The following is a 144,179-nucleotide window of genomic DNA, read 5'->3' as shown; positions in this document are numbered from 1 at the left end:
TTTTGCTTTGAAGGAAAATTTTTGTTTTTGCCAAAAATAAAGACAAGTGGATTAATTTTAAGCACCAAAACAAAAATGTATCCCTAACTTGCAATGAAAGCAAAACTTTTGAGTTTGTTGTTCTTTTTATTTTGCAAAGAAAGGTGAGTGTTCTTTTTAAGCACCAAAAACAAGTGTTAGGTTCGTTTTATGCACTTCAAAGTAAAATGTGAGGTTTGATTTTTAATTTTGTGCAAAAAAGGAAAATGAATTCTTTTTAACCAACTTTTTAAAGAAAGCAAAAAGAAAAGATTTTATGGCGTCTACTAACTCCTCCTCCTCCTGCACACAACAAGATTAGAACCTGCACTTGGTAAATGGTCAAAACGTTAGTGTGGGCTTACACAAGCCTAAATGCTGATTTTGGGTTACAAAGCGAATTGGACAACACTCTGTCGCAATAGCGCTATTCTGCTTTTTATACAAAAGCGCTAATTTATACAAACGCGCTAATCTGCGGTATCAGAAGCGCTATTATACACAGTAGCGCTTAAAGAAGAAATAAATCCGAGAAGACAAAAGCGCTGAAGTGTGTCAATAGCGCTGAAACTGGGACAATAGCGCTGAAATGTTGTCAATAGCGCTGGAACATTTTCAATAGCGCTATTTTAAGGTCAATAGCGCTAAAAGAAATTGTTGCAAAAGCGCTAAAACGAGTTCAAAAGCGCCGAAGCGCGACCTGTGTGGCAATTTCAACAAGAAAAATGTTAATTTCAAAAAAATCAATCAGAAGGTTGCGTGTTCGATTCACGTCGGGTTCACCAAATGATGCCCTCCTAAATGGCACAATATTAGCTTAAGATCAAAGAACACAAAACACACAAGATGTTAGAGTTAATCAATCTAAAAACCAAACACAATGAAGGCATTCCAAAGGAGACACTAAAAACATGTTAATGAATCTAACTAAAGAAGTAAGACAATGAGATATCTCCAACTATCTCTTAACATGATATTAGCTCTTTCTCCCTTGTTCCTCTCCTCTCCAAGTTCCAAAATAGTGTAGCTCTCAGCAGCTTTTTACACTATGGATGCTTATGGAGGATTGAGATTGTAGAATAGCTCTAAACATGAAATGAAAAGCTATTTTAATGCTAAAATGATGTGTTTTAACCAAAAGACAATATTTAGTTATGCTATGCTAAATGCTCTCTAAAATGGCTATAGTCTAAATGCTTACAAGTTTTCCGGATCTGGATTATGAAGGAATGGGCTCTATTTATAGGAAAAATGGAGCAATGGATGGCCAGGATTGAATGGTTTAATCAAGGGTCAAGCTTGAAAGTTGGGAATCTATGTGCACAATTGGCACCAATAAAATAGTGACAAGTGTCAACACAGGATTGGGTTGAAAGAAGAGGTTGGAGGCATTAAAGGCCTGAGAAGACCTCATGGTTATCTAAAGGCTAAGGGTCAAGCCTAAATTAGGATTACCCACTGGATTAGGAGTTAATCCAAGGATAAACCTTTGTGCAAATGATTAAGAGATAATCATGGTCAAAGTATTAAATGCTTGATGAGACCTTTGTGGTTGGATAGAGGTTGAGTCAAACAAATATTTTAACCATGTGGGAGGGTTGAATTAACCATTAATGGTTATTGGAGACTTTAGGGAATTAAGTGGTTGAAAGTTGGAAGCCTTTAATGGTTTTCAAAGACTTTGGGGTCTTTGAGAAGTGACTCCATTTTGCTTAGGAATGTGACAATATTTAGGGGATGGATTAGGCTAATTAGGAAGGGGTTAGAAGAATCTAGAAGGTGATTAGATTTTGCAACTGGATTTGGTGGGTGAGGGAAAATAGGATTTTATTAAAATAAAAATTCATTTATTTCAATAAATGTGTGCAAGTTGCATTTGTAGGAAAATGCAAGTGGGGTGGGGATAATGATTTAAATAAATGTTTTATTTAATTTATTTAAAAGAGGAATAGGGGGATTTAATTAAATAAATTGATTTTATTTATTTAATTGAATGGAATTTGATTTAATGAATTAATTAAAATAAATTGAATAATTTATTTAATTAATAGAAGAATGTTTGGGGATAAATTAATTAAATATTAATTTAATTAATTGATGGCTAGCGGATTTTTAATCAAATAAATACGAAATATTCATTTAATTAAAATGGACAGATTTATGTGACTACAGAAACCAATGACTGAGATCAAAAGATGATGAGCGATCAAGATTTTCCAAGAAGAAGCACAATACAGGGGAATTGATGTGATTGGCTTCTTTTCTCAGTTTTGAAGGAAATTAAACTAAAATTAAGATTAAAAAAAAAAAAAACTGATTTATTCTCTATTTCATTCAATTTTGATATTTAATTGTTTTAATTCTTTTTCAAGATTATCTCCATTTAATTTCTTTTCTCAAATTTTAATTCTTTTTTCCCAATTAATTCCTTTTTTTGACGATTTAATGGCAAATTTATTTATTTAATTAAATATGCTAGGATATTTAATTAAACAAATAAGATAATTGTTTAAAAATGATTTACTTGGAATGATCAATTAATTAAATATTTTTATTTAATTAATTCTGAGTGATTAATTTGTCATGTGACATTGATGATTTAATAAATTAATTGTGTGCTCAAGATTAATTTTAATTGCCTTTGGTTAGGACCTTGGTGATGAAATCGAGATTAGGGGGCCTATGGTTTAGATGACCATTTTTAGGGTATTACAGAAACCATAGTAATAAATGGGTTATACTAAAAAATTAACATGAGTTTAGATGAACCACCTAAACAAGTCAAAACTTAAAATGTGTTGTTTAAGCTTACTATAACTAACATGAATAATTAACAAGATACAATCAACATAGAACATGTTGGGACCTAAAAAGTTTTGCCAAATTTTGAGGACCCAAGTTCAAAATTTTGTTAATAGATTCAAAATCACCTCGTTGAGTCAGCTCTAGTAGCTCAATTTGGGAGCCTGTATTTTTGCACATATTAAGTGTCATGAGGAATCCCTTGGGGGAGGTATTGAGTACGTATTGGAGATTCCATATGTCCATTTGCAACCTCTTTGGATCAAATTTGATGAGTTTTTGATGACCTTGTTTGGAGGTCCAGAGATAGGTTGTTGATTTGCAATATTTTGAACTTTTTGAGGAGCCCTCTTTGAGGCATTGCATCTTTGTACTAGATGAATATTAATCCTATTTGATAGTTTTCCATGATTATCTACAATTTTTTGAAGCCCCATGTCAATTGGATTAGCCTCATGAATCCATTTGATGAATTTCCCAGCTTGATTCCATTTATCAAAAGTTCAGTTTTGCAAGTTGACTATGCACAATCTGCAAAAAGTGGCTCTACGTTAGACTTTGTATTTGTTGACCCTAATGACCTACATGCAAATTAAATATTTACTGACATTCTCTATAATATTTTCCATCATTTTTCCAGTTTATAGCTTCCCATCTCATCATTTGCTATTTTTTCAAGGCCCATTCCAAACTGAATTTTCAGGGTTTGACAGGCAGTGTTTCTAGAGTTTTCAAAGGAGGCAACTTTTAGGGTTAAAATTTTGCACATGTGATTGAATCAAATCAAACCCTCTTGCACACCTATTCAAGGTATCTACATGTACCAGCTTGCCAAGTGACAACCCTTGAAATAGAGTTTTAGTATTTTTTTCAAATCAACGTTTGATTGGGTTTCAGGTTGATTTATCAGGAATAGTTTTAGACAAGCTTGAGTAGGCAACTTCACATACTAAAATCTTTTTCCTAAGGAAGAATCATGAACTAAGGTTGGGCATTTTGGATTCGTTATAAAACATACTTCAAGTGTGCCAAACCTCAGGGCTAAGTCAGGTGTTTGGATCAGTTTTTAAATCTAAACTTGGGGGCTACTCAGGTGGTTCGGATAAAAAATCATAAGTGTTAAATGATGAATTCAAATGGTCACCTGTTTAGGTTTTCAAGTAAAAAACATGTCCAACTAAGATATCAGAGCATCTTCATAGGTTAGTTGCCTGGAAATGAATTTTTTTTTTAGTCGGGCCCACTAGAGGCCTGACTAATGCTATGACCTAGTAAGACATGTTTAGGCTCACTTAAGGAATATATATTATTTAAATTTATTTGATCTAAATAATATCATATTTGTATTGGGTTTGATTAAAAGGGGGGTGAGATGATTTTATTCAAATCATTTATTTGATTTAAATATGGATTATTTGGAAATGAGAAAATCAAGTTAATTTTAAATTTGGCCACGTTGAACCCATTTAAATCATTCCAGTAATGATTTAATTTTTAAAAGCTAATGTCCCCTAAGATCAGTGGTGGGCCCACATACAAGCACATAGAGCATTTAGGGTGAAAGTTTTCACAAAATACTAAGAAAGCATGGCTAAGAAATGAATTTTAAAGACTTTATATGAAACCTGTGAAAGCCTCTTACGCCATAAGCTAAAGATGAATACATGGTGGAATGAGTGGGACGACGGGATGGTGGGAAGATTAACCCTTCTTACACCCCATAGTAGTTTCTTGAAAAGGCAGATGGAGCCGAGGGGTAGCGGGGGAGAAGGGAGCGCACATAGGTGGACTACAAGGGGTGGAAGATCAACCCTTCTTCCACCCCATAGTACTACTGGTGATGATTTACTAGTAGCGCACATAGGTGAAATGCAAGGGTAAGATGAGAAAGAATATTTTCACCCTATCATCTAGATCAATCAATCTAGGGAATAAATAAATAAGTCCCCGTAGCATGGAACTTTATCTCAATTTGATTACCAAATTCCCAAAAATAACCCCTTGAACAAATACAAGAATGTGCACTTTATAATAATGCATTTATAGTACATGAATTTTTTTCAACTAAGTTTTATGATGTTGGGAAAGGGCTAGAATGTTAAAAAGTATAATCTAAATACAAAGTAGAAACAAGAGACATAATTTTTGAAAAATCCTCCACTTCTATACAAAAATGAATAAGAAATTTATATGCAAAAGACATGAGGGTTGAAGTTCTTATTTTAACAAGTAGAGCTCTTACTAAAACTCAAATTGTAAGAACTACAAGTACCAAATTAAAAAATTGAATACACTAATACCTGGCCAACAAAAATAGTTAAGAAAAAGAAAAATGATAGAAAGGCCCTTGTATAACATAATTACACCTCTCCAAAGTTTTGGTGACAAAGAGATAAAACTCCTATGAATCTTGGTTGCTTCCAAGCAAATATGATCTCAACAGGTCCGACGAGTATTTTATCTTAATGAGCACACTCTAGATTCTATTTATTTAGGTGGTTAATTTGAAACCTTAGCAATAAATGGGTTCTACTAAAAAATTAACATGAGTTCAGATGAACCACCTAAACAAGTCAAAACTTAAAATGTGTTGTTTAAGCTTACTCTAACTAACATGAATAATTAACGAGATACAATCAACAGAGAACATGTTGGGACCTCAAAAATTTTGCCAAATTTTGAGGACCCAAGTTCAAAATTTTGTTAATACATTTAGAATCACCTTGTTGAGTTAGCTCTAGTAGCTCAATTTGGGAGCCTGTATTTTTGCACATATTAAGTGTCATGAGGAATCCCTTGGGGGAGGTATTGAGTATGTATTGGAGACACCATATGTCCATTTGCAGCTTCTTTGGATCAATTTTGATGAGTTTTTGATGACCTTGTTTGGAGGTCCAGAAATAGGTTGTTGATTTTCAACATTTTGAACTTTCTGAGGAGCCCACTTTGATGCCTTGCATCTTTGTATTAGATGAATATTAATCCTAGTTGATAGTTTCCCATGTTTCTTTGCAATTTTTGGAAGCCCCATGTCAATTGTCTTAGCCTCATGAATCCATTTGATGAATTTCCTAGCTTGATTCCATTTGTAAAAAGTTCAGTTTTGCAAGCTGACTATGCACAATTTGCAGAAAGTGGCTCTGAGTTTGAGTTTATATTTGTTGACCCTAATCACCTACATGCAAAGTGAATGTTTCTCGACATTCTTTACAATATATTCTCCATTTTGCCAGTTTATAGCTTCCCAACTCATCATTTGCTATTTTTTCAAGGCCCATTCCAAACTAAATTTTTCAGGGTTTGACAGGCAGTGTTTCCAGAGTTTTCAGAGGAGGCAACTTTTAGGGTTAAAATTTTGCACATGTGATTGAATCAAATAAAACCCTCTTGCACATCTATTCAAGGTATCTACATTTACCAGCTTGCCAAGTGGTGGTCCTTTAAACAAAGTTTTAGTATTTTTTCAAATCAATGTTTGATTGGGTTTCAGGTTTATTTAACAGGAATAGTTCCAGACAAGCTTGAGTAGGCAATTTCACAGATTAAAATCTTTTGCCTCATGAAGCGTCATGAACTAAGGTTGGGCATTTTGGATTTGTTGTAAAACATACTCCAAGTGTGCCAAACCTCAGGGCTAAGTCAGGTGTTTGGATAAGTTTTTAAATCCAAACTTGGTATCACGACTCGAATTAGACCTCAGTTAGATTTATTTATTATGTTGGATACCTTTTGATTAACTTTTAATAATGATGGATGACATTGTGTGGTTTAGTGACAATGATGATGGTTAGTTATTTTATGATGTTACTTTACTGTTATGATTACTAATACTTAATAATGATGTTTTGTTGATATGATGTCGTTATTTAATAATGATGAATAATGTTGTTATGATATTTAATGATGTTAATATTTTGCTAGATTTTTTTTTTTATGTAATGGGATTTGACAAATTTTTGTCAAGTATAAGTTGCAAGGTAACTGTCGAAGGTGGACATATGACCGAGGAGGGGTTTTTCTAGCTCGCCAGTAGCAACCTAAGTATTGAAACCCTGTGCAAAGTACTCAATTAGATAAGAAATTAGTAAATTAAATTAGAGTCTAAAATATATTGATAAAATAAAATAAAAATAATAATAAGGATAAATTATTAAATATACAAGTATTTAATATTACAATCAAGCTAGAAATAATTATAAAATAATTATTTAAAAGAGAGTAAATAAATTAATTAGTTGAGTAATTAAAAATAAAATTATTTGATAATTAAATTATAAAATATAAAAGATATTTAAGATATAATATCTTATAAATACTAAAATTAGAGGACTAATTAAAATAAATAATGAGATTAATTCAAGAAATTAATTAAAATATTAATTAATAAATTTAAATAAATGATCAAGACATGCAAAAAAAAAACAATGTTGGAGTAAATTTATGTACTAAAAATATAGACGACATGTGAGAGCCTAATAATTAATTATTTTCTAAAAAACTAAATCTTTAACAAATTGTAATTTAACAAAATCAATTAATTATTTTGTGAGTTCTAATTTTAATAATTAGTTTTATTTTAAGAATTTAATCATGCAAACAATTAAATTTTATTTTTAGAGAATTCAATGTTTATAAATATAAGAATAAACCTGTTATTTGATCATTCCAATTCTTTTTGAGCTTCTTGATTCGTGTGATTGCTGTGAAGTCGACAAGGTAGATTGAAGAGATTGTTTAAAATTTGGGAAACGCCTGCGATTCTTCTTTCTTACAGCCAGGTTCATTTATTTTACATATTTTATTGAGTCTTTATTTGATCTTTTTCTTTTAAAATTGGGTATTGTGGATTTAATGCTAGTTTGTTTGATGTGTTAGTTGTGTTGTTAACACCTTCTTCTCGATGTATCATAAAAATTAGAAACTGGGTTTCTAGGAAATTTATTGGGCTTTTGTGTTTCCAACATTTTTAGTTACTGTGAAAATTTCAAAGAAATTAGGATTTGGGTTTTTAAGAAAAGACTAAAACATTATGACTATATTCGGAAAGTCTTGATAGTGGTAAATTCTAACTTAAATAGAGATTCTTAATTTAGAATTATTGAAAATATTAAAATTTAATTTTGATTTGAGGAAATTATATTATAAAAGGAAAATTTATAAAAATTTATAAAGAAAACATATAATAATATTATTCTGACATTAATCCGTAGAGGGTTAATTATTTTTCTGTCTATGAGGGATGATTATGGAACGAGAGTGCTTGTTTATGGGCTAACCAGGGAAGGGTGATTTTCTTCACCTCCCCAATAGGGTAATGATGGCCATCATATTTATTTATTTATTTTTCTCCCTGCCATAACACATGTAGTTAGTTCAACCAGGATGGGTGTTTAGTTCTACATGATTGCACAGGATTCCTTTACTACTAGTTGGTATTGGCTTGCTAGGATACTCCGTCGTGAGGGATGGGAGCTTATCAAGAGCACCAGGAAGCTTATGCTTCATTTGGTTGGGCGGATAAAATGCCTGGTTCATATGTCCGTCATCCGGTTTGCGAGAGGAGGTTATCCAGGTCAAACAAAGGCAACACATCCGAAGACAAAGAAAGTCAGAGATTCCAGATAAAAGTTTATGTAATAATTAAAGATGTATATTTTATTTCATTGTAAAGACCAGAATGGTCGCATGTAGAGGTTATGAAAAAGGACCTATAAAGGTCACATGATGTAAAGCGACAAGAAGTCGCCATGCAATGTAACTAACAAAAAAAAGAAGAAGAAAAAGGGCTACTAACATACTAACCCACTAACATGCATGATTTACTTTCTTAGATTAGTTTTCATTTACGCAAGCATGCATGGTCATATTTAATTATCTGGTAGATTATTTAATTATGAGTTTTTGCACGTTAATTTAATTCGTAATAATTTCATGCATATGATTTACACTACTCATGCGCACATGCAACTCAACATCGTAACTGTAGACACCTAAAATTGTCCAGTCTAATTAAATAAATATTTTATTTATTTAATTATTTAAGCCTAATTCTTCTATTGATTAAATAAATCTTTATTTATTTAATTAATTCATTTATCCTCTTCTAGCCTTATTTCTCATTTAAATAAATACATTTATTTATTTAAATTATCCTTTTCCTAAATTAAATAAATATTTTATTTATTTAATTAATCCCACTTCTTCTATTAATTAAATAAATCTTTATTTATTTAATTAATTCATTAGCCTTTTTTACACATGACACATGTCATTCATCTCTTAATTCATACACTACCTACCCCTTTCATTATTTTATTATTTCTTTTACCTACCCTCTAATCATAGCCGACCTCCTTTTACACCTCTCAATCTTATCCCTCCATTTTATATTGTGTCTTCTATATAAGGAGATACTTCCTTCATTATCAAACCCTAATGAACTACTTGATCAATTGACTACACTACGATCCTACTTGCAACCACATTCTGTTCTTTGTTGAGCTCTTGTGCACATAAAATCTGAGAGCAAAATATATCAAGCAAGATCAATGGAGATAGGAAGAATGGAGATCCAAACCCTATTGGACATGTGATGGTATAATCTTTGTAATTCCGTTTGATTTGCATTGTCTTGGGTAATCTTCATATGTTATGGTGGATCTTTGTTGTTGTTAGGCTAGGGTTTTGTGGTTGAATTCAATTAGCCTTTCAATATCATTATTATTGTTGTATCCATTTTCACCATATACATTTTGGCACGCCTAGTGGGACTCTTGTTCCTTTTTGCATTTAACATCCTTGTTGCAGATTTTGTGTTTTGAAGTTGCAGATCTGATATTTTCGGTGGCATTATGATATTTTCGCGTTTGCGTACTTTCGGATCACGTTTTTGATTTTCTAGCGCGTCTATGACATCTGAAATCATGTCTGTGTTATCGATAGTATTTTATTTTGCAGGTTCCGAAAATCGCATTTGTGTTCTTAAGTCGTGTCTACGATGTTTTTAGCTGCGTCTGTGTCCAGAAGTCGCGTCTGCATTTTAGAGTCGCGTCTGTCTCACAGAACCGCGTCTGCGTCACGAAGTCGCATCTGTGTCGCACAGAACTGTGTTTGCGTCACGAAGCCGCATCTGTGTTGAGGGTAATCGCGTCTGTGTTCGTCAGTTTCAAATTTTGGGTTTATTGATTCGGTTTTAAGTTTTGCATTTAAGGTTTCAGATCTAGTTTATTTTGAGCTAACATTTTCAAATCTAGCTAACGAAATTGGTGCAGCTTGTCTTGAAAGCAAAATCGTTTGGTTGAAGGCCCCTATTTTTCACAAAGTCTTTTGGGTTTAAAATTTACCTAATTTGTGTGCTTGCAGGAAGGGGTGATTATTTGAAACAATCCAAACTACTAACAACTCTTTGTTGCAGGTCCTTGGTAAGGGTTTTTGGATTTTTATTGTGTGCCTTGTTTTCATAGACTAGCAAACACTTCAATTGGTACACTAAAATTGAATCATTGTCTTTTGTGTCTTGAGCAATAGGCTCTTTTTGTTTAATCTTTAGAGGGTCTGTCTTCCCGTGTGGTCATTAGGACTACTAGTGAGAAGAGAACAACCCAAGTGGTAGCGAGGAAAACCCACCTCTTCCGAACCACTATAAATAACTGTATTCATGGTGAAAACTATGAATAACATGTGCTGATTAGTTCATACCGACACTATGTCTCCCCATAAACCCGTTTGATCAAATTTATTTGATCAATTGTAGTGCGTAACCCCTACCGGCTGGGAGCCTTCTGTATTTACAGAGCTGAAAGTGTCGCATGTATGGCCACACGAGCGGATGCCTTTACTAGCACCTTTTTATTTTAGAAGCCCAAATCCTTCTAGTTGTTGGGGCAGGAGGTCGGACCTTTGGTAGCGGCCCACACACATACGGTTCTTAGTAGAGATACAAAGTTCGCCACGGGGAGTTTTCGTGGGGACTGAGGCTTGGCTGACCCGAGAAGTGAGTGCCGAGGGTGGAGCCAGTGAGGTCAAGCATCTAAGTATCCGCTCTAAATAGCGTAGCCTCGGGGGTAAAACCCCATGTGGGATCAACAACTATTGTCTTGGCCAGCCATAAGAATTGTGCTTGACTTATTTTAAACATTCAAACATTCAAGACCAAATAGCAAAACATTGTGTCTTTTGTGTCTTCAAGTGTATGCAAAACAATTTTACATCAAACAACACACTTTTTTTTGGAGTCATTTTGAGTCTAGACACTTACAAACATTGGGTCTTCATCAACATTGTGTCCTCTTGTCATGAAAAATAGTCAAACAGTCAGATTTGGTCACAATAAAACAACTTCACAGATTGAAAAAATTGCACAAATTTTGTAGAAACACGTCTGTGTCTGACATAATAGCGTCTGTGTTGTATAACCGCATCTGTGAAGGGCAGAAACGCGTCTGTGTTCTCAGAATCAACAGTGCATTTGTAAAATCTCATAAATGCGTCTGTGTCTGACATAATAGCGTCTGTGTTGTATAACCGCGTCTGTGAAGGTTAGAAACGCGTCTGTGTTTCCAGAATCAATAGTGCATTTTGCAAAAATCTCAGAAGCGCGTCTATGTTGAACAGAACCATGTTTGTGTCAGGAAATCGTGTCTGTGAAGTATATAGGCGCGTCTGTGATCAGAATTGAAACAACAAAAGCTGTTACAGTCCAGCAAACAAACACAGTTAGTTTCAGAATTCTTGAGCTTCCTAGGTTATTCCTCCAGGTTTCATTTAGAATTCAACCCATCTTTGGGTCTCACACAGTCCATCATTGCTTCACATCTTGCTTTACATTCACAATTGTCTAAACTTGAGTCAAAAGGTCACTTGCTTCTCCTCACTATACTTTGTCAACACACTACATACAACAACATTTTGCTAAGTGGTCCCTCATCAAGGTCTATCACCTTTGGGTCTCATTTGGTCTTACTTAGAGTCAAGGTCAACTTACCTCATCAGAGAAACTATCCTCTCTTTGGAAGTCACACCTACTCTACTACATACATGCTTGGTCTTACACTTTGGACATTGCAAGTAAACCTTAGATTCATTTACATCCCATCCAACTCTTGGTCTTCCATACTTTTTCCATTTTTCATCTAGTCTCACACATCTTGGTCAATACCTAGTTCATGGTTGAAACCCGTCTTCAAAAATCTAGGAGAGAAACTAAAGAGGCTCAAGAGTCCGCAAACATGAGTGTTTATGAGTATGACGATGATGTCTTTTTCAATACTGATCATACTACATTACCTAACATGGATGCCTATAGAAACATTCCAAATGTTGAGAACATGGACACTACAAACAACAATGATACACACAATGACAATATGGATAACTTTTCCGTACATTCAGCAGATGTGGAAGAATCCATTATGAATCCCCATTTCAATCGATTGGTTGAGGAAATAATGAGGAGGGATAGACAATACTTCTTACAAATGATGGCACAAAGTGGAGCCAAGATACCCCATGAATTTGACATGTCTCAAATAATGGAAAATCGACCTTTGCAACAACCTCACTCCAACATGGATCAAAGGAGACCTAATAGTGGAGGAAATAGAGGACCATATATGGTACCTGAATCACCATCATCTTTGCTTCAAAAACCAGAGGTCCCACATACACAGGGTCAAGCATATGATACTCACCTTTGCAGACCATTATGGAAGTCTTATGTAGAAAGATATGCTCAATCACATACCCAGGCTAAGGATCAACCACCAAAGCAATTGGATATTCAAAGGCATGCTCAAAATTTGGACACAAGGAAACCCTGTGTCAAATTTGGGGGCAACACATTAGAACATGACATGCCTGTAGAGTATGGTATACATGGACAAAATAGATATGGTGTTCCCCAACATGAATCTATACCAAGTGGTCCATATACGTAGCATCACTATAGACCTCCTCCATATGAACATGTGTATGATCAATATCATCCATATATGCAACACGCTCCTCCTCCAATTGGTGCCTCGAACATGGGGTATGGTCCAAGAAGTTGATCTCCACCTAAGAGCAATTTGGAGCAACAAATCAGGGACTTACAAAAGAAAATGGAGGACATAAATACACCAAAGCCAACATACACAATGAGAGACATATGTCCCTATCCATTTGACAAGAGCATTCCAATGCCTCCTTTTCCTACACACTTTGTGACACCTAAATTTGATAAGTATAGAGGCAAAGGGGATCCTAAGGCACACATAAGATAATTTTTCACAGCTTGCATTGAGGTAGCAGCAGAAGAGACATATTTGATGAGATTATTCCCACAAAGCTTAGGTGATCAAGCTATGGAATGGTTCTCCCAACTTCCACCTGGCATTAAGTCATGGGGTGACTTAGCAGAGGCATTTATTCAACATTTCTCCTACAACATAGAGACAGACATATCAGTCACTACTTTGTGCAACACCAAGCAAAGGGATGGAGAATCTTTTGCATCATTTTTACAAAGATGGAGAAATCTAGCCAGTAGATGCTCTTGTGAAAGTCCACAAAAACAAATGGTAGAGATGTTCACCCAAAATGTTAACAAAGACATTGGCTATGATCTAAGGAAAGCTTGTTTGTCCACCTTCAAGGACGTCATTGAAAAAGGCTTGGCAACAGAGAAGGTTCTAATTGAACAAGGAGTCATTAAGATATTCAAGGAAAACAAAGATGACTTTAAAGGAAAAGACAAGCCAAGATTTTGGAATAAAAACAAGAACACAGTCAATGATGGTGTTGTTGATGCCAACATAGTGCAACCCAAATTCATTTTTTCGGGATCAAGTCCTACAAACAATCAAGTGAATACTCAAACAACTTCTAGATCACGAAGGAAGTACACTCCATTGGGAGAACCACTTGAGTCAGTTTTCAAGAAACTAGTGGCAAACAAAGTAATCACTATTCCAGATCTTCCTCCATATGAACCAAAGGTTAAACCAAATTGGTGGAATGATGATGAGTATTGTGAATTTCATAAGAGCAAGGGCCACAAGATAGGAAATTGCCATCGACTGAAGAACATCATACAAGATCTCATTGATAGAGGTGATATTGAGATTGAGGGACACTCATCTAATCAAGAACATGAGATGTTTAAGGAACCATTCCCAAAGCATGACAAGGGAAAAGCTAAAGCCACAGAGGATCAAACCAACTATACCAGAGCATCCTACAACTATGATTCAACTATCAATCACATCTCGATGGACAATTATGTCTCTACCATTATCATCAAGGATAAAAACCTTGAGAATTCTACCCAGAGACCCAAGATTGTCCTAAAAGGTGTTGGATCTTCTTCCGAACCTACCTCTGAATGTCATGTTACAACCCGTCGAGGTAAAATCACTTTGCAAGGTGCTCCAGCCAAGAACACCGCTTCCTCATCAACCAAACCTGAGTATGACCTTGTAGAACAATTAGGGAAGACACCCGTGCTCATCTCCATCCTTGAGCTCTTATGCATATCCCCCACTCATAAAGCTATTCTTGACAAAATCTTGAGAGACACCATCGTTCCTACTGATCTGAACGTGGACCAGTTTCAAGCCATGGTGGGATACCTTTCTGTTCCACATTCCCTTACATTCACAGAAGTCGACGATGCCTCCGTGAGCCAGCCACATAATGCACCACTACACGTTGAAGCCTTCATACACAAACATCGAATAAAACGAGTCCTGATAGATGGAGGAGCTGGTCTAAACATTTGTACATTGAGCACAATTAAATAATTGAGATATTCTGATAAAGCTGTGAATTCTACAAATCAAATCACCATCAAGGCATATGATGATGAAGAACGTTCGTCCAAGGGCACAGTCACCTTGCCTCTCAGAGTTGGGCCAGTTACAAAGGATGTGGTTTGTCAAGTCCTAGATCTAGATCTCACTTATAACATATTGCTAGGACGTCCTTGGATTCATGAAATGAGGGCAATCCCATTAACATATCACCACTGCATTAAGTTTCCCCACAATGGAGTAGAGGTAACAGTTAATGGTGATCCTAGTCCATTCATATATTGCAATAACCTGAGATAAAAAACTGAGACCATCATTCCCAGTAATCGCGAAGCTGTTCCTTCTTCAGCATACATTGATCCTGAGTCATTAAAACCTTCGACATCAAAACAAGGTGAGCTTAAAGGCAAGTTTCAGGACAAGGGCATGGGGGAATACACTTTAAATCAAACCATGTACTTACGACAAGTCATGAGTTCCCCAAAAGAATATGGAAGACCACATCCTAACAAGCAAGTATCCATCATGGGACCCTACTACCTTTCAAAGATGGGGCGAACTGGAAGAGGAAGATCTATACAAAATGCTTTACAAAGACATTGAAGATGACACACAAGATCACATCAGTATACCATGTGAGAAATATGGCAAGGGCTTCAAGATTCTACAAAAATTTGGGTATGATGGAAAAAGCCCTCTTGGGTTACGAAAGGAAGGCATCATTGAACCTTTACAACCTGAATTGACACTCAAAAAGGAACGCTCAAAAGGACCTGGTTTCCTGACTTCCAAGGTCCACACTCAAAGGACAGAAGAAGCCTTACAAATCAAAGCTGCCAAAATTCAACAGGAGGATCGCTATTCCACAGACTCCAATGAATGGGAATGGGGTTCAGATAAGTCCTCCAATGACTACGAGCTCACCGAGACATTCAGAGAGCCAGATGAACCCATAGAAGAAGAGGAATTTTATAAAAAGTTCAGAGTTGGTCGAGAAACAACCCATGAGGATTCCACACAGTCCTTGTCTCAAGGTTCTAGGTTGAAATCACATAGGATGAGAACACCTGTCCTAGAATGCGCTACTAGTGATGATAATTTGGATTCGCTCATGATCGAGACTGATGAGGAGAGTGTCATCGATGACCTCGATAATTACCTTGACATACCTGAATATAACTGCATCTTCACTCTTCGCCCTGCTAACTTCGAAGACATTGAAGGCCTTCCCCTTGTTCGCCATCAACTCATTGACTGGGATCATGAAGGACCTGCACAGTTTGACACATTCCAAAATGATGAAGCTGTTATTGACTATCGTGGCATTCGAGATGATCTTCCCCCTGGGGACCATAAAGCGAGATACACTATAGAACTCAATAGCGTGGCATATTTTGGTGAGGGTGTCGGACCTTCCAGTCGCAAAAATGTGAAAATAAGAACAAACCAAGGGTCTTATGGTGAAAACCACACTGTGGTGCTGTCTGACCCCAAAAAAGTAAAAAGAAAGGACGTATCTAAGGGCGAAAACCTCTCTGAGGCACCTGAAGATGGAAGGCTCGACATTCTCCCAGCATCATATGAGGAAAAGTCATCCATGTTGGTAGAGGAGACTATCAAAACAAACATTGGTACAGAAGAGGTTCCACACAACATATTCTTGGCTCAATCATTGATGGAGTCAAAAAGGTTAAAATTTCATAAGTTTCTTCAAAGAATGACAAATCAACTTTGCATGGTCATACGCTGATATGCCTGGATTAGATCCGGATTTGGTAATGCGTCATTTGATAGTTAAATCGGGGGCAAAACCAGTGAAACAGAAATTAAGAAAGATGCATCCATAAGTGGCATTACTAGTCAAAGCAGAACTTGAGAAATTATTGGATGTCGGATTCATACACCCAATTGATTATCTTGAATGGATCTCCAACTTAGTGCTTGTCAGTAAACCAGATCGCAGCATCAGAATATGTACAGATTTCAGAGACATCAACAAAGCTTGTCCAAAGGATGACTTCCCATTACCAAATATTGACTTGATTGTTGATCTCACAGTAGGTCATGAAATTTTATCGTTAATGGATGGATTCTGAGGTTATAATCAAATAAGGATCGTGCCCAAGGATCAACACAAAACATCATTCACTTGTCCTTGGGGAACTTTCTGCTGGAATGTCATGCCCTCCGAGCTAAAAAATGCAGGTGCTACATATCAATGAGCCATGACTACTATCTTTCATGATCTCATGCATGTAACTGTGGAAGATTATGTCGATAACCTCTTGGGCAAATCAATAGACATAAATACACATTTGGACATACTTTTAGTCATCTTTGATCGGTTGGAAAAATACAAAGTAAGATTAAACCCAAAGAAATGTGTCTTTGGAGTAACCTCTGGGAAGCTCCTAGGATTCATTATATCCAAAAGAGGAATCGAAGCTAATCCAACAAAAGTCAATGCCATATTGGAGATGCAACCACCAATAAATATCAGTCAACTTCGGTCTTTACAAGGCAGATTCTAGTCCATACGAAGATTCATAGCACAACTTGCAGATAAGTGTAATCATTTTTAGCACTTGCTACATAAAAACATCAAATTCAAATGGGATGATAACTGTCAACAGGCTTTCTAGATGCTCAAAGATTATCTTCTAAATCCGCCAGTTTTGATGCCACCAATTCCAGATCAGCCCCTGTTACTATACATATCAGTTACTCCAACAGCACTGGGGGCACTCTTAGCACAACAAATTGCTGAGGGCAAGGAAAAAGCAGTATACTATATCAGTCATACATTGGTGGGATATGAGCTAAACTACACACCGATTGAGCGTGCATGGCTCGTCATGGTCTTTGCTTCACAGAAATTACAACATTACATGCTCACTCATAAGACTAAGTTGGTTGCAAGGATATATCCGTTGAAATACCTTCTCAATAAAGCAACACTTACTGGGCGACTAGCCAAATGGGTAATGATCCTGAGTGAATTCGACATCGAGTATGTGGATAGAAAAGCAATAAAAGGACAAGCCATCGCAGATCAATTAGCAGATGCTCCCATGATTGATGATGTTCCTCTAAATTTAGAATTTCCAGATGAATCCATTTTAACAATGTCACATGCAAAGCCATGGCAATTGTACTTCGACGGCTCATACACACAGCATGGGGCAGGAGCTGGCATCCTCTTTATAACTCCTCAAGGGGATTCTATACCAAAATCATACCGCTTATCATTTCCTTGCATTAACAATATAGCGGAATATGAGGCATTAACAACTGGATTACGGATCACAGTTCAGTGGAAGATCCAGGAACTTCGTGTTTTTGGGGACTCTCAACTTGTCATCCATCAAGCAACTGATGATTACCAAACAAAAGATGAAAAATTACTACCTTACAAACAAATGGTGGATGACCTAAAACACCACTTCACAAAGATAGATTTTGAGCAGATACCAAGAGAGCAGAATCGCGTCGTGGATGCCATGGCTACAATTGCTTCACCGATTGATTTACCTCCAAATGAGACCTGCTATGAGTTCTTGGTGGATAACCTTTTGGTTCCTTCATATGAGATCATTCCTACTGAGACGATATGTGTTGTCGGTCCCGAGTCCCAGTTATATGGTTCCATTTTCACATACCTTTGTGACAATACCCTACCTCCTGATCTATTAAATAACCAACGTCGCACTTTCATTCGCCAATCCTCTCGATATGTCATTTTAGCTTATATCCTATATCGGCGAGGTCTAGATGGCACTCCTCTTAGATGTTTAGAAAGCAATGAAGCTCAGATTGCGTTACGTGAAGTACATGAAGGGATATGTGGTCCACATGCTAGTGGTCCTACCTTGGCCAAGAAACTCATCAGGACTGGATATTACTGGCCCAATATGGAAAATGACTCATATCAGTTTGTCAAGAAATGTAAGCAATGTCAAATTCATGGAGACCTCATACATGCGCCAGCACAAGAACTTCAACCAATTGCATCTCCTTGGCCCTTTTGTCAGTGGGGACTCGATCTCATAGGCAAGATTCACCCTCCTTCTTCCAATGGTCATAAATTCATTATCACTACCATAGAGTATTTCACCAAATGGATTGAAGTTGTACCTCTCACACAAGTCACTGGAAAATAGATTGCTACGTTCATCCTCAACTATATCATTTGCCGATACGGTATTCCTGTTTCCATTATCACTGATAATGGGCGTCCCTTCAAAAATCAGGATGTTCGTGAACTCTATGACCACTTCCATATTTCCCATCGTTTCTCCATGCCATATTACCCCCAAGGTAATGGTCAAGCTGAGGCGTCTAATAAGACAATCCTTAAAATCCTCAAAAAGACAATTGACGACGCTGGCCGTAATTGGCATATCCAACTTAATCCTACACTTTAAGCCTATCGCACAAGTGTCCGCACACCTACATGAGCTACACCCTATTCACTTGTCTATGGCACTGAAGCCATCTTGCCTATTGAGGTCGAGCTACCCTCTTTACGGATCTCTTTGCAAAACATCATCAGTGATGAAGACTATAGGGTCTCTCACTTACAAGAGCTTGAACTACTGGATGAACGAAGACAAACTGCTTTTAATCATCTCAAGGCTTACCAACAACGAAGGAGTCGCAGCTACAATCACAAGGTCAAGCCTCGCACATTTGAGGTAGGTGACTTGGTTCTCAGAGAAAACCCCACAAATCAGCAAGACAAAGAGAAGAAGGGCAAATTCGAACCAAATTGGCTTGGTCCTTACATCATTACAACAGCATATGGATCTGGGGCATATCAGCTCTCTACTACAGAGGGTGAACCTTTGGAGGATCCTATCAACAACATGCACCTTCACAGGTTTTACACATAGCTCTTCAGAGTATCCTAATTCAAAAAATACAAAAAAATTCAAAAAATACAAAAATACAAAAAAAAAAAAAAAAGTAAAGAGAAATAATTTCGTCCAACGGTGAAAACCACTTCGGTGGTGCTCTGGGCAAGTACCATGGTGAAAATTGGGTCACCAGCGCCATGTGTAGAGACATTTCTCCTCCCTCCTTCAGGATTCACTTTCATCCTTTCACTTTGCACACACTCACAACCTATTCGTTCATAATAAACTTACAAATTCCCATCATGGCTTGTTATTGATCTACCCAAGATTGGTTAGCCATTCATAATAAACCTTCCTTTTCACCTCCCTTTCCATCCATAATAAATCAGCTCCTATTTGTGACTAAGGCAAATCCTACATCTAGTGATGGGTGTGGAACTGAGAACATCACATGTTTCGAGGAGTAAAGTTTCTTCCAACTTCCTTCAGTCTATCTGTGCACAATCCGCAATAAAGCAGCATTTACATCACATATCCGCAATAAAGTTTCATCTTCTCCGCAATAAAGTATCAATTTCATGGATTCAGTCAGTTTTAGATGAGACACAGCAGCAACAATGGGCTTCAACAAATCAAATCTTTCAACAGACTCAGCAAACATTATGGTTCAGTGCTATCTATCCTTTCTGTGAAAGTAAACATTGTGACCACAATCAAATATGACTTATATAAGTGACAAGAGACACTAAATTTGAGGACTATAGTGGATGTTGGTGTTGAGTCTTGGTTTTCTTTTGATTTTATCTTTTGGTGACATGTCTTTTAGCTTTTACAGGATGTCTTTGACTAGAGATTCTATCTCCAGGATGTCTTTGACTAGAAAGGCGAGGATGGGGTATCGTCACCTATTTGTATTTGTTGTCTGTGGATTGTCTCTTAGTAATGCTATGACTTGTCCAAGGATATGAGGACACTGTGAGTCTAGTGTGAACTGGGGCATTCCTTGTTTGCAACTGTCTTATCTCCATGCAAACAGGTACAATGACTTTCTGGGTCGAACATATGCCTCGATTGTCATAACCTACTTGCCATAATAAAGCTCAATGATGATAATGCACAAGAAGCTCTTTCACTTTCATATCTTCTATCTTTCATCCCCCTTTCTTGATTGACTTTCATCATCCTTCTCGAGTCCGCGTAGCCTGCTATCACATGACTGAGTATAATGACACACCAAAAACATTTGCATTTCATGTAGTTGCACCTACATTACCACATATAAGCATTTCATACATACATATAGATATCACAACTGCATCACATCCTGCACACAACACATGTTAGCACATTTTATATTTTCATCATGTAAATAGTTATTTGCATTATCATATTCATCTGCATTACATACATTCATATTTGCATCATGCATACACATATAAAACATAAAAGAACAAAAATATGGCATTTCATCATGTACATATTTGCATCCATATCATAAGCATCACATAGAACATCTCATCACATAGGTACACATGCATATAGCTGCCGCAAAAGATGAATCATCTCATATATATATATATATATAAAGTGTCATGATACAATGATGTCAAAATCATATGGCTACAATCACCTGAAGGTGTCTACATCATCATGCAAAAATGGTACAATACTGATACATAGGGAGCCCTCTACGGCTATGATGAACTCCCTCCCTCAGAGCCGCCTGGCCTCGACAGAATCTGAGCCCCCGAAGGACCCGCCCCAGGATCATCCCTCCTGTCCCCTCTATCTGGTGGTGGTGGAGGACCCATGACCCCACCACTAGATGTCTGTCTCCTCCGACTCCCTCCCGTAGTTGTCGCTGTCCACAATGGTCTATGGAAGCTCCTCGCCCACTGATCTGTTGGCACTGCACCATAATAAAGATCTCGCCAGTAGGCAATCTCCTCCCCTGCCCGCAGGACGTAGGCATATCCGGCCCCTGTATCCTCTGCTGCTTGTCTCCCAGCCCTCAGTGCTGTCTCAGCCTCTGTGTAGCGCTAAATGGCCTGGTCTCGCTCCCGCTCAGTATCTCTAAGCTGCCTCCTGAGCCTATCCCTCTCCCTCTCTAGGTCCTGGATCTCATCTACTTGTCCCTGACATATCTCCCTTAGCTCAGTCAGCTCATCCTCCTCTGCCTCGACCCCCTATGACTCTGCCTATGGCTCCCCCTATACGGGTGCCTGCCCCTGTGTCTGTACCTGTACTGGTGCCTATACTGGTGCCTGTCCTTGTATGTGTCCCTATACCTATCCCCATACCTGCACCTGTCTGGGACCTTGTGTTGCTGGCACCTGTAGTGGTAATCCACCACGACCCCTCACCACCCGAGCCTGCCTCTCCTCTCCACCCTCCCTCCACGGTGCAACCCTCTTCTCTCCAACTGCTCCCCTCCTCCTTCGTCGGCCTCTGCCACCATCATCTCCATCATCATCCCCATCCCCACCACCATCTCCATCTAATGGCTCTCCTAGATCCATCCGACGTGGGAATGGATGCTCGGCCCAATACGTTGTGTACTCGGCATCCATGTCGGCATCCTCAATCTCTGGCCACATGTCCTAGGGTAAGGGCATCATCTCTACAAGCTATGTAATAGCCTGATCATATGGTAGCAATGGCCCAAACTGTGTCTGATCCCTAACAGTTTGCCCAACTGCTTGCCCACCCTGTCCACTAGCTGCCTCTCTAGCACATAGGGCATCTGTCCAATCAGGTACCTGCTTCGGAAGGTGTAGGGAAGCTCTACCGCATCGTCCTCCCATTGCTCGCATCCCAGGTATGGCCTCCATATGACCACGTCAATATCATCAATCACCCGTCGCCAGTGCTCTAACTTGCCAATCCGTGGCTATGACATGATCATATCGTATAAATGTACAAAACTGCGTCTGTGACCTCTGCCCCTGAAACGTATCGATCTTGTCATTGACAGATGCTCATAGGCCCACACCTGCAACAATGTCACCCCGCAACCCAATCCCACTGACCCGTGGTACACAAACTGATGCAACTCATAGTACAGGTGTGCCAGCACACACGGTCCCCAGGCATATTTGGTGTGTTGTGTCACCAGTGTCTCCAATGCTCCTCCCTAGCCCACAACCAACCCTCGTGTCGCTCTATCAGGACATAGGAACCCACTGATCGCTCCTCCTATCACTGCTGGCAGCACCAATCCTATAGCAGTCATGGTGTCCCAAGCCACATGCCCTGCCCTCATTTCCAATCCTGGGTCCTGGAACACTCGTCTCAAGACCTCCCTGTCTCCATCTCGATCATAGGGAATCATCTCCCCATCGATTGGTATCCTCAAGATCCTGTATACATCCTCAAGGGTGACTGTCATCTCACCCATCGACAAATGAAACGTGCATGTCTTGGAGTGCCACCTCTCCGCCAGTGCAGTCAGCAGTCCCATGTTCGCCCGAAACTCAGGCACATATAGAATATGTCTCAATCCCATAGCCTCAATCGCAGCTTGGTCCTCGAAGATCAGCTCAAGTCACAATCTTTGTGTCGACGGGAATCTCTCCCATGACTCCAACATAGGCAAATACTCCTGCAGTCAAGCAAATCAATCATGTCAGTCATAGTGGCATTCACTGTTCATCACAAAATGCTACTTTTTATCTAAGTGCATATGGTACTCTATCCTAGTGACATTCACTGTTCATCACAAAGTGTTGCTATCTATCCTAGTGGTACTCCCTGTTCATCACAAAGTACTACATGTTTGGCACTCCCTGTTCATCACAAAGTGCTGCTCACATTTGCACTCACAGTTCATCACAAAGTGCTGCTTATATTTTAGTACTCCTTGTTTATCACAAAGTACTATATCTTGGTACTCACTGTTCATCACAAAGTGCCTTGATCTATCCTAGTCTTCCCTAGAGGACCTGCTTGAGTGTATCCTCTCAGCAGCTTATCCAATCGACAACGTATGTTCATCACAGAACTGTCAATTTGACCTCGAAGACACAAATTCACATTTTTTTGACACAAATGCGCTTTCCTGACATAAACGCACTTGAAGACTACACAAACGCGCCTGAAAAACACAGACGTGCCTATGCTCTGCACAGACGCGCCTGGGCGACACAGACGTGCCTTCTTGGCATAAACGCGCCTACAAATCATAGATGCGGTCGCATTCGACACAAACGCGTTTTCTAGCATAGACGCGCCTGGCACAAACACAGACGCGCCTCGCGAACATAGACGTGCTTGGCACCAATGCAGACGCCTGGACATTTTTTGACATTTTTGGACCCTAATCTAGAGCGCATTTATTACCCTATCTACCATGCATTAATGACAACAATAAATGCATCAAAGTACGAGGTGGTTTTGCGGTACTTACCGGCTCTCCTGCCTCTACTGGCCTTTGGAATCAACGAACGCGGTCGAATATGTGAACAAAGGCCATCGTTGTTGACTGTTGCTGCTCTATTCTCGCTCTGCACTCTGCTCTCGTGGAGGTGTAGATGACAATGAGGATGTATTTCCCTCGTGGTCTATCTTATAAAATGCCCTAGCCCTCGTCTCCCAAGTCAGTCTTCATTATCTCGTGACTCTGTCACTTTATCTGGTCAGTCCATTCTAGCCTTTCTTTCTTATCGAGAGATTATCTGCGATCTTTTCAGACATTTTTTCATCCAATCTCTCGAGGGGGCATATCATTCCCATCTTGGGGCAACTCTGTATCAGTTCATATTATCTTCTTTGAAACAACACGACAAGCCGCATTGTCTCAAAGAGGGGCAAAATGTAGACACCTAAAATTGTCCAGTCTAATTAAATAAATATTTTATTTATTTAATTATTTAAGCCTAATTCTTCTATTGATTAAATAAATATTTATTTATTTAATTAATTCATTTATCCTCTTCTAGCCTTATTTCTCATTTAAATAAATACATTTATTTATTTAAATTATCCTTTTCCTAAATTAAATAAATATTTTATTTATTTAACTAATCCCACTTCTTCTATTAATTAAATAAATCTTTATTTATTTAATTAATTCATTAGCCTTTTCTACACATGACACATATCATTCATCTCTTAATTCATACACTACCTACCCCTTTCATTATTTTATTATTTCTTTTACCTACCCTCTAATCATAGTCGACCTCCTTTTACACCTCTCAATCTTATCCCTTCATTTTATATTGTGTCTTCTATATAAGGAGATACTTCCTTCATTATCAAACCCTAATGAACTACTTGATCAATTGACTACACTACGATCCTACTTGCAACCACATTCTGTTCTTTGTTGAGCTCTTGTGCACATAAAATATGAGAGCAAAATATATCAAGCAAGATCAATGGAGATAGGAAGAATGGAGATCCAAACCCTATTGGACATGTGATGGTATAATCTTTGTGATTTCGTTTGATTTGCATTGTCTTAGGTAATCTTCATATGTTATGGTGGATCTTTATTATTGTTAGGCTAGGATTTTGTGGTTGAATTCAATTAGCCTTTCAATATCATTATTATTGTTGTATCCATTTTCGCCATATACAGTAACTAATTATGGTTTGCATTCTATTGGACCTCATGCATAATTTTAGATTGTTATTGTTCGCATGCACATTTAATTCCTACATGTTATTTATGAGTTGCATGGTTGTTCAGTTACTTATCTATTACTTGCATGTTAATAATTATTGCTTTTGCATGTGCAATAATGGTTAATTTAATAATTAATTAAAACAGTGAGTTTAAGTTTGGTTTAACTAGGGTTAGGACAAGCGGGTCCTTACATTTTGGTATCAGAGCTTAGGGTTTAAAAACTAGGACCTTGAGCCTTCTATGCTAAGACTTAGTTTGTTGACTTTCGAGATACCTAATAGGCCAACATGGTGCAAACAAGGAACAAAGCTAGACCTAGCAATAGTGGACCCAACAATAATGAGAGGTTGGAACAGATATTTGAACTACTCAACCATCAGGGAGCCCAAACAGATAGTATGGAATAAGATATACGAAGGGTTCTTAATGGGAATCCTAGGATTGAGTTAGATGAAATACCCAGAGTAGAGGAAGTGAAACTACCCAAGGTGGAAGTGGAACCTCCTAGAGGCAGAATATCAGAAGAACTGGGCAAAGACCTTAAGAAAGTAACCCCACCAAAGTTTGACGAGAAAACCATAGGTGACAGTGCAAAGGCATGGATCATAGAGATAGAGAAGTACTTTCTGCTTAGAGAGTTATCTGATGAGACTAAAGCTATATGGGTTGCCTACCAACTCTCAGGAGAAGTTGCTACTTGGTGGGACAATGAGAGAGCACAACATAACTTTCAACTCAGAGAACTTACTTGGAACCTTTTCCTTCAACTTTTTCGAAGCAGGTGGCTCCCACAACACTTCTTCAATAGTAAGATAAAGGAGTTTCAAAAACTAACTCAAGGAAACATGACAGTGACTCAATATTAGGAAAAGTTCTCACACTTGCTAAAGTATGTGCCACAATACCAGACAAATGAGAACTTTAGAATCTGCAAGTTCATCTTAGGATTGCGACCGCAAATAGGAGCAGAAGTGGAAATGCATAGTCCAAAGACCATGGCAACCGCATTTGAGAAGGCAACTATGCAAGAACAAAAGTTAATACAGATATATGAAGCTAGAAATAACAGAAACTCGAAGTTAAAGAAGAGAAAGTTTCAGAACAATAATCAGAAGGATAGTACACTTCGCTTATGCATTGATTATAGAATGTTGAACAAAGTCACCATCAAGAATAGGTACCCACTCCCTAGGATTGATGAGTTGTTTGATCAAATGAAAGGTGCAAAAGTTTTCTCCAAGATTGATCTCAGGTCTGGGTACCATCAACTTAGAATAAGGGATACAGATATACAAAAGACAGCTTTTAGAACTCATTATGGACATTATGAGTTCGTGGTGTTACCCTTTGGGCTGACAAATGCTCCTGCAGCCTTTATGAACCTTATGAATAGTGTTTTTAGAGATTGTCTAGATGACTTCGTCCTGATTTTTATAGATGATATCCTCATCTACTCTAGATCTATAAAGGAGCATGAGAAGCATTTGAGAATAGTCTTGCAAAGACTAAGTGAACATAAGCTCTATGGTAAATTGTCTAAATGTACCTTCTTCCAAAAGAAAATACACTACCTAGGGCACATCATTTCCAAGGATGGAGTCTCCGTCGATCCTGAGAAGATCAAGGCAATCACATAATGGCCAGCCCCTCGAAGTGTTCCTGAGGTTCGTAGTTTCATGTGGTTAGCTGGATACTATAGGAAGTTTGTAGAAGGGTTCTCTAAGATTGCAGCTCCTATTACTACACTCCAAAGGAAGGGAAGAAAATTTGATTGGACAAAAGAATGTGAGCAAGCCTTCAACTTATTAAAACAGAAGTTGACATTAGCACCTATACTTACCATACCCGACCCAAATGGACCATTCACAGTTATCACCGATGCATCAGGAGAGGGAATAGGAGGAGTATTAATGCAAAACGAATAGGTGGTAGCTTATGAGTCCAGAAAGTTGAAGATACATAAAGTCAACTATGCACCACATGATTTAGAATTGGCTGCTATTGTTCATGCCCTCCAAATGTGGAGACACTATCTTTTGGGTAAGCCCTTTGAGCTAAAGACTGATCATCATGGGTTGCGGTACATCTTTACCCAACCAAATTTGAATGCAAGGCAGAGAAGGTGGTTAGAGTCCTTAAGTGAGTACGATTTTGGGATAGATTACATCAAAGGGAAAGAAAATCAAGTGGCTGATGCTTTAAGCAAAAGAAGACACCTAGTAGTGATAGCCACCACCCGGACTACCTTGAGACAACAGGTGTTGGATAATCTTCAAGGGGATGAGCACTATGACTTAGTCAAAAATGCCTTAGAGGCTAATCCTTCTGACCACCGTTTTGATGGGTACATGTTGGAACCAGATGGACTTCTTAGATACATAAGGAGTATGTATATTCCTAATAAAGGGGGATTAAGGGATTTGATCTTAGAGGAGATGCATAACGTACCCTATGCTGGACACCCTGGTGTGAATAAGATGTTTGCAGATATGAAATCGTTATACTTTTGGCCTGGACTTAAGAAGGATGTGGTAGCCTATGTAAGGCAATGTTTTGAATGTCAACGAGTCAAGGCTGAGCATATGCATCCGACAGGGTTGTCATTTTTGCACCGTGTACCGAACTACAAGTGGAAAGTCATTAGTATGGATTTTATCCAGGGATTACCTATGTCCAGATATAAGCATGACATGATACTAGTTGTGGTAGACAAATTGACCAAAGTAACTCACCTCATACCCGAAAATCTTAAGGATGGATCAGTAACCCTAGCACAAAAGTTTGTTAAAGAGATCTTTCGGTTACATGGGGTACTTGAGACAATCATTTCAGACAGGGATATAAGAATGACTTCACGGTTTGGACCACCTTAAATGCAGCTCTGGGGACAAGGTTGAACTTTAGCATAGCCTATCATCCTCAGACAGATGGATAGACTGAGAGGGTAAATCAGGTAGTAGAAGACCTATTAAGGATGTACTGTATGGACCAACAATACAAATGGGAGGATTTTCTTGCCTTAGTGGAGTTTGCATATAATAACTCCTATCACTCCTTTATAGGCATGGCACCATTTGAGGCTCTTTATGGGCGTAAGTGTAGGACACCTATTAGCTGGGACCAGGTAGAAGATAGAGTTTTAGTTGGACCAGAATTACTCAAGGAGATGGAAGAACAAATGGTAACAATAAAAGCTAGACTTAAGGAAGCCGCTGATAGACAGAAGAGCTATGCAGATAAGAATAGGACCTTTCGACTATTTTCAGCAGGAGATAAGGTCTTTCTGAGAATGAGACCTCAAAAGAGCTCTATTTCCTTTGGGAAATCTTCCAAATTGGCACCTAGATATGTTGGACCTTTTGACATCCTGGAAGTGGTTAATCCAGTTGCCTACCGACTTGCCCTACCACCAGCTCTTGCCCGGATCCACAATGTTTTTCATGTTTCATTGCTTAAGCCCTACCATCCCAATATAAATCATATCCTTGACTGGCATTCACTACAGGTACAGGACCCAGGGGTGGTACTAGTGGAGCCTACTTGAATCATTGATAGGTGCACTATTAAGTTGCGCAAGAGAGAGATTTTGCAATATAAGGTCTAGTGGGATCAATATTCAGAGGACAATGCTACATGGGAAAACGCTGAGGATATTGAGCGTTCTTTCCCACATTTATTTTGATAGACTCAGTTATTATTTTCATGCATGTTTGTTTTGTAATAAGACATCAAGTCGATGTCTCTTCCTAGTGGGGAAGGATGTCGCGACTCGAATTAGACCTCAGTTAGATTTATTTATTATGTTGGATACCTTTTGATTAACTTTTAATAATGATGGATGACATTGTGTGGTTTAGTGACAATGATGATGGTTAGTTATTTTATGATGTTACTTTACTGTTATGATTAATAATACTTAATAATGATGTTTTGTTGATATGATGTCGTTATTTAATAATGTTGAATAATGTTGTTATGATATTTAATGATGTTAATATTTTGCTAGATTTTTTTTTATGTAATGGGATTTGACGAATTTTTGTCAAGTATAAGTTGCAGGGTAACTGTCGAAGGCAGACATATGACTGAGGAAGGGTTTTTCTAGTTCGCCAGTAGCAACCTAAGTATTGAAACCCTGTGCAAAGTACCCAATTAGATAAGAAATTAGTAAATTAAATTAGAGAGTCTAAAATATATTGATAAAATAAAATAAAAATAAAAATAAGGATAAATTATTAAATATACAAGTATTTAATATTACAATCAAGCTAGAAATAATTATAAAATAATTATTTAAAAGAGAGTAAATAAATTAATTAGTTAAGTAATTAAAAATAAAATTATTTGATAATTAAATTATAAAAGATAAAAGATATTTAAGATATAATATCTTATAAATACTAAAATTAGAGGACTAATTAAAATAAATAATGAGATTAATTCAAGAAATTAATTAAAATATTAATTAATAAATTTAAATAAATGATCAAGACATGCAAAAAAAAACAATGTTGGAGTAAACTTATGTACTAAAAATATAGACGACATGTGAGAGCCTAATAATTAATTATTTTCTTAAAAACTAAATCTTTAACAAATTGTAATTTAATAAAATTAATTAATTAATTTCTGAGTTCTAATTTTAATAATTAGTTTTATTTTAAGAATTTAATCATGCAAACAATTAAATTTTATTTTTAGAGAATTCAATGTTTATAAATATAGGAATAAACCTATTATTTGATCATTCCAATTCTTTTTGAGCTTCTTGATTCGTGTGATTGCTGTGAAGTTGACGAGGTAGATTGAAGAGATTGTTTAAAATTTGGGAAACGCTTGCGATTCTTCTTTCTTACAGCCAGGTTCATTTATTTTACATATTTTATTGAGTCTTTATTTGATCTTTTTCTTTTAAAATTGGGTATTGTGGATTTAATGCTAGTTTGTTTGATGTGTCAGTTGTGTTGTCAACACCTTCTTCTCGATGTATCATAAAAAGTAGAAACTTGGTTTTTAGGAAATTTACTGGGTTTTTGCGTTTCCAATATTTTTAGTTACTGTGAATATTTTAGAGAAATTGGGATTTGGGTTTTTAAGAAAAAACTAAAACATTATGACTATATTTGGAAAGTCTTGATAGTGGTAAATTCTAACTTAAATAGAGATTCTTAATTTCGAATTATTGAAAATATTAAAATTTAATTTTGATTTGAGGAAATTATATTATAAAGGGAAAATTTATAAAAATTTATAAAGAAAACATATAATAATATTATTCTGACATTAATCCGCAGAGGGTTAATTATTTTTCTGTCTATGAGGGATGATTATGGAACGAGAGTGCTTGTTTATGGGCTAACCAGGGAAGGGTGATTTTCTTCACCTCCCCAATAGGGTAATGATGGCCATCATATTTATTTATTTATTTTTCTCCCTGCCATAACACATGTAGTTAGTTCAACCAGGATGGGTTGTTAGTTCTACATGATTGCACAGGATTCCTTTACTACCAGTTGGTACCGACTTGCTAGGATACTCTGTCGTGAGGGATGGGAGCTTATCAAGAGCATCGGGAAGCTTATGCTTCATTTGGTTGGGCGGATAAATTGCCTGGGTCATATGTCCGTCATCCGATTTGCGAGAGGAGGTTATCCAAGTCAAACGGAGGTGACACATCTGGAGACAAAGAAAGTCAGAGATTCTAGATAAAATTTTATGTAATAATTAAAGATGTATATTTTATTTCATTGTAAAGACCAGAATGGTCGCATGTAGAGGTTATGAAAAAGGACCTATAAAGGTCACATGATGTAAAGCGACAAGAAGTCGCCATGCAATGTAACTGACAAAAAAAAGAAGAAGAAAAAGGGCTACTAACATACTAACCCACTAACATGCATGATTTACTTTCTTAGATTAGTTTTCATTTACGCATGCATGCATGGTCATATTTAATTATCTAGTAGATTATTTAATTATGAGTTTTTGCATGTTAATTTAATTCATAATAATTTCATGCATATGATTTACGCTACTCATGCACACACGTAACTCGACATCGTAACTAATTATGGTTTGCATTCTATTGGACGTCATGCATAATTTTAGATTGTTATTGTTCGCATGCACATTTAATTCCTACATGTTATTTATGAGTTGCATGGTTGTTCAGTTACTTATCTATTACTTGCATGTTAATAATTAATGCTTTTGCATGTGCAATAATTGTTAATTTAATAATTAATTAAAACAGTGAGTTTAAGTTTGGTTTAACTAGGGTTAGGACAAGCGGGTCCTTACACTTGGGGGCTACTTAGGTGGTTCAGATCAAAAATCATAAATGTTAAATGATGAATTCAAATGGTCGCCTGTTTAGGTTTTCAAGTACAGAACATGCCCAACTAAGATACCAAAGCATCTTCACAGGACAATTACCTAGAAATGATTTTTTTTTTTAGCCGGGCCCACTACGAGCCCGACTAATGTTACGACCTAATAAGACATGTTTAGGCTCACTAAGGAATATATATTATTTAAATTTGTTTGATTTAAATAATATCATATTTGTATTGGGTTTGATTAAAAGGGGGGTGAGATGATTTTATTCAAATCATTTATTTGATATAAATATGGATTATTTGGAAATGAGAAAATAGTTAATTTTAAATTTGGCCACATTAAACCCATTTAAATCATTCCAGTAATGATTTAGTTTTTAAAATCTAATGTCCCCTAAGATCAGTGGTGGGCTCGGTGGGCTCGCATGCAAGCACATAGGGCATATAGGGTGAAAGTTTTCATGAAATACTAAGAAAGCATGGCTAATAAATGAATTTTAAAGACTTTATATGAAACCTGTGAAAGCCTCTTACCCCATAAGCTAAAGATGAATACATGGTGGAATGAGTGGGACGATGAGATGGTGGGAAGATTAACCCTTCTTCCACCCCATAGTACTTTCTTGAAAAGGTGGATGACACCGAGGGGTAGCAGGGGAGAAGGGAGCTTGGTCTTCCCCATCACCTCGCGGGGTAAATTAGGACACAACAAAAATAAGGAATGACCCTCTCTTTATGCAGATGGTGGAATGGTGGTATCGGGACCATTTTTTTGTATGTTGCAGATTGCGCTAAGGATTGTGAAGATGCTAACGCATTGAGAAGAATAGCGCGTTGTCGGTCCTATGATGTCAAATTACAACTTGCACGATATAAACTTTGAGAAAGAATATTTTCACCCAAGAGGATGGATAGAGTGCAACAAAAGAGAAATTGCAAGCAAAGATTTGATAACGGCATGAGGGTTCAGCTCCATAGGGGCAAATATAAACTTCTCCTGCAGGCAGCATAACGAATCTACATGGGAACACAAAAGGAGAGGATTACATTTCGGATATGCCCTTTCTTGTTTGAATAATAACAGAAGTAAGACCTTTTGAATGCATCGATAAAGATAGGTCGCCTAGGGTAGCACCTCTATGTTCATTAATGTGTAGAGGAATTTGTCAGATTATATAGTTTCACAATGCTCATTATAGAAATGAATGTAAGATGTGGAGTCACAAAAAAAAATTGAGAATTGCCTTTGGCCATGTTGATTGCAGATTACACAAGTTGTGATTTTATTGATGAAGCTTCGAAGTCTTTTAGGAAAATGTATTTGGTAGGTGTGATGCCTAATACCATAACTCGTGCCAGTATCTATCTTGCCAGCACTGATATAGAAGCTTTGGGAAAGGGTGTGAATACCCAACAAAGCATATGACAGGGGAATTTTGGTGAGTGTTGTTGCAATGCCATTGCATGGAAGAATGTAGAGCATGGGGCCAGAGAGGGGGCAAATATAACAGTATTAAAAAAAAATGCCTCACACAAATGTATCTCTGTAAGTCATTGTTGGAAGGATGTACACAAGATATATTTGTTGAATAGGGGAATGGATGTCTAGAAATGTTATCTGGGAGGATGTGCAAATTTGAAGAATAAACCTTACCTAGGTGAAATAATTGTGCTAGGGTTGTACAAGTGAAGAAGCAGAAGCTTTTGCTGCAAAATAAATTATCAGTTGAGGACTGTGAATGGATGAAATATCCCAGGCAAATATTACTCTGAGGTAATACGAGGGGCAAATTTCCTGTTGTGAACACATGCCAAGTGAAATGTTTAAATGAGTAGGGTACGTGTGTACTAAGTTTCTATTCTCCTATGATGTGAAAATTCTACACAAAAGGGGGAAGGTATAACAATAAGGAAAAACTTTACCTGCAGATGAGAGTAACACAAGGTGCTTACAAACTGAAAGGACAAGTATCAGCTATAGACAAATAACTCAGGAACTTATCTTACAAGAGAGTGAAAATGCAATTGTGTAGGTAAGGATGTGAAAAAGTAAGACAAGGAGGATACATGACTTTTCACTTAGTGGTGAAATGTTTTCACAGGATATAATGAGCACTAAGATTTTCAAGTTTGAATCAATTAAGGATCAATTGCAGTGATATGGCACTTTCAGTAAAATTTGGAATTACTTGCACAAACGGGAAATGATGTAACACAGTTGAAAGCTCCTTTACTGTCCCTTTTGTTGACTTTTCCTTTGCTTTTGGTATAATGTTGGTCACTTCCAGCCAAGGGGGAAAATTTGGTGTTTATGTTCAGAGGCAAATTTTTTGGAAAGAAGAGTATACAGTCGTTCAAAAGGGGTAATCTTCTATTTCTGGATCTGAGCAAAAAAATGGGCTACTGGCAGAGCTAGACTAACCCAAAAGGGGAAAACTTTGGTGAAAGGGCAAAAAGATGAGTGTGACAAGTGACTGAAAAGGTATTTTCCAGATTTCTGAGATGTCACTTTCAAATTCAAGGTGCAAATTGAAGGTATTTTTGAAGGAAAAGAGCAAACTTAAAATTTGTAGAATTTCAAGGAGAAGACATGTGTCTTTTGAAGATTCCTTTAGAACAAACTTTAGAATTTGTTATAGGGTTTCTTTTTTATGTACTTAATCCCTCTTTTCTTCAGTTTTGGGGATTTTGAATGTAACTTTTTGAAAGTGCTGGAAGCAAGGCTTCCATGCACATTCTAGACTTAGAGCATATTAGAGTTAGTTTCTTTCATCTTGTAATCATTTTGATGCTTTCAAATAGTTTATAACCAATGTATTAGCAAGTTCTTATGAGTTTTTTGGAGCTATCTCTTGTATGCATGGCTATTATTCTATGAAATAAAAGATCAAGGATCCTTTATTTTGTCTCAGCAAGTTTGATGTTGTTTTATCTTCAGCTTCTCTTCAAGTAAGAGATTAAAATGCTAATGATAGAATGAGGAATGGTGTTATGTATATGCAGGGTTTTCAAGTATGGTTGCAAGGAAGCTTTGATGAAGGGTGTTAATGTCATTCATTGATGATTAGAACTAGTTGGTTATGTTTCACTCTATTTGGGTTTAAAGTTACATGTTGAAAGTTGACTCTGCTGCCCTAATAAGGCACTGGTCATGGTTCTTGTTTTTAGTTTTCAGAATCATTTATTTCTCAAAATCTCTTTTACTTTCTGCATTAGTAGGATTAGTATAGAAACCCAACCCCAATGGTTGCATAGATGTTTATAAACTAAGGTTGTAGCCAAAACCAAGAGTTTATCCATATTCCTTGGTGCATTTTAATTGGGATGATCTGATGTATTTTGTAATGTCACGAGTATTAGAAGTTGTAAGTTGTTTGGACATTGCTTAGGTTGACTCGCCTTGGTCTCGCAAAGCCAAAAGTGTAGGAGATTTCAGTCTTATGATTGAATCTCGTTCGTCGGTCAAATCCTATTGCGAGTCTGTTGATGAGTTAGTGGCTTTCCCTCTAGGACTTAGAATCTGTTGATTTGGGAACCAACAAAACAACCACCAATTATTATGACACTTGAGTGACAAGTAGTGCAACACCACCTAAACTCCACGATGTCAAAGGAAAGTCCACATGTCAGAGGAATCAAATTTCCACATGGGAAAAAGGTACAAAGGTATCACTTAAATTTCCATGGTGTCACTAGGAATTCCAAACTCTCGAGAATAGATATTAAGTACTATCGATAGAGGCAAGTACCAAGAATGTGGACCTGCAGAACTGACAACAATGAATAACTTAGACCCTACTGGCGAACACTAAATAATATCATTGTTGGGGTCCGAGCAAGCCATGAATGCAATGTTAATATCATACAAAGGTTGTTAAGATAGCCTTCTGACTACTACCAAGGTTCTTAAGATAGACTTCTGACTATTATGCTCAGGTACAAGCTATGTCAAAGTCAAGAGTGATAGAAGCTTGTACCATGTGTGAATGTTGAGGTACTTGGTCACAGATACACAAACTTTTAGAAGAAGCAATCACAAGTAGAACACAATCTGGGTGTTTTTTAACTTGAATGATCAATCTTTTCTTTAAAGATATTAGGAATGAATGAAAGAAGTAATGGTTGAAGCAATATTAAAAGTGCATGAGCAAGTGGTATATTCATTTGAATATTTGGTCTAATGTTGTTTCTAAATATGGTATGGATGAAAGAAAGAAGTTAGTGGATGAAGTAAACTTACATTTGGATGAACAAGTGTCGCCTTCACTTGAATGTTTGTTCTAATAACAGTAAAACTATTAAAAAAAAATTATTGGTGATATGTTTCACAAGGTTATGTGGGAAATTGTGTTAAGGAGGAAAGAAATATTAGCTTGATAAATTTAACTCTATTTTTAAACCATCAACAAAAGGTCTATCTAGAGGCCAATATCTCATGGAGGTCAAAGATTCTCATTATCTAATAGAGACCTAACTAGCATTTTCTTTAGTGTGAAACAAGTGGAAAAGGCCAAAAGAGGTCTAGGAAGAGAGAGTTTGTGTCTTTTACACCTCAAGGATAGTGGAAATAATTTAACACATTATTGTAGACTGCAATACATATAAGAACATTTGGGCCAAGTGTATAAGGACCTATTTTGTGTCAAACACTTAACCTTAATAATGCTTCTTCAAACATTATCAAGGTTCTTGCATGTTAGTAGCTACAAGGATTACAAGCAATAATGACAAGTGAAAGTACACCAATTTTATAATTCTTTTAAATTTTATAAAGAAAACTTCTATTTCATACGTAATAATAAGTATCAAACCATAAAATAGGATTAATGAACCTCATGCAATACCCTCATATCTACTATAGACTCCATACGATACAATTATGTCAATCGACACTCTAGAGAAAAATACTTCATTATTATTTAGTTAGATAATCAAACTCAATGTTTTGTGTTTCCATAAGCAACAACAAGTACAAAAACTTATCATGATAATAAAAAATTCTAGAAAAAGCATTTTGTGTGGTTGATTTGATACAAAATGTCCTAAGAAATGATATAGATCAAGCACCCAAATACTAGTAAAAAAGATTTTGAGTGAAACAAAAGTTAAAATTGGCTATTCTCAACACTCTAGACATAACTAATGAGGTTAAAATCACAACACCATTCCCTAAAAATTAGCTCACACCTGAATCTTAAAGCCCTAATGTTCTCAAAAACAATAATTAAAATAGACTAAAATAAACACTATAACTATAATACTATATTAGATATTGCACAAAAAAAAGTAAACATAACCAAGACTTTGTGTTTTAGAGCTAACCACTGTAATGGTGTAAAATTAGGGTTTTGCCAATTAAGATAATAAAATGATTAATCTTACTTAAGAAACAAATACATTGAAAGAGGGGTGAATCCAATAGATCTAGCCACAATCTGAATATCAGAAAGGCTGAAATTTTGATTAGATTCATTGGCTTTTAGTTTGCCCCCCTCTTTCTAGTTGAAATTTGGATGTGAATTGTGAAACTAGGGCAAAACAAGGGATAATTGAAGTAAATTGGCAATAATAGAATGTTGTGGATATCCAACAAAGTCATAGATAGGGATTTGGGCAAAAGAAGATATTTGAAACCTATTCCCAAAAGTTCGGGTTGATTTTTCAGGCCCAACTAGTAGAGATTCTCCCTGGTCCTCCGAAAAATTCTCCCTGGTCCTCCGATTTTCGCTATGTCAAAAGCTAAACCTGTTCATCATCATCAAATCTATTTAAATTTATGAGTACAACTCCTAGGTTGATTCCCCGCACACACAAAAGAGAGAGAAGAAAGGTTGTGGATAGGGGTTTGCCTTAGATCAAACCCTAGTTTAGGATTTAAACTTGAATTGAATAATGTAAATACTGAAGTAAATGTTGGGAGTTATACCTCAAATCTACAATGGTTGATAGAAAGATAGATGACACAATGCTCTTTGAATGTAATCACAAATGTTGAATGTAATGGCATGACAAACACATGAACATGAAAGACCTAATCAAACACACATGCTTGCATGAAGATTGATGCAACTTTTCTCCATAATGCTTCAAGGATAAAATGTTACCTTGAATGCTTGAGAACATAGGATTATGATTCTTGACAGATTCACAAATGACGAGGTATGTTCGTTATGCTCAAATGAATTGATACGATGTCTTTATCTAGGGTTCCCTAGGTAAATTACCAATTAGGTCAACCTCCAATGATTACATTGAGTCACGGGGACCAAAATCTATTGAGGAGGGAGAGTGCCCACCCATATTCAAATTAGGTCATGTTTAAGGGGGACTAGGGTGTTTTGGGGTGCCTTGGTCTAGGACCAAGGTGCTCCATGCCCTAGTCCTCCAAAAATAGGACCAACAAAATGGGAAATGGGAGAAGGAAACCTTAGGATGGGGCCTACTCAACAATATCAATAGGTGACATCAAGGTTGGAGTAAAGAGGACCAAAACAAACCTAGGGGGAATGAAAATGGGACATGCTAAAGTAGTTGTACAAACATGAGGTGTGAATCGTACCAATAATAATTTACAAGGCTACAACTAGAAAATAACAATTATACCAATGTCATTAAAATTAAGGTAGAAGAATATATTTTACTTTCATTCTAAATCAAATACAAGTACAATAATAAATGCAAAACAAGATGCATAAACTCTAATGCCCATACTATGTTATCATACAACATGCTACAAAATGCCCTCCTCATATGATAAATGTAAGTGAATATATTTTTATCATAACATGTGAGAGGGTGCAAGTGATGAATACAACCAATTAGAAGTGTAATTCATGACTCTCCAAAAAAATAAAGAGTAATTATTATGAAAAATATCAACAACTCAATGTCATATCTCATTCCAAGACAAACCTAAACAAACTAAACCTCGATAAAATAAATACATAACAACTTAATAATTATTTCTTAATAATATGAAATAAAACCCTACACCAATAATATTGTTTACAACTCTATGAAATCTTTTTCTTATATTTTCTTAGGAACAGTGAAAAATATATTTTCTTTTTATGCTTCATTCTATTATATCAAATATAATTTATGCCCTTCCTTTTGTCAAATTGAAAACATTTCACATTTAAATTCTATTGTTTTGTTATAACTCTCGACCCAGATGAACGAAGCAATTTGAGTGAAAAGCTTTCACAACAAACCCTAACCCTAACAATCTGTAGATCTCTTTCAGATCAGGTTGCATTGGAACCCACATAGGCTAATGTCTTTGTCCATCCGATGTTACTTGGAGCCCACTCGATGCTTAAAATAAAACCACAAAATATGAAGAAAAAGGCAAGAGAGAGAGGGGGGTCTAATATTAATAAATCCAAGGGAGTAAATGTCTCGATCCCCTCATCCATGTCGATACCTAGTGTGAAAAATGTAAGTACCATGTCATCTAAAATGCTTTTGTTTATTTCCAACTCGATTTACATCCAGTAATAAACAAGAAGTTGACTGCTTAGGATGTTGCTACCTCATTCACTCCAGTATCCAACATAAAAGAAATGAAAACCCATGAAGGTGAGGTGATTTCTTTTTCCTTACCCGATGACATAATTGATGTAATTTTTATTTCAAAGCAAAAACTATCATTCTATTTTTTCTTCAAGGCATCCCTTTTAAACAAGATTTCTTCACATGTGCACAAAATAATTAGGAACTTAAATATTGGGTAATCAAATCATTTAGGGGTCTAGGTAGAGGATGCATGGCTTGCACCATTGCTAACTCAGACCATGCCCATGTTGTTCTCCAATACGAATCTTAGATAATATGTGGAAAAACCTTATATGTGCAAGCTTGGGATCTATATTTCCATCTAGAAGAGTTACCAAGTCCAAATACCTCATGTAGCTTGACTTTCCTTTCCTCAACCTCACTTTTTGCCCTTTACTTCAAGGCATAGCCAGACAACTTGGCAAATTTATATGGTGTAAGCAACATTCTGATAAATGGGCAGCCTACGCTCTAATCCTAGGCCATGTATTGAGATGGATTCAACTTGTCCCTTGCCCAACACAATCAAGTTAATCAGACCAGACTTTGATTTTGAACAACATGTTACTTATTTAAATAAATTGCTTGTTTTTGTTGTCATAGAGAAGGGAAACTTATCCATGACTACCCCTTCTATAAAACCAAACCGTCCTAGTCATCCATATGTAACCCCAATCTTGTTGCCTTTTTTGTTGCTTAATGTCTTCAAAATGTTGTCACACCTTCCCAACCATCTCAGTTCCCCTCTTATCCAACCCATCATATTGTCCATCTAGCCACCAACTCTCCTACCTCACCTCCCTCTTCTACCTCTCCCACTCATTCACCCATTGCTTTTGAATTTTTTTCTTATAAAGACATAGAGTTGGCTTCCCAAGATAGAGCTTCAAAAAGAAAAAAAATGAGACTCTGTCTCATAGTAACAATCCTTCTTTTGATGGTAAATCTCCATCTTAGCTAAATAGTTCAATAAAAAGTCAATCACAATTTGCTAAGCATCGACCTATGGATAAAGATACCATAGTTTTTTCCACTAGGCAAGATATCATGATGGTCACTCATGATGACACCTTAGTGAATCAATTCAATGTGTTGTGGTTAGACAAGGAAACCCTCCTCAAGTCCTCCAAATTAAGTGCAAAGTCCAATCTTGGAACGTGCGAGGACTGACCCTCCCAACACATAAATATCATGTTAAGCAAACTATTTAGACAAATCAGAGTGATGTTATTATGCCTCAAGAAGTAAAAGTTGGTGCAATTTGTTTAGATGTTACCCTTACCTCTATCTAGACTAGAGCCCATTTCTTACATACCAATTATATTGATGGTAGTGGTGGTGTGGTGTTGGACCTTGCGTTGTGGCTTGCTAAACACATTATTGCTTTTAGAGCCGATCCTAGTAACCATTATGTTTGGGCTACTATTTTTATTAAGGACATTCTTTTGGGGTTTTGTTCTATGTATGCCCCTAATTCTTCCACTGATAGGATTTGTTCTTTGGGACGAATTACGATCCTCTCTTCCTAAATTTGGGTTGGTTTTGGGAGATGATTTTAACATGATGGAACAATCGGTTGATTGTAGTTGGGAGCCCCTTGCTTGGTTGTCTAATCCTAAGTTTGAAGCTTGGACCTTAACTCATAACTCCCTTGGCATACATGATTTGATCCTTGGTAAATTTAAACTCCAAATGCCTCATTGGTACACTTGAAGCAATTTTCGTGAAGGTTCCTTAAGGAAATTGAGCTGATTGGATTGATTCTTCATCTCTCCTAGTTGCCCTATCAAGTTGTCCTTCTTGTTACTTTAGACCTCTTTGTCACTCTCTCTGATCATCTACCAATCTTTGTCACAAGTTTTCTTTTTCAAATTTCACCCCCATTTCCAATGACCTCCCTTACAAATTAAATGTTGCACATCTCAATAATCAAGATTGCATCAATAGCCTCCTTGCAACATAGGACAACTAGATTAGATGGTGGGAAAGATTAAATGCTAAATGCACCTCCTTCCTCTGAGACTATGGTAGGAGAGATGTAGCAAAATGTCATTATAGACTTGAAAAAACCCTTAAAGGGTAGTTGAAACATGGATGTTCAATTTTATCTTACAACCTCCATCATATCACTTTTCAACAATATATTGTTAATGTTGAAAATATGTTGCATAAAATGATTATGTATAGTCAAAAAGGAACTCAAATTGAACCCGTCTACAATGGATTAAAGAAAAATATTGGGGTTGCAAATTTTACTTTTAGTAGCTTGAACACAAACATAAAACTGAGCACATAGTGCATATCAAGGCTATTGATGGTAATCTACTAACCAGGCAAGCTAATATTTTGAATACCTATTATGAACATTTCAAGAACTTTTTTTATAGATGACACTAAAGATGACATGATTACCCCCATTCTTGAAGAGAGTGTTGTTGGTTTCATCCATGAGAAACTGGACCCTAAATACAATATATATCTTGATCATCTTCTTTCAATAAAGGAATTTGATGAAGCCTTCCATTGTATGGCTTTGGAAAAGAGTCTAGGAATTGACGGACTTTCAATAGAATTTTATAGAGCCCTTTGGCACCACATTCATGAGGATTTTTATAATATTTATTTAGGAGTTGAAATTGGATCATTGGGAAATATTATTGTAGATGAAGAAAATCAAATATGAGGTCTTATGGCACAAGATCCAGATGATTCAACATCAAACAATGGATTTCCTGCAATAAACACACACATGCAAAACGGAATGATCTATTAAAGCACACATGCATGCAAATGTATTTTTGATTCCATTGCACTCCTATCTATCAAGGTCTTGTGTTTGAAATAGATGCTCTCAGAAGCACTACACAAGATGCTATTAAGAACGAAGATTTAGAATATTAATGCAAGAATGAACTAACTATGCTTGGAAATGAGAAAGATTGAAACATGCAAGATATGCAAAAGATTGAAAAATGCAGATGATGGATTAACTTGCTAAACTGCTAGATAGCCTCAAATGAGAGAGGGGTCCGAGTTTTTAAAGATATCTTCAAGGTGGATCCAAGTTGTAGGGCGGATGTGGGATAAAAGATAGGATTAGAGATTTTAATGTTTATCCCACATGCATAAGGTGGGTGAAATGGGTAGGAGTAGAAAATGATAAATAGGAGATGAAGTTGATATGTAGGAGATTTGAAAAATGGTTTTATTTAAAATGAATAATAATGTAATATTATGATGTAATGAAGAATAATGAGGTAATATATTGATGAATGAATATTATGATGTAATGAATAATGAATAAAAAGAATATTATATAATAAGGATCCCCCTGATAATGGGAAAAAATAAGTTTAATTATGAGGACATTTTAATGGAAATTTTTATTTGTCTACATTTTGCCCCTCTTTGAGGCAGCTTGTCGCGTTGTTTCAAAGAAAAAGATCAAATAATATATGCCCCAGAGATATCCTGGTAATGGCGATGATTGATCGGTTATGCCCCTCGAGAGATTGATCGAATAGATTGACGAAGATTGATCTCTCGATAGATTACAAGACTATGATTGGATGATTGATATTGCACAAGTGATTAAGTTGAGATGTACATTTGATGGAAATGCACAGTTGATGAGGCGTAACTGAACAATTGATGAAAATGAACAGTATAGCTAGGTTGATAAGCTGATTAAGCTGATTAAGCTGATAGGGATTGATATAGTGCAAGATAAGGTGATCCAATGATTGCTTGATTAACTCAAGGGGCATTGAGATTGAGTAAAGAAAGTTGATTGATAAAGCGATTGAAGATTAAGATACATGCATCAGTTGGATAAAGCATTTGTTTGATCTTGTTGCATTGAAAAGCATAAAGAAGATGATGAAAGAAGTGATGAAAAAGAGAGATGAAAGGGGTGATGAAAGGGGAAAACTGATGAGAAAGAAGAATGAGTGATGAGAAAGAGGATATGAAGGTGATGAGAATTCTTGTGCTTTTTAAGTGCTTATATTATCATCGAGCTTATTATGGCAAATAGAAAAAACTCATTTGGATATGGATCAAACCCAAATGAATTGACATACCAATTACGAGTAGGAAAATACATCAGATAGTTAAGGAATGCCCCAATTCATATGTAGCCCATATGTCCTCGATGATAGTAGACTATCATGTCCTAAGACGAGCCATCATATTACTAAGGAACAATCCACAAGCAGCAATGTAGTGAACATGCCCCATCCTCGCTTTTCTAGTCAAAGACATCTTGGAGATAAAATCTCTAGTCAGAGACATCCTGGAAAGGCTAAAAGACATGTCACCAAAAAGAAAATCAGAAATAATCAAAAGATAAAAGCAAACAAACAGACTGTATGTTTTATGCCATGGGGATTCTCGTTCGGTTATCATGTTGATTGGATATATCGATAGTGTGTTGTTATGTCTGCTCAATTGTAATTTCATCACGTCGTGAGTTCGTTGAAGTTCAAAACTGCATGGTCATCCAAAAATTTTGTGGCATTGCAATGTTTATTACATATTTTTGGATTTTATGATTTTTAGGGTTTTTTATAAATGTTTTAATTTTTAGGTGTTTTTTTAGGACATTTTATGATTTTAAAGATTTTTTTCAGGACTTATATGATTTTTAGAATTTTTTCAAGCCATTTTATGATAATTTTTAGGACAGTTTATGATTTTTATGATTTTTCCAAGATATTTTAGGATTTTTAGGATTTTTTTAGGACGTTTTACAATTTTTAAATATTTTTTCAGGGCATTTTATGTTTTTAAAGATTTTTTTAGGACATTTTATTATTTTTTAGGATTTTTTAATGTTTGCCCCTAGTGTCTAGCAAGACAAAAGGGATTTTGAGTGGATGAATGAATGAACAAGACATGAATGGATAAGTGAATGATGGAGAAAGCTTATGTGATTGTCAATGACTATCTCACAATAAGAGAACATGTTAATCCAAACACAAGGAATGAATATAGCAATATAAAGCAAGGGTATGGTGTAATGAATGTCATATGGTCCAAAGAAATGGCCATGTCAAGAGGTTTTTTTTTGAAAACGTGTTTTACATTTTATTCCTATTTTTTTTTATCAATATCAAGGGATACATTTGGAGAGGAGGCATATAAGATAAGCAAGATCAAAGGTGGAAATGAAGGATGGAAGCAAGAAATGGACACAATAATGGATATGAGCTCAAGGGTATGGATCAAGTGCAATATATAGGACACATAAAGCCCATAAATATCCTTAACCTTATTAAGATCAAAGGTGGAAAAGGGACATGTATGAATATAGAGTAACCGAGGGATAATGGAGGATGAAGGATGATGGAGGATGAGGGATAATAGATGGATGTGGTGGATAAGAAAGCATGGATGGAACTTGCCCCCACTAAATAGTGCAAGAAATAATGGATTATGCATGACGCTTGTTTGCTAGGTTTTCATCATGGTACTTTCCCAAGGCGGCACAAGAAGTGGTTTTCACACATGGATGAAATTATTTCTCTTTACTTTTTTTTTATTTTTCACTTTTTTCTTTTATTTTATTTTTTATTTTTGACTTCTTGGAAGATAATGTATGCATGATAGCAGATGGAAGGACTCAATCATCTCGCTTCTTTGGATGGTACCCTTGAAATATTTGTTGCAATAGACCATGACTATGAAGTTATGCTCAAAGACATTGGTAGGACAATGAAATGAAACTAGGGTAAGGATTTATGCAAAGAGTTGGATAAGAGGGATTGAAGGATGAAAAATAGGTGCTAGATAATAGATGGAATATTGGAAAAATGGTGCTTGAGTGAATGGAAATGCTAGTGGGATCAACATTGGCACACACCCTGAGAGGTGGTGGAGTGATAAAGGAAAAGAGTATTTTGGATTTTGAGGTTTTGATGGAGGAATGGCAATGGATTTTGGAACATGAGGGCCAAAAATGGATTTGAAAGGTTGCAGAGGTTTAAAGGCAGGGATAGCAATCTTGGATGTCAACTCAGATTTTTTCTTAGGACGTTGTGCTTCAAGGAGTCGGTTGGGAATCCACGTGGTTTTTTATTTTTCTTTCTTTTGTAGTTCCTTCGAACACATTTCTTTTACAAGCACCTTAGGAACCCATATGGATTTTGAGTTTTCTTTATTTTTTCATTCCTTGGAGCACGTTACTTGTATAATGGACTTAGGAACCCATATGGCTTTTGAATTTTATTTTTCAATGGACCTTTGTAGCCTTTTGGATTTTTCTTTTTCTTTTTGGATCATATTTTTCTTTGTTTTGACATGTCGATTAGATGGGACATGTTGATCCTTGAATACATGTGGATTGATTGACTTATGACTTTTATGCTTGGTATCCAAATTGATCTGAGAGGAAAAGGAATGTGTGGATGGATAGGAATGATATGGAGGTCTTTTGGATAGATGAAGGTGCTCAAGAATGCATGCCTTTGTTGATCCTGCATAAGGGATGGAGGGATATAAGGACCTGAAATGGAATGAAGGGATGAAGGGGTAGGTGTATATTTAGGCTTAGATTGAAGGATGTCGGATTTAGCAGGGATACCAACGCCTTTAAAGTCAACTTTGTTGTTGGGGCCATGACCATTAGGATTTACTTTGATATGGAGGGATTCCGACACACCTTGTTCATGGAGACATGACTGCTTGCCTTGATCAATCTTTTGAATAATGGGATGCTCATTGCTTTTAGAAGAAGACATGAGTTCATTAACAACTTTCTTAGAGATGTTGGGGTCGTGAGGGGGACTAAGAGAAATGATGGGATCTCTAGGTGGATATGGAGGCATGCTAGGATCTTTATGTGAAATAGGAGGAATGATAGGTTCATTTCGAAAAATGGCATTTTGTGGAGGACATAAAGGATTATGACAAGGAGATGGAGGGATACTTTGATTTTGACATGAAAGCAGACCATTGTATAGAGTGGAAAGGGTATTTGGCTCTTCATTTGGAATAACATCATTTGAAAAGGTGGAAGAGGCATCATGATCTTGCTTAGGAAGTGAAATAGGAATAGGATTTGGAAGGATTCTTAGCCCTTGAGATGGAAGGGGTTCATCTTGGAAGAAATGGAAATGTATAAGAGGATCATCATGGGATTCTAGGGAAATAGGATTTTGGTCAGCCATTGGATGGGATGGGGGAATTTTGGTATTTTGATCTTGATTTATGATAGGACTTGTTTCTTCATTCTTTGGATTATCCTCTTGACATGGAGCCACTTCTAAGTGAGGGATAGGATTTTTCATAGGCATAGGGGATTCTTGGAAGGTGTTCATGTTTTTACATGATGGGGAAATTTTTTGGATGAGACTCTTTGGAGTGGGTATGTTTGGAATTGGAGTGCATGATGGCATAGGATCTGAGATTTTTAAATCATTAGAGGAACTCGTATCAACATTGGGGTTAACTTGGATTTTTGTAGGAGATAGACCTTGAAGGTCAACATGAAAAGTGTCTTCATTAGGTTCGTTGTTTGAGGGAGATGGTATGGATTTTTGTAGAGAAGCGTTAGGAGATGAAGGCTTGGTGCAAGAGATGGAGGACACATGTGGAGCCATTTCTAGACACAGGTTCATGATTTTGATCATGCTTGGTAATGGCATCTAGTTTCTCCTTAGGTGAATCATTAGGATCTTCAATTTCAATAACACCATTATCAAGGAGGTCTTGAATTTTATATTTTAATTCCATGCACTTTGAAGTTTTATGTTTGTTATGTCTATGATATGCACAATAAGTACTCAAAAATTCACATCCTCTTGGGGTTGTGTTAGGCAATATGATAAGATTGTGCTCAAGAATCTCTTTCAAAGCTGCCTCAATAGATTGCCCCAAAGGTGTAAATTGTCTATCTAGGGGATACTTGGAGGAAATGTCTTTATGTCTTGGTGAAGGTGTCTTGTGATATTGTTCGAGATTTAGCTTTTGATTTTCAATCACTCATTGTTCCACCTTATATAGTTGTTTTAGCATTCCTTGAAGTTTGTCACTCTTGATATCGTGAATTTGTCTCCTAAAAGGGGTCATTGATTCATTTTGTTGGACTTGAATGCCATATATTTCTCTCTTGAGATCTTGAATTTGTCGAGCCAAGGTGGCCATGGGAATATATGATAGTTTTGATCTTTGACCTAAGGTGAGCGATATGAAAATGTATGAGACTTTAAATGAGGTATTGACGACCAATGATAAACTTGGTATGATGAATGAAAGGTTTCAAGATAATTTTAGGTCTGGAGAGGATTATGCTGCAAAATGTTACTTGTGTTATGATGGATAGGCACAAGGATTAAGGATCAAGAGAGGGTGTGTAAAGGTAGGAGATGATTAACTCCAAGCGAACTACCCAACTCAAAGATGTCAATATGTCCCTAACTCAAGGATGGTAAACCTCAAGTGATATGAGAGGGGTTGATAACCAAAAGTTTATTTTAAGACCTTGAAAGAGTGACCTGAATGCAAGGATAATATTTTATTTTTATTAATGATGGATATGCAAGAACTTAATGTATGATTGAATGAGATGATCTAAACATGCAAGGACTAAAGGTGTGACTAGGTGGAATGATGTGACTATGCAAGAACCTAAACGATCAGAACTGGAAAATGATGTCTCAAGATATTTAAAATGATTATTTTGAGAACACAAGTTCAATGTTTCAATGAAAATATTGTTTTAAATGTTTCCATTTTACAATGTGGATGGATACTTCAAAATTTAGACCAAGGTTTTTTGTAAAGTGTTTCAATTTCAAGTGTGGTGTTGATTGTGAAATTTTATCATTTGTTTGGCACACACTTAGAAAACATGGTAGACAAGATGTTTGTTTGATTTTGCAATAAAAATACATTCAAGGACAATCCTAAGGCTGTCCAGGATAATAGTTGTTGAATCTCACTTGGGGGGTTACCTCGAGCTATGCAATTCAGAGCGGATACTTAGATGCTTGACCCTGTTGGCTCCACCCTTGGCACTCACTTCTTTGGGGCAGCCAAGCACCAGTCCCCACGAAAAATCCCTGTGGCGAACTTTGTATCCCTACTAAGAACCGTAAGAATGTGAGCTGGTTCAGAGGTCCGACCTCCTACATCAACAACTAGAAGATTTTTCGCTTCTAACACAAAAGGTGTCTAGTAAGGGCATTTGTTCAAGTAGCTATACATGCGACAACATACACTCTGTTAAGGAAGGCACCCAACTTATAGAGGTTGCGCTCTATAGGGTTTATATGGAGACATGTCGTCGATATGAACTAATCAACACTCGTTGCTTGCAACTTTCATCACAAACACATTTATTTATAGTGGTTCGGAAGAGCTTGGCTTTAACCCATTACCACTTGGGTCATTCCCTCTCACTGAGCCTTAAGGGCTTCTCGGGAGGCAGGCCCTCTTTAAGGTAAGACAAAAAAAGAGCCTACCGCTCAAGACACACCAATTGAAGTGTGATCTAATCTAAAGAATTAGACAATCAATTTCAAATCACCATTTCTTCGACATGCGCCCTACATCAAATGATATTAGTAGTTTCAAGAGATTATCTTCGACACACAAGATTAGATGCCACAAGAGGGAACCTGCATGAACACACATAGCAACAAAGATTAATTCACAAGAAATCAAAACACATTGGCACAAAACTAAACATTAATCTAATTAACAAAAACCAACAATTTAATATACTTAACAAAAATTAAAATCTAATCTAACTAACAAATTAAAAATCTAAAAATAAAATCTAAATTATCAAAATTTAAAATTTAATCTAAAAAAACTAAATTTAAAAAAAAAAATCTAAAATATAATTTAAAAATCCAAAATATAATTTAAAAATCTAAAATCTAATTTCTAATTTAAAAAATTAAAATCTAATTTCTAATTTAAAAAACCAAATCTAATTTTTAATTTAAAAATCTAAAATCTAAAAAGTAAATCTAAAAAGTAAATCTAAAACATCTAAATCTAAACTCTAATTTAAAAAACTAAAATCCAATTTCTAATTTAAAAAAAAAAATTAAAAAAAAAAATCTAATTTTAAAGAAGGAAAACTAAATTAAAACTAAATTAAAAAAACTACCATAAAACTAAATTAAAAAATCTATAACTAAATTAAAAAACTATTTAAATAAAAACTAATTGAAAAACTATTTTAATAAAAAGCTAATCTAAAGCTATTTTAAAGAAGAAACTAATGTAAAAGAAACTCTATTTTCAGCTCTCACACGAGCTTGTAGCTGGAAAATTTGTTTTCTTTTAATTCAGTTCATGCACAATGAAATGAGGACATTTCTTTTAATTACGAGAACATTATAATTTAAATTTTTATGTGTTTACAATTATTAATCAAGGGTTGATTAAACTCATCCCCAAAGGTAAAGAGGATGGTTCTATTAATGGATGGAGACCCATTATACTTCTCAATAGCTCTTGCAAAAATTATTGCTAAAGCTCTAACACAAATAATTAAATATATCTAACTAGAAATTGTTCACCCTAAACAGATTGGGTTCTTAGGAGAAATATTTATCTTAGATAACCTTGTCCTTGCTTGGGAGATGGCTGGATGGGCCCAACAAATTTCTTATGATGCACTTATTAATAAGATGGACTTTGATAAAGCTTATGACCATATTCACTGGTCGTTTATCCTTAAAATGCTAGCTTGGATTAGTTTTGGCCCTAAAATTTGAGCAAATTAAAATGCTATTCATGGATGTAAATGGTAGAGTGGCTATTAATGGTTCTCTCTCCCCTCCATTTCCCTTGCAAATGTTCATTAACTGAGGTTGTCCTCTTGCCCCATTCTTGTATTTTCTTTCTACTGACACAGTTGGATATCTTTTTCAGCATGCACTCTCCAATAAATTTATTCATGGCATCACACTTCCTAGAAACGAACTTACTCTTAACTCCCATTTGTTGATGACAACATGCTTTTCATTCAAAATACAACTAAAAAAGTGGCTAATGCTCTTGATGTTTTGGACCTTTTCTACTCAGTTTTAGGTTCTGAGCTTGCCATGAATAAAACAAAATTCATCATGACAAGGCCCCATACACAACCACCTTGGATTCTGTTTGAATGGAGAGAGATAAAACATGGTGTTATCACAAAGTACCTTGGGATACCCTTTGGCATTGGAATTTCCCTCAAAGAAATGTGGAAATGGTTCTTTGATAAAATTAAAAGAAAATTTTTAGACTAGACCAATAGGTTTCTTTTAATGATTGGTAAAATTCAAATTGCCAATAAAATTTTAATTGCTAGCCATGTTTATATTTCCTCTTGTAAGTTATCATCTAAAGCTTGCTATAATTAATTGACTTCGTTAATCAAGAGCTTTCTATGGGCTAAATGGGGAAATAAGAAATGCGTACCTACTACTTCATAGATCCACTGCATTCAACCAAAAGATAAAGGAGGATTGAGAATGATTGACCCATACATCCAAGGCATTTGTAACACTACAAAATGGATAGTTAGGGCCTTAGATAGAGATGCCACATGGAAACATTTAATTCCTCATTGTATTCAAACCACTATGATTGCCCAATCATGGGATCTAGTGAATTGTAAGGATAAACTCTTACTTGCTCCATACTTTAAAATGCACGGTTCAAGCCCCCTCAATTCCATTTGGAAAACTTAGAAAGTTACTTCAAAAAAAATATCATGGTTTAAACAATCTTTGAGTCATGGCTTAAGTTTTGCTTCCTCATCCATTTGGTGGAATTGTCTAGTTCATCTCAACAAAGCCTCCGTTACTACAAACAAATTCCTTGAATGTAAAAGATTCTTTATTAAAGGCATTCAAGTTTTTTGAGACCTCTAGGACCCAATTGGCTTTAATTGGAAAACATGGTATCGTATAAAGTCACAATTTAAGTTTCCCCCCTTAGACAAACCTCCCATTCTTTAAATTAAGAGACTTGTTACTCTTGAAATATCTTGTTTACTATCCACCCCTTGCCATGACAACTTCCTGACTGACAAGAAATGGCCAAACCATCATAACTTTCATACTTTCCCTCTTAAAACTGTTTATAGACAAATCCTGCCAAGCTTTTCCCTATCTGCCCGCCTTAATTGCAAATTCAAATGCACAAAATGGAACAAGCTAAGTGCTCACATTTGGAAGAACAAAGCCAAGGCTCAAGCCCAATTGATTGACTAGAATATTTTGCATATTAAGGCCCCCATTGGAGATTGCCTATCTTTTCTCTACCTAGCTCCTCACTATCCTTTTTGTGCTAAAAGAGAGACTATTAAACATGCTTTTTGGTTTTATTCCTATGCACAATGTCTATGGAGTTACTTATCTTCCAATATTCTCACTCTCTTTCCACAAGCTTGGTCTTGAAAACCAACCCTTCTTGGTCTGTCCTCATGCCACAATATCATTTCTCAAACCTTAAGGCATATTTTTCTGAAAAACCTTTGAAAATTTCTCTATCTCGCACTTTAATAATTATGACAATAATTCACTAATCAAAACCATAATCCCCTAACTAAATAGACTTTAATAATCATGATGATAATAAAAAATTAAAAAATATATTTTAAATATTTTAAAAAAAAATTAAAAAAAATTAAATTATATTAAAAATAATAAATAATATAATAAAAAATGAAAACAAATAAAACCTTAATATATAAATTATAAAACAACCTTATTTTCTGGATAAATTCACAATTTTTTTACTTTGGCTCAAGTTAAAAAGTCACTTCTAAAAGACCTTTTTAAAACTTTTGAACATTATCACCCTTTACATTAATATGAAAAATTCAAACATACAAACACAAAATTTTGAACCTTAATAGATCTGTCAACATATTACTCTTGAGCATCACACCACATCCTTAATGCGTATCTTTTATACTTACAACCTTAAAAAAACATATACCTTAGTGCCTAAGTTGTAGATGAACATCATTAAATTTCATTTATAAATTAAAACCTTCTCCGCAAAATATTTTAAAATCGCATTCCACATAATCTAATGCTTAAATTTTAAGTTTCAACGGTACTTATCCACGTGGCATAATTTTTATGTGTTTTTCCCCCGAAAAAACACAAACAAAAAAACACAAAACCAGCAGCTCCAACTCATGCCCCTTACACTTTGAACTCAAGAAATTAAAAGAATCGGTTCTATCGACGAGGGCGTTACAGAGTTCAGAAGGAAGGCGCTGAAAATTCCCTGGGCGAGAATGAAGATTTCATAAAGTATCGAAGGCAATCGTAATTTTTTTTTAAGCTCTGCACCATTTTGAACAGGTCAGTCTAAAAATGATCTTCAATGCATAATTCTATGAATGAGATTCAAGAACATAAATTATTTTTTCATTTGATTGTGATATATTTTAGAAGTAGCTTCTAGATGTGGCATGATCTCGTCGATATGGTATTGCATTCTGCGTGTATTCGTTCCGGGTGAAAATTAATGACGGGTTGCTGAATAAAAAATCTGTGGTGTGATCCGATACCCAATTTTTTTTTTGACAATAATTGAGGTTTAATAGGTGAAATTAGATGTAAAATTTGTTGCAGATGTGTAATTCATGTTTGGGATTGGGTTTTTTAAATTAATTCGAAGAAATATATTACAGGCGATCTGACAAGCGGTGGGTAATGCTTTGGTGACTTAGTAGGTTTTCGTTTTTCTTATCAAATATGGCTTCATCATGTGCGGGAAATATAGTAGACAGCATTGGGTAAATTACACACACTAGGCCCAAAAAATGGGGCAACGTGCGGCATGGTGTACATCTACTAGTTTCAGTTCCGTAATTAGCCGGTAGGATATATTTTGTAGCAGCTTTCACCCGGAAAGTTGTCTCACGCAGGGGAAACAACTTTCAGGCAGTTGAAACATTCCTCACCTCACGCCTGAAACCAAATATTATCTCGCAACCAATATTTTAGTTAAGTTTCTTTCTTTGGTAAAGGAAGGGGCGAGCTAAGGTAAGACTAATCCCTCGCGGAGAGGATCCACAGCCCCTCTCCACAGCCCACAAGCAGTCCCCCTCTTAAATCCGGGGAGGGAGTCGAACCCGAGACCCATGGGAACGAACCCACGGCCCAAGCTAACTCACCTACCCGTGTGGGCAACCAATAATTTAGTTTTAAATGCTGCAAAATTTTTGTCAATTTAGTAGCTCTAAAACTCTGATATTTTTAGATATTATTTTCGTTTATCGTGAGCACATTGAAGTAACAGCTATAGGGAGATTGATTTTGGTTAGTTTCATTTTAATTTTTTTTGCTTTGGCAGGGTTTCGTGCAGACTCTGTCCATAATTTCTCATTGGCATCTTTGACAGCTCAGCAAAATTTGTGCAGAATCTTGAGGTAAGTTACTTGGCATGTTTCCAGTGAGTTTTTCTTTTTCTTTTTTTAAATATGTATACGTCTGGATCATTTTCTGTTGTGCTTTATTTCATTCTAAAACAATTCTATTGTTATCTGTTAAATGAAGGCATTGGTTCAATGGTTTTATCTATGGCTTTTTTCATATGTAGAGATATTTTGAGCTGTGAAATGAATTTTACATTTATTTGATGGTTTCAAATTTTTGTTTATTTTGTTTTCTTTGTTCTTGAGGTTATTTTTGTGACAATTTGCCTGACAGAATTATAAGTTAGTATTGAATGGATACTAGCTGATGCTGTGAATGCAATGGTTGCAAGAGCTATTTTTATATCGAGTAAATAGTAGAGATCGGACCATCTTCATATGTTAAACTTATCACATTTTTCTTCAAAACCAGATACATTGTACAACATATTTCTTCACACTTTTGTGTCATTATACTGGCTCTTGTACTTTAAAGACCAAATGTCACAAGGCAAGGGATTGGTGTGACGCAAAATGACAAAATTTTTAAAAGATCGTGTTGAATAAGTGACAAACAGCTTGGCTTTCTACATGGGTACATCCTCTCACATGCTTGGCTACTTGGTTAGACTTAGGACTTAGCAGTACAATTAGCTACCAATATGCTTTTGATATTATTACATTCATTTCTGAAGCCGTGTGTCTATGCTACTTCAACAAAGACGGGGTGCTACACTTGAAAGATCATCTCCCCACAGACAAATAGAGTTAGTATCTCTGCTTTTGCATCAATTTGGAATGATTCAACATCCTTTTAGATGGCTTTCTAGACATGACTGTGTCTGGCAGGTCCATCCTTAAAGTATCAGGTTTCTATAACTGCAAAGAAGAATTTTCTCTAAAAAATTGATTCAAGTCTTTTGTATGCAAAAAAATTTGCACAGTTTGGCATTTGTCTCTTCTGATCTCCAACAATCCATATTTCTTTGCCTAGTGTTGATTTCCATTGCAAGGCACGCAAAGAGTCTCCTATAATCTGCTCTTTATCCACCTCTAAAAGGTTTTAGCTGCTTTTCACTGCAGAAATGTGCACAACATCGTTTCTTCTTGATGTCATTTAACACAGGTAATGTCTGTGAGCCTTTGCTTCTTTAGTCTTATCTTGACTGATGAGCTTTAATGGAGAAGTAATCAACTCGGCACTTTCTTATATAAAGCATTTTTACTTTCTGGTCTTCTATACTTTGCCACCTTTGCAACCATTAATTATCAGGTCTTGGGACCCAGCTCATTAGTCAGTTGATAGAAAATATGAAACTTGTGTCCATACTTAAGAAAATTAGTTGCATTAAAGAAAAAAATTTCTTATTAGTCCACATTTAGTCTCTTCTAATGGGCTCCGAAAACTCTATTTGGCAATTTGCATTTTAGAAAAACAATTTGGACGAGTAACCCTGCAAGCACGAGGTAAATTATTTTTTCTCAGCAACTTGGAAAGGAACCATACTTTTAACAAGTGCTTCAATTCTAGTTTGGTGTTCTTGCCTAGTTGCCCTCCAGGTGTAGAGATTTGCCAAGTCAAATGAGAACCATTAAATCATTTCACTTGGAGAACTCGTGAAGGCAATTAAATACCTTGAGCAAAAGTTTTTGTTCAATGGCTGCTAAATATCATTGTTAACTATCATTGATTGCAAACCATAGGGGCTTAGTGGTGGGCTAGAGGTTGTTCTATTGGCCAACCTTTGGTAGCCATCACAGAGTGTAAGCTAGAGGGCATTATTTGAGAGATGGCTCCTAGGTTTACATTTTAAAAATTATGATAAACCACAATACAATGATCAAGTAGATATTGTTCTTACAATACAGTGAGTCTACCAATTTTGCTTGTATATATAATAGAATCCTAGAACCCTCTAGTCCAAACTATGCTAAACATTATAGCTCTACTATAGCTTGTCTCTCTCTTAAAAAATCTCAGATTACTTTGCATAGCCCATGGTCATAATGCAAGGCTCAAAACCTACTGTGATTACTCTTTACAAAACCCTTTTTTTGATCTTACTTTATTCTAGAGGATACATGATTTAAAATTAAGATTATATGAAAAAACTCTCAAAGCACCTGGGCTTGCACTCCAACATTGCCACGATAATGTTGAATATTGAAAATATTTTTTTCTTTTTTAAAGTTGTGCTGGGGTTTACAAACTACCTGTAAATGATGCAAAGATTTGAATTCAGCACAGTGCTTTCCTAGTCACAAAACCAGATCTATGCTTTATATGACAAACTGCCCACTTAATACAAGTGGAAAATAATGTCATGTCCCCTCCTTGATCGTTATATCCTAAATGAAACAATTATTATTATTAATTAATATATTAACTACCAACGATTAATTATTTGAAATTTATTTATTTATTAAATATTATTATTTAATACAGTAATACAGTAATATACATCAGCAATGTGGCTGACTAGAAGTGGCAGCAGATCCTTCATACTATGGAAAGACTCGATACCTCATACATCATGATTTGCCGTACGATCTTTGCATCATAATCCTTGCATAATGATGCTCGAAAGTATTTACATCACCAAGTGTCACACTCAACAGATCGTATTTATACACCTATGGATGGATACTGTGGCAGACCGTTTTTCAAAGACATTACAATTGGTTTGACGCTTGCATTAAGAATTATGGATGTATGATAGATGAACAATTTATTTGTTAATAGTTAATTGATTGAGTAGTGGAATATCACTGTTTGGATTCACGTTAAGGTGGAAATGTCACCTAATATATTTAGCTTGAGTCATAAGTATATTGAAATATATTAATTATGGTTAAAACATGTCTAAACCTTGTAATGTCCCCTACTAGGTTTAGACATGTTTTAATGATAATTAATACACAATGCAAAAAGCTCCCACTATAGCCAAAAAAATTTCAATAAGTTATTGAAAGGTGCCCCTCTTTATGCAAAACTGATAGCTTTAATACCAAATGTTGAGAAACAAGCTGAAACTACTGCAATAAAATCTCTTTTAAGTATATGCAATCTGAATTATTATTGTTTATCCAAGGATTACCCTATGATGATCATGTGAGCATAAAATTAGCAAACTATATGGACACAAGATTTATGTGGAGAAACTCTTTTGGGAAAAACTCTACATGAGAAAGAGGATAGGTATATAAAAATTTTCAACAAAGAGATACATCCAACACATTAACACTCTTCACTTTGGCAGCATTTCAACAACACCCATGTACTTGTAAAATAAACTTATGAAACTACTATCTCATGCCTCAATCTTATAGAGAAATGGGAGAGGAATACTACAAATGGTTTTTCAAAACAATGTACTATCAAATCATGGTAAAATGCAAAATTTCAATGTCCAAAATGAAGAGGGTCTTTTGAGAATAGTAAATGTAACTCCCAATGAGCCATGAATAGAAAAAGTAAATTCCATACCAAAAAGTAGACAACATCTTTCAGTTGTAACTTCTCGATATTGGCTGATATGCAAAGGTAGTTGTCCAAAATTAGTACTGAACCCACCAACAACATGCAAGATGCTCCACTACTTAATTCAGGCCCAAATGGAGAAGTAACTGCCACTGCCATTTCCACCTCCTTCATGAATGCGTATAAGATCTAATGTGAAGATTCTTGTGCAATATTAATTATAAATTATTTTTCAAGTACTCTTTGGTATTCAAAGACACTTTCCAATATAGTTAGAGATACATAAAATATGCGTAGAATTGAAAGGTAAATGTCATGTTAATCTTAACATTATAGTATCATAAGGTTGCTCAAGGTTGTGATAGCCTATCAAGAATCAAGTAATAGGCTATAGGGCATTGTGATAGATGCCCTTCTAGGTGCAAGGAAGCTATGAAACACCAAATTTAATCAAACATTCTTTGTTGAATCCAAGGTCTTGTATTTATTTAAAATACCATATTGGTGTTGGATGCCATGATTTTAAAGTGTCAGGCTTTATATATTAAAAGATATAGTCACTCTATCACTTGGTAGCTTATTATAAAGAAAGAATGGGTGGATTTATTAGAAAAAATTGGTAAGTGGCAAGGGTTCTGTTGACGATTTTTCTTTCTATCCTCAGTCCTAAGAGAAATTATAAAACCTTAGAGCGTGTGATCAAATATCTAGGTCATACATTTATCCCTATCGACAGATTGAGGACAAGAAAACACAACATAACAAGGCTAAAACAAGCCTTATTCATTTCTAGTTCCACCGGACTCAGGAGGGTATTCCTAACCTTGGATCTATATTTTTGATTTCTTATAAATAACATGTGAAATACAAAATCACAATAGGTGTAATTTTCTCAGATTACCTAAGGATTCTTTTAAATAATGTCCCATTAAACTTTAACCCTGCTCACTGTGACTTATATTGAGAATTGTAATCTATGCACCTTTAGAAAGCTACAAGAATATGTGAAATGCACATTTTCACATCTGCCTTGTACAACATGTAACAATCACAGGTACACTACATTTGGATATAACTTAAGACAAGGAAAAAATCAGGAAAATGGAAAAGAGGTTAATCAGTTTTATGCGTTTCTGAAACGAGTGCCTAACAACTTTAGCGGACTGGTGCATATCTTGGGTGCAGAGTCAAATGTCAAATAAAAAATGTAAACCCAGACTGTGAAACAACTCAAATTAGTGGATCTTTTGAATGTTAATGCCTGACATTAATATAGTCCCTCTTATTGTTTGCATGAACTATTCTTATTAATCCAATGCGTATTCCCAAAATTCATTGCAGTATGTAAACAAAATTTAATTCGTTCCTTGAAGGGCACCCATATACAAAATTACACATTGACAAAACATTGCCAAGACAAAACAGAACGTCCTTGATATTATGATTCATACGAATTTTTCGAATACAGATGGAGACAATTCCTTCAAACATATTGCACTATTTTCAGGGAAGGATTTTAACATTTCTTCATTATGAGACTACCCAACATAGATAACTCTGCTTCTAACTAAAAAATTCAGAATCGATGTTCACTGTCTTGGGGTTCCTTTTATAGCAATTAAGGAATGCAACAAGCTATCGGCCGTTTGCATGTGCTCAGTTTTTTACTCCCATCAGCCCTTTTACAAAAGAATAATATCCTAGTAGAACTGGTTGTCTCTATTTTGTCTTGAAGTGAAACTACCCGACCAATAATGCATGAAAGCTTTGGTGCCAAGGTCAGAGTGCTTCCACGAAAACCAGCCTCCTTGTGAGCGAAACTACTATTGACCATGGGTGGTTATTGATGTAGAGAAGACCAGGATGAGAAATTCTCGTTGCTCATCCTAGTAGGGGAGAACTTTGAGAGTTTCTAACAAGCAGGATTGTATGGCTCCAAATCCGCATCTTAAGCGTTCCCACCTTTCGTTGTCTCCACGGTTCACTTATTTGAAGGGGAAAATATGGCTGCTAGGGAGACCGGAATAATTTGCAAACCATAGGGAAAGCCTATGGTTGCACTCAGGATTTTTAACATTTCCCTGACAACCGCAAGTGTTTTCAATACCCCTTTGGCTACAAGGTAAATTTCTACATGCTTCTCTTCAAGACACCTACATATCTTCTGTAACACAGCCCATTCTAAACATTTTCTCTTCAGCCAGGATGCAGCTGCAACATCTACATACTTCATTTCGCAATCTTCGTTCATAATTTGATAACCATAAGTCTATCTCTTATAGCTCCGTATATGTAACATTATCACGTTGCTTTGATTGTCCACACCTTTTTTGAAACACACAGCGGCGACAGCCAATTGTTAGGCTCACACATTTGATCTAATCCACACACTACATTGATCTGTACAAATTAGTCTTTTCGGCTGTTTCTACATTAGGAAATTTGTGTGAGAGGCTCATAATGACCTTGATTTTCTGACATCTGTACATGACTCAACAACTACAATATCCCTCGCACTGACATTTTTGGACTTTCATAAATTTACTAGGACATTTTTGCAATTTTGATGGCATGACTAATGATTTGGGCTTTCATCAATTGTCGGGATCTTGCATAGAATGATAATTCCGCATTTAATTCTGGCTATATTGTCCTACTTACCCTTTGTCAAATTAATGCTACTGTAGGTTCCAAGTAGTTATGTTACTTCCTATTCATCACATATTCTCATCTATTGTTTACTTGGGCACTTGACCAAGGAAAGGAAACCCTTTCAATGAGCTCTGAGTTACTTGACACATCCTCATCTAACCATAACCTTTTGGGCGTTTCCCCAAGACATAGCAAAACTCGGGACCTCGGTAAGGTGCCCAAGAACCCCTCACCGAGCCCAGAGTCGCCATAATGGCCACCATGTATGTGTCACATTGGTAACAACTTGGACTCACTCAGATACAAAGTTGACTTCATCGAGCTCCGAGTGCGACTTACCTCATCCCTTGGCCAAACCCTCAAAACACCTCACTGAGCATCCGGACGAACATTTACTCGGGGCTCGGCAAAAGACCTTTTTTCATTTTACCAAGTCTTGAGTTGCTTTATATACAACATTCATACTGCCACATCAAATAAAACTAGGAATCTCGATAGGATGCTCAAATCATTTCAACGTGTGTCGAGTATCCTTTGAATACGTGGCCCACGTAAATTCATGTCTTTCTAGCGCCAAAAAAAGGGGTAAGACCTAGTGCTTAGGGCAAATTAAATCTTGAAGTTACCGGCTAAGAAGATGTACTAGAACTCTGGGGCCGGTTTTAGACGATAAGAAACCCATGAGAGAATAACTCAAGACATGGGTAACCGGGATAGGATGTAACTGATGAAATAGAACATGCCCGCCAAAGGGACATTTAAATTCTTGCTAGGACATGATTCTGATCTTCACAATAGTCATCAAAATTTCAGAATTCTTTTGAGGGTACTAACAGGTTCAAGGGAAGGCAAAACCCATAGTAAAATTGTAACCATAGAGATGCAGCATATTGTACTAAAGATGGGTTGAGGTTAAAGGTGGAAACAAATTTCCCCTTCATTACTAGAATGTCCTCGATTTAATCAAAAGAGGTCATAAATATGTTTATTTTCGAAAAACTCAAAATCAAAGGAAAAACCCACATGAGATAACATTGTTTCAATGAATGAGCATTTTCTATCCCACATTAAATTGTTATTTCCCAATATTTCCAATCCCATGTGCTAATATTTCCTGAATTAAGAATATGTAGTAATAATTCTCAATTTCATCATATATGCACCTATTCCCACAATAGAACCTAATTCTAACTTGAACCTCCGCATATAGGATTTAATATACAATTTCTAAAGGCAGTTAATTTTGTCTTTAATTGTTAAGACCTTATTTAATTTATAAAGGTTCCTCAAAATTAAACAAATTTTTCCAATTTACAAGGTATATGAAATTAGAGGTAGTACAAAGTTTGTATGTGCAAGATGGTAATATTAGCTAACAATAAGACAAGAAGTTACCCTTCAAAATCCAATGTGGGAAAAAACCTGGGAATAGTAAGGTTGTTTGCTTTCTCTTTTCACTATATCCTTGCTATCTTTCAAGCTCACTGCCTTCACAAGGCCTTAAAGAACATTTGCCATCCTTGCTATATTCTACACTTGCACTCACTCTACAATTTGCTGCAAATGCACACTCTTGACTGCACACAACTCTCTAGTGCACTCTCAATAAGAAAATTCTTTATCCTCTTCATTAAAGAATGAATATAGAAAGAAAAACATGAAAGGAATTGTTCAAGAATGTTATACACTTAAAACAATTTTGGATGTGAAGTGGCTTGAAGAATAAACCCAAAAGATTCACAAGAGGGAAAGACTCCATTTCCAACCATTTCCTCTCTTTTGTGGCTGGCTTGAGAAAAACTGCCACATGTATAATATAGAACCACTTGGACACTTCTCAAACTATCTTGATACAAGTGAAACTGCTACCTTGTTTTTAGTAGTTTGGCTGCTAACAAAAGTATTCCCTCTTTTTCCTCTGTTTAATAGAAACCTGCTTCAATTGTCATTGACTCCAAGGTGTCTGGATCATCTCAAAACAATTTGCAACATCTATAGGTATAAACCCTTGTGTAAACTTGCATATTTTTGTCATTCTAAGAATCAACAAATTGGAAGTGTTTATGAATGGTTTGAGGTAGATATTTCTTTTGACTAGAGATTGGGAATAGTGGTTTGGCAAGTTGAAATTACTATCTTTCCATTATCAAATTTGGATCACACCTCTCCATTTAAGAGGCTTTTTATGACTAGAGATCAGTTAATATTATCTTTCCAGTATCCAATTTGAATCAGACCTCTCCATTGAAGAGGCTTTTGGTCCCCAAAAGCTTCGAGATGTGATAGAGGAGGAAGAAGTTCACCCACCTTCTCGATTGAATGCTACCTGGCTTTGCTTTACAATTGTGCTTTCAAGCCTACCAGCCAACTCTTTTGCTCTTTCCTCTTTGGTGTCCTTATGTTCTGCAAAACATCTTTGTCCAACTCTTTCTAAGAAGTTGGTGCCAGGTCTTCAATGGAAGGCAAGAAAAGTCACTCTTTTTGTCATCTAACAGATAAAACTCAAAGAAATGTAAGTTCCCAACATTGACAACCTAACATAACTTCATTTTTGAGGGCACGTCTAGTCTAAATACATTAGACCGTACTTGTTGAAGAATCTCAAATGGACTATACTTGAGTAGTTCCAAATTCTTGGCTTTACCTTGGTGTCTTTCCTTGCTATCTTGCTCATGTACAGCTATACTTTGTCCCCAACTTAGAACTTATGCTCAATTCTACACTTCTCTTGTTCTTTGAGGTGTATTTGCGTTATCTTCCCAATAAAGACAATAGCTTTGTGGATCCCCCATTCAACTCTTTCTTGCTCTCCATCATTATTTAAAAAATTCTAGGGGGAAAGTTACTAAAATAATTAAATAAGTTTCAAAGATAGATCTGTTTGTAGAAGAATAAATCATTTTAGTATAAGAATACTAAATATATGATGCCAAATTATCACCGAGCATTAGATTGCTCTCTATTACAGCTCCCAAGAGCTGCATCAATATTCTATTTACTTTAAGATGTGCATGAATTTTTTTACTACAAGGAGGTGATGAGAAATCAAGGATTCCACAACTTGAGGTCTAAGATCATGAATAAGGAAAGATCAATCATCATCATCACATTGAGCGAACTGAATAATGCTGAGTATTAAGAGATATTGTTCAAACACTTTGTGTTGATCTATCAAGTCTACAAGTGCAAACTGAAGTGGCATCCTAGTCACCACTCAACCAATCAAGACATTCCACGTCAACATGTCTAGATGCAATGCACCCGAGTCATCTTATGGAAACACAAACTTTGAGCTACTTACCCTCATTTTCTGTTGGTTCAGATTCAATATTGAACCTAAGTGTAATTTTCTCATTGGTTAGAGGGAGTTGTTTTAACAAACCCTAATTAGGATTTCCATCTTGTAATCTTGGCCATTGAATTGTATTGAGAGCACTATAAAAGGCTCAAATCTCTCATTTGTAAAGGGTTAATAATAACAAGAATAGAAGAAGAGTAGAGTAATAGATAATAGTTCATAGATAGCAATTAGAGTAGAGTTTAGATTAGGAGAAGGCAAAGATTGTTGCTAAGACTTTGTTGTAAAGAGCATATGATTTCATTGAAGCTATGGTGAATTTGATGTGTTATTTCAACAAGTTGCATGGTCTCTACTTCTCAATTCATTTCCATGTTGTTTAGATGAATGAAAGAACTTTGTGCATGATCAATGGTGAAAATCATATATCCATACCACTAGCAATTTGCTGATTGTAAGTTTGCCTTGTTTGGTCAACTGGAATCTTTAAATGAGCTTGACTTCAATTGCTATTCACACTTTGATATGCATTGCCTTGATGGTATATTTGTTGTTGATAGTGATTAGAATATCACGTGCTAACCTTAGGAGATCACACTAAGCTTTGTGGAGTTCTTGCTTTGCATGCCAAAGCAAGTCTTAGTCGAGTTTCACCAAAGATTTTCCATCGTTCCTACATTCTTAGGATTAGTATAGACCCCTCAAACCCTATGTCTTTTGCCATTTTATTTTTCAAGCAAGTAGTTAGAATCAAATGTTCAAACATTCAAGTATTCAATGTATGGCCCCTTGGGTTACCAGCAATCACATCAACCAATTGAGCTATCCACATGTCATGACCTGACTATAGAAACCTTGGAGTCGTCTTGGTTGATGATATCATTTAGCATCCAAGAAGATTTTGATCAAGAGAGGATAGTATACTTTGGGTATTTTAAATTTTGTTTGATTGTGCTAAAAAACACATCAAAATGAGGGTATTAAAATAATATTGTAATATTGATATAATGGTCATGTTTCTCATTTAGTTAGTATTTAGAAACTTCCTTTCATGTCTTTCGTTTTTAGTTAGTTTTAGGAAGTTTCCTTCTGTCTTACGTGTTTCTTTTTTTGATCGTTTCCATTATGGAAAGATCCTCTTGTAATCTCTATTTAAGGATTTTTCCTTTGTTTTTGTACTTGAATAATCAATTATCGTTTCAAATACTTACATCTCAGCCAGACTCTAACTTGGTTTTGTTTGTTGAACAGTGCTTTTTATATTTTTCTTCATAACTGTGTGTGGTGTCATTGATTTTAACCTTCAATAACAAGTCACATTGGAAAAGGATCCTTCTGTAAAGATTGTGTTGAAGTAAAAACCAGAGTTGGTGTTAGCTTGAAAGTTGTGATTGTGAAGTATTTCAGATTTTTTTTAGCTTTAGCTACAAAATTGGAAATGTAGACATGTTTATTTTCAGTATCAATTTATGAAAGATATTAATACTTCCATTTTATACTTTTTTCATATAGGATTCTTAAAGGTGCCAAATATATAATTGGATGTTTTCATATGAAGTTTTATTCCAGCTTTCTTTAGTGCTGAAGAGATGTTTGTGAACAAGATAATCCCAGTCATATAACTGCACTTTGTTTGCTGGGCAGATTGGTATAAATTCAAATCGGCATCATGCTTTCCTTCGAGATGAATGACCGCAAAAGTAAGGTTACTGGTTTCTATCCACTGACGTGCACACACAGACAAAACACATATTCATACTGTCCATCATCATTTTGTTGTTACAATTTAATTGTTTATAATAGGTGACAAAATGCTTCATGTAGATTATAATTTCAATGCAATAGTTGACTTTTTCTTTGTGGGAATTGATAAAGCTAATCTATGAGTTTGGAAAATTAATGTATATGATTGCTAGCCACAATTTGACTATTAGGTTGTATTTTTGCTTTTATGATTGCTAGCCACAATTTGACTACTAGGTTGTACTTTTGCTTTGTAACTGTGCTGGAAACTCATCTTAAATTTGTTTCTTAATCAGAGTTTATTTCAAGTTAATGGAACATCGTCAGATATTTTTATATTACCCAGGGCAATAGGATTAATTTTTTGTTGATTTTATCTTTAGCCTGGTTTAATTTCTCTCATATTTTCTTTATTTTTCGAATATATTTTGTGTTTTAGATACATTTGTCGACCTATATATGAAGATTACACAAGTTCCTTGGATCAGGGTGTGGGGAAATGGTTTTGGGAATTGCCGAAGATGCCAATTATTAGGGGGTGGTGTGGAATGAGCTCGATACATCTTATGGGACTATTCACAGGAAAAGGGGAAAGGATACGAGAGATCATAATTTAATAAACATGCATATAAAGGACAAAGATAGAATTTGTTGAGTTCAGTTTCATTGTTAAGAGATGATGTTGTAGTGTATTTTAGAAATTTAGACAATTAGAAAGTAAGAACAAACAAACTATGTTTGATGGAGTTTTGGAATAGGCAGGGTTGAGGATGCACCAATGGGTTTTGGCTGGGGGACTATGGACAGAAAATTGGGAATGGTGGTGGATGACACAAATATATTTTACACACATGTATATAAAATAATATTATATATATTTATTAATTTAAACTAATGTATAATAAATATGTTATCTTCCTCACAATTCCTATGTTTTCTTTGACACCAAATCCTTATTATTTTTTATAATAAATTCAAAGAACTAAAATTGAAGCCGGGGTGAATGCAAACTGATAAAAGGGGTGAGCTGTGAATCTAAACAGGGGACTGTAGATTACCTGTTTTGCAAAGTCGTTCAAAAGGAAGGTTGACCTAGGAGACCTGCCTTTTCACCTGCTAAGCTTGAAATTACATTCTTATGTGTTTTCAAGTGAATTTAGCATATTTTAGTTTTATTATACTTTTGAGTTGGAATGATCAGTTTCTTACAAGAACTGGGTGAGTTAGTGAATCTCCTTAGTGAACATTTGCTTGTGTAAGCAATTGTGAATGATTTGATATATGTTATTAGTTTATGATGTCTGCTCTTATAATTGGTTGAATTGAAATATTGTAATCGTGCATATGTGTTTCCCTTAATTAGTTGTTTGTATCTTATTTACTTTAGCCTTGCTTTTGGGCATTTGGTGATAGGTGGCAAGTACACTATCATCAATATAGGGTCATATTCTATCTCCCTATTGTTCTTTGTGATGATGTCATCTCATGATGGTTTTGAACTCTTCTATTTCTGCATTTATGCATTGATGTCTTGTGTATCATGACATCCTTGATGCATGATCATGCATTTGACATGTTTGTGTTGGGGAACCTAAATGGTCCAAACGATGAAGATTGTACAGTTGAAGACAGGAATATCATCATTATTTAATTGTTCTATTTATTTTCTTCTGTGTTTTTAGAAACTCCTAACAGCAGTCAGCAGAAACTCAAACATTTATGAAAACTCTATAATATTCATCACCACACCACCCTCACCATTTTCTTCACAATACTTAGCCTGAGATGTTTATGACATATGAGTTAGAAATATTTGATCTTCAACTTCCTGAAGTTAAAATAAGAGAGTGTGCATGCAAGTTAAAAACCAAAGACGTGTTTTAAATTTTAATAGTCTATTTTGCCTCCAATTCCATGTCAATGTTTCTTCTTTCTTCCAAGTTCAACCATTTGTGCATGCCATCGTGTTTGTTTGTTGAAAGATTTGACACAAATTAAAATTGTTATCATGATATAGAGAAACTTTGTTCACTGTGGAGATTGCCTAGCATCCTTGGGATGGTTGATGGATAACTAGGCATTTATTGTCCATCTTGGGGATGCTATTAGCCTACCCAAATGCCCCTTGTATAGGGGGACATACTTGAGATGTTCCCACCTAAAAGCGGTGGTAAGGGTGCAGTTTATCTTTGTCCCTAAATCTATGGCAGGAAAATCTTTTGGGGGAAATCAGCAAACCAAAAGATTTTAAGTTTTTTCAAAATATGGGAATTTTTTTTGGATTTTTAAAAAATGTAGAAAAATACAAAAAAGAAGAGAAAAACCTGATTTTTAAAATTTTTTAAGCTACTTTAGTAGCACATAAATATAGAGAGCAAATAGAAATGAGAGTTTAGCTTGTGAATTGTGGAATATGGATTTTCTCATTTTATGTGTATATTGTTGATTACATTGCTTTGCACAATGCACATTGTATAAATGACAACTAGATGCTAATTTTTTTCAAATTTTCAATGGCAATCTACTTTTTTCTTTGATTGGTAAGGGCTGCCATAGGGGCAGATCCCATCTATTAAATGGAAAAAGAAATTACAATAGCTGAGGCATAATGTACATTATGCCATCAAGAAATTCATAGATCCTCTCTATTTGTGAAGGAAAAAGAGATCTCCGTATTGACTTATATAACTACCAAAGGTGCCTAGAAACTTCCGCTCTAAACCTTCTTTGTAAAGAAGTAGCGCTTGTTCTGCTATCTGCTTTTGTTTGACCGCATGAGCATCAAAGATCGCCACTATCAAGCCAAATCTTGGGTTCTTGTTGATGGAGGGGATAACCATTTTCACAGCCTCCTCGTTGGTGTTCACGACCATATTGTGTGCAAAACTGGTACCCCACATCTGTGCATCCATGATCTGTACCACGTTTGTGAAGAGGGTTCATATACACAGCCATTGTTAATATGTCCACTCATCCATTTGGCTGCACCAACCATTTTGACAATCGCCTCCCTCGTTGCAATGTCCTTGACTTTGAATAGCTTGCATATTTGTTCTTCCTTGGTATCCTTAGCACATTCACAATGAATGCTGAAAATGTAGGGTGACACCATTTTGCAATGAGGGAATACAAATCCCACATGTATATATTTCCCTGACCGTAGAGTAAGACCACAAGAGAACAAGAGGATCTCGAGGAGGATCACATAGAAGAACTCATCCCTTGAAGTGTTGGCAAGGTACCGCAATTAGACTGTAGGGGCAGCAACAAATTACTTGTGAGGTAAGGGTCCATAGGTTCACACAATAGGATAGACAGCAAGAGAGAGATGTGCGATCCTAAGAACCAGAGACAGCAAAACTCTAGTCTAATCTTCTTTGCAATATTCCTCGTTGGAAAATTGTAGGCCATTGAAGAGCTAATCAAGTCCCTGATCCACTTGCACAATCTGACAAAGACCATCCAAGCAGAAATGATAGACAATGTGACATTCATTCCTATTACTCCTCTTCTATCTAGGAGATCAGAAACTTGGTTAGACTTCTTGTAAACATGATTGAGTGTGAAATCTTTCAGTTTCTCCAATTTTGACCAAACTTCATTCACCCCCTTAGATACCAGCTTGGATCTCTTTTTGTTTGATTATTGATGCAAATGAGAGTCACCCTCAATATCTATTGATTTTATTCCTTTCTTTATGCATAGGTCAAGGGTGGTTGCAATTTAGCCAGTTCGGCTTCATTATTTGTACCATTGATCACTTTCTTTGACAGTTCCCAGACAACATTTCTGTTGTGATTTCTAATGATACATCAAACTTCGGACGGTCCAGGGTTTCCCTTGGATCCACCATTGAAATTCAGGTTCAACCTTCCATTGGGTGGGTGGGACCATTTAGCTTGTTTTCTCTTGTACTTCGAGATGACAGAGCATGTGAGCCAAGATTTCATGATTTCATTGCCCTAGTTTGTGAGAGGATGGCTCCCATATGACATGGCTCTCGTATTTAGTTACTTAATGATGCCAATTTCCATAGAGTTGCAAACCTGTTTGAAGCTTTTTTCCTGTTTGCAAAAAGTTCTTCAGTTTTTTTCTTTCCATATTTGCCAGATTAAGGGATAAGGGCACGAGTTTTAAATGTCTCCCAAAAGGCTTTTTGTTGTTGTTTGGGCCAACAATGGCAATCTACTTTACCATGCCTTCCACTGACCTCATGTATTTCTTGATTTAGTTTCTCCATGGGTTATGCGAAACAAACCTTAATTTGCTTAGGTTTGTTGTAGAGCAAATTTGATCGAATCTAGGTCCATTTTGTAGGACTATGGCAAGTTCCACAAGGGATTCAAACTAGGAGCTAGATTGAGTACAGTTTGAATCTAGATTTAGGGGCCTTTCATAGTGAATTTGGTAATATGTTTTATCCATTGTTAGAAAGAAATTACATTAAAGCTCATAGCCAACAAAGTATGTCGGGGGAACTCAAAAGTGCATTAAGGTCTAATAGTAAGCTACTAAGTAGTGTTTAGCACTCAAATAGTTGAAATATTTAACTTACATTAAAATTGTAAGAAGTGGGGGTGAACCCAAAATGAGTAAAACCTTGATAGGTTACACTATTTAATGTAAGTATATAAAAGAGTGCTCAATAAGTTCTACACTTAGTTATCACGAAAGGGCCAACATAGAATTTAATAAAGGTCATGTGCCAATGACTTGGAATAAGAGGGCCCATCTTGACAATTCTAGGAGGGAGCAAGGTACTCCCACAAAACCTCTTCTAACACCCAAGGTAAAGAGTTACATCCTAGATCATTGAGCATCTCCGTCAAGGGGTACTTGTCTTTTCTTCCAACTATGATGATGTTTATAGGCATAGTTGGAAGACTTGCATAAACTCGACATGACTTACAAGTCCAAAATGAAACTGCAGTGATCCTCCAAGACTCGTGCATTGAGACTGTTTTGTATACTTGATGGGAATTGCCGAAGTTTCATAAAAAATCTGCAATTTTTGCCATTGGATGTGCACATTTCATAGCTTGTAAATTGTGAAGGTTTTTTTGTAGTTCACGAGTACTCACGAGGGTTTTTAAATTTGTGTTAGGTTTCTTAATGTCCCTCCACAGCTACAGATGGAGCTTTTTACTATGGGCAAGTGAAGGAATGGAATTGAAAGTTTTTTACAATTGCTGGTAGAAGGGCATCATTTCTCAATCATCGGTAAAAGGGAATCTAGCAGATAGAGTACGAAGTGGAACCAAAATTAATTCAAATTTACACAACTATATGTCAGCAGAAACAAACCCTAAATACATTAAAGTATTCTGATCATTAATTTACATTGCAAATAAAACAAACCTAGACTTTTATTTTTTTCTTTTTCTGTGTAATTATGTTTTCTTTTAGTCTAGTCTTGATTTTGAGTCAAAAATTTGGGCTTCCAAGCCCATACCAAGGTTAAGTTTTCCTACTATGTTTATAGGAATAGAACATCCAAATAAAATTTAGCTGAGACTAATATTAAAGAAAACAGAGAATGAGGTGTCTTTAGTAAAAGTTTGATTTCATATTTATAAATAATCAACTGCTAGGTGTATAATCACAAGACATTATTAGCATTCATTATTGAATTACTTAACCCTAATGACATCTTTAATTTATTAGTGAATTTTTATACGCTAGCTATTGTGATCTTTCATAATGTCCATTGAGATGATCAGACAAAAGGAATTGAATTGGAGACAAATGAAAACAAAATTTTCAGACCTCAGCAATATGTTCAAAACATTCGTATTTCTGTCCCTCCAAATATTTCAATGTGCATAATGTTTATTTAACATCAAAAGATATCCAACTGCATGATCAGATTACTACCGTTTTTATAGCAGTGAAATGCCTCATCTTTTGGAATGACTAATTCATTTGGGCAACCAAACCTTTTTCACATACCTCACTGAAGATGCAGTCATTGTCTTGACAAATTACATTTAAAAAACTCATCATTTTTAATACTGTTCCCTAAAGAAATTAAAAACACTTCACCAGAAATCTTTCTCAAGTGATCAATTAGTCTTCACCTAAAGTATCTCCATAAAAAAGAATAAAATTTTATACCAAGAGAAATCTAAATATTTATAACTTGGGGAATGAAGTGGGCTTCGCATGGAGGGCTAGGAAGATTGATTTTCACCAAAAAATGCTGCCTTAAATTAGAAATCCAAATAGCCTTATTGAAGCCCTTAGCATAAATTCACCATCTCTCACATTCAAGTATGGACTCCCAAGCACATCAAGTGAAATCACATATGCCTCTATTTCATCAATACATCAAGTGAAATCACATCTGCCTCTATTTCATCAAAATATTGAGCATATATAGTGAATTGAAATATGCACCTCTTTACTTGAATCTCAGCACATATCTTGATCCAACTCAAGTAATAGGGTTGAGGATTATTGTAAGTCTTCAAACCAAGCTTTCTAACCATCTCAACTAAAATTAAATTGTCTTGGGATTCGGGATCTACAAGTGCTAGATGCCAATTAAATTGATGTTATCCTAGGTGGTGATTTTTGTTTATTCTAATTATGTTTTAGAACCTCTAGATCATTCAAAACATAGATAGGGATGACTATTAGCTAGACTAATAAATCAATATAGAGAAAAATATTACGACATGAAAACATCAATGACACAAATGTCTGAAATCATCTACAAAGGGAAATCCGCTTAAAAGCTTGAAAGATAAATGTGGGGGAGACAGCTCAATCCTTTTAAGTCACCATATAAGATTGATAATGAGCTCTACCCACATACGCAAAAAAAGTATAGGCATAAACATAATAGGCCATAGAAAGATTTAATAGTTCAAACATAATGTGGCTTACAGGAGGAGTTGGTCTATTAGCAAAATGATTTACTATATATGGAGGAGATTAAAGGACCAAAACGTATACTGAAATTTTTTGGGTGTCTGATAACTCTTATGCATGTCCTTTTAACTGTAATAAGACAAGTGTATATAGCCCTGTTGAGACTCGAATAGAATTCCATATGAAAGAAATTCGTCAAAATCTAATATTTTACAATCTTGTACTTAAAATAATGGAAATTGAGTACACCTTTGCATTGGGTACTAGACCGTGCAGAGATGAAAGGGACATATATAGGGGTGGAGGTCCAAGTTTTGTTTAAGACCAAAGGGCTGGTCAATACCATCTCCATTGTCTTTTTTATGGTTTAAGGGTGAATTTTTCTGTTACAGTGAGAAGGGATGTTGGTGTACAAGGAGCTTATAAGTGATTAAGTGGAACCAGGGAAACTATAATGGATTAAATATTTTGTGTTCCATAATTGGTGAATCTTCAAACTTTGGAAAAGGAGCTATGCACTGCATACACAAATATTATTTGGAAGCTACAGTTAATATATGTCTGTATTATGTAGAAATCTGAGAATTTCTTTTAAATGATTTTTAATTTGGCAAATCTAATGTTTCAGAGAAATAGTTAAAAAGGTTATTTGATGGTGGTAGCCTATAATCTTTTCTCTATATGTCATTTGCATTTTTCCATCCACGTGTTTTCTTAAGAAACTTATAAAGGTTCTATTAACAAGGCCGTTTCCCAACTAAGAAAAACAATACAAAGCCATACTAGCGCATAAATGACCTAGAAACAAACATAGTATGCATACAAGAAAGGATATTAGTCTTTTTGGCCACTGTATCTTAGAGCCATATGCCCCGATTGAACTAATTTGGAATATTGCTTTCTTTTATTTAACTTATGTTCAGCCTTTGGCTTCCTCTTCCAAATCACAGTCAAAAGATGAAGGCAAGGAGGAATTCAACTGAATAATTGCATCTAAAATGGATTAAGGAAAAAAGCTCCAATACTCTTCTTCTGCCTGAGATAAATTATCGGACAACGCTAAATTCTGACTTCTATGGATAGGAAGCTTACTGTGCAATCTCTCTTTCCAAGGTTTTATTTCCTCTCAAGTTTGAAACCAACAGACAAAACGTTTTATCCTTTTAGTTTCCACTATGCTTGAGACTGGAGAAGCAATTATCTTTAACATCTTGAAACATATTACCCAGTATAAGGGGAGTGTGTACCACATCAGAGTAATGAGGAGGCATGTCTTTCCTAGCCACTGGTTGTTCTTTCTGCTTAGGCGAAACATTATCTTCCAGACACAAAGGGTAGGCTGTGCCCTCTTCTGAACCAGCCAATAAGGGGGAGACAACTTTTGTAGCAGTGAGATGAAAGTAGCTAGCACCTTTCACGATTTCCAACATGTGGTCAGTTTGGATGTATGAGTCTTCCCTGCTTACACACTGAGGCTAGATGACCTATTTGAAACCATTTCATTCATCAAAATGGGATGTTCATGTTCCAGCACTCGTTTCCAAATTCTGTCTTCCACTTTCAGCCAAATTTCACCTGGAAGACTTCGGCTAAATATAGCTCAGCCTATATCCTAGCCAAGGTAGAATGAGCAAGGGCATCTATTTCCAGGCCTAATCCCAAAAATTCTCCTAGGGTATCATCTAGACCTTGAAAACATAATCTACCCAATAGTGCAACTCTTCAGCTGCACCCATATAGACAATATAGAGAAGGCTTCAGTCATTGGATTGAACTCTGGATTCCAATGTTTCACCAGTATCACATGCTTATCTCAACTCCAAGGAGCTTTCTCTAATATAATTTACCTATCTGCAGAGGATTCATTGAGAAACACATAAAAGCCTTTGTATTGTATTTTTGAGATTCACACTACAGGAGCTAGAGATCTAGGCATATGGATTGGCCAAACTTGGCTAAAAGGCACTTAAATTATAAATTAGTGCTTGCTTAGAGAATTTATCTTCTTCATACTACGCTTCTTTCCCCAACTTGAGCATTGGAGGCACCTCGACCAACCTGATAGGCTGCTGCTGCCACATAAAGCATTTGTTCCTTTCTGCATCCTTGACACCTTCCTCTGCATCCAAAGGCAGTGATATCATTAATTTCTGTTCAACCCCTTCATCTGATGTAATGTCCCCTTTTATTAAATGCCCTAGTTTTTGCCCTAAATCATAATTCCAAGTAAAACAACAGATGGAATAGGGTTAGTGATATCATTTACCTTTTTGAGATCCTACAAACATTTTAGGATATCTTTGAAATATAATCCGTAAAATAGACCTTCCCTATTTGAAACATTAATTTAAAATTTAAATTAAAAGCATAGATCTTTCCTACTAGGGTTAGGCACATTAACTTAATCATAAGATATGTCTAATTTATTGATAGAATTCAACCATAGGGGAGTTAGGATAAGGAGGCATGCTAGGGTGCCTGAATCATCCTCTACCCTAGGCCCAAGAGCGGATATACCATCCCTCTTGGCCTCATGTGGTCCTTTGCCATCCATATGAGGGGGTGTACGTAGTGAGGAATCCTATAGCTGTTCCCCTCTTCTTGCCACCTTTACTCTCCTCCCTATGATCGGGGTTCCTTAATCCAATGGTCAACCATGATAGAGGTTTGAGGTGAAACTACAATAGGGCATCCGGAACATCCTTCCCTTCTAAGCCCAAGTGTGGGGCACTCCTTGCGTTCCCTTGGCCTCATGGGACTGTAAGTCACCACCTTGAGGTGGTGTGCTTAGAAGAGGACCTCAAAATTGTTTCCCCAACTTGTATTCCCTTATTATCTCTATCATGGTTGATTGCAATATTTAAACAAATGTATAAATATTTACACATTATTGCCTATATTCTATATATAAGAGATCATATAATAATATCATATTCCTAGATTGCATACACATTGTTCATAAGTGAATGATTATAAATAAGATTCCTTATGCTGTCTACCAGAAGAATTATTACTTCATACCAAATTACAGTTATAATATTAAACCTCTGTATGCCTGAATCTGGCTATCTATATCAGATCTGATCCTCTGCAATTGATATTTGGATGATTGATTGATTTATTCAATGAATTCCTTTGATTTGATGATTTGAAGTATTGGTGAGTGATAACTAAGCGATTGTTGGTTAGATGATTGATGATTGATGATGTAATGGATACTGGTTTGATATATGATTGAATGAATGCTGATTTTGATAGAATGATTTGCCTGATGATTGCTTTTGTTGATTCATGAGTGATGATTGATGATTGATTGAGTGATCCTTAAATGCTTGGAATGAATTCTCCTTTATACATTAATGGTGAAAGGGTCACCACCTTTCATAATAATTGAGTCATCACTTTTCATTGTTGCCTTTCGGAATAATAAATTATTCTCCAAGTTGATCTACCTTCCATCCTGTTGACGTGTATTTTGTACACAATCATACACAGAATAAAATACCTAAAGGCATCTTATCCTCTCTTGAGAAAATAGTCTCTAACTGCTGAAGATTCGCGTAAAGGATCAGTTAGGTAGACTCCAAGGTTCTTTTAGTGGGGTCTCCACGTGTGGACAAGCTCCAGTGGTATGATGTGATTTGCTGGAATCACAAGGGGACTTACATTGAACTTCCGATCTGCTTTGCTGGACACAGGCTCTTACTAACTTAGATTTGAAAAAAATGGAAAAAGGATAAGGGCGAAGAGAGGATCTAATCCTAATACTAAGAATGTAGGAGCAATGATTGATTTTTGATGAAACTCTAACTAGATCTTGTTTTGACATCAATGGAACATCTACACAAGACTAGTGCGATCTTCTAAGGGAGCTTTATGATGTTCAAATCATCACCGCAGGCATGGATACCATCCAAGTTGATGCATATCAATGAAGAGGCGACAAATTGAAATTGAGCTTAGGCTGAATGATTCCAGTTGACTACGCAAGGCAAGTCTGCAATCAACAAACTGCTAGTAGTATGGATGTACGAATTCCACCATCAATCAATCACACTTCCTCCATTCATCTAATTATCTACCATCTAAGATTGAAGACTTCAACAAGAAACCATGCAAATTGCAAGAAAACGACATATTTCACCATTACTTCAATGAAAATGGAGTTTGTTTACAATCAATGGCAACAATTTCTTGCCTTGTCCTCCTATTCTACTCTAATTGCTATTCTATCAACTATATTCTAACTCTTCCAACTATTTACAACTCTCTCTAATCATCTAAAAATTCCTTTTTTACAAAATGAAATGCCTGGGCTTATATAGTGCCCACAATACAATTTGATGGCTTAGATCAATTCAAGATCAATGGCCAAGATTTTACAATGAAAACCCTAATTAGGGTTTGTTACAACCATTACATAACATTTAATGCTTGACCAATGATAAAATTGTATTGCTTGGACACATGTCCCTTCTAGAAAAATCGACCAATGGATAGCCGGGGTAGGTACATCGAAGTTTGTGCCACCTTCCATGAGTTAAGTACATTGAATTTGGACATGCTGAGGTGGACTTCACTGACTGGAGGAGTGATGACTGGGATGCCACCTCATCTGACACTTGAAGCTTGCTAGATATTCAATTTGATGTCGTTGAGAGGCTATCTTTAATTAACTCTTGTTCTAACTCCTTTTGTCCTTGATGTGCAGGATGATGTACCTCGCCTTGGAACGCTGGATTGCCCTTGATGATGTTAGTCCAAAGAAGGTCGTCCTTGCCAATGCTAGACTAGATGAGGTCGCCCCTGTCCTTGCCTGATCGTCCTGGCGAAGACCGTCCTTGATCCGGCTTGATTTTTCTTGAAGAGATCTTCATTCGATGCCTACACAACATTTCAAAATTAGTAACATGATTTTGCAATACATAACATAAATTAGAGAGCAAATTTTAGGAAACTTAATGATAAGTCCTTTATTAATCATTTCCTAAAAAAGACTGAGCTAAGGCAAAACAAAATTTCAAAAATTCGAAATTAAGGCAATGACGATCAAAATTCGAAATTAAAACAAGAGATCTTGCCATACCTTACTTGAGAGCTTAACTCTAAAATGCAAAATGAATAAAATTGCCTAGGCAAAATTGACGTAAGATGGTCATCAACGTGATTCTTCTTCAAAATGACAACTTCGCCACCTTTGATATGTCCTTGGCAAGTTCGCTGAAGTGAGATTAAGTTCGCACCACCTTTGGATAGATGTTTCGCCTTGGATAAAACTAGTGCCTTCTTTTGTTTTGAAATGAAATTCGCTCCTTCAAACACACTCGCACTCCCTTGATGATGTTTGCGCCTTCCTTGACAAGACCCGCACCTTGAAGATAATTTCGCACTTCCTTTGTATGAAATTCGCTCCTCTTTTGCCTTCTCCAAGTTGCATATGAGAGATGATAAATGATGATGTGAAAATGAAATAAACACCTTCCTTTATAGGCGCTCACCTCACAATTACCACCTTAGGCCGACTTGATAATTAATAAGGCAAATTTAAAATAAACTTAAAAGGCCGACCTTCAAAAACAAATAAATACCAAGCGCTCCTTTTGATTTTTAATGATTAATTAATAATTAATTAATTAAATGCCTTTGTCATTTAAATTAACAAATTCGATTTTTAACAAGGCAAAATAATTTAATTAATATCAAGCGTAATATTTAAATGCCATTTAATTGAATTTTCAAAACTTATCGAATTTTAGCATTTAAATAAATTCAAAAATGTTTGTTTAGCGCCCAAAAATGAAAAAGTGGGAAGATACGTACCTCATCGCCCTGGTCCCTGACTGAGGGACAGGAGCGATCCATCAATTTGGTCATGATTCTTGCAATTTTTACGTCCAAGGTCCTTATTTCCACGTTGGAATTGCCATTTTCGCTAGGTCCTTTGAGCTTAATTGACTCGTTCTTGCAAATGAATGTCCTTTTGTGGTGATATCGCCCCGGTCCCTTGGAGAGGGACAGGAGCGATCCTGAAGCTCTAGCCAAAACGTGTCATCTTTCATCCTTGGTTCCTCGTTCATTGCCTCTTAAAGGACGTCCTTGACCTTATCTATCCTTGCATTGTCTTGATTTTGTCGGAACATGAGTGTTTTAGTAAAAATCGCCTTGGTCCTTGTCCAAAGGACAGGAGCGATATGAGTCCTTTAACTTAATTGATAACACTTTTACGTTCAAAACTCTTGCATATCATCTTCAAAAGACACCTTGTACCTTTTACCCCTTTGCAAAACCTTGACTTAACGTGATTTTTGAAGGAATTAGCAACTATAATCAATATCGCTCTGGTCCCTTCCTGAGGGACAGGAGCGAACTTCAAGTCTTTGGGTTCATGCTTGCGTTCTCCAACTTGCAATCACCATCATCGTGCAAAATAAAGTTCCTTGATCCTTCGTGATCACTTGATGCTTGATAAACTTTCAAATTTTAAGCCTTCATAAGAATTTCGCTCTGGTCCCTTGGAGAGGGACAGGAGCGATTTTAGCTCTATGGGCCTTATTTCACTTTGTCACCTTCAAAACTTATATTCAACGGGTTCGTAATGTGCTCTTCTATTCATCCATGCCTTGAGATCGGTTCAAACTGTGCAAGAAAGTCATCCACAACAAAAATCGCTCTGGTCCCTTCCTGAGGGACAGGAGCGAACTAGGCATTTTGGGACCCTCGTTGACGTTTCAAAATCTTCAATTTGTCTTCAATGAGTTCATTTTACCTCCTTTCTTGCCCTTGAACGTAAAATTTGCTTGATCTTTGCCCAGATCGTACCTTATGAAGAATTTCGCTCTGGTCCTTCAGTGAGGGACAGGAGCAAATTTGACCCTCTAGGCAAAAGTTCATCATTTCATTGTTTTTGATCAAGTCTGGATGTTCTATCATGCTTATTTCGTCCTTTACCATGCCTTTGATGTCTCGATTCGTCCGAACAAGGTCAGGAATGGCTCAACTAATCATTTTCGCTCTGGTCCCTTGGTGAGGGACACGAGCGATTCGCCTTGGTCCCTTGGAGAGGGACAGGAGCGCTTTTCGCTCTGGACCCTTGGAGAAGGACACGAGCGAAATTTGACTTTTCGCACTCTCAATCAGGACAATTTTAATGGAATATAACATTTAAGTATAAGTACTTATACTTTAAGTTATATTCCATATATACTTTCAGGATGTTTGAGAGTGGTTTCAGACCTCCAGGAGTTATATTGCAAAATCTAGTTTTTGGAGGTTTTTTCAGTTTCCAGACTTAGTCAAATTTCAGGGTCAGGACATTCCAGACTTAGCCAAATTTCAGGATCAGGACCTCACTCAAGCCGGACTTGCCACCCTATTGATCTCCCCGACAGCGCTTCAAGTTATATTCATTTGATAAAATGCACCTCTTTGGACCTTTTCACATTGTCAAGACGTTAAAATCTTGCAAGGACAAAGCAAAATTGGATTTGTAGCTCCGGTCCCTCACTGAGGGACAGGAGCGATTTTGCTCCTACAGGCCAAAGTAACATGATTTTTCACATTTTAACACTTCACGAGGCGAAAACAAATCATTAGAGATGCCTAGGATCAAAATTCAAAAAAGTCAAAATTTGGTCAAAAATATTCAATCGGACAAAAAATCACATTTCATCTTCAACACTTAGACAAATTTAAGCTCTGCATCAACATTCCAATTGAAAATTAGACCATTCTGGCGAATTCATTGCATTCAAAATTTGCATTCTAGAAAAGGAATTTCAAAAAGCTCCCAAAACCGACTGGATTTTGGTCCGAAAAGACGGTAATTAGAACCCTAAGGCTTGACCCTAAATCCAGACAACTAACAAACTAACAAAACCCTAGAAAAAGCAAAGCGAAAACGAACAAAACGAGCAAAAAAAAAACATGGGTCCCCATTTGCAATGGGGCGATGTGTGAAAACGTCACAACACATCCCCTTCTCAAATGAAACCTTCTCCTTTGTATAACCTTTGTATAACCTTTCATCATTCCTGTCCTTGAAATGGCACTTCCTTATTTTCTGCTCGTTCCTTTCTTCTTCCATTAATCCTTCCTTACTTCCTATGCTCCATTCTGCAATATTCTGTCTTTATTTTCCTTGCCAAGCTTGGTTTATTTTATCAAATTTGTTTAATATATATGATCACACACACTAAATTTATTCAAAATAAGTTAAACGATTTAGGAGCAGGCTCAAACTAAATTCAGTAGCATGTATTAATTCTTTAAATTCAAACTAATACAACTTATTCTCAGTGCTGAGGCACATGCATTGGAGAGGGTATCGATCTCATACCCGGCTCAAGCAAATTGAGGGTTTGCTTTTCTTATCGGTCACCAACACCCAGAAATTATTGCTGCCTCCTACACATTAATCATCACATGTCTCAACACACGTCAGACTGTCTGTGCCTAAAGCGGTTTGCTGTAGACTTTCTGAGTTCTGGATTGCTAACACGAATGCCCAATAATCACCGTCCTTGCATTCACTCAAAAAGCTGCTCCTCATTACACCACGAATCGATATCATAAAGTGGCTGGGCTGCGATTTTATCAGGCAATCATGGCGCTGCCAAAGTCTGATCTCCTGCAGTAAAACTGAAATTCGAATCTCCACTTGTGTTGAGAGTTTCATCCCAACACACACAGCCAGGGGTTTCGTCCTGGAAAAACACCAACTCGCTGAGAGGTAGAAAAGAAAACGAAATGAATGCTGAATGAATCCTTTCCTTGGCATCAAACCTCCTTAAATTCATTTCATTCTTTCCAAAAAGCTATCGGATGTGTCTAGAAAGCTCCCCTTGAGTGACTTAAGCTAGGCATTTATATATAATTAATTATTAAATATCACCCCCATGTAGACATCACCTAGGCATTAAATGTTAAGTCTTAAATGGCCCCCTTTTAATGACTTAATGAACAATTATAATAATTATTCATTACTATAGCTTTTTGGCCAATAATAAATTATTCCCTTCTTAATTTAATTAACTCTAACCTAGGGAATTAAGAGGCTAGAGTTTGACTGCTGTTTGCCTGTCAAAAAGATGCGGACATTACACATTCTTTCTTCCTCCATTCCATTCTTTGATCTATGGCTGCACTTTTTTGTATTAAACTCTGTATCAGAATTCCTATTCCCTCCTCTTTATATTAATTGCTTACTCTTTTTATACCTTCATATCTCATTGAGGAGACACATCTCCTGGTAAGAGATATCGCTTTAAATGGTCATGTCTCCTCACTGCTGTCTTATTATTCAAATCAGGTCTGTATTTCTCATTCTTTATTAAAAATCCCTTTTCAAATGATGTTTTTTTCTCCCATTTACACCTCATGTTTGACGGAGTCACAACTTTTCATTTCATGCCTTTTGACCATTCAATAAACTTAACTAAATTTTAATTATTTTAATTTTAATTTTAATTTTATTCTTTTATATTTTAATCTTATTACTAGTATTTATTATTAAAGCCTATTTCAAAATGGGGACATGTTGATGTGTTTTTTATGCACAAAACATTTTAGAATAAAGTACCAAGGTAATTTACCCTCTCTTGAACAAAATCACCTCAGATGCTAAGAATGAGATCAACTAAAATGATTCCAAGGTTTCTACATGTCAGGTCTTGACGAGTGGGTAAGTTCAGTGGTTGATGTGAATTGCTGTGTTTCACTTGGGGACTTACGCAAATGTTTGGATTATCATGAATGATGCGGAATAGGTGTGCTGACAACTTAAGATTTATCAATAAGGTTCTGGATTTACTTCTTACTAAAAAGGGGGGAAAAAGAATAGGGTTCAGGAAATCTATTCTAAACCTAGGAATGTAGGAAATGGTGAATGGATTTAGTGGAATCAAACCAGGCAAGGTCTCACAATCAGGTATTGACACAAGCTTAGTGTAATCATCTAAGGTATACTTAATGATTTTCAGACTATTACCATCAAACGTAGACACCATCCAAGTTGATGCTTGTCAACGGACGCATAATAGTTGAAGTTATGCTTACTCAAACTCTAGTTGACCACACAAGGCGCACTTACCAGCGGCAAGAAGCTCGTGGTATGGATTAAGGATTCCACACAAATGAATTCAACAAATCTTTCACTCAATCTAACATGCATGAAAATAAATTCTAATCTAAATTCTAATCTAACTTGGAGGAATTGAGAACCATGAATGCAAATACAACACTTGAAGAGCAAAATCACCAACAATTGAACAATGATTAGGATTCAAATAGCTGTAGCATATACTAACAATTCTACAAAAACTCTCTCTTACAAATGAGAGACAAAGGGGCATATATAGAGTCTCTTACAAAATGGATGGCCCAGATTGATCTAAGATCAACGACTGAGATCATGCCAACAAAACCCTAGAATTGCCCTAATTAGGGTTACATAAAAAATGGTGCCACCAACATATGGCCCAATGAAAAGATACCTAGTCATCATATAGGGAATCTTCTAGAAGATTCCTTCCTGCATCTCTCTTTCCTAGCATACTCCAAGAATCTAGCCAATATTGAATCTAACTCCTCCATGGAAATGCTAGGCAAGGTATCTTGCTGTAAATCAATCACATCCAATGAATCCGAGCAAGCATTCAATGTGTTCTCCCATTCAGGCACGAGCTTCTGCGAATTATGAACATGAATCAACAAAGAGACCAAGTCATCAATCTGACTCTTCTTCAAAGAGTCCAACTGGCAAAAATACATAAATTTCATCTTGTCTCTTAATTCGGCTAAGTGTAAACCACTAGCATCACTAACATCAACACCCAATAATTCCTCAATCGAGGCAAGGATCTTCATCCGAATGTCCTGAATTAATCCTTCCATCTCCATACAACTCGATTGGGCGTTCTCATAAGCTGATTTCTTCAAGGCTAGTGCATAATACCAGCCATGGAAATTATATATGTCTCCACTGTGCACAATGTTCTCGCTGACCAAGGTGGAATTAGGAACCTTCTTCAATGCCAGGAGGCGTGGAATAGTCTTCTCTTGGATAGGCCGAAATTCTTCCCAAACTCCCTCCAAATACTGGATTCTGAATACAAGCGTTGTTGTCTTATCATATGCTTGAACAAACTGAGTAAGGAAATCATCTGCCTGCTTTCTTGTGCTTTCAATCCACTTTTCCACCTCTGAGTGTGTACCTCTCGCTACCTCGCAGTGTGAATGTATTCCATGGTCAACTGCAGTAGGGGAAATAAGGGTGGGATCTCCACGCCTTGTCCCTGCAATATACTCTTTGAGTCTAATATTTTCTTCTTTGTACCTTTCATTCTCCGCAATCACTGTGTCTAACTTTGCGTTGATTGCTTGGAGGTTGTCACCAATATCCTGGAATTCCTGCCCTGCAGATGGACGACCAAGGGCGACTGAAGTGATCTGGAAATCCATGGGAGTAGCAGTGTCCGTTGTCACACCGGCTCTAGGAACAGCGATCTGCGCAATCCGCATTCCTGTCTCACCTCTAGCAATGTGTGACAAAATCTCCACTCTCTTGGGCTCCTTCTTCTTAGCACTCCTAGCTAGGTAGTCATCAATATCATCAATAGGCTGTACCTCTATCATTTGTTTACTTTTCTCCATGCTTCTCCTCAACCATTCAGGAATAGCGGCCATTTCCATACCATCATCGAGACGTACTTCTCGATCCAGTCCTTTCAATGCCGAGATAACATCCTCATTATCATCAGGATTATCCTTAGTCCAATCATATACTTCATTTCCCAAGCTAACTTCCAAAAGGACAGTAGGGGATTCCGGCTGATCATTATTCTCATCAAGAGGTGTAGATGTTGCTATGGCATGGAATTCCTGAATATTCTCTGGTAGTATCACTGTGTTGAACATTGCTGAGTCTCCTTATTCTGTTCTGTTACTTCAATCACTTCGATTGATGAGACACTGGGAGGGGGTGAAGGAATGATAAGTGGAAGAATGATAGTCTTCTGTTTCTTCTTCACATCCTCAATCTTCTTCTCTCTAGCCTTGACTTCTCCAGGCATGTTCTTCCTTCTCTTGGGAGCTTGACTCTCTTCGTCTGCATGAATCTTGACATCACTGATAGTCCTCTGATCATCCTCGGAAGTAGACTCTTCCGGCTTCATCCTTTCATAAGTGAAGGGAACACCCATGCCAACTAATTTGTTCATTTACATATCTACCCATGTGCGGGAGAAATTCAAAACCTCTCTCATCAATACATTCAAGTCAATCTCTTCTGACTCTAACCAATTTGGCAATAGGATTGCCTTCTTTATTTCATTCTCATAATGTGGGTGTGTATGATCTCTATCATTAAATACTTGATCAGGAATGAGGAAAAGTCCACACTTCCTCATGAAATCCACTGACATTCTGGACCACATTCTTCTCTTCACTGTTTGTTCGTCCATTAAGTTAGCCCAATAATCCTCTATGTCAACCTTATGAGTGAACTTCTCTGCTCTGATCCTCCCAACCTTCTTGTTTGGATCGAATCTTTCTCTCTTCTTGTATGTTGCAAATCTATAGAATGCAATCTCCTCACCTGCAGTGCTGGCAGCTATGGCGGATTGGTAGACCTCTGACGTCTTCCCAACTGAAATAGGGAATGTCATTCCTGTCCTGTGCTTCTCTCTCTGGATAACATCGAACTCTAGAAGCTGTCTTACCACTTCCAACAATATCATTCTGTCAGTTGGATACCTAGGAAGTCTGTAGGGTTCAGATTGAAACCCATGAATCCTGAGGTATGTGAAAGTGGGGAATTGTATATACCACGATCCATATTTCTCTATTAACACTGTTGCCTCCTTGGACAATCTTCTGTGGATTCCGCCCTGCAGCATCCGTGTGATGTAGATAGTGAATGCATCATTCACTCTCTTGTAGTCTTCAATTTTGTGCATGCTCAGCTGGGGGTAGCATTCATAACTCTTAAATTGTCCTTGCCCATTCCTGACTTCACCCTTGCATATTAATCCTCTATATGAAACAAATCGCGCAAGCAGGTACATCAGGTAGGAAGTCATGGCGAATGACTTGGACCGCTCTACATTCTTCAGCTGGAAATCCAGATTGTCGCTTATGATCTTGGACCAATTCACCAGTGTTCCTTTAAGACAATCCTAGATGAAGTAGAACATCCATCCATGAAATATTGCTCCTTGCGGCATCCCCATCACTCTGTTGAGTAGGAATATCAAATCACTATATTCCTCCTTAAAATGTATGCACATAAGTGTCTTGGGAGCCTTTGAATGATGATTCCTAAGTTCAATCATCCACTCTTTATTAATTAAACTCTTGCATACACCCATCTTCTTCGTGTATCTGTCTGCATAATCCTCCTTGGTCACATCCTTCATGTCTGTTCCGAGTGGAATTCCGAACACCTTAGCAATGGCATCCTCAACAAGGTAGGCGATGACAACGACCTTCGGACTTTTGATCATTCTTGTGAGCGGATCGTAACATCGTGCACACTCCAGGATCAACTCACTGCACTATATGGATTGTGGAAACCTAGTGGCATGGAAAATGCCACTCTTCATAATATTCGCATATGCTGGAGAAGGAACCTGATCTCTGGATCTGAACATCCGACACTGCATCTAGTCGAAGTCCAGGAAATGCATGTTGGTATTAGTGATCTCCTTCCATCTGGATGAAATCTTAAACTCTGGATAAAATCCAGTCTCCAATGCCTTCAGCAGCGCTTTCCTTTCCTTGTATCCTGACTTTGACATCGCACTTGTACGAAGCTGGAAGTTAGTCCTAGGATAAAAATAAATACTTGTAATAAAATTCCTGACTTTCTAGAGATTTAGCTAATTTAGAGCATGGAGTCAGGAAAATAATCCATACACTTGGTAAATTTTAGCAATTACGTTCAGAGTGTGACAACACTAAGGCATGGAAGCCTTCCATAAAATTCATTTATACCTCCTTATGCTTAGAAAATATGCAAGCAAAGAATGCAAAGGAGTATATCGGATAAGTGGTGAAAGGTTCTGTTTTCACACAATGAATGTTTGAAGGCACCTTCCATAGTCAACAATGGAGGTCAAAATTCTGAAGACAACCTGAAAAATCAGACTTTCAAAACATGTTGTAATCTTCAAAATGTGCATAAAATAAATAAAAATCAGTTTTATTGATGAAAACAATCATTTTCTGGAATGTAAGTATGGCTGTTAAAATTTAGTTTTCTGAGGACAAGTCTGAAAATCGAACACTTCAGACTTACCAGCACCTTGCAAAGTGGTTTAAATCCCTGAAAATGATGAAAAATTGCTAAGGAAACAGCCCCAAGCAAATTCGCCAAAATTGGTTAGGTGGCTGGAAATGAAAATTTCTGAGGACAACCGCCTAACAATGGAGTTTCAGACTTGCAACAGCGATAAAATGGTCTAAAAAATGCACAGAAAACTCCATAAAACACCTCCGAATGCTAAATGTTTAAGTTGGAATTGGCTGGGCAATAAAAACTTAAGTCTGAAAATTAATGGCAGCCATTAATGGAGGTCAAAATCTGAAGCAAACCTCAGATCTGAAGTGAATCAGCAAGTTGGAAGTGATGGCAGCCAACAAACATGCATGAAAATCATCAAAACACAGCACCAAAACACCTCCCAAGCAAAATCGAATTTTTCCCAAGTCTAGCGCCAAAAATGGAATTCTGAAAATTGATGCCAATGGTAGCTCTGATCTGCAGCAATGAAGGATGGCAGCAATCTGGAAAAATCGCCCAAGTTGGGGTTGGATACCCCAAACACAAAAAATCGCCTTCCTTAGCAAAAAATCGAAATTTTCAAAATTCTGAAAATTGTTGTTAATGGCAGCAATCTGCAGCAATGAAGGTCTGAACAACAAGCACAAATGGTGGAGGAAAAAACGCCCTAAGTCTTCAATCATGAATTTGCCAACTTTTACCAAAAATTGCTAAATTTGGAAAAAATCACCAAACTTAGCAAAATCGAAAATCTGAAACTTGTCTTTAATGGCAGCCAAGAGGAATAGATCAGCAAGCTGGAAAAAATGGAGGAAAACAAATCCTCAATCCCACACTTCACAAAAACGGCTTGCTAAAAAAATTCGCTCAACTTGGAGAAAAATTGTTGTCATGGAGACACCTAGCAGAAATAATAATAAAATAATGCTAAAGTTCCTCTCATATACTTGCTTTCACCTCCAACTTTCACCACACAAGCAATGTGGGATAAAAAACACTTGTATAAATACTTGCTTGGTGAAACCCTAACTTGCTTCTAGAAGGTTCAAACATTTAATAATTATTGCAAGTTATTAAATTTGCTTTTAAATTTTAAATAATCATTTGATAATTATTCAAAAACAATCAAAATGGGGCTTATTTATTAAAATATTTCAATTTAAATCCAAAATAAAGCCTCTAGGGGAAAATCGCTATCAGTTGGGATTGAGAAATCCCTTCAAAAATAACTTAAGTGTCAAAATTTGCCCCATAGGGGAAATTCAACCCATGCTTGGATAAAAATCCATGCTCAACCTCATAAAAATGCACATAAAAGACCCTCCCAGGGGAAAATCGATGTGAGTTTGGACAAAAATCCAGACAAAAATGCACTCATTTTGCAAAAATCACCCCCCAGGGGAAATTCGATGTGTGTTTGGACAGAAATCCACACTCAAAACTCACTTAACTTGGAAAAATACCTCCCTAGTGGAAATTCGACCTCAGTCTGGATGAAAATCTGGACTCAAAACTCTTCATAATGTTCCCAGTGGAAAATCGATCCTTGTCTGGATAAAACTCTGGACAAAAATCCTTACAAAAATGCTCAGGGGAAAATCGATCCCTGTTTGGATAAAAATTTGGACAAAAATCCTCACTTAGTTGTCACAAAAATCCTAGTGGAAAATCGACCCAGGCATGGAATTATCCTTGCACTACAGTCCACACTCTCAGGGGAAATTCGATGGCAGTCTGGATAAATCCTGACACTTAGCCAAATTTTAGCATTTCCAAGGGAAAATCGCTCCAGGTGTGGATAAACAGTGGGGGAAATTAGTAGCCAGTATGGATTCCAGGGGAAACCTATGTGTAGTATGGATTTTGAGTGGGGGAATGGGTTGGGTAGTCTGGAATGTGAGGGGAAAATCACCTTTAGCATGGATTTTGACCTTTTAACCCTTAGAATATGGATTTCCCTTAGGATTTTATCATTTTAACCACTCAAAATCACTCAGCAACTTTAAATTTAACTGGACTTATACTAATTTTCCAAAAATATGAGCGAAATGCTAGGAAAATATTGGAATAAAGTGCGAAACCAACTTAAATATTACCTTAGGAGCGAGAAAACAACTCCAAAAGGTCTGTGAATATCTTGGCACTTTAAAATCACTGATGTGCGTGTTTAAAAACACGTTAACGTTCAATAGGTCTACACTTAGCAAAATTTAGGATCATTAAAAATATCATCTTTTGTAACTTGATCCTAACACTTCAAAAACCCTAGACGACACTAGGCATGATCAAAATTTCGAGACTCGGCCACGGGAAACGCAAAATTGCCCACTAAGCAGCCAAAACCCTAACCTAACAATGCAGGAAGCTGGAAAAGAGGGGGTCCCTGTTAGCAATGGGGCGATGTGTGAAAAGGTCACAACAGGACATCACATGTGATGGCCCTATCATACCACAAATACTTTGTCGGACCTTGTTTACAAGGCATCATAGGGGCCCAGGACCCCTTGGATGCTGCCAGGGAGGATTCCTTTGTATGTGAGGCATTATTGAAATCCTTTCCAAGTTTGGATGCATCTTGGAATCTAGTTGCCGCCTTATTTGTTCCTAGATCTGTAGCCACATTCATCAAATTAAGGTTTACTCTGTAGGGGTGGGAGAATTTATTTGAATTTCTTTTGTCCATACATGTGTTACTGAGATTGAGGATTAATTTAGAATGCTGATGAAATTTGATTTTTTGAATGTCATTATAGAAAATGAACATGCTAAATGATATTCAGGTCTGTCTAAGGTAATAGAGAAGTGATATTGAAAGAATAAATATAGTTTGATATTTATAATCTAGGCAATGACAAGGCCTCCAATCATAGGCTTTATGGACCTTTATGTTTCACTGCTTGAATGAGCAACACGTTTTTGTAGGTAAATCTTCCATACTATTTCCAGGGATGTTGCAATATATACGCATATAGTTTAGGTGATGGATGTCAAACTAGATATTGTTTTGGTTTGATCATACTTACCATAATGAAGCAGTTTTTATAATGATGCTTCTTTGTTGGTATGTTTTTTAATGTAATTTTTGTATTAATCTTTGATGCGTGGTATGTTATATTTGTGGTGTTGAGGTGCAGCACTATGAACATCAGTCTGTTAGCATTCTTTCTTTTTTTCTTAAGTGCAATGCATTCTAGTCATATCAATTATTTGGTATGAATAGGAAAAGTCCTGTAGCTGTTATATTGACCATGGGAAAGAAACATAAGGAATGCTAAAATTGACAAAGAATCCATTATCAGTTTGTGATTTCCATTTTCTCTACTTTTAGGATGATTGCATGAGACCATGGTGTGATTGTTGCAGAACTAATCCTACATAGTGTTGCAACTCGCCCTGGTTTTGCAAATCCGAGTCTAAGTTGTCCTTGGCGAGTCTGAGGATTAGATTTGCAGGCCTTGAGATTCCAAACTCAGGGCTTGTGATATTCTACAGACCCAACAAAAGTTGCTTTGTGCTGTGGAAAATGGAAAAACAGCAGTTTTTGGAGTAATTGAATTCCATTTATGCTTCTGGTTTGCTCAGTTGATCATGATGCTGAGTAATTTTACCATGAGATTTGAAGATAATCTGGTATAAGATGCTGCAATATAGTAACTTTTTCCAATAAAATTCACTACTATTCAGTGACATTTTATTTGCCAAGTCTTGCTGAGACCTTATCAAGTTTTGGTACCCAAGTCTGAGTCTCAGTCAAAAATTAACTTGCCAAGTTTTTTCCTTGTCCGACTCTTAACACTATGAACTTGATTAGATGTGCTTTAGGTGGTTTTTTTGTAAATTGCTGATGAGAACGAAATTCACATGGCTTGATAATCTCTTTGGCATTTTTATGCAAATATTAAGATTTAGGGTTTTCATATGATTGGCATATTATCAGTGCAGTGCTTTTGATTTGGTATACTTAAAGATATTATATGCTAATTTTTTTGATCTGCCATCTTTGTTGACGTGTTCTTGGCCAAATTCAACATAGATTACAGGCTTTTAACATTTTACATACTTACACAATTGGTGTTGTGCCATGTAACAGAAATCGGGATGGGCCTAACAGGCTTTGGTGTTTTGTTCTTTTTCTTGGGAATTATCTTCTTCTTTGATAAGGGTCTCCTGGCAATGGGAAATGTAAGTTAATAAAACTTTTGCCATTTTTTGACACTTTGCTTCCAGATGTCAATATAAATTCTCACTCAGCCAATGCTCAACTTGTGATCCTTATCAGATCCTCTTCCTTGCAGGCGTTATGTTAACAATTGGTGTGAAGTCAACAGTACAATTCTTTATGAAACGCAGCCATTACAAGGTGTGAAGTTTTCCAAGTCTCCAAGTTAGTATTTTTCATTACGATAGTTTTAGTTTGTGTTTCAGGCTTCAGCATAGATATATAGAATGCAACTGTGCAGACATCCATAATGTGTTACTGCAGTACTATCAATATTCCATGCTAGAAACAGAAAAGCATTTATAAATACCCATTTTAACAGTTTCCATATGTTCCTAACACTTTGAAAACTGATATTTCTAAACTTAGTTTGTAAAATAGGTATTTCTTTGGTATACAATATATTTTCTAGTCAACTGTAATCATTTGGATATTAAACTTGAACTCAGTTCTAATAGTTTCAGTCTTCTAGGCATTCTCAAATATTTACTTAGTAATAAATAGTAAGAACTCATCAATTCCATAGGTAATTATATTAACATGGATACATTGAGTGCCAAGTAGACCTTCAATCTCTTAAGAGCTGGCTTCTTGTGAAAGATAGGGGTCAGGTGTTTACTCAGGTATTCTACTTGATAGATTTACAGAGTAAACAAAAGTAACAGAGCTACTGGACAGAATAACATATTAATTGCAAACATATTCAGAATAACATATCAAATATGCAATGTGTGCAGGATAATATGAGCAGTCCCCGACTACATATACAATATGAAATATATAGGCAGGCTGACGTTGGTAGAGAATGCCGACTGTTGGTAACTACTGATTAACCAACAATTGTTAGGAACAAAAACTTATTACATGGGCGATTGGATCTGTTGCAGCCGATGAATCTCCTTAGTATGTAGCTTCGGATGTTGAGCTGCTGCCAAGTCTCATTCCCTTGCTGCCTTCACCATGTGGGCAGCCTCCATCACTTGATGCTTGGTTTGCTCCAACTCCTCTTTTGTAGCCAGGTGTGTCTCATTCCCGGCCAATTTTGCCTTTTCTGTTGCTGCCTTCACTTATTTTGTCTCAGTAACTTGGGTCTATGATGCCAACTATTCCAGAAACTGTTGAATCCTATCTGCCATCTCTACACAAACAGTCTTTACCATTTGGAAGGCCTCATCCCTGTGTTGTAGAGTCTCATTGGTGGAAACAATCTGGCACTTTTGCCGAGGAAGAGGTCTCTAAGACAACTCTCCGTGCCGAATAAGGCTAAAATTACATGACCATGTCTTCTTCCTACCATTGGCCTGGCAGGGTGCCAAGTTGCCATAATCTCTGGGGTCTTCGTGGCCATCCGTAAGTAGTCGCCGTCCATTTGCATAAATGACAAGATGTGTTGTGCTTTGTTGGGTACCAAGGGAGTATCCATTGTCTAGTCTTTGGGAGATATCCTTCATCTCCTGCATCATGGTGACCATGGATTGAAAATCTTGAAGATAACTCTGCACTGTATTGATTGGTTTGTGCTCATCTAGCCTGCCAATCTCTATGAGAATACCTCCAAACCCATTCTCTCTTGACTCCTTTGATAAATAGGCCGTGGGCAACTCCTTAACTGTCAATGATGGTTGTGCAAGAGCCACTGATGGTGGTTGTGGCACATTCTCCACCCTAGGTGGAGTTGCCTATGTGGAACTAGGCAGGCCACTCTCAACAACCATTACTGACTGCTGCTCGTCCTCGACCATTAGTCTTGGAGAGAAGGGAAGGCTGGAGCGTCCATTAGAATCCCAAGCTGGTCCAACCACTGGTCAATTTGGTCTTCAACAGTGTCACTAGATAGTGTAATATCCTTAGGCAACATGCCCTTGGTAGTTGGTAATGCGGCTGATAGTGTGGGTTGTGGTGCTACTAGCTGTATCGACACTATGGCTGATAGTGTGGCAGGTGTTGGCAATGCTGATGGTAAGGTAGCCGATGTTGATTTAGAGACTGCAGTTGGTAACGGGATTGCCTCCTCAATCTCAATCTTGGGCAAAGACTGACCATCAACAGCTAGTGGCACCTCCTCTATTGGCATCATAGAAAATGTAGATGTTGACAACTCTATCAGTTCATAATCCTTTATGCTATCTCCCTCATCACCAGACACATTTTTGTTTTTGTTTCTTTGTCGGTCGTTGCCTTGTCTCATCTCTTTGTGTTTGGATATCCAATGTTTGTTGTCGGCATAAATTGCCTATTGTTATGTTTGATAATATTTGTTATCCGACAAGGTATTAATTAATTGTTTTGAGTGGGTTGTCAGTCTCGGGTAGTTATGTGTCGGTTGGTTGACGGTTGTGTACCTCTCGGCAACCGTCGGGTCCTTTAAATATGTCGTGTACTGCCAAGGAAGGGGGACGGTATTGTCGGATCTGTTGTAATCCTTGGCCGACCATCTCTAGTCTTCTTCTCTGTAATGATTGCATGTGCGAATAAAGATATATTTTATTGCCGTGTTTGGTATGCATTGTCATGTACATTGTTATTTTCTATATTTAATTTACCAGTTGTAGCGGTAAACATTTTGGCGCCGTTGCCTTAAAAGAAGTTGGGTCAGCCTTGAGTGATTCATGTCCGTAGATCCCATTAAAGGAGAGAAGAGGCTACAAGGTGGTCAAGACCAAGTGATTAGATGATCCGTTGACCCTCGGTTGGAGGGAGCATAGAGACGAGTTGAAGCTTGGAAGTACTCGGAGTGTTGGGATGCTAGAAGTATTCGAAGTGTTGGGGATGCTGAAGGTGAACGTGTAGAGGACACCTGCGTGTTTGAGAGTGCAGGGAAAGCACCAAAACATAGCGGTCAAAACAGTCCACCCAGGTCCGGCACACAAGGTGAATACACACGTACCTTCCGAGTGAAAACAATGTTGAACACCTAGAAACAGAAACTGCTGAAGTTCACGGGAGATTGAGTGGAGGACCCTGTACGACATTGTAAAACATGCATAACCATTTGGGAGGCAAATGGCCAAGACAACAGGGACTATTGGCTGAAGGCATTTCCCGCCATCCTTCGGGGGATCACCATTGACTGGTACACAGACCTTGACGCCCAACACAAGATGAGATGGAGTGATTTGAAGAGGGCGTTCCAGGAGGATTTCAAACTCCTCAGGGATGATAATGAGATTGTGGCTGAAATCTATAATACTAAGCAAGGGAAAAATGAGAGTGTAAGCGCTTACAACCATAGGCTCAAAGAATTGTTGAACAAGATGGAGAACCAGCCAGCCGACGGGTTGAAGAAGAGGTGGTTCACGGAGGGATTTGATACCCTCACTACGCAAGAAGATGAAATTTGCGCCTCCGTCCTCGTACGCCGATGCTTACAATCGGGCGATGGACATCGAGAGTGAAAACAAAACCTCCTCCCGAGAGAAGAGGAAGACCGATGATGATGAGAGCACCGAAGGTAGCAGTGATGAAGAATCCAAAACCGTACGAGCCCTTTGACGGGATATGTTGAGAATGATGAAAGAATTGAAGGCTCAGAGAGGAATCAACAAAGAAGGTAATGAACTATAGTGTACTAAGTGCAAAAGGGAGGGGCACACGAAAGGTAATTGCCCTAGAAATATGTTTTGTGAAATTTGCCAAGTACTCGGGCATTCAATCAAGGAGTGCCCGTACAATTTGAAGATGAGAAGTACACAAGTACTCTTCACATAGGGAGAGTCCAGCCCATCAAAATCACATAATGTATGGCCAAGTGGTTATGGAAATCAACCACGGCGAAACCAAATACTGTACAACTCCAGAGGACGTCCTATCATACAATGCCAACAATGTAGTGAATGGGGACACTTTGCGAGAGACTGCCATGACAAGAAAGACAACATACAATTATTGTGCAAATGGTGTGGACCAGGTGACCATGAAGACACCAACTGCTCGAATCAGAAGGGTATTAATATGCTAGACGTGGAGGAACAAGAGGACGCAGTTTTAGCAATCACAAGAGCACAAACAAAGAAGGCAATGTATTCAAACTCTGGTACGGAAAAGGAACAAGATGAAGTAGAACAAGTGTTGGCGAAGGAACGAGTAACTTCCAATGGAACTGCAAGTATGTCATTGCGAGAGTCAGAGAAGAACATAGTTCGGCAGGTGCTACAAACAACCGTACCCATCAAGGTGGCAAACCTTCGTCAAACTATGCCGCAACTGAGAATGGCAATTGCCAACACTGTCAGTGACGACATAGTCATCCAGAAACAATGTAAGCCACACGAGGAGGAATTGACGGGAAAACCATCACCCGAAGGGAATGAGTCCATTGATCCAATGTTGCTAACGGTGAGCATCGAGAGAAACCGGTGGTCGTCGAGATGGAATAATGGGGAAGAAGTTGACAAACACCATTGTCGATGGAGGCTCAGTAGTAAACGTACTACCAAAAGACACATGGAAATGTCCGGGGAAGCTGAATCTTCGGTTGCTAAGCTTCCAGTTGGTAGGTGTCAACCAGCATGACATCCAGCTGTTGGGAACATTGATGGCACAAAAAGTAATGATAGGGACACAAAATTTTTTCTTGGACTTTGTAGTCATCCAGTTACAGAAGAAAGCGTATGATGCACTCCTCGGGAGGGGATGGTTGGTTATTGCCAAGGCGAATCATAACTAGAAGCGAAACACACTCTCAATTGAGAGTGACAAGAGGAAGCACGTCATTGACTTGAGGAACCAGGCGGTGAGTGAAGAATTGGCACTCTCGGACTCTGAGTTTGAGGGTGGAGAGTTAGGTATGGACGGAGGCAGGAAAGGCATGAAACCTAACGATGAAGGGGTGCTCGAACTGGAAGATTGCTCTGAAGATGAGACGAGTTCCCTGAATGGACTATTCCACTGGCAAATGGAGGACTCTGAGGTATTTTCACCAACATGTAATTTTCTTGAAGCTACAACTCTTGGTGAAAAGCAACTGATGGAAGCATGTAAAATTATGAATGATACATTTGGTAGTATGAAGATGGAAAGTGGTCAGAAAAAGTCCACCGGCGAAGGACAGGAGTTGTACAAACAAAGGAGCTTGCGCGAAAGGAAATTATACCTGTATGGAGTCAGATCGTATGCAAGCGTACTATCAAAGAATATGGAATTGAGAGGAAAAATCGAACAGAAGGAACCGTACAAGCCACAACGAATTCCATCTCAGTTGTACCACACCGGCCGTACACCTTACGGAGTAAGGGATCGCACAACAAGGAGACCATACAACCCACAAAGATACGTGCAAAACCTAGCCCATACATTGTATGGGGACGAAGCAGAACTGGCCACTCTAAGCACATTATGCAACCAAGAAGCAAAAGGAACTCGACGCAAAGAAGGCAATAAAGGCAGAGGAAGTAGTTTGTACGGGGAAGTGTGCCGCACATACCCGTACGAGCCAGATCGAGCCATTCGTACCATATCCATATGGGGTGTGCAGAACCGCATAGAGAAATCCGTATGGAACTGACTAAAGGAGAAATCCGTATGGAGTGTGCATAATTGGAGAGAGAAATCCGTATAGTAATTCGTACAAGGCGTGAGGGTGTGCGAAGGAAATTTGTTGAGATTCGTACGAAATTGGAAACAATCCGTATGAAATTAGCTTGGAAGGTAAGTTCGTACAGTGGCAGGCACAACGCAGTCCGTGAAGAAGAGGACGAAATTGATCATGCAACAACAACCATCTATCCATACAAGAATCGTACAAAATTGCCAGGGGAAGTTGGAGAAGTGCGACCGTACAGAATCAAGACGAAGGAATTGGCAGAAGGCACCCGTATGAAACTATGCAAGGCAACAAAAATTCGTACACAATCAATATCGAACTCGCATGAAGGAAAAAATCCATACATAGTCCGTACACAATGAATTGGATGAAGAAAATCGTACACAATTCGTACGGACTTAGCTGAAGAGGGCCACGCAGGCAGCGTGTATGGCAACCAATTGGGAGGGAAGCTTGGTGTAGGGGTAGTTCTGTATGCACAAGTAGAAGAGGAATTTCTGTACGAAGAGGAGAGGTGGTCCGTACGTAGTCCAGACCACACGCCGTGTGGATTTGAGGCAGAAATCAATGTTTTTGGTGTCTTAAAAAATCACGAAAATCATGTGCGCCATGGAGTTCCGTGTGGTTTTGAAGGCTGCAATTTGGTGTTGGTGGCAGGGGCGCTACCCCTTGACCCCAACCCCCATTTGACTTGGCAGGTACACTACAAGTTGGGGTTGTCCAGTCAAAGTCATTGTATGTCGTTAGTCTTCCCGAATATTACTTGATGTTTGCTTGTCGTCTGGAAGACGACTTTTTCTTTTGGGGGGGGATGATGTTGTCAGCATAAATTGCCTATTGTTATGATTGATAATATTTGTTATCGGACAAGGTATTAATTAATTGTATTGAGTGGGTTGTCAGTCTCAGGTAGTTATGTGCCGGTTGGTTGACGGTTGTGTACCTCTCGGCAACCGTCGGGTCCTTTAAATATGTCGTGTACTATCAAGGAAGGGGGATGGTATTGCCGGATCTGTTGTAATCCTTGGTCGACCATCTCTGGTCTTCTTCTATGTAATGATTGCATGTGCGAATAAAGATATATTTGACTGCCGTGTCTGGTATGCATTGTCATATACATTGTTATTTTCTATATTTTATTTACCAGTTGTAGCGGTAAACAATGTTATCTATTAGAATGTTGTCGGTTACCCTAGGTCAATATGGGACACTGGTTGAAATTTCCTACACTTGTTGGTCATAACCTTATGATGAAGGGCATCTAAGAATAATGTAATGGTCTATTGTGTCATGTAGAATGCCTTATGTCTTCGTGATAAAAACTCTCGCATTCTTTTTGACAATAAACATCCCCAGTTATACACTTTACCCATGCTCAACCCGATCATGAAGTCTATCATCCAAATGGTTACATTTGATGCTCAGTTGGTATTGGTGAGCTTGCATTTTACCATGTCTAGAATGCATTGCCATTTTGTAGCTGCCAGAAAGCTTTTCCTTCCCTCCTTGTTGCCTGCACTCCATATGCTGTCCCATTCTTTTTGTGTTAAGTCTGCTTTGTAGAGTTTTTGAATGGATGCCTCCTTGTGTTGGGGAGTGATTTTTCTAGTTGCGTTGCAAACCGACACCCTTGTGGAAGGTATTCCAAATACCCTTGTAAAGTTTGTGGTAAGAACGAGACTATCACCTCGCATCCCTTGTAATCAATTATGGACTTGTGTGCTTGTTGGGAGTAATTAGCCACCATGGCTCGAACTCCCTAGAGTTGGAAAGGGGGAGTTGTGCAACTTTGTCCACGTATGTGTCTTGTAGAGCTATCTTCAGAATAGGGGTGTTAGGATTGTCTCGCCACCAGCGAAACATGGAAATGAGTCCCCTCTACCCCCAAAACCCCACGTTTCCAAAATAGGGATCTCTCTGGGACAGGGTGGGGATGTCCCCTCGCTGTCCCTCCATTGCCATTGGAAATGGCTTAGAGACGCGAAAGAATTCGAGAGGCCCTTGGGACATCCAAATGTCCCAGGGACGTCTTAGTGTCTCCCATTCTAGGAATGCAAAAAGTGCAATTTTTAATGTTTTTGAAATGTTCATTGGATTTTGTGCCCTAGCTCGAGCCCTAAAGACACATGGGCCCCTTCCAAGTCCTCCATGCTCAATAAAACAACCACATTAGCTCATTTTTCATTCACATTTGGTTTCCAAATTTTTTTAGCAGCAAAGTGCCAAGGAGAGAAAAGAGTGAGTGAAGGATGAAGAGTGAGTTTGGAGGGTTTTGCAAGTGCAAGAAGAGAGGATGGGGATTACGTTGTGACGTTTTCACACATCGTCCCATTGCAAATGGGGACCCCCACGTGTTTTTGCTTTCTAGGATAGTTGTGGAGTCTTTGGCTGTTAGCCTTTCACTTGGAAGAGGTGTAGCATCTTAGGTGGCTAGGAGGTAATCAAGTCAAGTCTCTCTCTTTAGGATGAAGTGAGGTCAATCCGTTCTCAAGGCTTAGGAAGTAAGCGATTCATGATGATCATTCCATTTGATCATCATCTTGCAAAATCAGAAATAAAGTGCTGAAATTTGGCAAGGCAAATTGTTTTAAAAAGTCAATATTTTAAGGAAGGATAGGCGATAGTTCAAATCACCATGAGAGGCTCGGAACAAAGGGATCAAGATAGCGAGGTTATCATTTTGGGATCACTTCTAGTGGAGTCCAAAATGTGCAAACTAAGACTTCCAATGGAGCCCAAAATGTGCAAACTAAGGCTTCTTGTCAAGCTCCAAATCAGTGAACTAAGCCTTGACTCTTCTAGTGGCCATCAAAATCAGCGAACTAAGCCTTGTGTATTTCATTGCTTGAAAAGAGACCATGATCTTGCTAAATACATTGTCAAGAAGTTGTTGCAAACTTTATCAATAGTAAGTCAAGGTAGCGAATGTGTTTGCAAGTTGATTAATCCACAACGATCTTCCACTTCCAATCAGGCTTCAAAAACCCACACTAACATTTCCAGTTGCCCCCTTGAAGTGTGAACTTAGTCATTGGTACTTCTAGTCGGGCCTCCAATGTGCATCCTAAGACTTCCAATGTCCATGCAAAAGTGCGATCTTTCACTAATCACTTCCAGTTGGACTCCAAATGTGCAAACTAACACTTCCTGTGGGGTCTCAAATCAGCGAACTTTCACCTCACGTTTCTTTTGCTTGAAGTTGACCTTGCTAGAACATTGCTAAGAAGTTATCACAAGCCTAATCCATGGCAAGCGAAGGGGACAAACGGATTACTAAGCCTATCAGCAAGTGATGAATCACTTCCTTCCACTTCCACTTCCACTTCCTATGCCCTCCAAAACAGGCATGTCTCAGACCTGAAACCTATCTAATCAGACCTATAAAAGTGAGAAATCAGACATAAATCGGGCCTAAGATACAAAATCAGACTCAAATTGATGGAAAGTAGATCAAAAAATGTAAAATCAGACTTAAAATCAGATGTTTCCATGATCAGAAAATTCATTTCCTGATGTAGAAAAGGTAGTGGGAAGCTTGATTAAGTACTTTTTGCAATGTCTTGATTCAAATTATGTTTGTTTCCAGGTTTGATGCAAGTGGGATGAACATACAAAATGTGAGAAAGTCAAGACTTCAAGGTGTGGAAGGAACATCAGCTCACATACAACATCAAGATTTCATTACATAAGCAAAGACAAGGGCCCAAGGAAGACATTGCAACACTTCAAGTCTCAAGCTCATACAAGGTAGTTGATGGGATCATCATCACAGACTATAAGGCAAGAGTAGTAGTCATCTACATCAAGGGGAGCACAAGAAGACTCTAGGCTTGGAATGTAGGATTTCCACCGCATGAAGAAGATAATATTATACAATGAAGGTCAATGCATTCAAGGCAAGAAGGAAGGATCAAGCATAAGCATCACAAGGTCTACATCAAATGCAACATTAATGTGGAATTCCGAAACAGGAAGATGGAAAATGAGATGATCACGAAGAAATACAACCACACACTTGTGATGAGTTACAAGAAGCAACTAGCTGAGGTGGCGCCCCAGTCATCGTTTAGCCAATGACATCATTCTAAGATAAGGCGTCCAGATTCAATGTACCTATCTCATCCATCAAAGAGGATAACTACTACATGTGGGCACAAAGTCCGATGCACCTATTGTCGTCATCTACTGGTCAATTATTCAAGGAAGGACATGTGTTCCATAAAATGTAATTTTATCATTGGTCAAGCATTAAATGCTTTGTAATGGGTTTAACAAACCCTAATTAGGGTTTCTATCTTTCAATCTTGGCCATTGATTGTAAATCAATTTGAACCGCTCATTGTAATGAGAGCACTAAATAAGGCTCCACTATTTCATTTGTAAAGGTTAATAGTTGAGCAATAGTGAATAGTTTAGTAGTAGATAGCAAGCAGATAGTTAGAGTAGAGTAGAAAGAGAAGGCAAAGATTGTTGCCAAGACTTTGTTATAAGCAGCATATCAATTTCATTGAAGATGGTGAACTTTATATGTTGATTCAGCAATTTGCATGGTCTCTACTTCTCATTTAATTTTCATGTTGTTTAGATGAATGGAAGAACTTTGTGCATGATCAATGGTGAAATCTGTACATCCATACTACTAACACCTTGCTGATTGTAAAGTGTCTTGCGTAGTCAATTGGATCCATCTTAGCCAAGCTTAATTTTGATTGCTACATCTTCATTGATATGCATCATCTTGATGGTATCTATGCTTGTGGTAGAGATTTGAAAATCATTAGCTATCCCTACAAGATTGCACTAGCCTTGTGGAGATGTTCGTTGCATGTCAAAGCAAAGCTTAGTTGAGTTTCATCAAAGATTGTCCATTGCTCTTACATTCCTAGGATTAGAGTAGCTTCCTCACCCTCATCAACATTCCACGTTCTAGTGATATTCAAGCATTCAAGGTTCAATGCATGTCCACCTTGTGATTCTAGCAATATCACATCAAACACACTGAGTCTATCCAAGAGCACGTCAAGACCTGACATCGAGAACCTTGGAGTCACGTCCTATGATCATGAAGCTTAGCATAAGAGGAGATTTTGTTCAAGAGAGGATAGAATGCTTAGTATTTTATTATGTGTTGCATTGTGCATAAAAACACCATCAATAGATCCCACATCCATTTGGAAGGATTTTTCAAGCAAAAGGTAAGTTTTTTTCACTATTTTTTCAATTTCTTTTTTTCTTTTTTTTGGTTTTTTACTTTGTAGTTCCATTTTCAAAATCTATTTTGAATCTTGATGAGAAAATGAAAAATGAGCAATGTTACATTGAAATGATATGAATATGCATTTGCAACCATTAATTTAATGCATATTGATACATTCATTTCAATGTAACATTGCTCATTTTTCATTTCTCATCAAGACATCAAGATTCAAAATAGATTTTATTTTCAAAATTGTTAAATAATAATTATAAACTAGGCTCAAACCAGGCACTTGTAGAATTTATAGTTTATTGCAGTCACACAATGAGCTCACATGACATGAGTGAGGATGAAGTAGAGGTTCATTCTTATAGTGAAACTAGATCAGAGTATGAACCTAAGGCCGAGGGGGTGACCATGGGGCTGATCCTGAAGCCCAAACTAGTTTCATGGCAAGTGCAACAACTAGCATAGAATGCACCTCCACATTACTGACAAAGTATGCAAAGGGTCCTTCTGATCATAAGTCTTCTCTCAAACAATTTGCAACAAAGATATCAGGCATGTTGAGGACAGGTGGTGACACAAGGATATCAGGCATGTTGAGGACAGGTGGTGACACAAGGAAGTAGAAATGCAACTTTTGTGGTGTAGAATTATGATAGCATTACTAGAGAAAATATGCATGTCCTTTTTATTCGAGGAAAAGGTGTGGAGAGATGTTCTTTTTTGGCCCCCCCATATTACTGACAAATTATGCTAAGGGTTCTTTTGATCATAAGTCTCCTCTCAAACAATTTGCAACAAAAATACTAGGCATGTCGGGGACAGGTGGTGGCACAAGGAAGTGGAAATGCAACTTTTGTGGTGTAGAATTATATGGTACTAGAGTAAATGTACACGTCCTTTTTATTCGAGGAAAAGGTGTGGAGAGATGTTCCTTTTTGGAAAAAAGAGGCAGACATCAAATATAGAGTTGAGTTCAATAAGCTTTAGGGTGTTCCCGATGACTTCTAGTCATACTTTGAGGATGAGAGTAGTAGTGGTGTCAGGACCTTCTTCCACTTCCAGTGCCATGGCCCATGTAGGAGATGCTAAAGGGAAACACAAGATGTTAATTAGCCCTCTAGCTGAATTGTTTGATGTGCAGTTGAAGGATGAGATAGATGATGCCATTGACAAGTTCTTCTTTGCCAATGGCATCCCATTTTATGTAGCTCGATCTCCTTTTTATAAGGAGATGATATTGATGGTGGCAAGGGGAGGACCATCTAATGTGCCACCTGTTGTCACGTTTTCACACATTACCCCATTGCAAATGGGGACCACTCACTTTTTTTTTGCTTTCTAGGATAGTTGTAGAGTCTTCAGCTATTAGCCTTTCACTTGGAAGAGGTGTAGTATCTTAGGTGGCCAGGAGGTAATTGTTGAGACATGGACCAGCTAGGACTTGAACGTAGGACCTTCCATACGTTGTTGGAGTGCTCTACCACTGAGCTATTGGCCCCTCTTGGACCAGTCCATTGTCGGTCCGGGTGTGGCTTATTTCCAACACCAACACCCCCCCTTAAGCCACACCTCTCGTGTGCTTGGGGCTCCTAGTCTGGACCTGGCTTTGATACCATGTTGAGACATGGACCAGCTAGGACTTGAACCTAGGACCTTCCATACGTTGCTGGAGTGCTCTACCACTGAGCTACTGGCCCCTCTTGGACCACTCCATCGTCGATCCGGGTGTGGCTTATTTCCAACACCAACAGTAATCAAGTCAAGTCTCTCTCTATAGGATGAAGTGAGGTCAGTTGGTTTTCAAGGCTTAAGAAATGAATGATATATGATGATCATTCCATTTGATCATCATTGACTTGCTTAATCAAAGATGAAGTGCTAAATTTGGCTAAGGCAAATTGTTTTAGAGAGTCAACTTTTGGAAGGAAGGATATGTCGGAGTTCAAATCATCATGAAATGGCTCAAGGACAAAGGTGTTGATGTATGTAGCTAGGTCGGAGCCCTTCTAGGGCCGACCTAGCTCGCCTAGCGTGCATGTGGCCCTGTCGGCCTTAGAAGACATTAATAGTCGGGCCCTAATTGGGCGTCATATGTAACTTGTGGCATATGTAACTTGTGATTAAGTTAAATGTAACTTGCAACTAAGGGAGACTCATATGTAACTTGTAATATATAGGTCTAACCCTATCCTTGGTGCCAAAAGTATATGCCGACTTGAGGTCCATTAGGAGGTATTGATTCATATATGTGCAAGGTCATTTATTGAATAGCATGAAGGACATGTAGTGTGCTCGGGGGTGACGATAAGAGCTTATTGTCTATGGTTGGGAAGGCAACGGATCTGATGTTTGCCTACGGTTAACGAGCACTACCATAAAATCAACAAAAGGGATCAAGATAGAGAAGTTGCCATTTTGGGAAAACTTTCGATGAGGCCCTCAAAGAGAGAACTAAGCCTTTAGCCTTCTAGTGAGGCTCCAGATCAGTGAACTAAGCCTTGTGCATTTTGCAAGAAGATGTTGCAAGCTTAATTAATCTCAAGTTAAGGAGAGGAATGTGTAGCGAGCAGATCAATCTTTCAATTCGACTTCCAATGGCCCCTTCAAAGCACGACTTAAGGATTGATCACTCCCAATGAAGACCCAAAAGCACGACCTAAGGATTGATTGCTTCCAATGAAGACCCAAATCATGACCTAAGGACCCTGATTTCCAATGAAGCCTCCAATCAGCAAACTAACATTTCCAATGAAGCCTCCAAAGCATGAACCAAGGAATGGGACTTCCAATCAAGCCTCAAATAAACGACCTAAGAATTTATCACTTTCGATGAGGCCCTCAAAATGTGAACTGAGCATTTGTTACTTCCTGTCAACCCTTTAAAGTGCGACTTAAGCTTTTGCATTTCCTAACACCCCCCAAAATTGCAACCTAAGGCATAAGTAAAGCTCCAACCTCCCTATGTACTACCAGTGAAGGGCAAGAGGTCCGATCACTTTTGAGGAGTTCCAGTTGCTCCTAGAATCTGCAATCAGGCTTGAGACACAAAATCAGACTCAAATTGATGAGAATTAAGTCAAAAGGAGAGAAATCAATCTCAAAATCAGATGTTTCCATGATCAGAAAATTCATTTCCAGATTTAGAGAAGGTAGTAGGAAGCTTGATTGAGTACTTTTTGCAATTTCTTGATTCAAATTATGTTTGTTTCCAGGTTTGATGCAAGGGGGATGAACATGCAAAGGAATGTGAAGAGGGTCAAGACTTCAAGGCATGGAAGGAACATCACTCACATGCATGAGGGTTCATCAACTCACATACAACATCAAGATTTCACCACATAAACAAAGACAAGGGCCCAAGGAAGACATTGCAACACTTCAAGTCTCAAGATCATACAAGGCAGTTGATGGGATCATCATCACATACTATAAGGCAAGAGGGGGAGTCATCTACATCAAGGAGAGAACAAGAAAACTCTAGGCTTGGAATAAAGGATTTCCACCTCATGAAGAAGATAACTATTATCACAAAAGCTTGCACCCTTGCTAAGCTATCAACTCAGCAACCTTGTGAAACATGGAAACAACCCCGAAGTGTGGGACCTTGTGCAAGAGGGTTGAATCTTTGGAGAAGGTCGACTTCCTTTTCAATCCAAGTGTAGGTGTTGAACCAACTCAACACTCCAAATCTTACTTCTAAACCTATCCTAACAACTTGCAGAGGAAAAGGGAATAGAGAAATGCTTAAAATGAAAGGAGGTGATGCCCAAAGATAAGAGATGTTTCTCTCCCCACCCAAAATGGCACAAAGAATCAACTGAAATACCCAGGAGATGCACAAACTTCAGTTGCATGAATGACCTTAACGCACATATGGAGGTTAGGGCTTGTTGAATGTCAAGAGGGGAGAAGGCTTCCCACAAGTCACACCCAGAAACAGGTTAACACAACATATATGTGAAAGAAAGCCACAAACATACACTTACAATGAAGGTAAGAACACTTACACAACATGCATAAGTTGAAGTAAGGCAAGAATGATGATTTCAATTCATTATAAGGCCAATGGCCAAACTTACAGCTGCAGAAATGCAAGATAAATTCAAGTCTTTAAGAGAAGTGAAAGAGCATAGAATAGCTCAAGCCAGCAGGGAGAGAACCCTTTACAATGAGGCATAACAACCTTATATAGAAAAATGGTCGCATAGGAGAGACCATTGGTCAAGGGAGAGAAGCCTTGACCCTTGTGTGTGCAAGGAAATGTCAGTCAGGGAATGCAGGGAAGTGCATGCACCTGACATTGTGTACATGCAAGCAACCTGGCCATACCCTGAAAATGCAATCCCAAGAAGAAAGGTACTTCTAGAAGGTGGATTGACTAACATTCCAAAGTCAGAGCATGCAGGCATGACATAAGTAACCACAAATAAGCATGGCCCTGTACTTCTCTTGATAGCTACACAAATCATTAAATGCGCCCCTGTAGCTCCACAAAAGGTGTACAAGTCACAAGAGTTGTTGGAGCATTAAGAGCCTCGAGTGTTGATCACACCATCTGGAAGTGTTGCAAGCTGGAAGGAAGTTGGGAAGACTTCGGAAACACAGGTTACTAAAGTTGGGAAGACTTAGGCTTGGGATTCCGGGATTTCGGAGTTCCGGGGTTGAGGACTTAGGAACTTGGGAACCTGGGGGTTCCGGAGTTCCAAGGTTGAGGAAGAGAAGGCTTAGGAACTTGTGAACTTGGGGGTACCGGAGTTCCGGGGTTGAAGAATTAGGAACTTGTGAACCTAGGGGTTTGTTGATGTGTTTTTTATGCACAGAACATTTCAGAATAAAATACCAAGGTAATTTACTCTCTCTTGAACAAAATCACCTCAGATGCTAAGAATGAGATCAACTAAAATGATTCCAAGGTTTCTACATGTCAGGTCTTGACCAGTGGGTAACTCAATGGTCGATGTGAATTGCTGTGTTCACTTGGGGACTTACGCAAATGTTTGGATTATCATGAATGATGCGGAGTAGGTGTGTTGACAACTTAAGATTTATCAATATGGCCTTGGATTTTACTCACTAAAAAATGGGCAAAAGGAATAGGGTTCAGGAAATCCATTCTAAGCCTAGGAATGTAGGAAATGATGAATGGATCTAGTGGAATCAAACCAGGCAAGGTCTCACAAACAAGTATTGACACAAGCTTAGTGCAATTGTCTAAGGTATACTTAAGGATTTTCAGGCTATCACCATCAAACGTTGACACCATCCAAGTTGATGCTTGTCAAGGGACGCGTAATACTTGAAGTTAAGCTTACTCAAATTTCCAGTTGACCACACAAGGCGCACTTACTAGCGGCAAGAGGCTAGTGGTATGGATTAAGGATTCCACACAAATATACTCAACAAATCTTCCACTCAATCTAACATACATGAAAATAGATTCTAATCTAAAATTCTGATCTAACTTGGAGGAATTGAGAACCATGAATGCAAATACAACACTTGAAGAGCAAAATCACCAACAATTGAACAATGATTATGATTCAAATAGCTGCAGCATATACCAACAATTCTACAAAAACTCTCCCTTACAAATGAGAGACAAGGAGGCATATATAGAGTCTCTTACAAAATGGATGGCCCAGATTGATACAAGATCAACGACCGAGATCATGCCGACAAAACCCTAGAATTGCTCTAATTAGGGTTTACATAAAAAATGGCGTCACCTACATATGGCCCAATGAAAAGATACCTAGTCATCAAATAGGGAGAAGATTCCTCCCTGCATCTCTCTCTCTCCTAGCATACTCCAAGAATCTAGCCAATACTGAATCTAACTCCTCCATGGAAATGCTAGGCAAGGTATCCTATTGTAAATCAATCATGTCTAGTGAATCCGAGCAAGCATCCAAAGTGTTCTCCCATTCTGGCATGAGCTTCTGCGAACTATGAACATGAATCAACAAAAAGACCAAGTCATCTATCTGACTCTTCTTCAAAGAGTCCAATTGGCAAAAATACATAAATTTCATCTTGTCTCTTAATTCGGCTAAGTGTAAACCACAAGCATCACTAACATCAACACCCAATAATTCCTCAGTCGAGGCAAGGATCTTCATTTGAATGTCCTGAATCAATCCCTCCATCTCCATACAACTCGACTGGGCATTCTCATAAGTTGATTTCTTCACAGCTAATGAACAATACCAGCCATGGAGATTGTATCTGTCTTCACTGTGCACAATGTTCTTGCTGACCAAGGTGGAATTAGGAATCTTCTTCAAAGCCTAGAGACGTGGAATAGTCTTCTCTTGAATAGGCCAGAATTCTTCCCAAACTCCCTCCAAATATTGGATTCTGAATGCGAGCCCTGTTGTCCTATCATATGCATGGACAAACTGAGTAAGGAAATCATCTGCCTGCTTTCTTGTATTCTCAATCCACTTTTCCACCTCCGAGAGTGTACCTTTTGCTTCCTCAGTGTGAATGCACTCCATCGTCAACTGCAATAGGGGAAAAAGGGTGGGATTTTCATGCCTTATCCCTACAATATACTCTCTAAGTTTGATATTCTCTTCTTTGTACCTTTCTTTCTCCGCAATTTCTCTGTCTAACCTTGCATCGATTGCCTTGAGGTTTTCACCAACCTCCTGAAATTCTTGATTTCTGGATGTACGACCAAGGGCACCTGAAGTGATCTGGAAATCCATAGGAGTAGCCATGTCCGCTGTCACACCTGCAATAGGAACAACAATCTGTGCAATCCACATTCCTGTTCTTCCTTCTCTTGGGAGCTTGACTCTCTTCGTCTGCATGAATCTTGGCATCATTGATAGTCCTCTGATCATCCTCGGAAGTAGACTCTTTTGGTTTCATCCTTTCATAAGTGAAGGGAACACCCATATCAACTAACTTATTCATTTGAATATCTACTCATGCACGAGAGAAACTCAAGACCTCTCTCATCAATATATTTAGGTCAATCTCTTCTGACTCTGACCAATTTGGCAAGAGGATTGCCTTCTTCATTTCACTCTCATACCGTGGATGCGTATGATCTTTATTATCTAAAACTTGATCAAGAATGAGGAAAAATCCACACTTCCTCATGAAATCCACTGACATTTTGGACCACATTCTTCTCTTCACTGCTTGCTCGTCCACCAGGTTAGCCCAATAATCCTCTGTGTCAACTTTGTGGATGAACTTCTCTCCCTTGATCCTTCCAACTTTCTTGTCTGGATCAAATCTTTCTCTTTTCTTGTATGTAGCAAATCGATAGAATGCAAGCTCCTCACTCGCAGTGCTGGCGCCTATGGCAGACTGGAAAACCTTTAACGTCTTCCCAATTGAAATAGGGAATGCCATGCCTGTCCTATGCTTCTCTCTCTGAATGACATCGAACTCTAGAAGCTGTCTCACCACTTCCAACAAGATCATCTATCGGATGGATATCTAGGAAGTCTGTAGGGTTTGGATTGAAACCCATGAATCCTAAGGTACGTAAAAGTGGGAAACTGAATATACCACGATCCATATTTTTCTATTAACTTTGTTGCCACCTTGGACAATCTTATGTGGATTCTGCCTTGCAGCATCCGCGTGATGTACATAGTGAATGCATCATTCATTCTCTTATAGTCTTCAATTCTATACATGCTCAGCTGGGGGTAGCATTCATGACTCCTGAATTGTCCTTGCCCATTCTCGACTTCACCTTTGCATATTAATCCTCTGTATGAAACAAACCGTGCAAGCAGGTATACCAGGTAAGAAGTTATGGCGAATGACTTGGACCGCTCTACATTCCTCAGCTGAAAGTCTAGATTGTCACTTATAATCTTAGACCAATTTACTAACGTTCCTCTAAGACAATCTTGGATGAAGTAGAACATCCATCCATCGAATATTGCTCACTGCAGCATCCCTATCACTTTGTTGAGTAGGAATATTTAGTCGCTATACTCCTCCTTGAAGTCTACGCGCATGAGTGTCTTGGAGCCTTGGAATGATGAGACCTAGGCTCAATCATCCATTCTTTGTTTATCAAATTCTTGCATACACCCATCTTCTTCGTGTATCTTTCTTCATATTCATCCTGGGTCACATCCTTCATGTTTGTTCCTCGTGGAATTCCGAACACCTTAGCAATAGCATCTTCAGCAAGGTAGGCAATGACAACGCCCTTAGGAGTATTGATCATTAACACTGTGCACACTCCAGTATAAGCTCACTGCACTGCATGGACTGTGGAAATCTAGCGGCATCAAAAATACCACTCTTCATAATGTTCACATATGCTGGGGAAGGAACTTGATCTCCGACTTCCGAACATCCGCTGTTGCATCTGGTTGGAGTCTAGGAAATGCATGTTCGTATCTATGATCTCCTTCCATCTGGATGAAATCTTGAGCTCTGGATAGAATCTAGTCTCCAGCATCTTCAGTAGTTCTTTCCTTTCTTTGAATCCGGACTTCAACATCGTACATGTACGAAGCTTGAAGTTAGACTTAGGAAAATAAATAATGCTCTTAATAAAATTCTTGACTTTCTAAAGATTTTAGCTAATTAGAGCATAAAGTCAGGAAAATAATCCATACTCTTTGTAGATTTTGACAATTAGATTCAAAGTATGATGACGCTAGGGCATGGAAACCCTCTATAAAATTCACTAATACCTTCTTATGCTTAGAAAATATGCAGGGTAAAATGCAAAGGAGTATACCGGATCAATGATGACTAAGGAAAGGTGTGAAAGGTTGTGTTTTCACACGAAGGTATGTTTGAAGACACCTTCTGCAATCAACAATGGAGGTCAACAAATTTGAAGACAACCTGAAAATCAGACTTTTAAAACATGTTGCAATCCTTCAAAAATGTGCATACCTTGATAAAAATCAGTTTTGATGACGAAAACAACCATATCTAGGAATGTAAGTGTGGTTGGTAAAAAATAAATTTCTGAGGACAAATCTGAAAATTAATTACTTCAGACTTACCAGCACCTTGCAAAGTAGTTAAAAATCCCTGAAAATGATGGAAAAATAGTTAAAAAATCAGCTCCAAGAAAAATCGCCAAAGTGGTTAGGTGGCTGGAAATAAAAATTTCTAAGAACAGCTGCCTATAATGGAGTTTTCAGACTTGCAACAGTGATAAAATAGTCTGAAAATGCAGTGAAAACTCCACAAAACACCTCCAAATGCAAATCGCCTAAGTTGGAATTGGCTAGGCAATGAAAATTAATGTGCAGCCAACAATGGAGGTCAAATTTGAAGCAAACCTCAGATCTGAAACAAATCAGCGAGCTGGGAATGATGGCAGCCACCAAGCATGAAAAAAATCACCCCAAACAATGGCAAAAACTCTCCAAAATGCAAATCGAAATTTTCCAGCTATAGTGCCATTTTTTAAAATTCTGAAAATGTCTTCAATGGCAGCTCGGATCTGCAACAATGGAGGTTGGAACAACAAGCAACAATGGAGGAAAAAATCACCAAATTCTCCAACACCAAAAATCACTACCTTTCACCAAAAATTGCCAAGTTTGAAAAAAATCGCCAAAATTAGGGAAATCGAAAATCTGGAAATGGTCTTTAATGGCAGCAAGGGAATGAATAGCCAAGCAGGAAAAAATGGAGGGGGAAAGAATCCTCAACCCAACACTTCACTTCAGTACTTTGCCAAAATTCGCCAATAAGGGAGAAAAATCGCCTTTCATGGAGACACCTGACAGATTTAATAATAAAATAATGTTGGAAACTCCTCTCCTATACTTGCTTTTACCTCTCACTTTCACACACACAAGCAATGTGGGATAAAACACTTGCTTATATACTTGTTTGGTAAAAACCAACTTGCTTCTAGAAGGTTTAAAATATTAAATGCTTTTTGCAAGTTATTAAATTTTTGCTTTTAAAATTTTAAATGATCATTAATCATCATTTAAAAACAATTAAATGGGGCTCACTTATTAAATATTTCAATTTTAAATCAAAATTGAGCCTCCAAGTGAAAATCGACTTAAGTTGGGATTAAAAAATTCCTTTAAAAATCATTAAAATGTCAAAAATTTCCCCATAAGGGAAAATCGATCCTAGCTTGGATAAAAATCCATGCCAAATTTCATCAAAATGCACATAAAACACTTTAGGGGAAAAACGATGGCATTTTGGACACAAAATCCACACTCCAAATTCACATTACTTGCAAGAAATACTCCCTGGTTGAAAATCGACCTCAGTCTGGATGAAAATCCGGACTTAAAACTCATCAAAATGCTCTCAGTGGAAAATCGACTTGGGTCTGGACTGAGAGTCTGCACAAAAATCCGCACTAACTTGCCACAAAACATCCTGGTGGAAAATCGACCCAGGCATGGAATCATCCTGAACGTTGTCTGCACTATAGTCCGCACTCCTGGAGGAAAATCGATGGCAATTTGGAAAATCCTGACACTTGGCCAAATTTTAGCACGTCCAAGGGAAAATCGACCCAGGCATGGATAAACAGTGGTGGAAAATCATAGCCAGTATGGACTTCAGGGGAAACCCATGTGTAGTGTGGATTTTGAGTGGGGGAAAAGAGTGGGCAGTTTGGAATATGAGAGGAAAAGCACCTCTATCATGGAATTTGACCTCCTAACCCTTGGAATATGGATTTTCCTTAGGAATTTGGCATTTTAACCACTCAAAATCGCTTATAAACTTCAAAATTACACTGGACTTAGGCAAATTTTCCAAAAAGATGAGCGAAACACTAGGAAATTATTAGGATAAAGTGCGAAATCAACTTAAATAATACCTTAGGAGCGAGAAAACAACTCCAAAAGGTCTGGGAATACCTTGGCACTTTAAAATCACTGATGCGCGTGTTTAAAAACACGTTAACGCTCAAAAGGTCAACGCATAGACAAAATTTAGGATCATTAAAATATCAACGTTTGCAACTTGATCCTATAACTTCAAAAACCCTAGATGGAACTAGGCATGATCAAAACTCCGAGACTCGGGCACAGGAAACACAAAATTGCTCACTATGCAACCAAAACCCTAACCTAACAACGCAGAAAGCTAGAAAAGAGGGGGTCCTCGTTAGCAATGGGGCGATGTGTGAAAAGGTCATAACAGGGTTTTGAAGTTCTGGGGTTGAGGAAGAGAAGACTTAGGAACTTGGGAACCTGGGGGTTTCGGAGTTGAGGAAGAGAAGACTTAGGAACTTGGGAACCTGGGGGTTCCAGAGTTGTGGGGTTGAGGAAGAGAAGACTTAGGAACTTGGGAACCTGGGGGTTCCAGAGTTTCGGGGTTGAGGACTTAGGAACTTGGGAACCTGGGGGTTCCAAAGTTTCGGGGTTGAGGATTTAGGAACTTGTGAACCTGAGGGTTCTGGAGTTCTGGGGTTGAGGAAGAGAAGACTTAGGAACTTGGGAACCTGGGGGTTCTGGAGTTCCGGCAAGACAACACTTCATACTTCATAATTCCATTGTTTTCTCTTTGATCAACTGAGGCAGCGCTGGTCCATAGAACATATCTCTGATTGGTTCTCACTGATGGACCAAGGGTGTCATAAAATGACAACAATAACATTATACAAGGAGAATCAAGCTCTTGAGGAAGAAAATTTTCACAATCTTGAATTTCCTCTGAAAATCCAAGAATCATTGAAATATAGCAAGATGGAAGCTCCAGGGCAGAGGTGATCAAGACGGGAGATAGTTTTAGAAGAATTAATCGAAGTTAGAAGATGATGCAATTTGGGAGTATCTCCCACAATCATCTCATTCATGATTGAGCTTGGAAATGCTTAGTATCAAGATATATGCCTCATTCATTTACAACTTTGTGATGAGTTATAAAGATCAAGCTAGCTAAGGTGGCCCCCAGTCATCACTTATCCAATCATATTATCAAGATAAGGCATCCAAATTCAATGTACTTGACTCATCCATGAAAGAGGATAACTAACACATGGGCACAAAGTTCGATGTACCTACCCTTGTCACTCATTGGTCAATTATTAAAGGAAGGACATGTGTCCTATAAGATGTAATTATATCATTAGTCAAGCATTAAATGCTCTGTAATGGGTGTAACAAACCCTAATTAGGGTTTCTATCTTTCAATCTTGGCCATTGATGTGGATTTGATCCTGGCCATTCATTGTAATGAGAGTACTATATAAGGCTCCACTTCTTCATTTGTAAAGCTTAATAGTTAATAGTGAATGGTTGATAGATGCTAGATAGCAAGCAGTTAGAATAGAGTAGGAGGAGAAGACAAAGATTGTTGCCAAGACTTTGTTGTAAGCAGCGTGTAAACTTTATTGAAGATATGGTGAACTCTATATGTTGATTCAGCAATTTGCATGGTCTCTACTTCTCATTTAATTTTCATGTTGTTTAGATGAATGGAAGAACTTTGTGCATGATCAATGGTGAAATTCGTACATCCATACTACTAATGCCTTGCTGATTGTAAAGTGTCTTGCATAGTCAACTGGATTCATCTTAGCCAGACTTAACTTCAGTTATCACTCCATTGATACGCATCATCTTGATGGTATCTATGCTTGTAGTGATGATTTGAAATTCATAAAGCTATCCCTAGAAGATCACACTAGCCTTGTGGAGATGTTCATTGCATGTCAAAGCAAAGCTTAGTTGAATTTCATCAAAGATTGTCCATTGCTCTTACATTCCTAGGAGTAGAATAGCTTTCTCAACCGTCATCCTTTTTCCTTTTTTTAAGTTAAGTGAAATAACACGTTCCTACATCATTTCAAGCATTCAAGATTCAACGTAAGTCCACCTTTGTGATTGCTCCAGGATACACACTGAGTCTATCCAAGAGCACATCAAGACCTGACATTTGGAACCTTGGAGTCACATCCTATGATCACAAAGCTTAGCATAAGAGGAGATTTTGTTCAAGAGAGGATAGAATACTTAGTATTTTATTCTGTGTTGCATAGTGCATGAAAACACCATCAACACCGCTAGGTAAGACCAAATTGAGGACAACGATCTTGGATAAGAACTATGCCAAGTTCAATGTTTTGATGGAGAAGATGAAGGAGTGTTGGGTTCAAATTGGATGTAGCATAGTCATGGATGGGTGGACGTACCTTAGCCGTAATCCACTCATCAATATCATGGTTGCATGTGTAGAGGGTCCATGCTTTCTTAAGGCACAGTTGATTGTATAGGCAGTGTTATTTCTATAACCCAACAACAGATTAATTGCTCAATAAATTTCACAGAATAGAACCAAAACAATTCTTGTCTATCTGATTTATAACAATTAATACACTGGGTTAATTAACAATAATGAATAGCTGAAGCAAATTCACTTGAAACCAATCACACAAACAAAATGATAAAACAACACAGATTTACTCAGGAAACCCCAATGTGGGGAAAAATCTGCAAATGTTGAATCTTCTATTCATTCTCATGAGCAAACTTTCCTTCCGAATACAATCCTAGTTGCTACAACAATCTTACATATATAGCCCTCTTAATGAAACATCAACATGCAAGACAAGATAAACTTTCCTCACATGACACGACCTAAGAGAAACATTCCTTGCATGATGCGAACTAGAACTTTCCTTACATGATGCAAGAGAAAGGAAACTTGTCTCACATAACTTAGACTAACGCACACATAAAACTGTTGTTGTTGTTAACCTCACAACTGTAAGAAACATTCTATTTAAAAAATAGAAAACATTCTCTTGTTGAACATTCAACTCGAGCTACACTTAACCAACTTCCACATTCCACACCTTTCGACCTACAAAAAACTTAACATTCCCTCTTAGCGAGGAAGGTGTTCTGCACAACACCCATCTTATCCTTGAAGAATACAAACTTACTCTTCATCAAGGCCTTGGTCAAAATGTCTGCTATCTGTTCATCCATAGGAACATATTGTAACTTCACTGCCCCCTTCTCCACACAATCTCTGATGAAATGGTACTTGATCTCAATATGCTTTGACTTGTCATGAAACATTGGATTCTCAGAGAGTTTGATACAACTCTGATTATCACAGTAAATGACTATAGGATTTAGCTCCCAATCAAAGAGCCCAACTAGAAGTTTCTGAACCCAGATAGCCTCACATGTAGCCATACTGGCTGCCATATACTCGGCCTCCGCAGAACTCAGTGCAATTGACTTTTATTTCCTGCTATACCAAGAGATTGCTCTTGATCCCAAACTGAAACAACTTTATTGCTTGCCCAATTTGCATTGGCGAAGCCTTCGAGCTTCACTCCATCTTGCTGAATATACTTCAACCCATAATCAACCGTGCCTTAGAGATACCTCAAAACATGCTTCACAGCTATCAAGTGCACACGTTTAGGTTCCACCGTAAACTGATTAAGTGAATTCACTGCAAAACAAATGTCTGGCCTAGTGTTCACCAAATACATAAGAGAGTTTATCAACTGTCTGTACAAAGTCAGGTCCGTTGCCTCTAATCTGGAAGCATCAATCTTCTTCCAGTTGGTCACAGGTGGCGTGGACATGGGCTTACTGTCCTCCATCTTGAATCGCTTCAAGATATCAATTGTATACTTCCCTTGTCCAAGGAAGATCTCTCCCCCTTTCTGCCACAACTCCAATCCCAAAATGTAGTGCATCAACCCCAATTCCATCTCAAACTCTCTTGCAAGATCCCGCTTGCAGTGTGTTATGAGTTCTTTTGACCCTATAAGAAACAAGTCTTCAATACATAACACCAATATGAGAAGCTCGCCCTTCACTTGAACATGGTATAGTTTTGGATCAGCCTCACTCTTGGTGAAGCCCATGCTTTGCAAGTAACCATCAATATGTGGATACCACGCCTAGGGAGCTTGCTTGAGCCCATACAGTGCTCTCTTTAACCTGCACACATGGGAATCTCTCCCATGCAATTCAAAACCTTGTGGTTGTTCTATGTAAATCTCTTCCTCAATTACTCCATTGAGGAAGGGCGTCTTCATTTCCTTTTGGTGAATCCTCCAACCCATTTGTGTTGCTATATAAATGATAGCCCTTATGGATGAGTACTTGGCTATCAGAGCAATGTTCTCGTCATAGTCAACCCCTTCCTTCTGAGGAAACCCTTTAGCCACAAATCAAGCCTTGAACTTTTCCACACTACCATCGACAACATGCTTGATCTTATACAACCATCTTGGCCCACCACTGACTTGTTTTCGGGTTGTGGCACTACCTCCTAGACGTTATTCTTTATGATGGAAGTATACTCGTCCACCATGGCATCCCTCCATACTTGATGATTGGACACCTCCTGAAAGGTGGAGGCTCCACCTCAATCAGTTCACTCATGAGTGCCATATAATTAGAATAACATTTGGGAGCCTTTCTCTGTCTGACTCGATCCTGAGGATCACCGACATACTCCTAGGCCTCTCTCAGTGTTTGCTGAGCCGCCCTGTTTCTCCTACTCCCTGTGATAGGAGTTTGAAGCTAAGGAATCCTTTGATCCTCCTCTTTATCAACTTGTTCGACCCGCTTGCTTTGCTCTCCAACTTGCGTGACTGAAGTTTGAGGAATTTTTGCAACCTCAACAGTCTAAGGAATTTGTGCAACCTCAACCTTGGGTGCCTGATCCACCTCCTGAACCTCTATCTAACTACCAGACTTCTGAAGAACCCTTCCCTTCTCGAATTTCACATCTCTGCGAACAATTGTTTTTCTGAGTGTAGGAATGTAAACCCATAGGCCTTCGAAGTTTCACAGTACCCAACTAGGATAGCCTTCTCTGTAGTTGGTTCCAACTTGGTTCTCTTCTCCATGGGAATATGACAATACACAAGGCATCCAAAGGTGCGCATGTGCTCCAAATTTGGTTTCTTCCTAGTGAACACCTCTTCTGGAGTCAATTTGCCCAACACTTTGTGTGGGCTCGTATTCTGGAAATACACGGCTATATTGCAAGCTTTTGCCCATAGAAACCAAGGCAAATCCTGATTATGAAGCATGGCCTTAGCTACTCCTTTTTCCGTTCAGCAACCCCATTCTGTTGAGGGTTGTACGAAACTGTCAACTCTTTCTTGATACCTTCTTGAGCACATAAATTTTTCAAGGCATTCAAGGTATACTCGCCTCCATTATCAGACCTCAATATCTTGATCTTCCTCCCTGTTTGGTTCTCCACGAGAGCCTTAAACTCTTTGAACCTACTTCAAGACAATCTTCATCTTTCAGAATTAATATCCACGTCTTCCTGGAGAAATCATCAATGAAGGTAACATAATACTCATATCCATTCAAGGATGCTGTTGACATGGGCCCACACACATCTGAGTGTACGAGATCCAAAATCCCTTTGGATCTAGTGTCATTGCTTGGAAAATTGGTCTTGGCATATTTCCCAAGAACACAACCCTTACACACCTCATGCTTTTCAATCTTCATCTCAGGAAGCCCTGTCACTATTTCCTTGAGCACATTAAGTGCTCCATGGTGAAGATGAGCCATCCTCCTATGCCACAATTCTACAAGCCCTCTATAGATACTCACCAACGCATGTGCTAGCTCAAACTGTAATTGAAACAAGCTGCCATACCTAACTCCAATTACCTTTGCTACCTTGGAATTCTTAGGACAGATATAGAATTTGCCCCCTTCAAAGGTCACGATGTAACTCTTGTCCTCCAAAGTAGAAACATAGATTAAATTCTTTGTCATGCCAGGGACATACAACACGTCCTCCACCAACAGAGGTTTGCCATATTCTCTTTGAAACTTGACCGTGCCAACACCAATTGTATGGTACTTGTCATTGTCTCGAAGCTCAATATAGAAGTCCAACTTCTTCTCCTCCAACTTGGTGAAATATTCTATGACTCCTGTCATGTGGCAAGAAGCCCCACCATCAATATACCATACACCATTGGCAATTGAACTTGAGAGACAGGGAATGAGTGAAAACTCATTCTCAAACCTTGTTGCAAACTCGTCCACCTTTGCTGTAGCAGCAACTTGCTTCTTCTGCTTGTCCTTTTTTTCCTTATTCGGACACTAATTGGCATAGTGACCCATTTGATGGCAGCAAAAACACTTTATCTTACTCCGATATTTCTTCTTCCCATTCTTGGAAGAAGACCCTTCAATTTGCCCTTTATTGAACTTCTGCTTACCCTTGCTTGCAAGAGCAAGATTTTCTTTGTCTTCAACCTTCTTTGTCTGACCTCCTTGATGAGCATTTATATGGATCTCTTCCTAAACAAAATCATCCCAAAGCCTTTCCCAATCGGGGAGGCGATCTCTATCAACAACACACTTGACAAACACTTCCCAATGCTTCAAAAAACCATTCAAGGCTATCTGCACCAACTCATCCCTGACTTGTGTCAGCCTTGACAAGTAAGAGGTCACGCTCTTGCCCTTGAACATCTTGGTGTTATGCAATTTGTCCTTGAGCATCATCTTACGACTTTGATAGTTGCTTTGATAAAGTTTTGTGAGCGTATCCCACATTTCCTTGGCGGTGTCTTTCCTGGATAGATGAGGAATCAAATGATCTTTTACCCCATCAAGGATAATCCTCTGAGCCTTGGCCTCCTTGACTTCATACGAATCTAGGCCAATAGGATCATTTGTTCTTTAGTACTAGCATAGATCGATAACGTGTTCTCCTTGAGAATGGATTCAATTCGAATCTTCCATTGTAAGAAGTTAGACGCACCCTCAAGCCCGTCCTTGTATAAAACACTGGTTGCCATAGTCACAAAAGAAACTAGGGACAAAATTCTGATTTTTTTCCCTTGAAATCTGCGTCACAAAACTTGGCTTCGCATTTAGAGTTTAGAGCTCTGATACCATGTTAATATCTATAACCCAACAACAAATTAATTACTCAATAAATTTCACAGAATAGAACCAAAACAATTCTTGCCTATCTGATTTATAACTATTAATACACTGGGTTAATTAACAATAATAAACAGCAGAAGCAAATTCACATGAAACCAATCACACAAACAAAATGATAGAACAACACAGATTTACCTAGGAAAACCCCAATGTGGTGAAAAATGTGCAAATGTTGATTCTTCTATTCAGCTTCAAGAGAAAACTTTCCTTCCAAAAAAATCCTAGTTGCTACAGCGATCTTACATATATAGCCCTCTTGATGAAACATTAACATGCAAGACAAGGGAAACTTTCCTCTCACGACACGACCTAAGAGAAACATTCTTTACATGATGCAAACTTGAACTTTCCTTACATGATGTAATAGAAAGGAAACTTGTCTCACATAACTTAGACTAACTCACACATAAAACCGCTCTTGGTGTTAACCTCACAATGCTAAGAAACATTCTATTTACATAATAGAAAACATTCTCTTGCTGAACATTCAACTCGAACTGCACTTAAGCAACTTCCACATTCCACACCTTTTGAGCTACAAAAAACTCAACATGGATCACAAAGATGCTGATTAGTGATAGGTGCAGCAAATGTGTGCCAAAGCTGTGGGGATACTTGTTGAGGCAGCCTACAAACATATTTGGTAGTGTTGTGATCTAATCACACATCACCCTATTCCAAATGGGGAACCCCCTACTTTTTGGGTCTTCTTGGTCTTTTGGTTTTGGTTCTTTGGGAATTTTTGCAGCAATTCCTTTGGTCTCCCTTGATCTGCAAGTCTTTTTGATGAATTCTGATCAAGTCTGCAAGTCGTTTGAGCAAATTTGGCCAAGTCTGGAACCGATTTTCTCTATTTTAGGGTTTTGGCCTTTAGACTTAGATTTGAGGTCATTCCCTTAGGGTTTTGGAGAATCTGAATGTTGCAATGAAGTCAAGACCCTTCAAGGAAGCTACCAGTGAAATTTGAGCAAGTTTTGAGCACTTACAATTTTTAGTAAGTTTCACTACGTCTTAGATTGGCCTAATTTTGTGTTTAAACAAACTTACTATTTTTAGTAAGTGTCACCCTATACCGGTTTGCCTTAATTTGATGTTTGGAAGTACTTACTATTTTTAGTAAGTCTATTTTTGGCAGGTCTATCTCAGGGAGTGGTCAGAACACGAATGGCAGAGCATTCCTGAAAATCCAATTCCAAATTCGGAAAGTTGAAAAAGCAGGCAGTTGATTAGAAAATATGGCTAAGTATTGAATTCTTTCTTGAAGTGGAAAAAGCACAAAAATCCTTTGAAAGCAAGAGAAATCCACTTCAATCCAAAAACGACACCCAAATCCAGGTGATGAGCAAAAATGTCTAAGGCAAGGGAATTTTCTAAACTTCACAAATTTCCTTCATCCTTGCCAAAATCCACCCACGCTTGAAAGTGGGGCGCTAAAATGAGGCAAGGGAGGAATTTCTCTCCCAAGCAAGAAATCCTCCTAGTGAAATTTCCATCGAAAGTCAAGACTGGGCGCAGAACAGAGGGGAAGGAGGAATTTTCCTCCAAACCACATTTTAGCGCTCTTGGATGGAGATGGGCACTAAAGCAAGGTACAAGAGGAATTACCTCCTCCAAACAAAATTTTGCCTCCATAGGTTTAATCCGCTCGAGGTGAGGTTGCTAAAGTAAGGTAAAGGAGGTATTTTCCTCCAAGGTTAGAATTCCTCCACAAGGTGAAAATGCCTCCTAAGATAGGAAAAGGGCACCTAAAGGGCATCAAGGAGGAAATTTCCAAGAGCCTCAAAATTCTTTCTCTAGTGCAAAATATGCTCAGGTCAGAAATAGAACGTGGAAATCAAGGACAAGGAGGAAAAAGTTCAAAGTTTAAATTCCTCCACTCCTCCCAATATGCGTTGAAGGACAGAGTTGGGTGCCAAAACCATGCTAAGGAGGAATTTTCCTCTTGAGGGCAATTCCTCCACTACACCAGAAATGCGCCCAAGGAAGATGAAGAGCGCCAAAATCCAGTCAAGGAGGAGTTTCCTCCTAGGACAAAATCCCTTCACCACAACAGAATTGCGCCCAAGTGTTGGAAATTCCTTCCTTCGGGACAAAATTCTTGGAAACATTGAGAAATTGGCTGTGTTGGAAATTCCTTACTTCAGGACAAAATTCTTGGAAAGTGAAAAATCGGCTAAGTGTTGGAAATTCCTTCCTTGAGGACAAAATTCTTGGAAAGAGTAAACATTTGGCTAAGGTATGAAGAATTTCCTTCCTTTGGGGCAAAGTAGAATCAAGATCAAGGTTGGGCACCAAAATGAGGTTGAGGAGTTTTCTTCCACATCAAAAATTACTCCACCATGGAGAAAATAAAAAATGCACTCCAAGCCAGGTATGGGTGCCAAAATGACATTAAGGAGGAAAAACAAAAGTTCAGAAAATTCCTCTTCTTTACTCAAATTGCGCCCAAGGATAGAATAGAGCGTGGAAATCATGGCTAAGGGGAAAATTTCAAAATTTCACAATGTCCACTTCATCAAAATTATGCCCAGGGTTGGTGAGAAAGCGTGGAAAATAGGACAAGGAGGAATTTTCTTCCTCACCAAAAAATTCCTTCCTCAAGGTGGAAATGTGCCCAAGGTGAAGAATTTCAAGGCACAAAGAAAATTGGCTAAGTATGAAGATTTTCTCTCTCCAAAACTCTGGACAGGATAAAATTCCTTAAGACATGGAAAAGATGGTCAGTGGTCAGAAAAGTCTTCCTTTTGGAAAAGGTGTGCATGAGAACACAAAAAGTTTCCTTCAGGATAAAATCTCTCTAGAAAGATTTTCTCTCTCCTAGAATTCTAGACGTACAAGATTCCTTCTGAAGTGGAAAAAAATGTTAAAATTCTTTCGAGGTGGGAAAATCTCTGAGTTTGAAGAGGACATTTCATTAATGGAATTCAAGTTGGAGACTATGCCAAGTGTCTTTGTAGGAGAGTTGGAGGCCGTCATAGCTAGGTTTGTCGCATTTGCCATAAATGAACGGATAATGGTCATCCAAGTTTGGTTGAGAATCTATTAATTACATGAGGACATGATGGCACATTTATTGCTGGAGGACATTTTGACTGAGTGGCGGTTGATTCAATGCATGGCAGTCGTCATATTTAAGAAGATAGTGTGCATGTATTGCATGTTGGGTAAATTTGGACGAAGTGGTGCATTTAATGCATAGTGGGCGATTTTTTAATGTAATGGGTAATAAATGCATACTGGGTGCCATTTTGAGCAAGGAACAATTAATTGATAGTGGGTGTGATGCATCATTAATGTTTATTCCCACTATGTGGCGTCATGTATTTGGAATCTATTGGTCAAACCCTAATCTAGGTTTGCATGTTCGATCTTGGCCATTGATTGGTTTGTAATCTAGGCCGTCCATTTTCCTCCTAGAGGCCTATAAAAGGGGGTCACCCCTTCATTTGTAAAGGAGGGAGATTTGTATGAAATTGTAGTGATAAGTTATTGAAGTAATAAACAATGATACATTGTTCTTTGATGGTGTTCATACATGCTATTTCTTAACTCGCATGGTTTCACCTTCCTTAGTTTAGATTTGTTTCAAGCATTTAAATGAATGAGATAGATTGCATTATTTTGTGGTGAGATCAACATGCTCATACCTTTTGCTGATATATGATTTCTATCAATAGTGCAAGGTTGGGCTGAGCTATTTTATGTGCACGTTCTTAATTTGGATTGTTGGATGAACATTGTTTTTTGATGGTGTTCATTAATGGTTTAAAATCTTATAAGCACAACCTTTGAAGATTGCACCCGCTTTATGTAGTTGTCTGAAAGTGGCGAAGTAAAGTGTGGTCAATCTCGCTTGAATCATTGTCATCTGTCAAGTTCTTAGATTTACCTTAGTCTTCCTAAACCCTTTCCCCTTTAAATTTCAGTTCATTCGAGTTTAGTTTGTTTGAAGTAGAAGCATCACAAAATTGCTATATTCGATGATGAAGTTCCAGCCACAACAAAGAAGTGAAATAATGATCCAAATGTAAGTCCCCTTGGATTACCAGCAAACATCTACACCAAATGAGTCTATTCATAGTAAAGTCGCTAGTACATAGTTGGAACCTTGGAGTCAACGTATGATCTTCCTGCAATCTTAGCATACATCTGATTTTGATCAAGAGAGGATTAAGTGACCGTTGGAAAACATTATTCTTTGTTGGTTTGGTCACAAAATACTGCTCAACAGGTAGACTCCATGTTGTGTGCATACCATGAACAATGTACTTGAGGACATGGAGAAGATTGAGTGGATTAGAGGAGTAGTTAGCAATTTGAGAGATGTTCATATGTTTATTTGCAACCGCCACACTTCACATTCACTCTTTAGGAGCTTCTCTAAGGAGTTCCTGAAACCTGTTGAGACTAGATTTGCATTCTATTTCATTCTCTGTTGCAAGAGGCCGTGCAACTCATGGTTATGACAACTGATTGGAATTAGTGAGCCGAGTCTAGGATAGAGTAGGGGAGGAGGGTGAAGGATATAGTGAAGATTGATGTGTTTTGGAGTGATGCAAAACATAGTCTCCGTCATGGCCCCAATTTTCCAAGTCATCAGATACTGGGATGGGGATCCACCTAACTTTGGAGAGGTGTATGAGTGCATTGATTCTATGCTTGACCAAACGAGGGTTGTTGTGCAAGTGAAGGATCCCACTTTAGCATTTTACCATGAGCATATTCAACCAATCATTTAGTGGAGATGGGATAGGCTCAACACTCCTTTTCATATGGCTTGGTAGAGTTACACCGATTCAGGATGCTGAGATGAAGGCAGGTTTTTAGGTGTATTAAGATGTATGATGCTTTTGACGCCAACACGATCTGCATTGAGTGGACCAAATTTGCCTCTCTTAGGGGTTATTTTGAGGCGGTCAAGATGGATATGGCAATTATGGCAAAGGAAGACCCAATTTTGTGGTGGAACTGCCATGGACCGGTGTCATGCCCTACTTGAATTTTAGGTTACAACCTTAAATGATAAAAATCCTAGTCTATTAAATGGCTTACCCACATAAATTAATAAATTCAGCTAAGAGATGGCCGACCTTCAATAAGCAATAGTTATATTCAACATTGACTATTAAAGAGTGGGCCGACTGAAAAATAAGAAAGGAAAAAGAAAATTGTTTGTAACTATTAAAGGCCCAACCCAGAACAAGAAATTGTCTATTATTGTTTTTATGATCAGATGTGAAATAAACAGAAATACAAAATTGATAAACACTTTAACAAAGCAAGTACAACACATGAACAAGATAGAACACACCACATATCTTGGGAAAACCCTCCTTCTTGACGGAGAAAAACCTAGCCAAGAATATATCTCTTCTATTAAATTGATTGATCAAAATCAAATGATGATCACCTTCTATATATACAAAGTAAGGTGCCTTTTCTCAAGCAAGGCGACTCTTCACAAGAGTCGGCCTCATTCAAGAACCAAGGTGACTTTTCATCTTGGATTTGCCCTTATAAATATAAAATAATAATTTGCAATAGGCTGATTTGCTTCTAGAAATACCTCCTGCAGCTATAAAACACTAACACTCCCTCTTAGCTAGGGAGGTATTTTCAAATATCCTGGCCATGGAGTCTCTCAACATGATGCCCACAATGGCTACACCCATTTGTGGAAAAGACACATCTCAGTCTCAGAGATGTACAAAGGTTCATCACAGAGTCTCTCAACGTGATGCCCACAATGGCAACTCCCATTTGTGGAAAGAAATACATTGTCATGGAGTCACTCAACATGACGTCCACCATGGCTACTCCCATGTGTGGAAAGAAATATGTGCACAAGTGCCCATTACGGAGTCAATCAACGTGATGTCATCATGGAGTCACTCAACATGACGTCCACCATGGCTACTCCCATGTGTGGAAAAACACAAGTACAAAGGATTCATCATGGAGTCTAAATGTGATGTTATCATGGAGTCTCTCAACATGACATCCACCATGGCTACTCCCAGAGGGTGGATAGAACCACATCTCCATCTTAGAGATGGACAAGGGCTTTCACCTCAAATTTCTCAGTCTCAGAGAAAAAATGCATTAACAAGGGCTTTCACCTCAAATTTCTCTGTCTGAAAGAAAAAATACATTAACAAGGGCTTTCACCTCAAATTTCTCCGTTTCAGAGAAAAAATTTATTAACAAATTATAATGTGACTCCCTCTGAAGCTCCAAGTTCTTGCATCAACCTCCTGACCTCCTTGTCCAAGGTTGCCTCTGTTGGTTTGTCAGATTCACTCTGAATGTTAATTCCTCCTCTTTGAATAAACTGATCACGATGACAATCTGAATAGGTTCTCTCTCTTCGAGAGATGTCTCCAGTTATTTGCCACCAACTCAGTCCCATGGCAGCAAGCTGTGTCTCCATTCTTCAGCCTACGTGACTTCCTCACAGGATGCATCAAGCTCTTCCTCCCTTGAATGCGGTCTCTCATCATCCTTTTGCTCCTCGATCTGTCCTGGAAGCATTTAGAGAGAGATTACTAATAGTTCATAGAATTAAACTATCCGAAGAGAAAGAAACAGACCAATGCATGAACTTTATGATTGATAAAATTCATGATCATTATTCAAAGGTACAAACAAGAAATACTTATCTCTTTATTGTTGGTACATTCTACAGATGCAGTCAGGCGCTTGTCTTGCAGTTTCTTCTCAGCTGTTAAGTGATTTCTCCTTATATGCTGCACTTAGACCATGCTCTACCTCATTTCAGACTTGTAGACACTTAAAAAATACATAGATTTTATTAATCTGATTGTTCACTTGAATCAAATTGCCTCCTTTCGAATGGATATACTTGTCCAATCAATTGCTGTTGTTGTCTGATACAAATTCGATGATCTTTCCTAGAGTTTGCTTTATTCAATACATTGAATACCCTTGGATCAATCTTAAGCCGAAATCGCATTCCCTTAAGAGGTGAATTCACTGAAGTTCTCAATCGATGATAATGACCATGTCTGATCGAAGTTAAGATTTGCTAAGCTTGCTGTAAAAGATGATTGATTTGCTATAACAATTTCGCCTCACAAAATATCCTTGCTATAATCTCAATCAAAGTCGAACTTATTCAAGGATAGGGTTCGCTGTAACTTCATAATCAGGATCGCTCTTCACTGTGTGAGAATTCGGTATGACCAGCAATGGTAAGTTTGAATCACTAAGTCTAGGATAGACTTCGCTGAATTGGATAATCAATTCACCTCACACCATAGCCCTGCCATAACTTCAATCAGACATGTATTTTTTTTTTCATTCAACACACTCTACACACTTGCACTCATTTCACACATCAAACTATGATTTGAATCTCCCCTTTTATATCTTCTTCATTTGTCTGAAAGGAGTGTGATGCTTTCTAAGAGACATACCCTTAAGTATATGAAGTGCCTTCTCCAATCATGGCAACCTTCTAAAATGAAGCAGCCTTTATAAAACTTATCAACTTTGTTAATTAGACAAAGTCGATCTTCCTCACAAACAATGATTATGTTTTATTGTCTAATAAAACACTAAAGTCGCACCATTCTGATGGAGTTGCATGATTTCATCAAGTATTATTCACTCCATTTGATTACTAACTTTCATTACTTGCCGCGTTTAGTTATGTATATGCAAATCGCTCCATTTGCTGCTAGCGAATCACACCTCTTCAATAATGAATTCTTTGCCTAGTAACAATTTGAAGTCGATGTCCATTCTATTAGCTTACTGAGTAGTGTAGTTGAGATTGTTGGAAGACATCCAATTTGCTTGCAAATGGTGCATTAAGCGGCGCCACCATAAAGTCCCATTATCGCACTTCTTTAATTTTAACAGCAACACCATATATTGGGCAACATAATTCCATCCCCTTTGGCAAGATCACAGATCAGCCTCTTCCTCTATAGCTGTGACTCCCCTACTGTCGTGAAAAAGACATTTTGAGACTATCTTTCACAGAAACTGGAATCTTTGACAAGCCGTAATCTATGAATATATCTTATACTCCGCATTCTAATGTTCAATAAGAATAGCGCCAGGAAATCTATTCAAATCTCTGAGGAGGCGATTAACAAGAGGGAGGCGAATATTTCCAAGGATGCTGACTTCTACAACTTACACAAATCTGATCAGGTCTTGTCTTAAACCTGCTCTGATACCATGTTGTTTTTATGATCAGATGCGAAATAAACAGAAATACAGAATTGATAAACACTTTAACAAAGCAAGTACAACACATGAACAAAATAGAACACATCACATATCCTGGGAAAACCCTCCTTGAGGGAGAAAAACCGAGCCAAGAATGTATCTCTTCTATTAAATTGATTGATCAAAATGAAATGATCATCACCTTATATATATACAAAGTGCCTTTTCTCAAGCAAGGGGACTCTTCACAAGAGTCGGCCTCATTCAAGAACCGAGGTGACTTTTCATCTTGCATTGGCCCTTATAAATATAAAATAATAATTTGCAATAGGCTGACTTGCTTCTAGAAATACCTCCTGCAGCTATAAAACACTAACATCTATTAATTAGGTTCCTAAAACTAGCGATCAGAAAGGGGGGTATATTGAAGAGAAGCGTCTAAAGGAAAGGGCAACAAAAGGAAACAATATGTCTTTTCAAAACTAAAGAACACAACCTTTCCCGCTGTGGAAGATATAAAGCAAGGAAAGAAGAATACAAATTAGGGGCACTTACTACAACAGAAAAAAATATATTACGGAAGACAAGAACATATTATGGAGCAGACCTGAATGAGAGAATGTGCAAGTGTGATAGGCTGCAATTACATAAGACTAGTACAACTATCATTATTATATTCTACCAAAAGAAGCAACTCCAATTAAAGCAGCAATCTAGTGGATTTGTGAAGAGAGACCACTCTTGAGAAGGCAGTAACTGTAGGAAGGGACATAACACTCTATTAATAATTAAAGGCTATATAAGGAGGAACTCCAATCAAAGAAGAAGCATTCATTTTGGAGAAGAGCATCCATATCATTGAAGGAGATAAGAAAAGCAATTGAGTTAGGAGAAGCAAGCAACTTTTAGAGACAATAATATTAATTTGCAGATCCATATATGTATCAACATTAGGATCTAAATCAAGGGTTTAAGTAGGCAATTGTGAGTTTCCCTTTGCAAAGGAGGATTGCGGATTGATGAACAAGTGAAGGAGAAGAATATCCCACAGCTACAAACATACAAGGAAGCTGCTCAAAGGGGAAGATTTCACAAGATTATACAAGGCAAGGAAGTAGATTGCTCCACATGATGAACACTCTAGCATTCATAAACATTGCAAGGGAGAGATAAAGACTCATCATCAAAAAGAGAAGGATATCAACATCTTCAAGGCAGGTGTAGAGATCAAGTAAAAGGAAGGAAGATATTACTATCTTGAATTTACTCTGGAAATCCAAGAACCATTGCTAGTATAGAAAGAGAGCAATGTAAGGACAAGTTCAAGACATCATAAGGAAGGGGTAACTATAGAAGAGAAAGAGGATGCAAAGCTGATCAAGACAGGAGACAGTTCCAGATTAGTTAATCAAAGTTAGAAGATGATGCAATTTGGGAGTATCTCCCATCATCATCTCATTCATCACTGTAGGTGCTTGGAAACGCCGAGTATCAAGAGATATGCCTCAATCACCTACAACTTGTGATGAGTTACAGGGTGTGCAGCTAGTTGAGGTGGCACCTAGTCATCTTCATCCACCAATCACTTCATTCCAAGTCAAGGTGTCCAGATTCAATGCACCTGACTCATCCACCAAGGAGGATAACTACCATGTGAAGGCACAAAGTTTGTTTTACTTAATCTCATCATCTATTGGTCAGAATTCAAGGGACGTGTCGTATTTATTGTAATTTTATCATTGGTCAAGCATTAAATGCTATATAATGGGTGTAATAAACCCTAATTAGGGTTTCTATCTTTCAATCTTGACCATTGATGTGGATTTGATCCTAGCCATTTAATTGTATTGAGAGCACTATAAAAGGCTACACTCTCTCATTTGTAAAGGTTAATAGTTCAATAATAGTTAATAGTCAATACTAGGTTAATAAGCATTAGATAGCAAGCAAATAGTTAGAGTAGAATAGGAGGAGAGGGCAGAATTTTTTGCCAAACTTGTAAATAAACATCCTTTTCATTGAAGATATGGTGGAATGCGTTGTTTCTTCTACATAATTGCGTGGTTTCTTGTTGTATCCTCATGTTAGATGGTGTTAATTAGATGAATGAAAGCTATTGTGGATGTTTCATGGTGAAATTCCCATGTTCATACTACTTGGATTTTGCTGATTGCTAAATACTTTGTTTGGTCAACTGAACTCTTTATAAGCTTAATTTCGATTGCTACTCACCCATTGATATGCATCCCATTGATGGTGTCTATGTTGTTGGTGGTGATTTGAATATAATATGCCTACCTTAGAAGATCGCACTAGCTTTGTGGAGTTGTTCTTTGCATGGCGAAGCATAACCTAGTAGAATTTCACTAAGTCAACAGTATCCCATCTCTGCGAACCTTGTAATCCGGAGTCCTCCCATCTCCTCCCTCTCTTCCCTTTGGACTCCGAGATTCTCACCTCCTCTCCCTTGCAGCGTTTTTTGAAGGCTCGATGTCCAACCTCCAGTGACATCAACACTTTCAGATGGCGTGATCAACACTCAAGGCTCTTAATGCTCCACCAACTCCTGCAACTTGTCTACTTTCATTCATGTAGCTATAGAGGCACATTTAATGTTTTTTTCAGTATTGCCATCAAGTGGAGTCCAAGGCCATGCTTATTTATGGTTACTTGATGGCCTTCATGTTAGGTTTGTATGCTTTGACTTTGGAATGTCAGACAATCTACTACATTCTAGAAGTTTTTTCTTCTTGGGATTGCCTTGTCAACGTATGAATGGGTTTCTTGCATGCACAACCATGTTAGATCTGTGCACTTCCCTATCTTCCGGGACTGACATTCCTCTACATATGCCTAGGTCAAGGCTTCCCCTCTTTGGCCATTGGTCTCTTCTCTACGACCAGTTTGCTATATATAGGCTATTAAGCTTCATTGTAAAGGGTTCTCTCCCAGTTGGCTTGAGCTACTTTATGCTCTTTCACTTCTTTTTAAGATTTGTATATTTTCTTGCATTAATGCAACTGTAAGTTTGGCCATCGGTCTGAGAATGAATTGAAAATCATCATTCTTGCCTCTCTTCAACTTATGCATGTTGTGTATGTTTTCTTACCTTCATTATAAGTGTATGTTTTGTGGTTTTCTCTCCCGTATAGGCCGTGTTAACTTGTTCTTGAGTGTGACTTGTGGGAAGTCTTCTCCCCTTTTGACATTCAGCAAATTTTAACCTTCATACATGCATTTGGGGTAATTCATTGTAGGATCCCCTACTAATTCTGATCCAAATTTGCTTATTTGAATCTCAAGGAATATTGTCAAACACTTGTCATGAAACTTCTGTACTTGTTGATTGTGGTTTCTTTTTTGTATTCTGATGTATGAGATGATAATATGCATTCATTGAACTCAAATGGACATATATCAAAGTTTGCAACTAAATGAGAATGTAATGAAACACCTACCACTAACCTTTCAATCAAAGTTTTAAAACTTGGACTCGCCATAGACTTGGCAAACAAAAAAATTGGACTTGGACTCGGACTTGTGAAAGAGTCATGAAAGACTCGGCAAAAAAAACCCGTAGTTTTACAAAAAAAACATAAAGAAATTAATGCATTTAGAGAACATAAGAGCCATAATTGAAACATTACACATGTCATATGATCTCCAAACACTCAATATTTGAAATGTATAATAGCAGCATAAGTTTATAAATGTTTACAAAATTACACATAATGATAGGTCTAGACCTTGGAGGAGAGAGGAGAGACTAAGATAGAGAGTGGTAGAGAGAGGGGATAGAGGAAGAGTGATAGGGAGATACATAGGTCTAAAATTTGGGGCATATAAAGTGAGTGAGATAGAGAGGGCGAGAGAATGCTAATAGGAGCCGACTGATTACTGAAATTTGACTAAGTCTGAAAATTTAAAAGATCTTCTAAAACCTAGAATTTGCATTATAATTCCTAGAGATCTGAAACCACTCTCAAACATCCTGCCAATACATACATGAAATATAACTTAAAATTTCAATATGCCTTTTTCCTTCTTATACTTAAATGTTATATTTCATGTATATATTCTGATGAAGAGAATGAGACTAACCTGAAAAAAAGAGATTTAGGTAATTTTTTGACATGTTTTTTGGGTTGCATGAGTCTAGTCAAAAGACTCGCGCGAGTCAATTAGAAAGACTCGCGAGTCTTTCAAAATGACTCACCAGGACTAGACTCGCGAGTCCATGGCGAGTCGACTCGTGGCGCCACTAGACTTGCGAGTCTGTGGCGAGTCCACGAGTTTTTAAACTATGCTTTCAATGACAATGAGTGACTGAAATTGCATGAAATATGCATCTACAGCTGATAGACATTTCTACGAACATTTGGCATGCACTCTAAGAGACTACTCAAAGAGTATATTGACTGAAAAAGCACCTACAACTGCTAGTCATTTAGTCTAACATTTTCAATGCAATCTAATTATGCAATAAGATCATCTACAGCAAGAGGCATTATGACAAACAATTGGCATGGAAAACTACTTTCAGAACTTTATCCTTAATTGAGGCATTTCATCAAACATATAGCAGTCTTCTTTTCAGACTCAGCTTAAGTAACCAGATTATTCAGTCTACCATATAAGTGCAGATTTGTAACAATTTCAACAAGTTTCAGACTTCGTAAGTTTCTATTACTGAGAAGTAATTGGTAAAAAAATTAGTTATATTAACAAAATGATCAATCAATCATTAAATAGAATTACAACAACGATGTTTCTAAAAAGAAACAATCGTAAATAGAAATAAACTAAAACCAACTAAATATTTACATAATATTACATATTTGATCATTAATCAATAATAAAGAATATTATTCTAATAGTTTCCAGATTTTTTTCAAAACTTCAACACAGCAACTTCTAAATGATTAGTCCAGTCAAATGATTTGCACCCAGCAAAGGTTTCATCAAATGAATGCATAGATGGTAGACGGTTGATGAAGTGAATGCAACTGTACAGATTCGATTATATTCTCTGATTTCTGCCCATGTCTAATGCTCTCTAATGCTCACAACCAGCAAAGAGACAAACCCTGTCAAATGGACGTCCAGTTCTGATTTTATACCTTGAACTCCTATCAGCAATAGGTAATTTCCCTGACTGCAGGAGTAAGTTCTTGGTCTGCTTATTCTTTTCCAAAATCCACCATTAAATCCAGATGTGAACTCTGTTTGAATCCACCAATCTTGAAGGAATGGGTTTCCGTCCAGCCTTCACTAATTCCAAGGGTTTTCGTCCTTAGAATATCCAGTCACTGATTTCTAGCAACAATGGAGAAATAGTTTCAATATCTAATTCTCATAACATGCCTCAAATGAAAGGATAGCCTTGCTTATATAGCTTCCCAAGTCGGTGAATGCTTATACTTTTAGCAATGTGGGATAAAACATTCTTTACTTTTAATTCCTCCTTATGAAGTAGCTTCTCGAACAAACAGGAGAGCTTAATGAATTAAAGTGGATTTATATTGTTAATTTATAAAGTCACTTTATGAAAATGACTTAAATACATTTTAACCCCCACCTTATGTCATCATATCATAAAGTCATTTAATGCTATAATGGCCCCACTTTTAATGACATTTTATAAAGTTAAATAATAACTTTATAATATAATCATTAGCAAATAATAACATTAAATGCCCTTATAATTTTAATATCTCATTAATTACTCATTATCTCTCTATCTCGTCTGAACCTGGGAGTCAACCATTGTTCGCAATACACATCCAACTGCCTTACTTAAAATAGTAAGGGTCCCTCTCTAACAACCACTGGTTTACTATAAATAGTAAATGCCTCATTATCTAATCGGACCAACTGTGCATTGCAATTATAGCATGTTCAGGTGCCCTACTATAATTAGTAATCCTGACTTTCCTGAAATATTCACTTACTATAAATAGTAAGTATGCCAAATTGAACCAAACGAAGAGCAATCCTGAACACTTTTGATCTCCAAAATGGGAATAAGCCTCCTGCATTGCCAATTGGGACCCTCTCACCGTCAGTCTTGGCCTACGAGGGCCAATAATATGCTAATCCAATCATAAACCATATCATCCCAAAAGGGGGACATTACATTCATGCAAATGAACTTTGTGCATCTCCAGGGTATTTCAATTGATTCTTTGTATCATCTCGGGGTGGGGAGAGAAACATCTCTTATCCTGGTGCATCACCTCCTTTCATTCTAGCATTTCCTTATTCCCTTTTCCTTTGCAAGCTGTTAGAATAGGTATAGAAGTAGAAATTTGAGTGTTGAGTTGGTTCAGCACCTGCACTTGGATTGAGAAGGAAGCCAACTTTCTTCGGAGATTCAACCCCTTGCCCAAAGTCCCACACTTTGGGGTTGTTTCCATGTTTCACGAGGTTGCTGAGTTGATAGCTTAGCAAGGGTGCAAAATTTTGTGACAACAATGCCCAAATGTTTACTCGGGTATTCTACTTGACAGATTTATAGAGTAAACAAAATTAATAGAATTACAGAACATAATAACATATTAATTGTAAACATATTCAGAAAGATATTGCTTTATTCTCATTTATCAAATATGCAATGTGTACAGAATATCATATGAGCGGTCCCCGACTATATGTACAATATGATATATATAGGCAGGCTGATGTTGGTTGAGAACTCCGACCATCAGTAACTGCCAATTAACCAACAATTGCTGGGAACGAAAACTTAATTACATTCATTTTTGTTAAGATATAGCCCTCGTGAATCTAACTGATGGTAAATCGGTTATTATCTGGAGAGTGATATATTAACAGAGCATACAATTTGGAAATTAAACATAAACAAACTAATTGTTATGAACGGTTGCCTCCGTAGGGACATGTCCATACGTGGCAGTTGCCACGTATGGACATGTCCCTACGTAGGCAACCTTTCCTCTTGTATTTAAACCGGATTCAATGATGGAGACGATCAATAACTCACGGCAATCAGTCTTCCAGAATCGCTGTCATTATTCTTCGATCCATATTTCACAACATGGTATCAGAGCCAGCATATTAAGAGAATAAATTAGACAGCCATATTACTCATAAGCATTTATCGGAAGTAAATAACAAATCAACGCAGAGGCTATATACGTAGAGGATATATCCGAGTAAGAAAATATTCAAAATGTCAAGTAATATGAGAGTGGAAGATAGACTCGAAGGAGCCTACAACTTCGTTTCCTGGAAGATACGAATCATTGCCATTCTTGAAGAACTAGAATTAGAGTCTTACATAGAAGAAAATCTAGACATGCCAAATGATGAACCAGAGAAATCTACCTGGAAAAGGCGTAATAATAAAGCAAAGAAAATAATTATTGACTTAGTCAAAGATCATATTCTTCCATATATAGCCAGACTGCCTAAAGCATATGAAGTATTTAAAACCATTAAAAATACATATGAAGTTAACAATGCGAGCAGAATGTTAACCTTGAAACAACAACTTTTAAACATAAAGATGAATAAAGATGATACAATATCTACATACTTTTCAAGGATATCTGAAGTAAAAGACCAATTACAAACTATTGGAAATGAGGTAGATGATCAAGAAATCTCTCTCATAGCCCTAAGAGGATTACCAATTTCATGGGAATCCTACATTCAATGTATTAGCAGAACACCCCCCTTACCCAAATTTGAACAACTTAAGAATGAGTGCATTCAAGAGGAATCTCGACTAATCTCAAGAGGATTAGGGACAAATAAAGAAGGAGAAATCCAAGCACTTAATACAAATACCTTCAACAAAAATAAAAAGTTCTCCAAACGGAAGAGAGGAAATAAAAACCATCAGAAAAGAGATATGTCTAAAATTCAGTGTTACAAATGCAACAAATATGGGCACACACACAGGAATTGTCCAGAAAGGAAGAAAACACAAGCTACTCTAGCCGAAGTCAAAAGAGAAAACTCACTTTTCTTCTTAGCCCTATCAAGCGAAATAAATACAAATAAAAACACTTGGATCGTAGACAGTGGAGCATCAAGGCATATAACTAGATTTAGAAATCAGTTCGAAACACTTAACGGGCACTCAAGTGAAGAGGTTACTATTGGAGATAACTCCACATATCCTGTGAAAGGAATTGGGACCTATACTATCAAACTAAGAAATGGAGTATCTCTACAATTAAAGGATGTTCTGTTTGTACCTGGAATAAAAAGAAATCTAGTCTCAATCTCAGGCCTAGCTGATCAAGGATATCGGGTTACCTTCAATGAAGATAAAGTTCTACTCTGGCCTAAAAATACAAATATCAAAAATGCCATAACAATAGGTTCAAGAGATGGTAGCCTATACAAACTATGCAGTGATCAAAAGGAAGCACTAAATCTTGAAGTTTCAAATAATAATGAATTATGGCACAAAAGATTAGGACACCTAAGATATAGTGCTCTATCCAACATAAAGAAGATTACTTCAGGACTGCCCCAACTAAAATCTGAGCACACAGGCATTTGCGAAGGATGTGCCTTGGAAAAGAATGTGAAAGTTTCTTTTCCCTCAAGTGAGCACAAATCAAAAGTTATTTTAGAACTAATTCACTCAGACCTATGCTGTCCCATGTCAACACCATCCCTAACTGGATCCTTATACTACATAATCTTTGTTGACGACTACTCTCGAAAACCATGGATATATTTTCTAAAGTGCAAAGACTCAAATGAAGTACTATCTAAGTTCAAAGAATTCAAGGCACTAGTAGAAAACCAGTTAGGGAAGAAAATTAAGGTGTTAAGATCTGACAATGGGGGAGAATATACATCTGACAACTTCAAAGACTTTTGTAATTCTATTGGGATTAAGAGGGAGTATACTGTACCATATAATCCACAACAGAATGGAGTAGCAGAAAGAAAGAACAAAACCATAATTGAAGCAGCAAAAGCCATGATGCATGACCAAAACTTACACATTTCATTCTGGGCAGAAGCTTCAAATACAACAGTCTACATTCAAAATAGATGTCCGCACTCAGTTCTAGAAAACATAACTCCTGAAGAAGCTTTTACAGGGAACAAACCAGACTTAAGTCATTTAAGGATATTTGGCTGTCCCGTATATATACATGTTCCTAAAGAAAAGAGGACAAAACTAGAACCATCCAGAAAAAGAGGTATCTTCATTGGCTATAGTGAAAATACTAAAGGATATCGCATTTACATTCCAGGGAAAAAATCTGTTGAGATAAGTAGAGATGTAAAGTTTGAAGAAAACACTACACTCAAAGAACCTGAGGATGATAACATTACTAAAGAAGAAGAAGATCGCATAACTGAGATTGAGAGGGAGAATATCATAGAAAATTCCAAACCTTTAGACACTGAGAGGGAGGACATCATAAGAGCTTCTGAACCTCTTGTTGATGAAAATATTGAAAAACTCAATAACAAGAAAAGACCTCTATGGGCAAGGAAAATGATTGAAGAGAATAATGTAGAACCAAATGAAATTTCCAAAGAAAATAAGAGAACAAGAACTTTAAAATGTTATGCTGCACTTCTAACTAAACTCACAAATTCTGAACCAACAAATGTCAGAGAAGCCTTATCAAAACAGGCTTGGAAAGATGCTATGGTTGAAGAATATCAATCTATACTAAAGAATGATGTTTGGGATATAGTGCCTAGACCAAATGACAAATCAGTTGTCTCATCCAAGTGGTTATTCAAGATCAAATATGCATCTGATGGCAACATTGAAAAACATAAAGCTCGCTTTGTAACCAGGTAAGAACAATCATTGCAATTGCATCATCCAAAGGATGGAAAATTCACCAAATGGACGTAAAGACTGCCTTCCTAAATGGTTCAATTGAAGAAGAAGTATATATAGAACAACCAGAAGGATTCACCATACGTGATAAAAATTGCTATGTTTGTAAACTAAAGAAAGCTCTCTATGGGTTAAAACAAGCACCTAGGGCCTGGTATGCAAGGATAGACAACTATCTCTCCAAACTAGGGTACTCCAAGAACCTAGCAGATCCCAACATCTACTTCAAGGCTTCAAATGGCAATATGATTATATTGGTCCTTTACGTGGATGATCTTTTGATAATAGGAGAGGATAATCTCATTGAGAAATGTAAGCAAGATCTGGCAGCAGAATTCGATATGAAGGATCTAGGGCTTCTACATTATTTTCTGGGATTAGAAGTATGGCAGAAGAAAAACTACATCTTCCTAAATCAAGGAAAGTACACCACAGATATTCTAACTAGATTTGGGATGATGGAGTGTAAGCCATTAGCTACACCAATGGAAACTAATTTGCATAAGCTGAAAATTGAGGCAGAAGATTCAGAACCTACAGATCCCACACTCTACAGACAAATCGTCGGTTCACTCATGTATTTGGTAAATCCTCGTCCTGATATCTGCTATGCTACAAATGTATTAAGCTACTTCATCTGTGAACCTAAGAAGATAATATAATGGCTGCTAAACACATTCTAAGATATTTACGAGGCACAATCGGACTTGGCTTAAAGTATGAAAATGTTGAGATTCAACTTGAAGGATATTTTGATTTTGATTGGGCAGGAAGTACCACTGACTGGAAAAGTACTACAGGGTGTTGCTTCAGTCTTGGTTCTGCTATGATATCTTGGTTCAGCAGAAAACAATCAGCAGTTGCACAAAGCTCCACCGAAGCAGAATATATGGCAGCCTCCATGGGAGCTCGTGAAGCGGTATGGCTAAGAAAGTTATTATTTGGATTATTTGGAAAAACTTTGAATTCAACAATAATTCACTGTGATAATCAAAGCTGTATCAAGCTCTCAGTAAATCCAGTTTTTCACAATCGATCCAAACATATTGAGATCCCTTATCACTACATAAGAGATATGGTAGATCGAAACGTCATAAAACTAGTGTACATCAGTACTGAAGAACAAAATGCTGATATCTTCACCAAGCCACTTGCAAGATTGAAGATAGAATACTTCAGAAGTAAACTCGGTATGACTAGATTATAATTGAGATTATTAGGATGAAATTCCTACCATGTGTAATTTGTTCATGAATAAATAAATAAAATGTATATTGCAATATTCTAACTGTGTTCAAGAAGATGACGATCTTCTCGATCTTCTTATGTTTAAGGTTACTATTTCAAGGTTACATTAAGTTGTTGTCCCGGACTGTGCCGGATATCTTGATCCTAAAGTATGTGATCATCTCATGATTGACTTCTTAAGTGATTGTCCTGGACTAAGCCGGATATCATGATATTGAGTTTATTGTCATGACAAGACTATATTAAATGTTGTCCCGAATTGTGTCGGAAGTCATGACAGAATATGCTCCCAAGAAAATTACTTAGATCCACTCCTGCTAAGAGGGAGTGTTAAGATATAGCCCTCGTGAATCTAACTGATGGTAAATCGGTTATTATCTGGAGAGTGATATATTAACAGAGCATACAGTTTGGAAATTAAACATAAACAAACTAATTGTTATGAACGGTTGCCTCCGTAGGGACATGTCCATACGTGGCAACTGCCACGTATGGACATGTCCCTACGTAGGCAACCTTTCCTCTTGTATTTAAACTGGATTCAATGATGGAGACGATCAATAACTCACGGCAATCAGTCTTCCAGAATCGCTGTCATTATTCTTCGATCCATATTTCACAACAATTTTATTATATTTTATCACTTGCCGACTACATCATGAAGATTAACTTGATATTGATATGCTTTTGATTTGTGAATTTAATATTGCAAAACTAAACAATCATTTTTATACTGAAGATTAACCAGAAGAATAGAGCGTATTTTATATTTTGTACAGAAGATTAACTTTATATCTTAAAAGTGTTGAAATCAGTGTACTTCTCTATGAAGTAAATTTTTTCTTGCTGTCTGCAGGGATCCATTGCTTTTGTGATTGGATTTTTCTTTGTTCTCATTGGATGGCCTGTCATTGGGATGATATTGGAAATCTATGGCTTTATTTTTCTCTTCAGGTTGATCCTTTTGTTGCTTTCTACCTTTTCATTATTTCATTCAAATCCTCTGTATTCCACTCTGTTGACCACTCAAATATGGACTATTTCTAGAGGAAAACGTTTTTATCTAACATTTTAATGTATTATTCTTTTGGCTACTGTTTTGGTCTTGGCAGTGGTTTCTGGCCTACTTTTGTGGTATTCTTGAACAGGATTCCTTTACTCGGTTGGGTATTCCAACTACCATTCATTAAATCGGTAAGTAACATTTACTTAAAGTTCTAGAGCCACTTCTGGAAAACTTTTAATCCCTAAATTCACTGTCAATACTAAGTGTTTTGGGGGGTTCTATTTAAAGGTACTAATCAAGAGTTGTAATTTTTCTATAGCTATTTGGCTCAAGGCAGAGAAGGGTGCCAGTGTAACTTGATATGTTGAATCATGTGTGGTTTGGTAAGGAGAAAAGACACTAAAGAATTACACATGGTTCTGTAAGGATCAGGGATAGTTGCTTCATTATCTTTATCTGACTGATTAAAAATATTAATTTTTAGATTTCTTCTCCAAGTTCCTTCTGGAATCAAAATGTGCAGTTGAGTAAATATTTCATGGTTCAGAATTCTGGAAGTTTTATACAAGTTTATATTGTATTATATGGTCTTTGTGCAGGAGGAAATTGATTTCTAAGAACTTGGTTAAATGTTCCCGTGGAATTGATCATATCAACAGTGTGACTGATTCATCTGAGTTGTACTGTAATCATTGTTTCACATACTGACAATTCTATAAAACGAATTTAAATCAGTTCGAAATTTTGTAATCTTATGGACTGCACAGCCTCATGTGAGTTCTCAATGTCTTAGAACGAGACATACCATTGTTTTTAATATCAAGTAACTGTGCTGCTTCTAAATTGCATAAAAAAGGTTGATATAATGATGATCATTGCAATATCTTGCATTGAGCAATAGTCTCCTATCTGAAAGTCAATGCTTTTAGGGATCACATCACAGCCAGATGAATGTCAGTTTAGCTCTGATGTAGATTCAGTTGTATTGTTGATATGGCCTAAGAGGCAGATTCAGTTGGCAATAGGTGTGTAAGTTGGCAGTGTTCTCAGCTTTGAAACTAATATTTTTGCCAACAAATGCCTCCATTGCTGATATACTTAGATGGAATTGTACATATATCCACTTTTCTTTGTCCTACGAATGATTTATTTACACTGAGTCAATAGGATGGTGTTCAAATGAAATAGATATTTGCTCTTTCAGGACACATTTTTTGTAATTAAATGATTTAACACCCTAGTTGTGATGATATATTGTTCTATAGCATTTGAAATTATTAATTATGTTGATGCAAGGTTATTAGTGCCTACCATGGCAGGAATATAGTGTAATCACTATGTTATCAGGTTCTGCCCTAGATGCCCACTTTGCTGGTACTGTCTGAGGGATTCACAAGTTCTGTTACTCGGCACCTATCTGTCATAGAAAAAATAGTGGAAGTCCAGGTAGGACATTAAAATTTGAAGCGCTAGAAAATAGAAAACATCACAAGTTGCTGATATTCCTACTGCATAAGGTTGGCAGTGTACTCAGCTTTGAAACTAGTAGTTTTGCCAACAAATTCCTCCATTACTGATATTCTTGGATGGAATTGTACATACATCCACTTTTCTTTGCCCTATGAATGATTTATTTACACAGAGTCAAAAGGATTGTGTTCAAATGAAATTGATATTTGCTCTTTCAGGACACATATTTTTTGTAATTAAATGATTTAACACCCTAGTTGTGATGATATATTGTTCTATAGGCTTTGAAATTATTACTTATGTTGATAAAGGTTATAGTCTCTGCCATGGCAGGAATATAGTGTAATCACTATGTTATCAGGTTCTGCCCTAGATGCCCACTTTGCCGGTATTGTTCTGTTACTGATATGGGGATCCACAAGTTCTATTACTCAGCACCTATCTGTCATAGAAAAAAGATAAATAAAAAACAGCGGAGGTGCAGGTAGGAGATTTATGATATTCATGGAAGAAAAAGGAAAATTTAAAGTGCTAAAAAATAGAAAATAGCACAACTCCCTGATAGTCCTACTGCATCTGGTGTTAACCATGTTATGGGTATGCCCATATTCCTGGTCACGGAACTTTAAATAATACTTCCCCTGGTTTTTAATTTACTTAAGAAATCACCAAGCACAGTTTTTTTTTTCGGTCAACTTTCAAACTCAAATCCAAATCAGTAACATGTGTTATGCATTTAAATTTCCATTGAGGCTCAAATTGGCTGATGATATACATACATTTTTATGCTCATTGCCAAGTCAAATGTTTCTAAACTGCTTTCCTTACTGCATAAAGATGAGATTTGACAAATTAATGGTTTAGTAAATTCGTGTTTGGGCCATTAACCTTGATGGTATACTGAAAAAAAAAAATCAGATCATGAAGAATCTGTTAACAAGCATTAAAGAAGCAAAATGGCCATCTCAGAAGAAGGTAATTTTCATTTACAAAAGCAGGAATTTTTAATTTTAAGAAAATAATGTACTAGAAATTGTGAGGCATTTTAGGCCATGCACTGCCTCTCTTTAATTGATCCTGCAGCTAACTGAGGCTTGTTATATTCTGTAAAACTAACGACCATGTAGATGTTGCTGCAATGCAGCAAAGTTATTTTTATCCTCTTTTTTTTCTTTTTTTTGCATGGGTATTATCTCCATATTTTCTGTAGATTATATTTAAAATACATTATCCATGACAAGTTATAGTAGTATTCCAGATGAAGAACACTTCCCTGTATGTTTAACAGTCCTAATTCAAGAAAAGTTTGTTCTACAAGTTTTTCACACTTTTATTAACCAGGTTAAATTTTGAGATTCTTTCAACCCGACACAAGATTATGTAAAGCACACGCCATGTGATGGTGTTGTGGGTCTTTATTAGGCTATAAATGTTATCAGTGATCAAGATAAAGTTACTTGTGGAGGATTGTTCTTTCTTATTGCACTTTTGGAACTGTATCTGCAGACCATAAACAGGAACATGTAGTTCAGTGGTAAAACACCCCAGCAATGGGTAAGGTCCTATATTTGAGTTCTAGCCTGTCCATTATATTTTAGTAGGGAATCATAGAGGAATGCATAGCTCAATTGAAGAGCACTTAGCAGCATTTGGAGGTCCTAAGTAGTAGCTGGTCTGTGACAATTCAACAGTTGCTGATGATCGGTTTGTATTATGTTTAATTTGTATTTTGGTGTGATGCATTAGGGAAGAAGACGTTATCTATGCAAATAACAGACTAAATCAAAAGAAAATTACACATTCACATACTAATAGACACCATAATGTAGGACAATAGATGTTCTGTCCAATCTCATATATAGCATTTTTATACAATGTACTCATATACTTGAGAAAATTACGTTCAGATATATCTTGTCTCTTCATCATCCTACAGTATCTTCTATTATACTATATCTCATATGCAACATATTTAAATTTGTATATTGTTTTACGTGAGGTAGGACAGTTTCTCTATTATGTGTCTCATATACATTCGCTCTTCTGCAGGTGTCACACATCTTTCTTTGTAGCCACATCTCTGTTTTGTCCTTGTTTTTGTGCATGTGTGATATCGGTTATGGTTTTTCCCTTCTGTTTGCCTAGTGTGAGATTTTCATGCGTAGAGTAACTTGCGGTGCTCTTCTCGGATTTCACCTCAAGTCTCTGCCAGGCTACCTCTGCAGGGTTTCAACCTAATAGGAGATTGAATCAGGTGCCTAGTGTGTTGTCAGCCTGATCAATTCTTGATCTTGCCAATATTATCCCCAGACTTGAAACCATGTCTTGAGATATTCAGTTTTTGATTTGCTAACTAAAATTTTCTTTAAAATGTTATAATCTGATTCAAAATTTTAAAATTATACACAATTGCACTCAATCTCATTTAGCTAGGTAAGATGTTCTAATAATTGATGTACAATATACTTGAGATGCGTTTTAGGGTCATAGGAAGTAGACCTTTGTGAAATTTGTTCTCCAAGGCATCAAACTTCATCTTTTGCTTTTTGGTGGTTGCTGTAGCTTAGAGAGTATTGGTAGTTTTGTGGCATCTGCAGTAAGTAAATCTCCCTTTTCTCCACCAATTTATGTTTTGTGTTATCAAGTTGTTACTATACATATTCAAGATTCTTGAATTCCCTGTTCATTGGATCTACACACTCTTCAAAGTAAATCTCCCATTTCTCCACCAATTATGTATTGTGTTATAAAGTTGTTGCTGTTCATAGTCATGAATTGCCTGTTGATTGGGTCTACACACTCTTCAAAGTAAATCTCCCATTTCTCCACCAATTATGTTGTGTTATCAAGTTGTTGCTGTTCATATTCTTGAATTGCTGGTTGATTGTGTCTACACTCTTCAAAGTAAATCTCCCATTTCTCCACCAATTATGTTTTGTGTTATTAAGTTGTTGCTGTTTGTATTCTTGAATTGCCCGTTGCTTGATTGGGTCCATGCACTTTCCAAATGACTTGTGCTATTAAACTTCATACTACCCCTTCCAATTGCTTTGTGGTATTTAATGTCAGATCAATTGTGATTTGTGGTTGTGCCAGTACAACCAGTGGGATTTTTGTAACAAATTTACTTGCATCTATCAATCGAGTTTTTATGTGCACTTGTCTTGAATACATCCACTAGGTCATGTTTTTTTAGACCTGGATCCACTAGATGTCCTTGAGTTGTGTAGGTGATCATACCATATAAACATAAATTCTCAAAAAATCCCAAATTTTGCAATTTAAAAAAAATCTACAGTCAAAATGATTTTTGCCCTAGATTTAATTAGTTGTGATATTCAACGATTTTTAAGGGTTTAAATAGCAAAAACTGCACTTGTCTTGAATACATCCACTAGGTCATGTTTTTTTAGATCTGGATCCACTAGATGTCCTTGAGTTGCGTAGGTGATCATACCATATAAACATAAATTCTCAAAAAATCCCAAATTTTGCAATTTAAAAAAAATCTACAGTTAAAACGATTTTTGCCCTAGATTTAATTAGTTGTGATATTCAACAATTTTTGATGGTCAACGATTTTTAAGGGTTTAAATAGCAAAATCATTATCTAGGAAATGTATTTATTGGCCACCAACTTGTCATGGAATCCTAATCGTGTGAAATTGCTATTTAATCAAGTTTTTTGTTGCTGTTCACCATCAAAAGTCTACCAAATGTTATCAGGTTCTTGAGGCAAATCATTGGGTACACAACCATGAATGGACATATACATCTAATAAATGTTAAGGACATTGAAATAAAGACATGCTCTATGGTATGCTCGTATGTGTGATGTTAATGACATTAAC

General features: G+C 37.4%; 1 protein-coding gene across 2 annotated transcripts; it reads left to right on the top strand.

The window, feature by feature from the left end:
- The first annotated feature begins 52,109 nt into the window (after nucleotides 1-52,109).
- LOC131046160 (vesicle transport protein GOT1) lies at nucleotides 52,110-139,608 on the top strand. Of its 2 annotated transcripts, XM_057979831.2 has the most exons (9): nucleotides 52,110-52,311; nucleotides 53,309-53,384; nucleotides 64,445-64,500; nucleotides 89,785-89,876; nucleotides 89,974-90,054; nucleotides 138,709-138,806; nucleotides 138,965-139,046; nucleotides 139,178-139,241; nucleotides 139,458-139,608. In XM_057979831.2, exons 3-8 carry the CDS (start codon nucleotides 64,470-64,472, stop codon nucleotides 139,211-139,213), a joined length of 420 nt encoding a protein of 139 aa, XP_057835814.1. In that variant the 5' UTR covers nucleotides 52,110-52,311; nucleotides 53,309-53,384; nucleotides 64,445-64,469; the 3' UTR covers nucleotides 139,214-139,241; nucleotides 139,458-139,608. The 2 variants fall into 2 exon arrangements, with proteins under 2 accessions (XP_057835814.1, XP_059075581.1); XM_059219598.1 differs by having other exon boundaries at nucleotides 52,111-52,311; nucleotides 139,178-139,608.
- The last annotated feature ends 4,571 nt before the right edge of the window (nucleotides 139,609-144,179 follow it).

The sequence above is a fragment of the Cryptomeria japonica genome, chromosome 4 (assembly GCF_030272615.1).
Source record: "Cryptomeria japonica chromosome 4, Sugi_1.0, whole genome shotgun sequence".
NCBI classification, from domain to species: domain Eukaryota; kingdom Viridiplantae; phylum Streptophyta; class Pinopsida; order Cupressales; family Cupressaceae; genus Cryptomeria; species Cryptomeria japonica.
This window is presented reverse-complemented; position numbering and strand designations above follow the sequence as displayed.

Bases quoted from the DNA above. Each gene is read 5' to 3' on its own strand.
- LOC131046160 (XM_057979831.2), top strand. From the start codon at position 64,470: ATGCTTTCCTTCGAGATGAATGACCGCAAAA. The intron at 64,501-89,784 runs GTAAGGTTACTG...GCCATGTAACAG, and splicing joins CGAGATGAATGACCGCAAAA to AAATCGGGATGGGCCTAACA. The intron at 138,807-138,964 runs GTTGATCCTTTT...TGGTCTTGGCAG, and splicing joins GGCTTTATTTTTCTCTTCAG to TGGTTTCTGGCCTACTTTTG.